This window comes from Enoplosus armatus, chromosome 9 (genome assembly GCF_043641665.1).
Source record: "Enoplosus armatus isolate fEnoArm2 chromosome 9, fEnoArm2.hap1, whole genome shotgun sequence".
Lineage (NCBI taxonomy): Eukaryota > Metazoa > Chordata > Actinopteri > Centrarchiformes > Enoplosidae > Enoplosus > Enoplosus armatus.
Genome location: NC_092188.1, coordinates 22,995,944 through 23,110,533, shown reverse-complemented (window position 1 = coordinate 23,110,533; position 114,590 = coordinate 22,995,944). Strand labels below are relative to the sequence as shown.

At 44.5% G+C, this 114,590-nt stretch overlaps 7 protein-coding genes across 9 annotated transcripts; 4 read left to right on the top strand and 3 right to left on the bottom strand.

The window, feature by feature from the left end:
* The first annotated feature begins 4,812 nt into the window (after positions 1–4,812).
* LOC139289949 (dolichyl-diphosphooligosaccharide--protein glycosyltransferase subunit STT3B-like) lies at positions 4,813–51,230 on the top strand. The gene is made up of 16 exons (XM_070911621.1): positions 4,813–5,140; positions 34,767–34,875; positions 35,895–36,182; positions 36,968–37,033; positions 37,854–37,953; positions 41,579–41,677; positions 42,178–42,324; positions 43,553–43,601; positions 44,367–44,521; positions 45,663–45,874; positions 47,076–47,263; positions 48,368–48,539; positions 49,554–49,727; positions 49,936–50,049; positions 50,168–50,377; positions 51,126–51,230. Exons 1-16 carry the CDS (start codon positions 4,851–4,853, stop codon positions 51,204–51,206), a joined length of 2,454 nt encoding a protein of 817 aa, XP_070767722.1. The 5' UTR covers positions 4,813–4,850; the 3' UTR covers positions 51,207–51,230.
* A 3,126-nt stretch (positions 51,231–54,356) lies between these two features.
* Positions 54,357–57,492, bottom strand: kiaa1143 (KIAA1143 ortholog). 3 transcript variants are annotated; one of them, XM_070912093.1, is made up of 4 exons: positions 56,902–57,090; positions 56,429–56,551; positions 56,100–56,237; positions 54,357–56,051 (listed from the first exon to the last, which is right to left on the bottom strand). In XM_070912093.1, exons 1-4 carry the CDS (start codon positions 57,013–57,015, stop codon positions 55,962–55,964), a joined length of 465 nt encoding a protein of 154 aa, XP_070768194.1. In that variant the 5' UTR covers positions 57,016–57,090; the 3' UTR covers positions 54,357–55,961. The 3 variants fall into 3 exon arrangements, with proteins under 3 accessions (XP_070768194.1, XP_070768195.1, XP_070768193.1); XM_070912094.1 differs by lacking the exon at positions 56,902–57,090 and adding an exon at positions 57,462–57,492 and having other exon boundaries at positions 54,357–56,218; positions 56,401–56,551; XM_070912092.1 differs by having other exon boundaries at positions 54,357–56,218; positions 56,401–56,551.
* Positions 57,493–57,559: 67 nt separating this feature from the next.
* On the top strand, positions 57,560–58,849 carry LOC139290220 (transmembrane protein 42-like). Its single transcript, XM_070911922.1, has 3 exons — positions 57,560–57,703; positions 58,437–58,583; positions 58,706–58,849. Exons 1-3 carry the CDS (start codon positions 57,560–57,562, stop codon positions 58,847–58,849), a joined length of 435 nt encoding a protein of 144 aa, XP_070768023.1.
* Positions 58,850–59,885: 1,036 nt separating this feature from the next.
* On the bottom strand, positions 59,886–71,864 carry LOC139289853 (palmitoyltransferase ZDHHC3-A-like). The gene is made up of 7 exons (XM_070911498.1): positions 71,708–71,864; positions 69,221–69,662; positions 68,753–68,877; positions 68,349–68,445; positions 68,022–68,103; positions 66,599–66,729; positions 59,886–60,960 (listed from the first exon to the last, which is right to left on the bottom strand). Exons 2-7 carry the CDS (start codon positions 69,554–69,556, stop codon positions 60,754–60,756), a joined length of 978 nt encoding a protein of 325 aa, XP_070767599.1. The 5' UTR covers positions 69,557–69,662; positions 71,708–71,864; the 3' UTR covers positions 59,886–60,753.
* A 1,429-nt stretch (positions 71,865–73,293) lies between these two features.
* Positions 73,294–75,837, top strand: iqcg (IQ motif containing G). Its single transcript, XM_070912698.1, has 9 exons — positions 73,294–73,431; positions 73,634–73,668; positions 73,747–73,869; positions 74,057–74,141; positions 74,305–74,466; positions 74,559–74,633; positions 75,232–75,363; positions 75,441–75,530; positions 75,643–75,837. Exons 1-9 carry the CDS (start codon positions 73,294–73,296, stop codon positions 75,757–75,759), a joined length of 957 nt encoding a protein of 318 aa, XP_070768799.1. The 3' UTR covers positions 75,760–75,837.
* An 8,011-nt stretch (positions 75,838–83,848) lies between these two features.
* mc2r (melanocortin 2 receptor) lies at positions 83,849–85,905 on the top strand. Its single transcript, XM_070912148.1, has 2 exons — positions 83,849–84,201; positions 85,347–85,905. Exons 1-2 carry the CDS (start codon positions 83,849–83,851, stop codon positions 85,903–85,905), a joined length of 912 nt encoding a protein of 303 aa, XP_070768249.1.
* Positions 85,906–88,682: 2,777 nt separating this feature from the next.
* On the bottom strand, positions 88,683–93,329 carry mc5ra (melanocortin 5a receptor). The gene is made up of 4 exons (XM_070911272.1): positions 93,114–93,329; positions 92,768–92,874; positions 90,559–90,747; positions 88,683–89,253 (listed from the first exon to the last, which is right to left on the bottom strand). The coding sequence occupies exons 1-4, from the start codon at positions 93,303–93,305 to the stop codon at positions 88,683–88,685; spliced, it is 1,059 nt and encodes a 352-aa protein (XP_070767373.1). The 5' UTR covers positions 93,306–93,329.
* Positions 93,330–114,590: the final 21,261 nt, after the last annotated feature.

Below are 114,590 nucleotides of genomic sequence, written 5' to 3'. Positions count from 1 at the left end.
GGAGTCAAGTGCCTATTGTTTTGTAATGTGGTGTATGCAATACCCAAACGTTACTCATCTAAGTGACTCATCTACCTGCTGGAGTGATGAACAAGATGTAACCAGTCGAAAGAAAATTGAAAGGAATGAGTTATTAGTACAGATTGTGGAGCGAAGTACTTGTATGTGGAAAAATCCTATGTGTATTGTCTTTAACAAATCATTTGCAGGAGCCATAAAGGCCGGACATTTCAGACTGAGGTCAAATTCATCAATCAAAAAGTGATTTCTCTTAAAGTTTACTGCATTGTCATTAGTCAAATATAACAGTGCAAAGGTTCAATATATTCAACATAACAACAGGAAAATGTTGACATGCTATCCCATGTGCTCCTTAGCAACCACAGGCCAATAAAACCCATTTCTACATATTGAGTGTGGTTGTGGCAAAAATTGCACAATCATTTCCAGCTAGTGTCTGTTCACTTTCTTTAAGCACACAGATGCTCCAGTAATTAAGTAATATAGCCAGGGCAGCTGACTTTGCCCTACGGAGACAAAGGCACAAGGGTTAATGTAGAGTGTATGATCAGGTTCAGATCAGCAGGTTCATTAAACCCATATGGTTCCACATGCCTTGATATAATTGTCCGTGCATTATCTGCTAAATTGTATTGCCCCAACGCAGACACAAAACGATTCTCTTAAAACCAGGGGATTTGAGCAAAGCTGCCCATCCATGAATTCTCTCTTTTCAGTGTCTATTTATCGCACAGAGCACATTTGCATTTTGTCCAGCTGCTGTGTGTGGGTGGGACAATAAATGTTCACTGACAAGAACAATAAAGCGCAGGCATGCTGCGTGTACAAATCCAGCTCAAGGAGAGATCAGGGTCCCATCCTTCGTATTCGAGGATAACCGAGTTATCCAGATCAGAATGTTGACGATTTGACAATATGACGATTTGATGGGTTTCTGGATTTTTTTGGGTTCCTCGATGCGCTGGTTTAAAATTCATCTGGAACTGCTGTCAGAGCAACAAGTCCTAACCTGTAAAGATTCAGGCTTATTGACAGTTAGTTAGCTGGATCACGACCAAGACTTTATAAGGTGAACCCCATACACGGACACATTTCAAATACAAATGGCTCACTCTCTTAGATGTATAATGAAAGGAGTGTTGTTTTGATGATGAGATAAAAGATAACATGCAGGTTATTGAGAAATCCCTATAATCTGTTGATGTAATTATCACAATTTCATTTTCACAGTGAGAGATTTGCCAGTACTTACACATGATCGAATATACAACAAAATAAAAGTTTGCACATTAAATCCAAATCAGTGAAGCTGAACAGGTGCTAAAATCCGAGCCCAAACTGCTGCATCTCTACAGGATAAGTGATCTCATGGAACTGAAACTATGAAAGCTTTTGTCACACCTTCACTTAAGCGCACACATTTATGGTTTACCGCTGTGCTGAGCAGCAGGAACGCAGCTCACCACAAACTGCTTCCTGTGTTTCGATAGTGGGGCGGCTGCTGATTCTGCAGCTTCTGAGTTTACGCTGCAGAGATGTGACAAATGAATGAATTTGTCTCATTAGCCGCGAAGGTCTCTCTCCACCGCTTCATTAATTACTCTGATAGCTGCCACTGTTAAAACATGTAAAAGTAGAATTAGTGCAGTGGTGATTCGTGGCATGCTTATTTAAGCATGTTATCACTTTTTTCATATGGGCGCTACCAGAAGTGGGTCAGCAAGCGATGAGGGACTGATATATGAATGAATATATATCTTTTTTTTTTTTTACATCAATAGGTCATTAAGACATTTAAGTGCAGAGTCTGCAGAGGAGGAATGCAGAATTTGCATGAAATCCACAGTGGATATATAAACACATTTTCATAAACGAACAGACACAGGCTAGTTTCAGTAGGTTTGGTGATAATAGATAGAGGACAGAGCTATTAAAAGGGTGAGACTCAGGCCTGCATATTAATAAAAAAACGTTTCTAAAACAAGAAGATTTGTCGACCGCCTGATGTGAAAAAGGAAACCAATCTGTCTTTGGTGTTAGTTTCTCACATACCACATTATACAAAGTGACTTTTATCTTGCTTTTTGCTGAGCTGATGAAGGATACGAAGCTAGGACATTTGCAGTTAGATTATTTAACCACTAGATCATTGCTCAATCTGATTAGTTTTGTTGACTTCTGCAAAGGTATATGAAGAACTTTAACGATGCTACCTTGCATATCATCTGTAGAGTTTTATGTTCTTTATTTATGCATTTATGCAAGGAATGTCCTCTTTCTAGTCCTCGCTCGTGTGCACACATCACCTGTTTTTACATATGGAGGCAAGACAATTGCGTATAAACACATTTCGTTACGACTAAACTCAACGTGCACACATTAAAATGCATGTGCAACCAACCACCCACCAATCCAAAGACAGTAAAGAACCCACATGCACTCCAAAGATACAGGCACAGACATGCACCAAGTGATACTGTAAAAGGCTGCCCTTTTACGTATGTTACTGACGTGAGTTAAGATCAGGAAGCAACTCAGAGGTTCCTGGCTTGCCCAGTGTATTTCAGAGACTGTGACTCAAAGCGGAAACCCATTTCCTGGCACTGGTTTTTGAAAACCTCCCAAAAGTAGTAGTCTTATTTTAATTTACCTGTAAAAGAAAATCGTCAATACAGACCTTCACTGTTGTCAAGCAGGAATTTGTATCATTTAAAAAGCAGTGGTCCAAGAATTGACCCTTGTGGAACTCCTGATACATTTTTTTTGTAGATTTAAATCTACAGATGAAACTGATAGCTATGAAGACCCTGAACACGTCCTGAAGAAAAACACTGCCTTAGCTATGTTTTGCCAAGAGTTTCACACTCAGCCAGTCTGCTTTATCAGGACTTTGCGAGTTTGTTTTGATCAGATAAGATTGACAACCCAACAACTGTCATCAGAATGTTGCAAAATCCTGATTGGTGCAGAGAAATGTGTGACGTGAGTCCCACCTACTTCAAACCGCTGAGAAAGAGTGCAGGCAAGAAAAACAGAAAATCTCTCATCTGAATGAATCGAAACTGATGTGACATTTTAGAAAATGTTGTGTTCATGTGAGGCCGGGTCTCTCATAGTAAAATAGGTTTTGAAGGATTTAGTGGAAAGGAAAACAGTGAACGGCAAGGCCACAAGTGTTTCAATTAGAATAGCACGATCAACCATGTCACAGGCAGCTATGTCCATTCATGAGTCCATCATGAAACTTAGCAGAATGATTCAGACATAGAAATAGATCATAAAGATATGATACACACACACACACACAAATGTTTAGATCCTTAATTCCCAGTAAAATCTTGGAACAATGGCTAGATGTGCACATTGCAGTCAAGTTACTCTCAGTCTTTGTTCACTCTTAGCTGGTCCTTCTCAAGAGGGCCGACTCTGTTCAGCATGGAGGTGAACCTCATTATAGTCTCCAAAGATTTCTGTTTCTTCAGAAAGCCTCCTCTTTGCTTCAGCAGGTACTTGATGAATTATCAAGCTGCGGAGCTCCTCCCCAAGCAGCTCAGCTCTCTCATCTCAGGACTATCCCTCTCCTTGTTTCTTTTTGTGAGGGTGGGTTTTAAGAGAACCTCGCTTTGTTTTACGGGCCAGTGACGATGTTTCCTTGTAGGGAAATACAGTGTTGTGGATCTGTTGCTCCACCAGGACTCACTGCTTGTTTCAGTATATGCACAGTGATAGAACAGAATAAAATAGAATAGAAAATTTCAATATTGAGCAACAAAGAAACATATATAACGTATATATGTTGTAACTAATGGCTTTATTAATGGTTAATAAATTGTTAAGTAATGCTAATACACCAATAATAAGCCATTATGACAGACTATCTCGGCCTCTGTTGCTTCAATCTTGACCATTCTTTTTTATGCAACACAAAATCGCTGGGGTGCCCCTTTAGTGGCTTATCATTCTTCAATTAAGCATGTTAAATGGTTCATTAAACCATTAATAAAAGGACAGCTTGCAATGTATGAACCCTATATAAATGGTGGCTTGTGAAAACGTGGTACTCAATATGGTTGTTCACAGCAACGCGAACCTGTTGGAAGTTTGAACAAATGTCTTAATGTGGATATCTAGCGCCATTAGGAATTACTTCCGGTGTGAAGTACTGGCTGTAATCAGGGCTCCTGTCATACTGGCTCTTGCTTTGTCAATATATTCAATGGTTTCTGTGAAATTCATTTATTTCATTGGCTCATGTGACTTCAGCGCCCCTGCGCTGTTCGCATGCCATACGCTCTTCCCGCTGTCTGTCACCCGCCGTCTTTCACTTCTCTCTTGCGCCAGAGCATCTTCAGCGGTCGGGCCGCTCTGCTGTCATTGGTCGCTTTGGCTGTCTGTCAAGCGAGCTCTAGCGTGGGATTGGGGCTCTCTCTGAGCTGTGTCCCTCTTGGCCGTACCTGTCTCGCTGTGAGAGGTTGACAGCTCTTCCTGCTCCACGGGCAGCTCCCGCCCCTTCATCCAGCTCCAAGGAAGGAAGGAGGAACTGCTCGAGCCGCATGTGTCACTTCCAGTACGCTGCAAAGCCGTGCTGCTATGTGACTCCCTGGGACTATTTAGCTGGTCTTGCGGTTGGTGGGAAGTAAGGTTAGAAAGTTTGGAATTACAGTCGGTGTTTTGGGGGGTGCCGGGCGCGTAGGGAAGGTGGTGCAAGTGGTTTCGGAAGTGGAGCGTGGCAGCGAAAAGGGAGAAGGGGGGGGGGGCTTTTCTTTCCTGAGTGATAAAAGATAGCTCGCTTCGCTTGCTTGCTCGCCACAACGGGACTGACGTAGAATATGGCGGAGCATCACCCGGTTTCCGACAACAAACACAAATCCTCACTGAACTCCGGAGCGTCGTACTCGGGGAACGGGCGCAGCAGCACGGCGGTCGCGGAGAGAGGCAGCACCGCCGGTGGAGGAGGAGGAGGAGGAGGAGGTGGTCTGTCCGGCGGCCTGTCGCAGCCAGCCGGGTGGCAGTCCTTGCTGTCTTTTACCATCCTGTTCCTGGCCTGGCTGGCCGGTTTCAGCTCCAGGCTCTTCGCTGTCATTCGCTTCGAGAGCATCATTCACGAGTTTGACCCCTGGTGAGTTTGTCCCCACACACACACACAAACACAAACACACACACACACACACACACACACACACACACACACACACACACCGAGGCGGTTTGACCTGTTTGTCTAGATGGGCCGCCACCAACGGACCGTGAGCCCCGGCTGCACCGTGAGGAAGTTTCTCTTAAAATATGTCAAGTGAACGGTTCCCATCATATCTCGTCACGCTCCTAAATTTTGGCCACTTCATGTACCTGCTAACGTCAGAGGGACACGTTGGACCCGGTGGTCACAAAGCTATCGACCATTGTGATTTAGTGATTCTACTTGAGCCGCAGTCATCTTGGACATGTGCCATCTCGTCGAAGCCACAACTCCTCTCGTTTCTCTGTATCCGTCCCGACCTTTTATGCTGATTGTAAAAAACAAAAACAAAACACCACTTCATTTGGGCTCACCTTTTCAGCACCACCCGACGCCTGCCTATCTATTGTAGTTGATTATAAAGTGCAACGTTGTAACAGCCAGTGGAGGAGGAGGAGGAGGAGGAGGAGGAGGGTGTCACAGCAGAGTAAATGAGGACAATGGTGACAGCTTCATCTGACGCGGGCTGAACCCGGAAAGAAGCAGCCGCGAGGTAACTGGCTGAAGTCCTTCTGACACAGATTCCTTGTTTGTTTAGCCACGGATCACCCCCTGCTCTGATTTTGCTGCCCTGCAGCAGCACTAGTGCTGACACTGTGTGCCAACCACGAGCCACACATATAGTTCAGTTGGAGCATATCAGGTGTCTCAGTGACTTTACCGTCGTCCCTTGTGCCTTATCCTGCACAGTATCCCCTACAGGCTTTGGTAGGACATCTGCATATCCCCCTTAGGAAGCCATTGTTTGTCCTTCGATAGAAATATGCACCTTTTATGCTGCATGCCAATATTTCAGTATTCAGATTTATGTGGCTTTGAAAGTTCCATTTAACTCTCTTGCAGTAGCAGCATTTCCATCAGACTTGCATCGAATAGGTTGGCAACGTCGTGGTACATGCTGCTAGTTTTACTTCATGTGTGAAAGGGGCTTCTTCACACTGTCTCAGACATTAGTGCGGCCAGGCGGCAGCTGACAGTTGGACAGTGAGCTCAGCAGACTTTACGGCAAGACAAGGTGTAAGAATGCCTGGTCAAAAAGTCCGATTCAGAGATAGTGAAGCACCCCAGACTAAACAAGCCAGCACTTTGCCTAACCAGAGACTATTCTCTCTTTTTTTCTTTTTTGTGCACTGGCCAGTGGCCATCATATTGTTCGTGTTTCATTTCAAACCCTCTACCAGCTTGGCTTTTGCCAGAAATTGTCCAAGCTTTTTATTTGTACTCCAAGGGACTGTTGCCTGGCCCAAGCTTGCATTGCATCACTGAAAGCATTTAATGATTATTCTGAGACCAGCACTGTGGATTAAACTGCCAGCTTCATGTCTGTCTGCTGAATAAAAGAGGAGGCTTGAGAGCTTTGGCTGGGTGAGAATCCTTCGGTTTTTGTGTGTGTCGCTGTCTGAAAGCCTAATATGGCATGACATGGAGTGAAATTTATTCATACACTGTTTCATTGTTCTATATCATTCTCCCTTTGCTATCAGAGTGGCAGCATTATGTAAACTAGATGTTTGGATGGTGAAGGAGTGTGTGTGTGTGTGTGTGTGTGTGTGTGTGTGTGTGTCGGTGTCGGTGTGTGTGAGAGATCCGGTGGGTGTGTGTGTATCGGTGTGTGTGAGAGATCCGGTGGGTGTGTGTGTATCGGTGTGTGTGAGAGATCCAGTGGGTGTCGGTGTGTGTGTGTGTGTTTCCCCTGCAGGAAATGATCAGATGATGCAATATGTTAACGGTCAGGAAATATTTTGTTGTACATTTAGCATCAGATCAGTCATACATTTGTGCAATTGTGCAGATCCATTTCTTATTGATTGTTGCATCAAAGTAAATCAGTTTTCAAATCGTGATTTTAAGGCAGCCGGGACAATCTGCCTCGCCTCATGTATCAGAGGGGGAAACCCCAATGTGTGCATTCGTGAAAGGGGAAGTAGCTCGTCTTAACTGCTGTAAATGTACAACAGGCTCAAACAGACATTGTGTGGAAGGAGTCAGATTTCTTTTTTTCATACTAAAGAAATCTAAAGGTTGCTGAGCGTTCAGGAGGATGAAAACAGCTGGGTTTACAGCCTTTTCTGATTGTGTTTGATGACGGCTCCCTCATGTGCAACCCCAGGACCTCGCTGCAAGGTTGCTGTCATTCTGTAGCTTATCTTTTAAAAGAGGATTGCAGGGGAGCTAACAGTTGTATCACCCCTCTGCTACCCTGTTTGTTCTCTTTCTGCCTCCCCCTCCCCACACACACACACACACACACACACACACACACACTCTCTCTGATGTGTCCTTTTTGATGTGTTAATAGTCTTTTTCCTTCAGAAGTGCTAGATCGTGCTATTAGATCTGACAGCAAAGCGGGTCGGGACTGGCATTAGGCAGTCGGCCCGGTGATGGTAGATGTTATGCTTTGAGTTTGGGCCGTGTTAATCATGCACGGAACAGCATCAGAAAGAAAAAAAAAAAAAAAACCCAGCTCCATTAGTACTTATGTCTCCTGTCTGATGCACTAAAGATTGCAAGCTAGTGAGCTGGACCTCCCTCAGAGCAAGGTTTGGCAAGGAGTTCGCATCTGATCTACCTGTCATCTTGTGCTCAAAGCTTCAGCTCTATGAATAATGGCTCCTAGAAAATTTGAGTGCAATTAGTGTCACTTGGTGTCTAGTTCTCTTATGAAGACTGACATGGCTGATGTCAATGCAGGCATGAAACCATTACGCCATTCAAATAGAGGCGATCCAATCAAAACGAAACCTTCATATCAGCTTCACAACTCAAGTAAGTAACTGAGATGATATCCAGAGCTGGATGTTGAACCTCAATACCGTTTTGTTTCTGACCAACACGTGTATACAATCTGTCTGTCTGTCTGTTGGTTGGTCCTACTGAAGTAGCTCAATAACTGTTGGATGGATTGTAACTTACTTTGGCATTCAACCTGCTTAACATCAGCGTGTCAGCATTGTCATTGTGCGCTTATTAGCATGCTGGTGTTAGCATTTAGCTCAAAGTGCCGCTGTGTCCAAGTACAGCGTCGCGAAGCTGCAAGCATGGCTTTATTCTTGTAGTCTTATTTTCAGTTTGAGTCACAAATATTGGAGGCTGAACCCAAAAGGGTTGGAAAAGCAAGACTGTACTCATATTTGATGAAATGCTATCAAACCCACCGACACTAGTATCAAAACATTTCTGTACCCAGCAGCTACTGATATCACTGGTTGGGCTTGTGACTGATTTGCCCTAAAATGAATATCCATGATGCCTGCTGAGTGAATTGAAAAGGACCTTGTGATCATAAGAGGGGGAAAAAAAGAAGTTTAATATGAGGATATTGTTCTCTTTGTTCTCTCATGCACAAGTGTAAGATTGGCCTGATCGAGTTGATGATGTGTGCGCTGTAATTGCGCCCAGGTTGCAGAATGGGTTATTGGTTGTGCCACATTACAAGGCCCTCGGATAATGAGAGCAAGAGGTTTTGTGCTCTGGAATGAACAGATATTAGAACCAGGCTGTGTTGCTTCTGTACCTCTGTCTGAAAAGATCCAGTTCTACTTCTGTATTTTCTCGAGAGGAAAAGGGTGCTTTTGAAGGTTTAAAATGAAACGGGAGGGAGGCTTGGGAGGAGAAATGAAAAGTGCCTGCTTGAAACAGAATAGGAAAGCAGATCCCACATTTAGCCCCGTTGGCTTCATTTACAATGGCTGCTTCTTCAGATCTGACTCTTTTCTCACTTGTTTCTGCTTAATCATCTCATCTCTTCACTGCTGTTGAGGTCAAATGATGGAGTAAGCTACAGTAGTTTCCTTTTTTTCTGCTTCTTTTATTCTCAGGTTTAGGTGACAGTAAAAAGCTGTTGTTCTCGCCTCAGAAACACTGTGTAAAACAAAAATTGGATCCCAGTCAGTAGTGCACTGCAAGGCTATGTCAGATGATTCATGAGAGAACGCACTGTCCCGCTGTCTACTATTAGGTGCTTTCAGCGGTGCACTCTGCTGGGTCACAGGGGTCATGACAGTTTGCGCCTGTAGCCAGCTCTGTTGACAGACTGAGCGGGTCCACCTGAAACCTGATTCTTCAGTGGCAGTGATTCTGCCAAACGCCAGTGCTTTCAGTGGGCAGTGGAGCAAATGTTCTGTCCTGCTGGCTGCCGGTAACAGGCAAAGGGATGAAGGACCAGACAGGCTGCCTGGCTGACACACCGGCAGGCTGACGCGCTCACAGGCCCAGTGGGTGGCTGCGACCTTGTGCAGTTTGGACTGTACTCAGATATTTTTTTTTATACTGCCAAATTTATGCCGTTTTTCCAAAATCTGTCACCCTTGTACAATGAAATACAATCATTGAACATCCCCCTTTATGAAGCTTATAATGTTCAGTTGTTGACACTAGGGCTGGGCCTGTTGCTGCATCACTGCAGTAATGTGATGCCTACCACAGAGTGGAGCTCATTACCGTCATCACTGCTGCTACTTCCAGTAATTCATGCTCTCAGTCTGGGAATGGTGGCAGTGATAATCGTGGGAATGATGCACACCATATTACTGGAAATAATGTATTCTGATGGTATAATGATCTAAAATGTTTGGGATTATCTGAACAAATAAACATGACTTAATAAAGCTGCACTTGGCAATATTATTTCATTATAATCTAGGTTGAAATAAGTCATTTTGACCTTTTTGTATTTAGCCTTTTTAAAAAATTGGACCCAGTCTGACTCGAACAACCAATCAGGGTAAGCTATCACGTAACTGGCCAACCACAGCAACTTTGCACAAACAAGGGTCGTTTAGGTTTACTTTAGCAGCAGCTAGTGATGAATTAGAGTGCAATAAATTGAAAGGTGTTTCTAATATTTTCCACTTTCAATGTAATACAATCCAAAACTCCTCTCTGACACAGTGGCAACAAAACTGGAACATTATTGGTTTTACACAAAGGTTGTATTGGTTTATGACTCATTATTTTGGGGATTCTGTCTAAAAAGACCTGAGAATGTATCTCCACTCGGATGAAATAAATACACATGCGGTTCAGTTTGTTGCATTTGCAGCGTCGTTCCTCTTCACTTTGCGTTACTGGAAAGTAATTTTCTGAGCTCCAAATGTCTGAATGCTGTGGACTGCAGTGAAGATCGTCTTATTGCAGCAGGACAAAAGACAGCTCTTGGATGTGTGGGGACATTAGTTTAGCTGAATGTTTGGTTCTGGTTATGTGATATGTGTATCAGCCAAACGTAGGATCCACTTTAGTTGGTTAATACATTTGTTTTCGTTCAAGCATTTGTTCAATTGTTTTCTCGTTCGCTTTGATTTCTAATCATTTGTTCTCCCCGAGGTCCACTTCCTGGTTGAGGATGGTGCTCTCATGAATGCACACACATGAATGCCACTTGCTCCACCAGGTGTTGGCAATGTTGACTGTGCCGAGTCTGACTTTGGGATGGGGGTGGAAGCAATGGGTTTTTGTTTAAGCCATTGTTTGATCCCATGGATGTATAAAGAGGACTCTGTACAGCGTTGGAGGTGGGGCCCCGTTCATTTCATTGAAAGTTCACTGTTCATTCTCGGTGACACATGACGCCAAAAGAGTTTGACTTAAGAGTGTAAAATGACCTGCATCTTGCGGCCCATAGAGCAAGCTCACTAGTGTTTCCTTTAAGTCAACCTCCCAACGGGCTCACAGGAACAACAGTGGCAATGCCTAGGAAAATAACTCGGCTATTAGTGAATTTTACAACTTCAGGACATAATGAATTAAATAAGGGCTATTCAAGTGTTTGTCCTGGGAAGTTGATGTACCACAAAAAAAAATTATTTGCTGATTTACAGACGTCTCTTTCACAATGTAAGTCTAAGGGGGGGAAAAAGTCTTTTTGAGCCAGTGTGCATCACATGATGGACCCGGAAGTTGTAATTGCTATGCCAGATTGCCTTCAAAGCCCGGCACACTTCCTGGGGGCTTTGATCCATGGTGTCTTTTTGTCTGTGAGCTTGGGACCCCCCCACCCACCCACCCTTTTATGTCAGTGAGTTTCCTTTGTTCCTGTATTGATGGCATTTGTTTTATGTATATTGACCGTAAGAAACAGTAAAAAGCAGAGCTCTGAACCACGTTCCTGGTCCTCCGAACCTCCCAGAACTGCTGGCTCACATCCTGATCAACAGGGTTTTAAATGTCTCCCCTTAACACAGGGATGTTCTGTTGGATTACACTGCGATGCAGAGGGGCTTCTGTTTCTATGGAGTGTTCAACATTTTTATCTAAAGTTATGCTACTTCCACTGGGTCCTAATTCAGCTGCTGCGTCGCAGCACCACTGGGGGTGTGTGGATGAACTGGCAAGGTGTACCAGGAGGGCATGAACATTAGGAAAGTGTCATTAATACCATGTACAAGCTTTGAAGCCCACTTCTGTTACAGTAATTTGTTTTCACTAGGAGATCCTCCCCACCGTGCACACGTGGAAGGTCCCCTTCATTCAGCTTACATAATACTAACTCTGGTGTTTCATTACGCAACATCCAGGACGGGGATGAGTCATTTTAAGCTGTCATGCAGATGGGAGAGTGAAATAGCCTGGCACTAGTGTAAACTTAACAATTTCACTCAGGTAAATTTATTTCATTAGAGGACGATGACTTTCAACAGTTTGTTTGTTTTTCTGTTAATATCTGATTGCAGTCAGAGGAAGTCAATGCAGCTATCACAGTTTATCAGGTTGTGTATCTGTGTTTGTGAACGTTGGACTATTTGCATGTCATGTCGGTGCGGCTGCTGCTGGAGCTGTGAACTTGACTTTATCACATACCGTAGCCTGACAGTTCCTCTTCCACTGCTGCTTTTTGATCTATGACCCCCACCATGGCTACTCCTTTTTATCCTCTGTGAAGTGTGTGTGTGTGTGTGTGTGTGGTACGTGCACATGTGCAAGTTGGGCTGTGATCTGCTGTGGCACTTCTGTGGAGGATATTAACCCTGGAGCTAGATTTCTTTGTCCCAAAATACCAGTACTGTGTAAGTATACTGTCAGATTGTGATGATGAAACAGCTGTGCAATAAACCCTTGTGTTCTTGTCAGACATCTCCTGATCGTGACTTTTGTTTTCCAGTGTTTGTTTTCCGCTTGGTGTTTTTGTCTTTTTGGTTTATGCGATTTCACCCCAGTTTTATTTGGTAGGCGTTTTGCGGAGATGCCGACAGCTTAAAGTGCACAAACTAATCCTTTTGGTTTTGCTTACCTTCAAACCCCTTCAGGAGCAGATGAATTGGCGTATTGGCACGCACCTAGCCAATCGTGATCCTGGGAGTGAGTGAGTTTCACCTGCAGCTCATAGAGAGGCTTCTAAAAATGCCACATTTATGTATCTATGCTCTATAAGAATCCATCTTTACATAGACAATACTACACTTTAACATAGTTAGGATCACTCTGCCTCCACTGTGTACATACACACACACACACACACACACACACACACACACACACACACACACACACACACACACCTCTGAATGTCAGTTCACTTGTTTTCCATTCACCCCACCACCCTCACCGCTTTGAGCTCCCTGCTCTCCCCCTGCTCTGCTCTGTTTTCCCCCCGTCAGCATCTAATTGGCTTCTCTTTGCGTCTCGCTGGGAATTGTCTCAGTGTGCGGAGGTGTGTTGGTCTGACCCTGCAGGCATCAAAGAGACTAACGCCCGGGCCACGCCACCTACCTCTACCTGTGCACTGCTGCGGCTCGCATACATGTGGTGTCCACAAAGGCAGCCTTGCTGCTGCAGCACTGCCACTGTCCTGCAAATATTTCACAATAAAAGCCTTGTTAACAAATAAGGGGATTCTGCCCACAGAAATGCGAGAGGGCTTTTCATTTGAAATAGTTACAGGAAGTGTTGGGTAGGACCTTTTTTTTCTTCTGCTGCACACGGCATTCAACACGGTCAAATGCCTTCTCTGCATCCACTGAGAGTAGATTTATGATCATGTGACAGGCTGGGTAGATTAAGAGGAAAACGTGTCCTCGCTGTGATTCACACACATTTTCATCGAAGTTCTTAAATGTGTCATTAATGGTTGCAGTATGGAACGATTGTCTACCGTGACGAGGGAATTTCCGCTTTTCTTTGTTAGATAGGCTAGCTATTTATCACTACCTGCTTTATCACCATGTCCGTATATATTTTTTGTTTGGCACGTCTAATCTTCCCCTCCACATGTTTTGTTAAGAGAGTCTGATGCGAAGCGGACCGCTGAAATTTCTTTAAGCGTAGTCTTTGCCATTTTAAGTTTGAATTCCAAGATCTCCCTTTGTTCAGCTTGCCTATGCCTTTTGCTGGATACCTTAAGATATGATAAGACCGCTTGAAAAGCCTTTGGATGTTTCCCACGGATCTTGTGTAGGGGGTGAGTTAATAGATGACAATGATTTCAACTCTTCTGTGCAATAAAATATGAACTTTATGATCTTGCAGCAGTAAAGAGTTACATGAGCAGGTTTTTGATGTTAAATTGGACAAAGGTGGCAGCACAGTCCGACACCACCATATTCCCTATGGTGCTGGAGACTGTTGATTGCATCAATACAGTAAAGAAATAATCTATTGTATAACAGGTGTGACCCTTGATTAAACCTACTACACACATTTGAGTATGAAATTTCAGTTTTTCACACCCAAAACGAACAAAAATAAGATACTGCACGTCAGTCTGAAATTCCTATGTTACCAACGGGGGTCACATCCAATGAGTTAATGTATTGCTCCACCGTAGCCGGGTCTGGGAGCGTCTCCCGGATCGGGTGGGCTGTATTTCCCTGCCGTTGGGGCTCCGGCGTTTCTTCACGTCATCAAATCGTTTGGAGAAATCCTGGAAGATCATCTCCGTGGCTTGATCCTTGTTTTGTTAGCCTCTTCACCAGCTTGTTGGTCAAGCTCCTCCGACTTGTTCGAATTTGGGTTTCCTCTGCGCGACATGTTAATCATCATTAATACTCGGTAGGTGTTGAGAAATTGTAAAAGTTTGTGAGATGTGATGTTTGTAGGGTAAAATATAGAAAATTAGCGTATTGGTGCACCAGCTCAACAAAACCTGACCTCCCCTTCAAGCCGCCATCTTGAAAGCCCTGGGTGAGGCTGTTTTGATGTTAATGCTATTATTTGACTTTTGTCATGATTTCTGATGGAGTAAATGGGTTGCACATATAAGAACATCTTAAAGTAAATTGAAATGAAGTGCCACGCTGTTTATTTTTAGGCAAATATTTGGCATCTATAGGAAGACGTAGCGTGGAGAAAACATTTTTTTTTTAGCTCTTGCCAATACCTCAGATGATTTGAATATGAAGTTTCGAATTTGATGAATTTGAAGAATGGACACAAGTTCCTCTTGTTGAGTCATTTTCTGCTTTGATTTTCATCATGCTTTGAACTGCCACTTCTGGCAGCATGCCGCCATACTGCTAACACATTAGTTTAAGCAGTCTTTTCTAATCACATTGTAGAGACACTGACTAGATGCGCGGCTTTCCATGCAAATTCTCTCTTTATGCAAACATCACAGACACATTTAAAATACAGAGTGCCATATGCTGTATTTTTACTTCCCACCCACATTACTTAGACGAGACTACACTTTATAGTCGGTCCCATGGTTGGCCTTCTGCAGTGGTTGTGAATGAATTCTTTGGATGACTTGCATGAAAAGCGATGCAGCACAGTGTGTTCGAACAATTTATTTCTGTATTTATGGCTAATTGTTTTAACTTGTCAACTGAACACATCCGTATTTGTATCTGCCCTTTTTTTTTCTTTTTTTTTTTCGAAATTCTTTGCCAGGTGTTGAATTGACTGCAGCTGTGTGTGTGTGTGAGTGTGTGTCTTGTCATGCATGAATTTGTCAACTTGCCCCCCGATTATTATCTTTCGTGTTAAATATTCACCCTGTCTGCTGCAGAGCACCAGTCCAATTCATTACCTTCACTCAACAATAACTACCCCCAGATGTGTTGGGGGGGAAAAAAACGCATTGAATTGAATTGGCTTGCTTTAATGTCGTACACGTGCATGCCGGTAACTGTGTGTTTGTGTGAAATTTTGCACATTACCATATCCAGTGTCTGTTAGCTTGCTAAAATATTTTGCACAAGCTAATTATCTTCTCAGCCAGTGGCACATCTTCAACAGCCATCACACTTTTTCCAGCTGTGTCAACCACAGCTGTTTTAACACAGATTCAATAGCGTTCACTAATTGAAGCCAAAGCCTCAAAAGCTTGTTAAATACGGTTGTTGCCTACAGAAGAACAACATTTTTATTTATTTATTTATTTATTTTTACGTCAGTTGACAGTCTCATTGACTTGTTGACTGTGGAAACAATCAAAGATTTTGAAAGTGTTTTGCAAAATGTCAAATGAGCATACATGTACTATGATTTGATATTCACAGCTTTACTGATCTGGTCTCATTCACCCATTCACACACACATTCACACACTGGCGACTGACCTGCCATGCAAGTTGCTGACCTCCATCGAGAGCGACTTGGGGTTCAGTGCCTGGCTCAAGGACACTTCGACAGTGAGCCGGGGGTCAAACCCCCAACCCTGCTCTACCCTGCTCTACCTCCCGTGTGACAGTGCTAACCCCTCCACCATGCTGCCCTCGCCGTCTTTTTTTTCTTTTCCATCTGTCGTATTTGTTTTTATACTACATTATATTTACCATGACAGAAGATCTTGTCATTTTCTTGTGCTCAGTGCCATTGCAGCAAAAAGCTGCCCTAGAAAGGCTGTGCTGCAAAGATGTTTCAAAAAGGATGAAAATTCATGCTGTAGCCTTTCCTGTCCTTACTATGTAAACCCAATATCACATGGGCTTGCTAATAATGATAGCTGATAATGACTTAATGAGGAGGATGGCAGAAAAAGTAGCACAGAAGCTACACTGATCATGGTTTAACAAAGACCCTTATGATAATGTCCATTGAACATGAGGGGTTTTACTGCAGGTGATACTCCGCTGATTTGGTTCTTCAGTATCGCAGCATCATTGCACTTTGCTGATCCTTTGGTTATTGGCGTTAAGCCGGTCAGTTTAAATGTCCTGAGGATGTCTTCTATGGTTCACTGTTTTGGCAGGCTGCCTGTTTGTTGGACCCTTTTCTCGACTGCTGTTCTATTTTGCAAAACTTTACATTTTTAATTGATTAAGAATGCAATTTGTCAGATAATTATTTGATATTTTTGTGACTTTTTTTTTTTTTTATAGTCTGTCCTTTTCTGCTGAAGGCATCCTTTTCCATTTCCTCAAACATCCACCCATGTATCATCACTCTTTCGCCTGTTCAGTCCGTAGAGAGGAGCTGACAGGCTCACCGTCAGCTTTACACGGCCAGGCAGGAAATCGGACTGCATGTCTGACTGATTTAGCTCCAAGTATTTCCTACTGCATCAGTTTAGAGTGAATGTGCTGCGCTTGCAGATTGTCCCATCACATTGACGAAAGTCATCTGTAACCATTTGAGTCCATTTGCTATCTGTTGGGGATCAGATGAGTGTTGCTGGTCCTTGTGTGCATAAGTAGTGGGGATTTGTCATGGTTCATTTGATGAGTAAACAGATGCAGCCTGGCTGCAGGCCCCTCTCCTGCTCACGCTTTCCGTCTCTGTGCTTCTGACGGAGTCCCCACTCTGTCTCTACCTGTTCTATGAATAAGTTCAGGTTTGTTCATTACCACATCAGGATTTTAATATGCTTTAAGACACAGGAAACTAAAAATCATGGAATTGTAGCTAAATAGATTTCAAGTATAGAATTTATCCCTGTGCGATTTCACCAGGGCAATTTCTTGCTATATGCGGACTGCAGTTGCATAGGGCCCCTGAAGCCACCAGGGGGGCCCCAAGCTGCCATTTTAGAAATTAAAAGAAATTACCGGTCTCTCTTGGTAACTAAGTACCCTTGTGTGTTGCGTGAAAGCACCTATATGCTACAAAAAAAAAGTATATATGCTATATATATATATTTAAAAAAACCAATAGTTATTATTAAGATACTGCAATGGATAGGAGCTGTGTCTTGTGAGCAAAATAGTCCACAAAGTAGGGGCCAACAACATTTTGCATCTTGCCCCCAAAAAAGCTAGAAACGGCCCTGGAGTCCACTTTTCCTTTGCACCAAGGGTTGCCATAGCAACCTAAGACAGGTGGACTTTTCTCTCTGCACAGTTTATACACCATTCACAGTTTACAGTTTATATAGTTTTTACAGGAAAGACTATAGTGATTTTAAGCTGTATTGGTTGTTTTCTGGAGCTTCAAATACTTACATGTATTCCTACATGTAGATATGGAAGAAAGATGATTATGAATACCTTTTACACACAGGGCTCGCAGAGGACTGTTTCTTTTTGTTGTCAGAGCATTTGGGCTGATGACACTGTGAGAAGGCAGGCTCTGCAGCAAGACTGTTTTTTCTCTGCAGCGCAACAGCGTCCGAATTGAACAAATAGGCCTTTTTCATGGCAGGCATTCCTAATGTCATGTCTAATTTCCCCCCGGGGGATCAATAAAGTATTTCTGATTCTGATTCTGATATTTGACTTGCCATAGCAGGAAAAGCACAGGTGTCACTAATAATAAAGATGGCAATGTTCTGATCCTGATATTCAAGCAGCGTTCAAAAAAAGGCTTGAATAGGCCGCTTCCGTTTCAGTTTCAGTCTGATGCTGACTCAAATAATTTTGTACCACCGTGTGTAATGACCTTTCCTTTCGTCCCGCTGCCCTGCTGTCACAGCGGTACTTTCCTAAAGTCTTGCACATGCACACATAAGAAGCCAATTAGAAACCCGGTTAAGAAATCGGCTCTCTCAGGAGAAATCTAGCTGAGAAAATTGTCCTCCTCTAAACCCTTACTGGATTATGGAAACTAAGATTCTTAACATTGAGGGAATCTGCTTACTGCAGAAAGTGACTGGTGACTTAAGTGCATGCAAAAGGCAATGATTGGAAGTTTTCTCCGCATGTGCTAAGTGGGACTTTCCCGGGTGATAATGAATGAGTGTGACAAAGCAGGCGAATGTCAACTTGCAACCAGAGAAGCAAGGTAGAAAAAGGTGCGAAGGCTGTGGTCAGTGCTGCAGTGGAAAACTACAGATGATTACCCTCCCATGCTCCTCTGCTGTGCTTCCTTGATATTCCTCCCCACGTTCCTCTCCTAAGATCCAACATGCATTAAAGAGCAGCGACTGCGCAGCTTATTTCCCATCAAAGAAATGTTGTTACCCTGATTAGACGTACAAACAAAGCTCGGAAATTATCATAATGGTCCTGCCTTTCTTTTCACAGCTGGTTGATATTTTAATGTGACAGCAAACAGAGTCTCTGTGGCTGTCACTGATAAATATTTATCTGGATTAAACATTCTTTGTCCCAGTTTGATAACTGACACACACACTGCCCCCCCCCCCCACAAAGGCGCTTCTTTTCCGTGTGTTACATAACATTACAATTTGCTAATGATAATGAAAATGGGAGAATTTAATTGAAAAATGTCACTTAGTCTCCCTCCTCAACTCTAGGCTAGGCTTGACTCATTTCTACTCCTTCCTATATCCGTCCCTCCCTCCTTCCTCTTCCTGACTTTCGTATCTTTCCCTGGTCTTCACTGTGTCGCTATGCCTTCCCCAGCCATGAGCTTGCTGCTGGTTGCCAGTTAGATTAGCCCCCAAGAGTTGTTCTAGCACAGCATTCCTCTTTGATGTAACCCATCCAGTCCCTGCTCTCTTCCCCGTCCTCTCATCTTTCTGTCTGGCGGCCTATGTATTTCTCTCTGCTCCCTTTTTGTCTCGGGTTTTCTTGTTTTCCCTGTCACGCCGCTCCACTGCCAGCCGAGCAACAGGCCCTCGCCCCCCAGCCCGGCAGTGACGTGGATCGCAAAGTGAACATAGTATAAAAGACGCGTCCGATCATTTCTGTAACCTTCCGGAAAAAACCTACAGTCACACCCAGCCTGGCCAGGGTTTGAAACTTCTCTCTCTAGATCTTTTCACTTTTTCTGTGAACCGCCGAGTGCATCACTATGGACGCCTTCCAGGAGAGGCTGTCTCGAATATTTGCTCAGTTATCCCCGAACTGCTTCTAGTATGACACGGCCGTTACCGTATACATCGCCATGCTACGTGAACATAGCAAAACACTTACCGAATGCCACGGTAGACTTGCTTTTTGCTCTTTTAAGTTCATTGTGTTATTTTCGTTGGTCTGCAGAATTGCCGTCTTTGGAAATCCCAATCCTCTAGCAGTTTACCAGCTTTTTAAAACCCAAGTAAAAAGTGTTTCGTTGAGCCCCAGTTTCGGGAGAAGCCGGCTGTGAGTTTCTCTTTCAGCCTGAGAGCCAAATGACAAATAGGACAGTCTCGCCCCAGAAGCCAGACTCATGGAAACATATTGCCTCCTTCATCATGTGGGCAGCCACCCACCGTAGATAGGCCTGTGACCTCTAATTTAAGAAACAAAAGCTCCAGGCCTCACAATGACAAACTGCAATTGCTCTAGTTACTCTAAATGTGTTTTTATGTGTTATGCATCTTTCCACAGTTAGACCCAGCGCGGCCACATTGACCTACATGTTCCACTGCGTTCCGTAATGCAATTGTTTTGCACTCGCACAGCGACCTTGCATTGGTGTCAATGGCCGGCTTTTCATATGAGGATACATACAGCGGCAGCCATTTCCATTTCCATAGCCCTGTGTCATTTAATATTAGGCATTTGACCTCAGTCTGAATGGGGGCTGAGTATAGGAGAGTCAGGAATATAGGCCAAGAGAAAGAGAGGGGCTGAGCGGTCTGGTTGTGCTGCAGGATTTTCGTGGTCTCAGCAAAAGTTAAAGATAAAGCACGTTATTCTCAGAGGAATGATCAGTCACATCAGTAATACAGTAAACGAGCAAACCAAGGCCAGCCAGCCACCCCCTCTGTCTGCAATCTCTAATGGCTCAAGTGCATCTTGTCACATGGTCTGCAGCCTATAGAGCTAGCAGTGCATTCCCATGGATGAGTCTGTCTCCATATTACTGGGAGTAAGAGTTCATGGCCACAGCAAATATACACACAGACAGACCCGCTGCATCGTCTGCACTCCCAACAAGCCTCATGATGCCGATGATGGCAGTCACAAAACGGCAGTCCTCGGGCCAAGGCTGCAGTGATATGAAAGGAAATGGGCTCGTCACTCGGGGGAAAATATGAAAGGCCGAAGCAGACACTTCAAACGGTCAGCTCAAAGCCTGTCTGCTGCCGTAGCAGCAAGTGGGACACACGTGAACACGTATCAAATTTCATGGCTCGCAAAATAACCTGTTTGATTTTGCTTACCAAGTTCAATTGGCGATGCTCACATCTTGCTGACATTTGTAGGAGAATATTGTTGAATGTCATGTAACCGCTTGCAGGAGGGCTTTGCAACCCGATTGCCTCGGAGGAAACTTTAAAGAGTGACTTAAATCTTGCTGGGGTTTTTTTTGCTGACCTTTTCACCTTTTGGACGGTGATGTGCGAGTGTACTCCAAAACCTGGTGACATCGCTGTTGGTCTGACCCCACCCAGCTTAAAGGTTGGGACAATGTTTCTAATGTTCCTTGATGGTTTCCTCTCACATTTCAAAAAGATCAAATGTCCCCACCGAGGAAACCTGAAGTTTTTCCTATGCAGAGGCCTTTTAGCAGTGTAACCTTATCACTTGCGTATCCATGCTGTGTATTAAGCACTTAATAACTTGCTCTGACACGCAGGGGGGAGTAATGGCACGAAGCCACCAGCTAAATCGAGGTCAATTTTTGCCGTGGCTGGTCAGTTCGTTTGCTCCGTCGGCCATGGTGGCAAGTAATCAGCCATCAGCTGGAGATTTTATCCAGCACCGAGACTCTTGTTTTGACTCTTTAATCAAGCGAAAATAGCTGGTGAACTCTGAGAGCTGCCAGACACCGTGGGGCAGTACACACACAGAAGTCAGCTTTCTGCCTCGAAGCCACAGCACTGGCAGAATAGGGAAGCACTCTATGAGGTGATAGTAGAAGGTTCAAGGTCCATTTATTGAAGTTGCACAATGAAATTCAAGTAGTACCACCACAGGGAAAAGTTGACACATTGAGCACTTTAGATTTTTGTTAAAAGATAAATATAATAGATCTGTTTTAGTTTTCTTTGCTGGTTGCTTGGCACCTTTGCCGACTTTGGCCTCCTATTTCCGGTAAATGGACGTTGTCTGTGAGATTTTAGTTTAACTTCCTCTCTTAAGGTAACAAAAGTGTCCTTGGGAAACGTGGCCGTGTTCAGTCAGATGCAGACGCCTGTTCTCATGTCTTTCTTTGGGATCTCCTCCAGTATTTTCTTTGAGTTGACGTTTTAGGTTGCTGTCACTGTCCTCAACTGTCAAAGTAGAAAATATCTTCCATCTTAGGGGCAGGACAGAGGAGAGAGTGGTGTGTGTTTTTTGTTTTTTTTCCACCGCTAAGGGCATCCGTAAAAGAACAGAGGGGGCTCAATACCTCTTTTACAGCCTCAAGAAATGTAATGTCTGAATCTTTAGGCATGAGGTGCCATTCCTTCCAGTCACCGACTAGAACTGAGCAGACCGCTGGCTGCTGTTCTAGAAATCTCTCCCCGTGTGTGGGCTCATCGTGAATCAGTCTGTATTTTTGTGTCTCCTCCAGCTGTCAGAACAGTTTTGGTGGCCTGCTGAAATCAGACCCACGGCCCTCGTTAATGGCCAGATATGGGTAGTGCCCAAAGCACGGGACCCATTTGAGGTCCTGCTCAAACGCTTCCGTGTTTGCTGAGGCACCATCAGTGGTGATACCATCCATGTTTAACATGTCCAGCCTCCATGTTTCCTCCAACGCCCTCCCAAACACCAGCTCTGCATGTCCCAGGATTCAGAGTTACTGCCATGAATGTGGATGTGGCCCTGTCCATAGGTCAGTGGTGCATGCATGAAAAGAAGCACCCCCCCCCCAAGATTCTCCATGATTTATATATTTTGTTTCATTGCACAGGACAGGGATTTCAGTGTACATACTATAAGAGGCACATCACACTTATCTAGACACATTCTTTTTTTTCTTTAGATCAGGACTTTAGAAATACGAAAATGATCTAATTAACTTAATATTAGAAATGAAGTAAAGTTAATAGTACTGTGTATTAAGCATACACATTTAGTTTTCATTCTTGTATAGGGGAAAAAAAAAACGTTCTGGCTTGTCCATGCACAATCCGCACCCCACCCAACCCCTCGCACTAAATAAATGAACTATAATGGTAAGAGAAATAATATATGCCTGTTCTCATACAAGATTTCTCGATATTGAACTTAAACTAAACAATGAAAATAAAGTAAAATGAAATAACAAAACAAATACATTTAACCAATTAAATATTTATTTTTCTTCAAGGTGAAATTGGCTTTCAGAAACAAGCATGGATAATATGCAGGATCCGTTGACAGTGCAATGAAGTGACTATACATGTAATCTACCAAATAAGTGGACAGAATGTTCAGTCATTCTCTAATGTAAATGTCTCTTCCTTTTTTGATGAAATGTAAGCCTACATTAAATGTATAGTAAAAAAAAAAAAGACATCTTGCGGTACCCTGAGCCTGTCCTTAAGCCACTCACTTTGAGAACCGTTGCTCTAGACTTGCTGGAAGCCCAGCAGGCTGCAGAAGAGGCAGCACAGGCCCTTTTCTAGTTGAAATAAGCCAGTCTGGCTGCTGTAAGCTGCGTGCTTGGAAGAGTCAACAACTGTTTGTTTTTTTTGGGGGGGGGTTTAAAAGCTGCAGTGTCAATGTACAGTGTGTGTGTGTGGTGATGTGTTTTTAAAAAGTCAGAAGGGGAGCTGGTAGACGTGCACTCTTCTATACACATGGTGTGGGTCAGTGGGCTTTAATATTTTTCCCGAGGCTGTGTGAATAGCCCATGCTTCCTCAGCGTGTTGCGAGTGTGTGCGCAGTGAATGATAGTTCGCAGAGCTGGTCTGTCTCATCTCCTATGATCTCCTCCTAAGGCACTCAGATGTGTTGAGCAGCTGGTTGGAGAGGCAGAGCAACTCCTCATTAAATAATCATCACGACTGCAGTGGGCTGAGACGGCGTTGTTGTTGGGCTGTCAGTGCTTCCCACTGACCAACCGGCACTGCTGAAAGAGAGCTCGAGCCAACCCCGTGAGCTCCGCTTTCATTAAGGCACAGCAATTATGTAAAATCTGTACTCTGTGACTGGCGATGTGCGGTCACATATACAGAATTCAATTCTGTATATGTGACTACAAATGTAAATTGAATATTCCTAAAAGAAGGACATTTTGAGTTTAGCCCACTGTACGCGTGTGCCGAAATTGGACATCCCTCAGAACTTTCCAGCTGCACCACCCCACCCCCCCCATCAGATTGCTGCTTCAGGACCTTTTTTGACTTGCACCAACACTCCGAAAAAGGCACATTTCCATAATGCATATTTGATAGTGTCTCCTGTCCAGGGGAGAGGCTTTCTCAGTGTGTTGTGTCAGGTCTCCAAGCTAACCAATCAGCAAGGTAAGCGTTTCTGACGGGCTAATGTGTCCCCCTCCTCCTTTTCATCAAGGATCGTCGAGGCCAGATATATGCTCAGCTCACTTAAACTTGACTTGAGGTGTACCTTTTCTTCGCCGTTGTCAAGGCTGTCTTGTGCTTTTCAACTGTGTTTTTTTTTTTTCCCCCCGATCGCTTCATCTCCGTCTTATTGATTTTGTCAAGAAAAATAAATCCTTCTCGGCTCTGTCTGTGGTCTCCGTCAAGCAACAGAGGCAGCCCCGCATGCTGAGATCTGTGAAAGTGAGCGAATGCAACATGCAACACCACAGGGATCCTACTGCTCTGCTGGGCTACTTATCAGGCCCCGTCTCCACTGTGCAGTCAAAGTTTTTCCCGTTTGGTAACGTTCGGGATACTTTTCCAAATCAGAAAGGAAGCACCCGCTCAGGTCATGAGACTAGCTCGGCTCCGCTGTGCTATCTGTCCACACCATTTTTCCTCACTCGCAGATACTAGTACAGGAGTACTGCTTTGTATGTGTACATGGTTTCCCATTCCTATTAAAGGATAATGCTTGTGGTAATGAATTATTTTTGACTTATTTACGACTTGATCAGTTGCCTCAGGTGTTTGGGGAAAAACAAAAAGTGTTTGTAATGAATGCAAGTAGCAAATAAGGCACACGTTTTAGGTAGCATGGGTAGCAATTCAAAGTAGGACGTAGAACATATGATTATTTTCATTGTCGAACAACCCGGCAACTATTTTCTTGATTTAATTGTCTATAGAATTAAATTAAATAAATCCCAAGAGCCCAAGATGACGTTTAGTTCACAGCCGCATGAGACAGACACAAGACTTGACATTTGCTTGAAAAATTACTTTACAATTAACTGATTATTGAAATGGTTTAATTCTCTGTCGATGGACGAATTGTTTGTCTCTAATTACGAGTGCAGGCTGAACGCAGCACGGACCAGAAGTCTACAAAGCTCTTCTGCCCCCTAGTGGCCAGGAATGGATTAATACGGCTTTAAGTTGTGAGCTGTTTTCTCCTCGGTCTCCTCGGTCACCCGGCTGGACATCATGGGGGTACAAACGGAAGCCTCTGGATTGTGGTGTAGACCCCCCTTCAAAGCTCCTCACCATGCTGGACTCAGTGCTTTTTTTTTTTTCTCCAAGGAAATTACAACACTGATGCACAGCTGAACAAAGCCGTATGTGCTGGAAACGGCGAACAGTGCAGATTTCTGTAAGGAATCAGACTAATATGATGAGATGAGGGGGAACAGTGACCACACCAGTACGCTCCTTTCCTTTTTTATTTTTTTTTATTTTTTATTTTTTAAAGGTTTCCTCTCCTTCTCATCAGTTTTTGAAATGGACTTGAAGTGCAGGGAATCAGACCATGAAATAGGCTACTAACTCAAATTACTTCTTTTTGAATAGGATTTTTGAAATGTGCTTGGTTTTAGCCAAAAAAAGGGGCCATTTGAACACACAGTGGCAGCTCTCTCACACAAAAAAACCCCACTGGCTTCACTGTTTTTCAGTTATTGCCCTGCTTCTCCTGTAGTCTAATTGTATGAGCCTGTACATAGAACTACATGCAAACATTTGACTCTTCCCCAAGCAGCAGCACAGGGGTTTAGCTTTAGAAGACACTTGAAGTACCTATCCTACCACCATGGCACGGGTGTAAGCCTGGGGGGGTAAAATAGAAATTCTCTAATTTGCTTCTTTTTCCCCACCACATGTAAGACCACGTGTGACAAAGTATCGTCTCTGTCCCTTTCACCGCTACTTCCCCTCGCCTGTTGTCGGTGATTTAGAGAATGAATGCGGGCCACCACTTCCTGTGGTAATGTACGCTGTTATGACCCCTAGGTGCAAACTGAGCAGAAGTGATTGATTTGGCTAATGGAAAGCCGGGGGGGGGGGGGGTTGTGGTAGCTGTTGGTTCGTACCTATACTCACCCTTGGTGTGTTTTTTTTAATCAGCCGGTAATACTCCAGTGCCGTCATCGTCATTGTGTCTCCTCGTCTGCCCCCCGCTTACCGCTATATTGCGGTATGTTGAGACGTCATCAGATTGTAATAAATGCTTTTGTGCGGAGTCCCCCTCCTCCCCTGGGCTCCAAACCGGCTTAGTGGCTCCGACTTCCACACACCTCCTCTGCTCTACCTAACCAAACAAAATCTGGGATCTGCGCAAGAAAGTTAATCTTTCACACCCCTTAACTCTCTGTGTGTCTTTCTATCAGCTTCCTCCCCTCCCTCTCATGCACATTTGCACCTCTCTCAGCACTAATCATTATCAGGGTTTTTCCGTGTCTTTCCATCCTGACAATTAGCATTCGTTCTGGGTTCAGATGCTAATGAAAACCAAACATCTTTGCTTGCCTTAAATTGCCAGCTATCCAAACACCGGCACTGCCTGTTCAGTCAGTTTGTCTCAGCGTGGGTCCGGTTGTTACAAATCTTTACTCTGGATTTTGTGTCTGCCTTGCCACGCGCAGGTTTTATTGTCATATTTTTCCATCTGATGTGTTGCCGCGTCTTCTGTTGAGCTACCCCGACCCCCTGCGCTGAGAGACTAGGGTGTCGCGTCAAAACAAGGCTAGTTTCTGCTCACTCACCTCCCTGTGTGCTTGTTCCAGCATTTTGTATCACTGGCTTGAATTTAAATCTTGAGAACCAGTTTTGCTCCTGGGTGCGTTTCAAGATCAGTTCTAGTTCTATGTGCTGCTGTTTCTTTGACCCGTTTAATCCGAAATGTTTTTTTGCAGTTCGAGTTACATGCATTTTATTCCTTAGACCTCCCGAACACACCAACTGTATGCCCTTTTTGATTTCATGTTGGTTTGGTTAGTGAAATGTTAGGTTTTATACTGGATCACACTGTCACAGTCACTTCCAATGGCCTCTTTTTCATCTGACAGTTTTAAAGTGTGTTTAAAAAACAAAAAAAACAAAAGCTATCTAGGATGAACAGCCCAAACCTGCGTTTTTAATTGAAACACTGTGTTATGCTATCAGTCATTATATATAATATAATATAAGCAGGAGTATGATTCTCAAAATATATCAAGAACATATGTAGAAAATATGATAGCTTTGTTAAGTAAGGTGTTGTAATTGAGGCAGGAAGTAAACTGGTCTGGTCATGTGACCTTTCACACTGGTCTCGTGACATTGATACATTTCAAATCACATTTAAACGTGTTGGTTTTTTTTTTTTAGAGCTTCCAGAAAAACACAAAGCAAAACATGTGGCCACGATTGTGACCGCTGGGATGAACGGTTACTACTTGTGCCCCAATCAATATGTTTTTTTAATGAGCGGCAAAGCCATGTCGCACATTTTCATTGCATTTGCATTTTTCTCGCTGCGGGGCATTCTGTACCTCCAGCTTCTCAGTTGTGAGGAATTGCTGCATTTCTGCCTTATGTGATAGTGAATTGAATATGTTTTGATTTTGGACTGTTGGTTGGACAAAACGAGCAATTTGAAGATGTCACATTTAGGCAATTTTAAATTGACACACACTCACACACACACCATCGACCAAGCAATTAGTCATTTAATGGAGAGAATGCTTCATCAGATTAATCAATAACTGATGTAATCATTAGTTGCCTGCCAGTTCCCACTCTTGCTCTCTACTCCTCCTCCTTCACTTCCTCCTCTTCCTCCTCCTCGCTACATCAATTTTGACTAATCTCCTTTCTCCTCCTCCCTGCTCTTTCACATCTCCTCCACCTCCCTTGCTCACTCTCTCAGCCGATCGCGTCTCCGCTAAGCCTCAGAACAATGCAACCGGTCACAAAACGGAGAAGAGGAGCCTCCCATCTGCTATCTTCATGGACTGCGAGATGAGGTTTAGGATGGGGCCAGAGAGATGATGAGGGGTGATTTAGGGGGATTGTTGTTTTGTAGTTAGGGGCAGACGGAGAGGCAGGAGAAGAGAGCCTCGGTTCTTTCATGTTGGCCGCCCCCGTCTCATCCAGCGTTCAGAGATCCCTGACCAGTTACACAACGCGGCTGCTTGTACACCAGCACAGGGCCAGATAGGTGAACAAACAACGCTATTATAGTTCCTGTTTCACCCTGGGCCTCTGACTCCTGCCCACTCCTCTCCAGCATGGCATGAAGCTTAGTATATTTAAGCCTGCTTCCCCCGTGACCCACTGCCTCTAGTCCTGTGATGGTATGAAACTACGGCTGCTTGAGCCAGCTCAATCTGCCTCTCAGGGATAACGCAGACAAACCTGGCTTTGATAAATGCCCCCCCCTCCCGATCTGTTTGCATCTCGTCCCGACCCCATGCTGTGCTAGTTAGCAGAATGGTTCTCATCAGACAGAGCTTACAGCAATACAGTGTTCCGTGTATTGCACCTGCTATTAAAAAACAGATTAGATAAAATTAGATTTTTCCCAGGAGCGCAGGCTGGCTGTTTGAAATATATTGTTGCTACTCTGGTGTGATGTGGAGCCCTATACATGTAGCCAGGTGACACTTACTAGTAAATTGGCTTACAGTTTTTTCACTCAGTGTTATTGCTCCCAGTGGTGGTCAGTTTGCTTCCCTGTATTTACGCGAGGACACAACAGCTAATCATCTGCTGCTGTTTTTTTTTTTTTTTTTTTTTTTTTTTTTTTTTTACAGGTTTTTGATGTCTAATCCAGTAAATGTCTCCTCTTCTTGTTGGGACTGACATATTTGCCCCCAGAGTTTTATTTCAAGATTTACAGTGAATGTGGGGGGATTTTAGTGCTTTCCAAGCCAAAAAGCACAAGACCAAGTAAAGGAAAAGTCAATCGGATTGTTGAGGATCACACATAACATAACGCAGGATAGGTGTTTAACCTTCTGAGATTTCGAAGTCAGCGGGACGGGAGGATGCTGTGACGCTATGATACGACCGGTACGTTGAATTCAGTTCTTGCCATGTTGAGAGTCTTAGAGTTATTTGTGGTTCAAGGTAGAATCCGTGTCGCTGCGTTTTTGTAAACCTCCCATCGTTGGAATTTTGAAAAACTGACTCTAGTCATATACTGTATGCGTTGATTATAGACACACACACTGCTGTTTTGGGGCTTGGATTTGGGTTGAACTGTGAATTTGAACTGTATGTTTTGGACAGAGGACCCCTGTGTGCAGTGGTGGAAGTGCATTTACTCAAGTACTGTTCTTGAGTACAATATTGACGATACTTTAGGTAATTCCATGTTATGCTACTTTATACTTCTACTCCGCTGCATTTCTCAGGCAAATATTGTGCAGGTTTAGATTATTTTGTTGTTTGTTTGTTTTTTAAGACATTTTATTGGGCATTTTTGCCTTTTTAAACAGTGACAGCTGAAGAGAGAGAGAGAGGATGACATGCAGTAAAGGGAATCGAACCCGGGCAGCTGCAGTATAAACGGATAAATGATACCAATAAATGATGACATATTATTATAAATGAAGCTACCTATCAGTACATAAAGTAGTTAAAGTTATCCCCATCTGTACCAGCTGCAACATCAAAATGATAAGTACATTTAGCGCATCAATATTTATGATACAATAACGTGTATGCTTCTGAAATGGGCCAGTCTGCATAATGAGTACTTTTGCTCTTCACTGTGAATGCTGAATGCTGAGCTTCCTCCACAGACACAGCCAGATTACTGCTGCAGAAACCTGACTTCTTGGCTATGCATGTGCAGGGTTTTTACAAGAGCACACACACGCAAGACTTCATTTCTGTTGTCCAGTATTTAAATCTTAAAGGATGCCTGGTATATAGAATAGAATATTGTGTGTGTGTGTGTGTGTATAGCTGCATCTTTTCTGTTTGCTCCCTGAAATATGCCCATTATTCACAACAATGAAATTGGGGATTCAAAGGATGGGATTTGGGGGGAAGGAGAGGAGAATCAGAAATATGTTATTGATCAAACAATCCACTGATGAAAGGAATAAAGGAAATAATCATTAGATGCAGGCCTAATTGGTTTATTGATAGTTCAGTGAGAAAGTTTAACACCGTAAACTTGTCCTTGATTGGGCCAATGAGTAGGAGGGCTCTATAGTTACAGGTCAAAACATGTTTTGGTTGTTCATTGTGTGGGAGGCTGCACTGTTTGTATGCAGCATACATTCATTGTTGCTTGGTGTCAGGTGTTGTGTTTGTGGACTCTCCATGTCTCTCAGTCTTAACTTCGCCTGTCAGGATCCACATCACTTTATTTCTTTTGGGACTTTTTTTTTGTGTGTGTGTATGTATCCGCGTAGGCATGTCTTTTATTTGTGTGCATATCAGCTCCTGTGTTCATACCGTTTTAGCTGTGTGTGTGTGTGATAGAAGTATGCAGCTGTGCGCTACTCTCATGATGCCATCTCCTGTCATCTCCTGTTGAGCTGTGTGTTTTTCAGTCCTGCGGTGCCGGGCATGTGAAACCAACAGGGGGCTCGATGGCCCTGCGGAGGCCGCCGCCGCCCTGCCTGTCCTCAGAAAAGATAGTAGCACGGGTCATTAAAAGGTGATGCTGCCCTCGGTTTGGCCATCTGCCATGTTTAAAAGATGCAGCAGAGCGATTTGCCGGTGTGCACACGGGGAAGAGAAAAGGTTGGCAAAGGGCTTGCAGTCAGAAATGATAAAGCTGACGTCATCCTGGCGACCTAATATCTAAAGGGAGACATGATTGCAAAATGGACTGACTCTTAATCTGCAGGGATAGATGCACAAATAAACAATGTGATTGTTTTGGGTTTTTTTTTGCCTTATATGAGACATCACTGATCGTCACTTACATCCCCAATCTCACCACTGCACTGCAGCGTTTTAAAATCACCAAAAATCGCCAAAGATTGCCAGAGGGGACACGGCCGCAGGAATTTATGATGACGTTATCAAGTTAACCGAGTTAGTTTACTTGTATGTGTGAACATATTCATGTTCAGCTCAGGGAAATGCATCACGCCATGAATGATTTTCTACTGTATATGCAGTGGCAGGCTGCAGGTGTTGCCATGGTGATTAGTCCAAATGATGCTTGCATTTTTGACATTTCATTCACTGCTTCAGTGTCCGCCTCGGGGCCAGGGAAGACGTTACAGTGAGCCCACTTTTTGGGGGGGGTGGGGGGTGGGGCTGTGGTAAAATAGATTTACCTCAGTGCAATAAAGCTTTCAGCTGTGTGTGTGTGTGTGTGTGTGTGTGTGTGTGTGTGTGTGTGTGTGTGTGTGTGTGTGTGTGTGTGTGTGTGTGTGTGTGTGTGTGTGTGTGTGTGTGTGTGAAAATTATTTCATTTATTTACCTAATGACAACCAACTAAGAATGATTGTTGTTTTTTTCATATTCAACCCAGAAAGCTGTTGCTAATGGAAGCTTAGTGCTGATATCTGAGGCTGGATTTTGTACAACATCTCTCGTGTTTATGCCTTGTCAGCAATATATTTAAGTGAAAAACTGACGAAAACAGCACAGTGTTTTCTCTCAGATTTTAGCATCTAAATATATTCTACTCTGCACACTAAAGCTATTAGCTAAGAGTGAATAATGCATTCAACTAATAGCGGTACAATACATCTTATATTTGTTTTATTAGTTTATATTCCAGGCACAGGGATGTGCCTGACAAAAGTAGGACACTATGTGCAGTCTCTGGATGACTGTTATATTATGCTCTGGACACACTTGGTTTCATACCCCATAGGGATGCTTTGATCAGGCTCTTTAGGGCCAACACCGATCACTGATTAAATGTAATTAGAATAGGCCCGGTATACCACTGATTCATTGGCCCTCTGCTCCACCAACAGCCATTCTAACACCTCTCACACACCAGAATATTTTGTTGCCGCCCTCAATGCCACCATGAAAGGTTTTTAGTTTGCAAGTTGCAAACTGTCATCAGGAGCCATGGAGCAAGAAGTTGAAGCTACATCTCAGATACTAATTAGTTGGATCAGTCTTTCAACATATAAAACTCTTGAGAGACACACACTCACACACCAAAAGAATATATTCACCAAAAGCCCATTTCCATTTAGAAAAGAGTTATTATAGCCAAAAATGACAAGGTATGTCTCAAAGGGCTGTACATAAAATAGCATTTACTTATTTGCTTTTAGTTTGTTGGTTGTGACATTTTCTTATCTGCAATGCCAAAGGAAAGAGCATATGAGCTGAATCTCATTTGTGCCCCATTATTTAAACATCCCATCCAGTATCAATTATCAGTCCAAGTCATTCTTTGGACTAGGACAGGAAACTGTCTAGCCCTGTGGCTGGAGCATCCGGAAATTCGCCAACCTCTTCTGCTACTTAACCGGCTAAATAGAATTTCAGAGTGTAAAAGGATTCGCAAACGAAGACAGCCACGGCTGAAATGCACCAGCATTTGTTTGGCGGTTGGAGTTAATTTCATGGCCTCGTCTGGCTCAAGAAAGGCTACTCAAGGCCATTTCTGTCGAGCCTGCGCATGAAAAGAGCTTCCCATATGTTTTAATGAGCCCAGATTCCACGGGTGGGACGGAATTCTGCCTCGTCCAAGACTCAGGCTGGACAGGGTTTAAAAGCCTATCGTCCAGAGAGTCAAGTGTGGGTGGCGAGTGTTTCTTCCGTCCACTGGCTGGCTGGACGCTTTAGAACGCTGCTGGCTTTCTGGGGCCGCGATTGTAAAAGGTGGGGGGTGGGGGGGGGGCCGAGAGGCATCTCCTCAATCGAATGGCTGAGCCGCATGAGTGCGCATGAACACCCGGGCACGCACTTTCAAATCTCGCACTCACTCCTAAGGGGGCTGAGCAAGCCATATGCTGCAATGCCTCCGTCAAATTCCTGTTTTTCAAGGAGGGACAGCTTCTATTGAGCACTTTAATACTTGTGGAGAAGCTCAGGGGACAAGCAGACTTACTGCTGTGTATCAGCACAGTCTCTGTTTGAAGGCTGGGGGGCTAGATGCAGGATTTGTACAATAGCGGCACTCTATCTACCAGGCCCTTCTAATCATAGACAAGGCTGTAGTAGGATTGTTCCTCTTAAAGTCTCGGCGGCTGTAAACAACTTGAGAAATGGTAGGCGGACAGAAGGCTGAGTAAGAGTGTGTCAGGAAGAAGGGACATATCGAGCCACGGGAGAGTTTTCTCCTTGTGAGTTTTGTTCTCAGTTTCTTTTCGCGTCTCTAAGGCAAAAATGTCAATAAAACCTTGTGTCTGCTGTGCTGTTATTTGAGATCGCAGTCGTTCGTGGAGGTGCGGAAGCGTGAACATTGTGCCGGTTTCCAAACAGTATGACTGTTTTTTTCAGCAGATCGCTGCATTTCCCTGATCCCGAGTCCCCTGTAGACCTGAACTGACAGGGGCTGACTTTGATGAAAAGATCTAAATGTGTTCGTGACCTCCCCTCACCACAGTGCAAAGCTGTCTGTGATGATGCACCTGTACCGATGGGCTCTCAAGAACCGAAGTGTAGCTTGAGTGTGATTAGCTTCGGCTAGTGTCACAGTGTGTGTGAAAGTACACCAGTTTTTTTTCTATTCAGCAGTGCCCTTGGCTTCCCAATTACCGTTGAACCTCTGGGCCTGAACTGCTTCAGGGGCTTGAACCCCCGGCTCACTAGCCTGCAAGTCTACTTTCATTTGTTCTCTTTACGCCATTTAGATTCTGCACTCAAAGGACGAGGCACTGTGGTAAGATCAGGTCCCCACATGCAGATGCAAGCATCCCGTCACTATTAACCATTCTCAATTTTAAACATCTCTCTGGTTGTTTGCTCGCTGTGGCGCCAAAGCTGCCAAGATTTTCAGGGCACCTCCGTCTGCCATCTCATGTCATGGCTGATTTAACCTCAGCCTCAGTCTCGCAGTTTGCTGGTAGAAGTTTCTCTTCAGTTTTTCATGTCGCTATTATTTCATCGGTTTACCTCTATGGCATCGCATCTTTGAAATCTTTTCCATGCTGTGACTTTGTGTTGACATTGTCGCAACTTCCGAGCCTGCTCATAGCCGAGACTTTTTGAAGTTCCTTTTGTTGTATCTTTTCAGTTCTGCAACTTTTTAAATTCTGTTAAATGCTTTACGTTGAAGCTTGTTTGAAGTCGACTCCTTACTTGAGGCCTGAAGGCGTGCTAACTTCCACTTGTGGGCTGCATTTGGTTACCTAAATCATCCTTACAAATTACAGAGATGCACATTGACATTTACACTGAAGTCAATGGGCCTTTTTTAAAGCATTTGATGCTCAAATGAAAACTTTTCACACTTGGGGGGAAAAAAGGGGTTTATTCAGTTGACAAAACTGCCAATATCAAGTGGGACAAAACACTGTTTTAACCCTTTTCCACTTTCAGATGTGTCGGGGAAAATCCCAGCCCTTAATATGTCCCAGCATATGTGGTATCATGGTTGCCAAATGACTTTGGGTAATGTAGTTCACTAATATAGATGCTTTAGAGATTGTTTTCTTCACAGTTCACGATCAGCAAATTGATTTATTTGCACTTGTTGCTTTCAAATTAATGCTAAAAATTCCTCTCGCGTAGTCCTGCGGTTGGTTTTTCTGCAACGGCACAAACGAACCGGACCGAAACCGTCCTTTCTCGGTTGTTTGGTCTGTGTTCCAAGTTCGACTCACAGCTTTTACACCGGCCTACATGAACCGAACCAAAACGGGCAAACGCACCAGGGTTAGTTTGAAGTACCGAAACACCTAAAAATGTACTCAAAGTGTGCAGATATCCAAAAATATCCAAGGATTCTGCATTTGGACAAATTAGCATTATAAACAATTTTTATACATTTTATGTCGGAGGTTGATTGGTTTGGTTGGAGTTGAGTGATTGCTCTGGTAAAACCTAAAGCCAGACCCGTCTCATTGTCTTCAATGAGACACTAATGTCCTCTGTAGCTGTCTGACGGCCCCCTCTCTCTGCCTCTGTCTCAATGTTGCAGGTTCAACTACAGGTCGACTCACCATCTCACCACCAACGGCTTCTATGAGTTCCTCAACTGGTTTGATGAAAGAGCCTGGTACCCTCTGGGTAGGATAGTAGGGGGCACGGTGAGTGTTTCTTATGCTGTGTGTGTTCGACTCCCATCCCTCTTTTGTCCTTATTTCTCAAGAGTCGCAGGAGGAGATCTGTTTTCGTAACAGGCAGACTGGGGGCCCCTCTGTGCGATCTCGCTGTACATGCTGATGGAGGGGGAGCTGACGGTCGTGGGCTAATCTGTTCCCGAGATTGCACTTTTGGACACATTAGCTGACAAAACAACACCTTAAAGTATTTTCACTTTGAAGCAACATTTTTGCATCATATCACACTGAAAATAAATCATTTATGATAATGAATAATTATAATAATGTAATAATTCTTACAGCTGCTGGGAATCATTAGATACAGTTTGACAGTTTATTTTCAATCTAAAAACTTTTTTTTTGTGTGCAATCGGGTGCAACGTTTTCTTTTCCACTCCAGTTACTGTAGGCTTTGATTTGGACTTTCTTTAGCTCTGTTTACCTCTTTGCTGTCATCTTCAATATTAGAAAAAAGAAAAACAAATATAAAAAATACAAAACTCAAATATGTTTGGGTTTGTTTTTTTTTCCAAATAAGAAGTTACCAGATTGTTTTTGTTTATGGGAACTTCAGTAACATGTGCTGTCATCAGAACTTTGGTGTTTGGAGGTAATGATGCAGGCTGGTGAAAGCACATTTTCTGTCCAGTACCTCTGTGAGCTGGCATCGAGCTTGTAATGTGATTTTTCTTTTCTTTTCTTTTGTTCCCCTCCTACTGTTCAATTGCTCATTCAAACGGTTAATGAAGTGAAAGGATGCATGAAAGCAGCATGCTCAGTTGTTCAGAGCTGGCTTTTCCAATATTGGTGCTCTTCTCATCACATTAAATATAAACATATATATTACATTGGGGAGAGACGAATATTGTGTTTGGCTTTTCAGACTTTATTAATTACACTTTCTCTCTTTATTTACAGACAAATGAGATTTGGGTTGCCTGTCTGAAGAGAGCCTGAATAATGTCGGCCTTTGTCGTCCCCTCTGTCACCCCTCCTTCCTCCAGGTGTACCCGGGCCTGATGGTCACGGCGGGCCTCATCCACTATGTGCTCAACCTGCTGCACATCACCGTCCACATCCGGGACGTGTGCGTGTTCCTGGCTCCGGTGTTCAGCGGCCTGACCTCCATCTCCACCTTTCTGCTGACGAGGGAGCTGTGGAACCAGGGAGCGGGGCTGCTCGCCGCCTGCTTCATCGCCATCGTCCCCGGCTACATCTCCCGCTCAGTGGCTGGCTCCTTCGACAATGAAGGCATCGCCATCTTTGCCTTGCAGTTCACCTACTACCTCTGGGTACGGCCATACATACTTTATCAGTCCTCCCGTAGTCCTGACTCTCCGTTATGCAGCTATTTATTTAACGGTTCTCTTTGCAGCTTCAGCTGGCTGCGGTACAAAACTTGCGTCTTTCTCCTCACTCATGACTTAAAGCTGCAATAATCACTATTTTTATATTAACAACGAAGCGAATGACTGTGTAATGTGAAAGGTTTTGGGGGGGGGGTTAGCAGAACCTGGTTTGAGTTGATGAACGTTAAGCCTTGATGCTATAGTCTGGATTTTAATCACATTTTAAATAAATCATCCCATGAATAAATCCCACACATACACGCAGGGCTTAAAGCTCAGGATATGCTTGGACAGGAAAACAGAATGACCCCCCCCCCCCCCCCCCCCCCCCTTTATCTCATTCACTCTACCTCAACTTTCTTTCTATCCCTTGCCTCCTTCCATCCACCGTCTCTCATTGGCTCAGATCCCCTCCAGCCAATAGCAGCGCCTCCCACCCGTGCCTTCGTTAAGTCAGGCTTAGTTGGCCTTGTCAAGCCCTCGTTAGCAGCCCTCATGCACTGCGCTAAGGACGGTGAATATGTGTAGGACACGGTGCCCTGCTTTTGTGCAGGTCATTAACGCGGGGAAACGAGATGAATAATTCAGCAAGTCCTGTTGGGTAAGCAGCGGAGCGAGTCCTCCAGGAAAGACTGGTGAATAAACAGCTGAGTTTAAATGGAAGCAGCTGATGTAGATTTGACTCTGCGTGTGTGTTGTTGGTTAACGCTCTCCTGTGTAAACTGCAGGTGAAGTCGGTGAAGACGGGATCGGTCTTCTGGGCCATCGGATGCTGCCTCTCCTATTTCTACATGGTGAGAACACACACACACACACACACACACACACTTGTTTTACATTGTCTGTATTCATGACTACATTCATGTCCTGAACCTAACCACAACGCTATAATCAGAATGAACACAAAATTGAGTTGTATAGGTCACACACTCGCTCTGAAACACAGACCCAAGACTGATCGCCGTGCCACTCACAGATTCTCTGCAGATAAGGCTATCGTGGATGTCCATCAATCTTCGTTCGCCTCACGTCACCGGAAGCCACTTTCAAAAACGGATCTTTTTGGGAGCCTTTTCCCTCACCCCCTACCCTATCAGTCGGGCTGTGATGAAGCCGCTGTGAAGCCTTTTGAGGGTTTAGGCAACTTAATCTGATTGGCAGTCTCGACGCTGTAGCTCATAATGATTTCACAGCTCTCAGGTGGGCTGTGCAGCTTTGCGCCCTCCCTCTTATTGCTACCCGCCTCATTATAGGAGTGTGTGTGTGTTGTGAATAAGGGAGAAAACACCCTTCAGTCCCCAGCCTACAGGGACGTCGTGGGCTGGTTACAATACTGATTATCCACTGCAGCTGAAAGCATTGCACAGATCCATCAGGGATCAAAATCCCATTATGACAAGAAGCAGTAAATGAACTCTGTGTGTGTGTGTGTGTGTGTGTGTGTGTGTGTGTGTGTGTGTGTGTGACCGTGTATCTGTGCGCGCACATGTTTGTATGTAGGTGAGCATGTGTGCATGCATAATCCAACCTCCGTCAATGACTATTATTGCTAAAGCTCAAAATTAATAAGAAAATGCTCGCGTTCAATACATTGTGTTTTTGTTTGATTGGCAGGTTTCAGCTTGGGGCGGTTACGTGTTCATCATCAACCTTATTCCTCTTCATGTATTTGTCCTGCTTCTCATGCAGCGCTTCAGTAAGAGAGTCTACATAGGTGAGATGCAGCACGCACACACACACACACACACACACACACACACACACACACACACACACACACACGAACGAACATACACATGAATACTTTATTTACACATTAATTCAAGGGCATAAACAAATGACTGGGGGGGGGGTTACAATTATGCTCATTTGACATTCAGTGTAGCACATCCAGGATAAACAAACAACATAAAGGGCAAGGTAACGGTACAGTCAGCAGATACACACACACACGCACTTTGTATATTTTGTCTACTTTTAAAAGACCATGCACATCGATGTGGGGTACGACACAGAGTAGCTTGTTATTCTTTGTCACATCCGCACTGTATAAACACTGTTACTGATAATTAATAGCATCCGCTAGCAGCTGATGTTGTGCCTGTAATGAGACAGATATCAGGTTTACACAAATCCCCCAGAGAAGAGATTCGTGATAGAATTAAGGGGGGGGGGGGGGGAGGAGAGAGAGAAGGGGGGAAATAAGATGAAAGCTGTCCTCCCTTCAAAGAGCTCCCTTCGTCGCACACTCTGAACTCGCCTCACTGATCATGAGTCAAGTCCTGACCCCAGGCTCACAGCCCCCCCACCCCCACCCCCGCTGATGCCGCAACACCCTACCATTATTTCAGATCCAAATCAAAAGCCCATGCTTGCCGTGCCAGGTCATAATCCTGCGGAGATGACGACATATCAAGACGTCAAACGTGCACACCTGTGCGAGGTTAAGTTGGAGAGAGAGTGACTGGTGGGTTCTACATCCTCCAATCGGATTTTTGGAAACATGAATAATTTAGCATCAAACTGAATTTCCCATCTTCCTCTCCTTGCCCCCCCCCTCCTGTATCTGACTCTCTGAAGACCAGCACTGTACATTTTGCCTGCAGCAACACAGTAATTGAGTTAGTTCAAAGTTGTAATAGCTCACTGTGTTCTGTGATGCCTACCTTGCGCTGTGATTTGGAGCCCGGTCTGTGACCTGCTGTCACACGCCAGCCCCCTCTCGCTCCATCTTCCCTGTCTAAATAAAACCAAAATACCGTGATGAAATCCAATTGGAATTTCGTTATCTCATGAGCAGCGTCTCCTCGGCAGCAGAATAGGAAACTTGGAATAGAAACTCCTCAGATGGACGCCTACACTTTGTAACGGGCATCAGCTTGGCTGCCACTCCCCAGCACCAGTCCAGGCCACCACATCGCTCAGCATCTAGAGAGCAGTTTGCCACGTGCTGCCTGCTGGGACACTTTTAACAGGGCGACGCCGGGCCCTCGTCCATTACAGACCTGTGCTGCCTGCCTTCCAGCGGCAGGACCAAATGATTAGATTAGACGTGATGAGATGTTTCTGGAGAGGCAGGACACCAATTATCATCGTTTTTGAGTTTGGATGCAGTTCCAGCAGAAAATGCACACATCTTTAGGTAACTGCTAAAATTGCAGACACCACCGCATACAGATTTTGCATTAACACGCAAACAGGGATGCACGCATTAATGCTGAGGATACATGACATTCTATATATTCTTCTTATTGTCAATAAATTCCGGGAAAAGACCAAAACCACCAATGAACTGGTCTACTAACAAGTATTGTGTGTGTATCCAAAGGCTGATGTATCTTCTTCCTCTGTGCCATGGAGCTCCGTTGTTGCCCAAAAACTATTAAAATCACACCAGTGAGTCACACTGTTGCCCTGGGTGACATGTTCCTCCCTTGACTCAACGTCCTGCTGGCCCAAATACTCACTAGAGCACCAAATGTGTATTCATCTGCGGCTGAAACTAGTCCCCAACCAACCCCTGTTTAAGTGACATTAGCTGCAAATTACAGTTACCAGCTGTTCTTTAGTGTTTTAAAAAAAAAAAAAAAATGTTTGAGACCCATTTTCAATATTTTTGTCTGCAGTAGGAACCAACAGGCCTGGGGCTGGGTGACACAGACAGGTTAGCAAAGTCAGAAGGCACGGAGAGATGAACACACTGTTGGTTTTGGTCTTTTTATGTTTATGATGAGAAAAAATATGGCCGTACCTGGAAGTTCAGTCTCTTCTTTGGAAATAGTAGCCTTTTACCTAGCTTCCAGTAGCAACTCATGACCTTACATGCGTGTTCAAGTCCTAAAGGTTGTTTTGAAACAACATTTCTAAGGTAAACGTTTGAGGTTTTGAGTTTTAGAGTGCAGGCGTGGTACGCTGATAAAAGCTGCATTGTTAAAACGTGTACATCGTGGCTTAAATTATATTATTATTATATTTTTTGGAGTATTTCGTGGCTGTTTTGACTGTTGAGCCTAGGAACTGCACTCCTACGTTTGCAGTTTAAATCAAGCCCCTCCAGCTTCTTCGTGTTTGGACACTGTTTGACTGCAAAGTGATCTCTGAGCGGTGCAGTGCAGAAACACCACTGCAGTAGCAACTCACTACCAAAGGCACTGCCAATAATTACTGTAACTCGCAAAAATGCATTGAATGTACAATTGACCCATACACATACCCAGGATTATTATTATTATTATTATTATGGCAGCACAATATTGAGATACAAGGTGCAACGATATATATAAGAAGCCTTCCCAAAAAAGCCTGAAAATATGTATTTAATGACAGTGGACTGAAGATAAACAGGGCTCAAGTGTACATTCAGAGATTTCTAAAATGCAGGTGAAACATAAACAAGTGCATCTAGTACTGAACTGTATTTGACAGCTAGATCTTACTGTGCAGATCAAGAGTTTACCTATGAAATGTATGAAGAGCTTATAAAAGGTCAAAATGCCAATAATAGTTTGAATTAGGTCTACTTTAACAAATGAAAACAGTAAAATAGCACTTGCACACTAAGGTATCAGCAATAATAGTCTCATAATATGATATATAATAGTATAACACGCAGCACTGGCCATTGAGTACTTTTTTATTTTGATCCTTTTACATTTTGCTAATAATACGTACATGCTCTTATTTAAGTAACTTTTCCAATGCAGGTGTTTTTACCGTGTTTTTACATAATGTGGTATTCCTCTACTACTGCTTTATATCAACGTAAATGTGCATATAATTACAGTTAGCCTGTAATTCCACTGGTAGTTACAAATTGATCTAATATGATGCATTAATGCCTAATTGACATTAGAATATTAGAAAAACCTGTGTACCTATCAGTAGTGATAGCAGAGCTAAATCAAGGTCTGTCTGACACAGTATCTCACACAAAAGCTGAATGCCGTACGTCTTATTGCCGGGCTAATTGTATTCGATCGCATAAGATTGCGCAGGTGTATCTAAATCGGTGACTCGGTGCATTAGAGCACCTATTTTCACGGCGAGACGCACGTCTTTAGGTGTAATACCAATCATGTCTAGTTGCGATGTCAGCAGGGGAGAGAGAGTTGAGGTTTGGTTCTATGCCCAGACACAAATTGGTGTCATACAAAAACAGTCTCGGAGCAAAGAGGAAGCTTTCACCTGCAGAGTGCAAAGTGAGATTTAAAGACTGAGGCTGGTAATGTTATGTATTTTTGTTATGGTCAACACTGGGGATGTAAGTCTTTATGTGCTCACATGTAAGCGAGTAGCGGTTTGTCTCAAACTGGTCTTAACGGTGTTGCTTCTCCCTCCAGCCTACAGCACCTTCTACATCATCGGCCTGGTCTTGTCCATGCAGATCCCCTTTGTGGGCTTTCAGCCAATCAGGACCAGTGAACACATGGCCGCAGCAGGTCAGTAACCAATAACCTGTGGTCTGGGTGGAAAGTGGGGGGGGGGAGCATTGGAAGCCAATAATATGTGTTTACTTTGATTAAAGATAGGTACTGTTTTTTTTTAAGTCGGCTCTTAATGCAGTACTCACATGCTCATATGTACACTGGAAGCTTTATTGTTACATACATACCAGTGTTGTTTTAAGGTGAACCTGTCCTTGAAAGTATTAGTGTGTCATTTTTAAAATTTCCAATTGGGAATCCAAATCATTCAGACATGCACAGTACTGAAAGTGGATGTGATGCCTTCAATTGTGGTGAAATGCTCATTTCTGTCTGAAAATAATTGCTTTGCATTTTCTTGTTTACTTTCTCTGTAGCACCCAATAGCTTAGTTTTAAAAACAAAAACTATTGGTTGGTCATATCACTGTTTTGGCCATTGGAAACAAAAGATTTATATATATTATTTATATGTCAAATCTTTAGCCCAGCCTCATTTGTGCTGTGTCTCTGCAGGTGTGTTTGTGCTGCTTCAGGTCTATGCCTTCCTGCAGTACCTGAAGGACAGACTGACCCGGCAGGAGTTCCAGACTCTGTTCTTCCTGGGAGTCTCTCTGGCTGCTGGAGTGGTTTTTTTCTCCGTCATCTATCTGACATACACAGGTCGGTTCGCATAGTCTTTTAGAAGCGTGGTCGACTGAACGGCCCTCAAATACACATGAAATCTTGAAAATGAGGCGACCACATTTTTGCTGCTTTTGTGGCACAATAACTCACTTACAGGCCCGAACGATCAACAATCTGGCTGTCGGGCAATTTGGTTGATATCGGGCAGGCCGGAAATTTTGGTTGTCTGTCTGGTCCGATTTCCCACATAGCTGCTGTTAAGAGGTCTGTCATAAAGAGGTCCGTTTATAAACTGTAGCTTGTTTTAATATTGCTGGAGTAGTATTTTATATGCTGTGGCTAAAACTACAGTCTCAAGACCGCTGGGATATAAAACTGAACTGCAGAACAGACCAGACCAGTCTGCATCTTCCGGACATTTGCAGCCGCCAGAACTCCAGCAGCACCAGTGTGAAGAACAGCTTTAGGGCTTGTGGCCTTCATCAGTTCCATCATAAGACACATTACACAGAGCATTTAAATATGAGGGCAGATATGAAGCAGACAACCAATCGTATATATATACACACACACATATCAGCCAATGGGGCACCTACACATAGGTGGGTATATGGTCATGTGGCAGAAGTGCTTCTAATAGTTTTAGGACAACAATGGCGCTCTATGGCACAGAGGAATAAGATGCATCAGCCTTTGGATACACCCTTTAAAGTAGTGATGTAGCACTTTGATGTTTTATTCTATTTTATTATTATGTTTTTGGTACTTTGTACCCAGAATGAGCTGAAGCCATAACACAGTTGGGTCTCCACATTACCAGAGACATTTGACATGGTTAAATGCTTTGTTAGTGTGGTCACAGTAGTTAAAAGGTGAGGATTAGAGTCAGCCATCCACTGACATCACACATCTATTATCTGTGTTTTGACTGGATCACCCGCTGGCCATCGAACAGCGGTGAATAGTTTTATGCGCTGCCATTGTATCAGTGCACTTTCGATCTCGTGCGCAGCACTGCAACACGCGGCGACACACGCATATTACGGCGTAATCGCATGATTGATGCGTGCAGGAGCAATGCTGCAGACCAATTACGCGTTCCACCCATGCGTGGCGCGGCGCACACAGATCACTGACAGTCCGCAGCAGTGTGTGTACACAGGTCAGTGGTGGTTAGACGTGCGTTTGTTTAAATGGTCTTGTGAGTACTATCTAACTGAGTCCATATGATTTGTGTGTGTGTGTGTGTGTGTTTCACCTTCAGGGTACATTGCTCCATGGAGTGGGCGCTTCTACTCCCTCTGGGATACTGGGTAAGTCATCGCCGATGATGTGGATTTAAAGTACTTGACAGCAGTGCTGATAAATAATTAGATTTCAATTGTGTACACCTAAACATCTGTGAAACTGTATGAGACAGAAAGTGGCAGAGTGAGTTTCACCAAGGATTCATTCCTCTGTATCTGCTGGTCGATATTATTAGGAGGTCCGATTTTCAATTCCTTCGGCTTCAGTCCATCTCGCAGCATGTGTTTGAATAAACGGGGATAATGAGTTCTTCCTGTGCCGGGGGTTAAATTTTTCAGTCAACATTCTCACACATCAAATGCATAGCAAGTACTGCAGCGTAGCCTTTGCCTCTACGTAGCTGCAAAAATGTTTTTATGGTCAAACGGGTCTGTCAGCCCCCCCCCCATGTGTGCATGTGCACATGTGCTTGTACACATGCCCGAGTATTTATTTATTTACTTATTTTGCACGTGAAGTTTTGCTGCAGTGCAGTAAAAGTAATGAGGTCATCCTCTGACCCAAGACAACTGACATCAGCCAAACGTGATTTCCTTCGTGTAGCTGTGAGATCTTATTCAGAGTGGGATGACTATCAATGAGAGGAGTTCATTTTAGAATTTGTCAAGTGGGAATAAAAGTGAATAAAATGAACTATTGTGCTTTTTATCTCAACGAAAAAGGATGTTTGACACTAATAGCACATTCACAATTTAATACTGTCATTATAAAGACCTCCTTTTCCTCTTTCTTTGCCTCACCTCTCTCTCTGTCCTCCGTGTTATCCACAGCTATGCCAAGATCCACATTCCCATTATAGCATCCGTATCTGAGCACCAGCCCACCACCTGGGTGTCCTTCTTCTTCGACCTTCACATCCTCATCTGCACCTTCCCGGCAGGCCTCTGGTTCTGCATTAAGAACATCAACGACGAACGCGTCTTTGGTAAGAGCCGCATCGCGGGCTAAGTCCTCGTTTTCTTTAAAAATGACAACACCCATTATTGACCATTGTCGTCCTTTAAATGCAACCGGACTGTGATCGCGTGTTGAAGGATTGATGAGTTGTGGTGGAGCTGGAGACGGTGAGCTTTAGAGCGCCGTCGCTATCAATTATGGGCCCACAATAACTAGGAAGAAGGCTTCCACTAGTGTTATGGCTTTTATATAGTTGTCCCTAGATGATGCACTAGATTGATGAACCTGTGTTGTACTTTTAATTGATCAAATTCTTGAATAATATGAGCCCCGTATAAGTAATATGGGGCTGACAATACAACATTGGGAGACTCTTTATAGCAACAATGATGCCTCTCTGTCAGATTATATCACCTGATTGAATATTTATAATATAATATACAAGCATAATAGACAGTGAATTGTGAAGATGGTAACCCTTAGACTGTACAAATAAAGCTGCTTTCACATGAGCAGTAATCCAGAAAGCTTGACCCTTTTTTCCCCATTTGGTAATGAAAATACTTGCTAGTCTGGTTCCATTTTAAAATTCTACAACAAAACGTGTTTTCAGAAGAGTTCCTGAAACATCCATCAGTCTAACTTAAGTGCGAGTTTGAGAATGACTGGTGCTCGCAAAGGGTGGAGTGCTATTTGTTTCGGGGGGGGGGGGGGGTCTCCCCCCAATTAATGATGTTTGTGCAAATGCAAATCTCTTGTCGACTCGCCTCCTCTGCTGCTCCTGATCTCTGTCGGGTTTCTGTCTTCATCTCTCTCTCTCTCGCTCTCTGCCTGTTGCCTCCGACTCATTTCACAGAGACTCCTTGATCTCCGTTCAGCTGAAATCTCTCCGTTGAAACAGCCGTGTGGTGTTCTCTCCATTTTCACCCTGCCAGGGAGATGTACCCCTGAGCAGTGGCGTAGTATTAGTACATAGGAATGCATGAATTTCAGGCCAGACGACAGAGTAGAGAGGCACCGCACCTGTAATATGACTCGACAGCGTTAAATGAAAGTAAATTGAATAAATGAAGTTACACATGAAATTTAATCAAACTCATCAAGCATGGACATCCTTGGTCCCCTGTAATCTCCTCATCTCTCTCTCTCTCTCTCTCTTCTCACTCCAGTGGCCTTGTATGCCATCAGTGCCGTGTATTTTGCCGGCGTAATGGTACGTTTGATGCTGACCCTGACCCCGGTGGTGTGCATGCTGTCGGCGGTGGCCTTCTCCAGCGTCTTCGAACACTACCTGGGCGACGACATGAAGAGGCAGAGCCCGCCGGCGGAGGACAGCAGCGACGAGGACGACAGGAAGAACGCCGGGAACCTCTACGACAAGGTTCGCGGCGGTGTCAGCCCTTGTCATTAATGATCAATTGTGTGGTTAGATTGATGTTATAGTGGAAGGCGTGGTGCCGAAAGGTTACAGAGTCAATTGTCAAAAGCACGTGCCTTCATTTTTCTTATCAAATGAATTGCTCATTGGTTATAGTGCTGTTACATGACCGCAACTACACGAGGATGATTCTGTTCTTTTCCCTTCAAAAGTTAGAATGTCCCCGTTTCTCCTTTTTCTTCTTAATGAATCCAAAAACTCTTTTAATCACATACACAATATACAATAAACGTAAATAGCTGACATAGCCTGCATACCTAATACCAAAACATGATATTTGAAGCTGTAGCTTGTGTCGTCTCCTGCAGCAGCAGCAGCAGCAGCAGCAAGGGCAGCTGATTTCAATGTAATGTAATGTAATGTAATGTAATGTCATGCCGCCAAACGGCAGTCAGACAAAGTTAGCGACTCGCCTTTAGCCGCTGAAGAGCCGCATATTCCTTGTTGAGGCCACAACAGAGCTGGAAAGAGATCGAACAATAGACATGCGTCAACCAGGTGGCCATGAACGCACAACTCCGGCTGAAGGTTAAAGTTGCTCCGTGTCTGCTGGAAGTGAACATCGACAATCGTTTGGCAACTTAATAATGTAGTAATATGTCAGTGTTGCGTTTACTTGTTCCCCCAAGTGGCCAAAACAAAAAAATCAATTAATGCTGCTATAAGTCAAATAAGACTTGGCCTCAGTATTCACCAGTTTCTCAAGTAAATAAATTGTGTCTAATATTTTTCGAGACCCGTGTGAACAGCGCTTGGATCAGCGGGTGGATCTTAACTCTTTAATCTTCGTAAAACGTCTCATTGACAACATTGTGTTCAGGTATCTATGGTACAGCCAAAAATCGAGCTGCATCCTCATTACTCTGTTTCTCCTCCTTCCTTGGGGAGACCAAATAGCACTGTTGTCCAATGTATTTTGGGTTTTTTTGTCCTCCTTTTGCTGCTCTCCTTCCGAATCGATACCGTACCAACTTATCACAGGTCTCCTGAAAGGCAGCGTTGAATGAGACGCCATAAAACGGCTACAGCAGTTAATAGTCTGTCTGAGCGTTCTCTCAACGGGGACCATTAACAGTCTCATAGTATATGATCTGCTCATCTTGCTAAGAGCTTCAGTAAGTAAGTGTGCTGTCCCCCCTTGCAGGCCGGTAAGGTGCGTAAACACGTATCGGAGCAGGAGAAGGCCGAGGAGGGCCTCGGCCCCAACATCAAGTCCATCGTCACCATGCTGATGTTGATGCTCCTCATGATGTTCGCCGTCCACTGCACCTGGGTCACCAGCAATGCCTATTCCAGCCCCAGTGTGGTACTGGCATCGTACAACCATGATGGGTGAGAACAATACAACATGTAACGTGCATTTCCCACATGTCACTGCAAACTAAGGTTTTACCGGTATGGAGTTTTAACAATACCAGTTTTGGATGAAAACTGGTAACGAGATATTTTCATGCCAAGAGGCTTCTTGTTTACAACTCTGTTGTATTATGAACATATTACAAGAGCACAAGCCAGTAAAAGAACATTTAGACTATCTGACAGCCATGCTGATGGGGTTCTTGGAGGGTTAGTGGCTCTGCAGAGGGCCAGTCCAACCAAATTACAACAATTATTTCCCCCTTGTGGTATGTAGCAACACAGACATTTTGTCTTCTGTGTCTGGGTTTCGACATACTGTACCTGCCTCTGGGATTTCTGCCTCCACTCTAATGCAGTGGAGTTTTGCTTGCACTCGTGGGAGAGAAAAAAAATCGACATTTAAACAATTTAACAGTAGCGTCTTTCCAGAAACGGTGTTCCCATTAATCAACAGTTTCAGTGGGATTACCTTCCACTGAAGAAATAGTCAGTTCTGTGAGCGTGGAGGGATTGTGAGACTTTGGGCCCCTGGACTCAGATACGTATAAGGCCCCTCCTCCTTACCTGGCAGCTTGTTTTGCACCTTTTTTTCCAAGTCATGTTGCAGTGTAAAGCTGACCCTAAAGTTCTGTTGTTGGTTGAAACTATTTTGCTCATGCAGAAGAGAGGCCGTCGAAGTCCTTCACTGCAGATCCACACTAGCAGTTGACTCCACACCAAATACTGCAGCGTGACATACTAAATGTAATAGACCACCATCAAATGGAACACTTAATGCAGGTTCTGTTTTCTTTGAGCAGAGCTGTTCTGCTGTCAGACATATTTGAATTGCTTTACAAATGTAAAAGCAGGCTTACTGCACCGTTCAGCTGTATAAGGGGGAAATTAACAAGTATAATAACAGTACTTATCGTCTATTATCATCTATTAAAAGTTAAAAATGTGTATTATTTTGGAACTTTCCAACAAGAAATGCACATAACAGTCGCTTCCGATTGAAGCTGTTCGTCAGCAGTAGTTCAGGCTCTATATTAATAGTATGTACTTACCCTCTACCTGCCACTGTGTCACCCGCAGCTCCCGTAACATCCTGGACGACTTCAGGGAGGCCTACTATTGGCTGAGGCAGAACACAGACGAGCACGCCAGAGTGATGTCGTGGTGGGACTACGGCTACCAGATAGCAGGCATGGCGAACAGAACCACGCTGGTCGACAACAACACGTGGAACAACAGTCACATAGCGCTGGTGAGGGCGGCCGCACCCGCAACACTGTTGACCGGGTCTAACGCGATTTAATGGGGCGCCCCCCCGATTTGGCACACGGGGGAACGGTTTGCTAGTCACGGCGAGTACTGCACTGAGAAAATAACCCTCCTCACATTTTAAGTTGATATGGTGAGCTCGTTAGCAAACAGTTGTTTCTTTGCACGTCCGGCGGTAACAGAGCAACGTCAGCATTAATTAGAGTCGTGTTTCCGAGCAGCCGATGAATCGAAGTCCAATATTCACTCTCTTTAAGCTCTGTGTTTATTTTGCTCAGGGAATATCTGGCTCTTTAGCTGCTAAGTGCTCTGCTGTGTTCCCCAGCTAGTGGCTGCTGTGTGGCGGCGGGCAGGTTGGTGTGCAGTGGGTTTTTTTTTTTAGAGCTTTCTCCTCTGAAAACGGCTGCCTGAAGCGGTCGACACTGCGAGAGCAGTGAGAGCGAAACAAAGCGGTAAACGCTGGATGTAAAGCCGACGGGAGCTGCAGATTGAGGTGATAATTCTCTGTAGGTTCATCACTACGAGCGACCCCTTTGACACATTGTTATTATAAAAATATCGATTATAGCCGCCCACATGGAATGTTATTTTATAGCCTTATTTGTTTCCTACTACTTCTTTGCCTCCATTTGTTGCCTTGGCGTATTGCACCACCAAGTGGACATAGTGTTGTATCACTACTCAGTGGCAGTGGACCCCTCCAGTGGTTTAGTACTACATTTTAACAAAGAGAAGCAGTAGATACTTTTAGTAGCTAATATGGGTGAAGCTCCAAAAACACTGGAACCTGCGCTTCCCATAATGCAGCTCGGTGCCGTCTCTTCCCCGACCGGTGAAGGAAGCCCGAATGGAGAGAACACCATCATGACGACATCGTCAGGGTTATTTTCTCAGAGCCGCTGCTCAACTGTTTGCGCAGCCTGAGGAGCGCCGAACTGATCTTAGTGTGTGTGAAATCAGTTGAGTGCCCCTTTTTAATCTTCATGTGTTCCTACAGGTGGGCAAAGCCATGTCATCCAATGAGACTGCAGCCTATGAAATCATGAGGTCACTGGATGTGGACTACGTCCTGATCATCTTCGGAGGGGTGATTGGCTACTCTGGCGATGACATCAACAAGTTCCTGTGGATGGTGCGCATCGCCGAGGGGGAGCACCCCAGGGACATCAGGGTGAGAGACGTCACGTGTTCTGTATTTCAGTCCCTTTAGTGGGGAACTTCTATGAGGAGAAAGGTGAGCGTACTGCAGCTGTGAAATCTGTGCTGCAGAGATGGAGTTCATATTGATGTTTCTGAGGGAAGTCAGGGATTGGTAACCTCGTGTGCTTCAAGTTGTTTGGCTGCAAAATAATCACCCCCCCCCGTCTCCCTCCCTCCAGGAAAGTGACTACTTTACCCCGCAGGGAGAGTTCAGAGTGGACAAAGCTGGTTCCCCCACCCTTCTCAACTGCCTTATGTACAAAATGTCTTACTACCGCTTTGGAGAAATGCAGGTATGTCCTCTTTAATAATCATTCTGCAGCGTCTACCCAGCGGACCACTGTGTTATTGCAATGAGCTTGACAAAAGAGTTTCACGTAAACCACTGCATCTGTCTTCATCTCTGTTAAGTTGGACTTCCGGACGCCGCCGGGCTTCGACCGAACGCGCAATGCTGAGATCGGCAACAAGGACATAAAGCTGAAGCACCTGGAGGAGGCCTTCACCTCAGAGCACTGGTTGGTCCGGATTTATAAGGTCCAAAAGCTGGAGAACAGGGACCGCGTAGAGCACAAGCTGCGAGGCACTGACACCACGAAGCAGAAGTACACCTCCAAAAAGGTACGCTGGGATCCCCTTTGACCAACCGCTTTTTGTCATAAGCTGCCGCCTCACGTATGAGAACACACTGCGTTAGGTTTCACTTGGAGCCAAGTTAACTGTGTGTAACGTTCTCTATGTGACGATAGATATAAACAAAACCTTGTTCAGATGTGACTAGATAATGAGCTCTTCGCAGGTGTGAAGTGAATCCCAATCTTTACAGTAATATTGATCTGATATGGAGTCCTGGCACCTCAAGTAAGACTTGACGGTAGACCAGAAACTGCCGAGCTGAAGTTAGGGACCGCCTTAAAAGCGCAAAATAGCTAAGAGAGCGATTCAGATGTATGTCAAAAGCCTTTTCGTAGACACGTCAGACCAACCCCCCCTAACTTTTTGTTACTTACATTGTTCACTTTCAGAGGTGGGATTCAAACCATAAATCATGTTTTATCATTTGAATAATTTAGGTGCGTGGTTAAAGTGTTTTTATTTAGTATATTTTGCTGGTGGCTAAAGCTAAACATGTACAAAATAGATGATTTCTAACAAACTTTCTGTTACACATGTGCGCTATAAATCCCATTACCCATATTCATTGTGACATTAGACAGAGGCGGCCTCTTGCAGTCTCATTTTAGATGCGATTGAGAACGTTTTGATCCAGTGGTGTAGAGCATTGATTTGCCCTCTGGTGCTGAAGGGTGTCAAAGGTCGGCGTAATGTTTTGACTGGAGTGTGTTTTTGGTCACTTTTCCCTCTGCAGACAGCCAAGAGGAAGCGGGGATACATCAAGAACAAGCTTTCCCTCAAGAAGGGCAAGAAACTGACCAAGAAATCTTTATAGAGAGCCCACCACCAACAGAGGCACACAGAGGGGGAGGGGGGAGGGGGGTGGGGTGGGGTGGGGGGGGGGGGCGTCTTCAACACAGAACTTTCAACAAAAACAAGCAGCAACAATAAATCCACCAATCAAGATGTATGAGGAACACCAGAGGATCTCTAGAGCCCTGTCACCCCGAGCGTCCTCACCTGGAGGTGCAGGCTGGACATGTTACCATCAATGCGTTGAACCCCAGCTGACCTTTTGACCTTTTGAGGCGGAGAACGGGAGATGGTGGCCGGTCTCGAGATCTTCTCCCCGCGCTGGTTAACCCGAGGAACGGTGACCCTTTTGACCCTGCTTCTTTTTTCTTTTTTTTGTACTTGAACGTGACACGAGACGGGGAGCGAGGTTAGCTGTCCTTAATCCAGGGACTGGGGTTTGGGACTGCTCTATGCATTGCATCATTCGGATAGAAATAGCACCCTGTAGAGGAGCCTACAGGAAACACACCACTGTTCGACCATGTCCCCAGTTCAGGGCTGAAACCCTAGACCAGCTCAGCCTGAGGCGAAGGCCGGTTTCAGGATGACGGTAATGGTGTTTTCCCCTGGTTGGAGTTCATTAAGCTCTTGGTAAATACTCAATTCAGTGGAACAGGAGAGAATAACAGATATAGACCCGCCCACCACCCTGCTTCTTTAGTCAGTCACAGCTCCTTTCAGAACTATGAGCTTTGCTTTTGGAAAAGTCCAGGTGTTGGAACACACTCTGTAGTTTGTTTTTATGGCTTTCATTTCCTTAGAATCCACTATTAACGGGAGTATGCATGTACACATATGTGCCAACGAGGAGAAGCCACCACTCTTACATACAACCTCATACTGCTGCGCTGACAGGACATATCACTTTAGGACCGGACAGCACAGGCTACTTACGTATGGGATCATTTCCCATTTTATTACAAACTTGGTCTCTTTTTTTTCAGAGTTTCTATCGGTTTCTATCAGTCAAAAAAAAAAAAAACAAAATCACATTTTACTCACCAAGTTCATGGCTGAGACCTCAGAGCACAGCGACGTCGGTGGGGCCGAGATGCATCTCGACTTTCAGTGTCTAGTATGGGTCGAGCTCCGGAAAGGCTGATGACATCATCAGGGTTATTTTATTTTTATTTTTTCCCCCTCAAACTTCGGGAGTCGTACTCTTTACGGTTAAACTGAACGTGGCGCGTGAAACCCGGTGGAGCGGCCCCCTTTTTTTTTAAAAGTGGTTTAGGTCATCTGGCCGCCCCTTTTCAGATCTCAGAGTACAATATCATTTTAACTGATAGAAGTGATGTGAAAATGAGACCCAAGTTGTCATAAACCACAGTTCTCCTTTTAAGCTGTGCGTGTGTTATTCTCATCTGTAACATTCATACATGGCTGGACCGAACGGAGCAGGCCTACGGGAGACCGTCCGTGTTCAGCTGCAACATATTAACATATCTTTTGTTTGAGATGCTTCAGGGGAGCCAAGGGCATGAAGCCAGCTCCACATCTTGTCAGTCAGTGATGATGAACGAACGTCGCTCGCTCAGCCCTGCAGAACCCGACTCCACACGCGCCTCTGACCATTTTTTTTTTTGTTGTTGAGACAAGAAGCGGTGAAAGTCCGGTTTTTATTGATCACCCTGGCTGCAGGTTCGCTAAACGGCCTGGTTCGCCTGAAGGTAAACTGGGCCGAGTCAGATCGCGTGCCACTGGATCTGATGCCAACCACTTGCGAGTCACCAACCTCTCGAAAGTGGCGGAAGTGACTGAGGATGGCCGTGGCCCTCGTTTGCTCAAATTCACGCCCTTCCAGCTGCCGAGAGCCAAACACTCTCCGCGCCCACAACTGCTTCTTCCCTCACGAATTTCGAGCAAAGGTTCTGAAGTCCTCTGAGCTGCAGGAGGTTTCCGCACGAGACAACATCACAACGCCGTGCTTCTTTCTAATTGGCTGAATTGCCACTATTTTGTTTTCTTTCTTTCTTTTTTTTTAAATCCATAGATAGATCTCTCATGCAACCGGCGGCATAAAAGTTGCTATTTATTCCAGCGTATGTGACATTATGATGATCTGAGAGTGTAATTCGTTCCCTCTGTGAACCAACCTTCCCCTATAACTGAATCCGCCTTATTCTTGTTTCTTGAAGATGTTCCGAGAGACGCATCCATCCTGCGTGAGCCGACTTTTGATTCCAACAGAAAAAAATAAATAAGTAAATAAAAATCATATCATTTCCCGAGCTCGACAGAGTCGATGAGCGTATTTATTACGTGGACGGTGGAGGCTGCGATGACTAAAGCGAGCGTAGCATCCTATCACGGAATGCAAGGATTTTATGTCGTTTTGAATTTCTAAGTCAAGGTTTCTTCCATCAATTGTAATGATCTGGATGCAGGTGTGAGAATGAACCATGCCTTTTTGAATAAAGAGGTTAAAAGAACGCTGGCTTTCCTTCTTTTAGCTCATGTGCTCAAGTATGTTTCTATTCACTGCACACTGTATATTTAAAATGCACCTTTCCCCACACAGACATACTGTTTACCGCTACAAAGAGCTTTATGTTAATGTTCCTTAAAGGTCTGGAGCTTCACTTCTGGATGCCTGAGGTGTAGTTTCAGATTTGTCATGATATTGAGATGCGTGTTGATGTCATACTTACAGGAATGCTTCGTTATTTTTGAGAAATGGGCTCATTCGCGCTCTTGCCGAGAGCTGGATGAGAAGATTGACACCACACTCATGTTTGTGCGCCAAACATGTAGCTACAGCAAGGAGCCTCTTAGCTTAGCATAGCATAAAGACTAGACACAGCCTACCAGCACCTCTAAAGCCCACTAACACCTTCTATCTTGTTGTAGCTAAGCTAAGCATCTTCTGGCTGTAGCTTCATATTTACCGTACAGACACTCAAGAAGGTGATTTCCCAAAATATCGAACTGTTTCTTGTGAAAGAGCGAACACCTTGATGCAGCGTACTGGAGCTTGTGCGTGATGGAAACTGTTCAGTCGGCCTATGGGAAAGTAGCCCAGTGTGTTAGCACGCTAACATTGGCTCATTAGCACAAAGTACAGCAGAGGCTGATGGGAATGCCATTTGTTTTGCAGGTATTTGGTCAACAATGAGCTTTAAATACAGGATGTTTCACAGTTGATTTAATGTTTTTATATTTCAAATGTTACAACCATAACCATTCTCTAAAAATGCACACAATAAAAACAAAGCCACATTTAAAAAAAACATACAACTGCATTGACAAGAATGCATCGTTTCTACATAAACTGTTACAGCTCCTTTGCCGAAGCTAGAATATATTCATACATTCAATGATGTATTGAATGTATTAGGAATTCTACAATGAGCACTTCCACACCACTTGCAAACACAATTACAGTTCTGGTGACGCCGCAGAGAGCCACAAGAGGGTCTTGAGAGAGGAAATGAGTTACACATCAGGAGGCGGAGAGTCTGTGGCAATGTCAGGAAACCGGGAGCCGCTGGGATCTGACCTGTGACTGTGGTCTTAACAGGTTCTTCTTTGATGAGGAAGATTGCTTTATTGCTTCCTAAAGTGGAAGGCACCAAACACACTGGGAAAACAGTCATCAAAAGGTTTGTCACTGCTTGGATTCCACGATAAGAGATTTCAATATCAAAGTTTTTGTGAAACTTAAAAAAAAAAAGAAAAAAGAAAATGTATAAATTATTTTCCTTTTTAATTTACTTTTCAAAAACAAGGTAGCTGAAGTAATTGCTATCACCTGGGTGTAAAATTAGAGCTAACAATTTCACGACCAATCGTCAATGTTTTTGTACCCGGTGTTGCCTGATTTCCATTTGTCACATTAAGTTGCATAGTTTGCGTGGAACCGAGTGCCAACCAGATGTTTCGAGGAGCACCCTCAAACGGCAAAAAAGCACAGCTTCGGCCTCGCTCCTGCGTCTTCCACTGCAGAAATCTCTGGACAATGTGCACTCTTGACCTCTCAGCTGTTTCACAAGCTACTGCTCATGTTCCCTTGTCACAAGTTTCATGAAAAAGGACATACTGCACATAGAATCACACTGGTGGTTTTCCTTTTTTCCTTTTTTTTTTTTTTTTTGCCCATCAACTACAAATCGCCTAAATTTGACATTACTGTTGGCTATTTTCAAACGTTCACCAAAGATTTTTTTTAATTTATTTTTTTTACATGTGTCCATTAATTTCAGTACTGAATGACAAAACAAATGTCTGCGTCTCACAAAGATGAGTTAGCATTGTATCGTATTGAAGCTGTGAGCTGGGCCAGTTCACAAGCGCTCATCGCCATCGAGTGACGTCTGATGTCCGCGTCACAGTGTGCCCAGCTGTATCAACACCACCAGAAAACAGGTTAACAAGAGCGGTTTCTGTTCAGCAGATTATCCATTTTGGGACGTCTGAGTGTCCTTGAATGTACTGTGGAGTTTTGTTTGTTTTTTACAGTGTACTAAAACGACTCGAACAGTAATATCAAGTATAGACTATTTGTGGTCAGTGGGCTAAGACATGCAAAACAATAACGGCACTGTCCTTCAAAAGAAAAAGCTACAGGATGGACAGGCTGCACACTGTGGATGGACTCCAGACAGTATCTGTTCAGAATACGTCTGTTAATTTTACACCTGCTCCAATTCCCCAATATTATGAAACACTTCGCCGTTAATATTCAAATGTCACTTTGACTCCTTTCTGTCACAGGGGCTGATTTCACCAGTAACATTTAATCCTCCTCCTCTTCCTCCTCGTCTCCTCCAAATGACAAAAGACTGTTATTTTTTACTTTCTTTCGGGATTTCACCTCCTTCTCCTCCTCCTCCTCCTTCTCCTTCTCCTCCTTCTCCTTCTCCTTCTCCTTCACCCCTCCATCACTCTTCTTCTTTTTGCTGGAGCTGGCGGTGATGCCCTGGAATTTGTCTGAGGAGGAGCGCTTGGCCGGTTTCTTGAACAGGATTTTACCATCAGGAGGAAGTTCATCGTCTGTGGACAAGAGAGGCGTGTATGATTCGTCAAAACAAACTTTGTAGAGTGCAAGTGTGTTTTCCATTTCAGATGCTTCCCGACAACACTGACATTTTAGTGATTAAAACATTTAACTGGATTGCGCCATCCTCCATGTCAAGTGAAACAAAGGGGCCCTCTTGACATATAGTCAGTCTCACCTTTCTCTGCGCCACCTCCAGCGTGCATTTCGGTCTTGATCTTCTTCACGTCCTCCGCGGACAGGTCTCCACCTTTCAGGACCACAACCTGGGGTAGCTCGTCCTCTCGATCGCTCCCGCTGTCGTCATCCAGTGTTGGCATCATCTGACGCTGAGAGGGAAATGTGAAACACAGACAAGAGGGCTTGTTTACCGGACGGCCAGCCTACGGGAGAGCTCACCCCGTTTAAAACTGTTCCAGTCACTGCGCTGGATGGAGCGGATGGAGAAGTAGCCATGGGAAGGCGGCGTTAATGGAGGTTGAATGAATGGGTCGAGGTCTTGCTTCACTGATAACGTCAGTGGATTATTTAACCAGCAGACTGTGACTTACAACCCAACACGATACACATAAAGCTGGTAAAAGAGATAACAAACGAGAAGATTTCAGGCGCTGAAATGAGCTCCCGTTGTCCGGGGTCTGGGCTGCTAGCTTAGACGACTAGCCAAACCAACACTTACCTTAGTATCAACAGTCGGCCCTTCTTTGTATCCAACGTCATTTTTAAACTTCTTCAGAAAGGACGGTTCCGCTGGTTTCACCCACGAGACGCCGCTTGCTTTGTTTTTGTTCATTGCAAAGGGAGTAACACAACGCAAACTACCCACAGGAAATTAAGGCCTAAATAGATTTTTCGGTGAGCACACAGGGTCCCACCAAAACACAAAATACGTCATTAAGATGTGCCGCCGCGAGTCACGTGACTTCGCGAGCTCCCGCGATTGGCGGATGCAAGCCACGAGTCAAGGCGGCGAAAATGTAATCGGAAATAGTATTTCGCCTTCAAAATAAAATCAGACAGGTGGTCGGAGGCAAAACCGAGCACGTTTTGTGCTGTGGTAATTGTTTGCCAACCATCGAAAACGCAAAGTATGTGGCATAGGTATTTTTAGGTATGAATATAGCTGCACTGAAGGCGAAAAAAAAGACAAATAATCATAATATATTAGTTAGTCGGCCCTGCTGTAAAATGTTTATGGGCCAAGATATTCAAGCAGGTTTTTGTTTTGAAAATTTGTACCACGGTTCATATCCTTTCATTCATCCTTGACGCCGCTGTCAGTGGGGATTGCTGGCTTGGGACTCCTGCCGCTGTAACGCGTCTCATCCTCCTCAGATATGATTTCAGGGTCTTGCTACGCGTTGCTAGCGGGGTTTTTGGGTGCCGCCGCCTCTTTGTCTGCCAAGCTGTCACTCGGTGCAGACTACCTGAGGGAGATGTGTGAGGCCGGGCTCGGCGGCGGAACCACAGCCTGTGACTGGGTGAGACGAACGAACGCAGCGCGCCCGTCTCTCTCTCTCTCTCTCTCTGTTTGTCTCTGCGTCTCTTTCTCAAAACATTGTCCCTTCTTCTGTCTCGCCGTCGAAGACTGGGAATCCCTCCTTAAGTCTTACACTGACGACTTCCGTTCACAGATTTAAAAAAAAAACTAAAAAGCGTGCGTTCACGTATTGAGCCTCGAGTAAACAGTGAAGCCGGAAGCTAACGTCAGTTTTCGTGCTAGTTCACGTCACGTCACCGCGAAAAGAGCTTTCAAATAGAAACGGAGAGAAAATAAGAGAGGAACATTGACAGGTTATTCATGCATCTTTGCTCGGTATTGTCTGTGTTGCATTTACGTCCTTCACCGTGGACACATTATTATTATTATTATTTTTTAGCTACATTTTCAAATGGCCTTTAACGCCGTGCGAACAATGAATGGGCAGAAACAGCCCTGTAGAGATTGTTCGCAGCAGACATTTTGAAACGTCATTGCGGGAGAAGCACAGGTGCCCTTCATGACACCACTCTGACAGTCAGAAGCTCAAGTGAAATAATTGCACACAGTAAATACAGTCTGGTGACTAATGAAGGCCCAGCTGAACACCTATAGGAGATTTTCACTTTGAATGTGTCACACCTATCTGTTGCTACATAACTGACTGCTGCTTCCTCATTTCGCGTGTGCGTGCGTGCGTGCGTGTGTGTGTGTGTGTGTGTGTGTGTTTGCAGCTCCACCTCCCCCTGCGGCTGCTGTGTGGAGGCCTGCTGTTCGCCTGTAACGCCGTCATGTGGACCCTCTTCTCCAAGGCCCTCCGACACTGCTCCTCCTCGGCCAGGGCCACGGTCACTACCACCGCATCCAACTTCATCTCCTCGGTAAGCCCCCGCCATCCCCCCGCACGATGCCTCGCCTTTCCATTGTTTTGTTTTTATTTGTTTTTTTTACTTTGAACGACGCTGAGCCCGCGAAGAGACCCCTAATTTGCTTGTGTGTCCAGGCCGTCCTGGGGAGGGTGGTCTTTGGAGAGAGCCGCGCAGCCCTGTGGTGGGTGGGCATCTCTCTCACCCTGTGCGGGCTGCTGGTGCTTCATGGATCCACGCCTCACACGCTCCCTCAGGAGGAGGGCAAAAAGGTCACGTAATGCCACCGCTGTTCCGTCATAGGCCCGACAGCCTTTGGCAAGACACAGGATGGAACCTCTCCGGCCTTTAGAAGTGGAAATGCCGCACATAGAACTCAGTGAATTAACAAGTGCAATGAAAACAGCAGACTGTGTTGCTGGTACGTTCACTGCCCTGTGCAGTGTGTACTAATGTGCATGGATTATTGGCATTTTTTTTCCCTCCAGTGAGATCTGTGGTCTTGGTGAGTAGAACCGGCTGACACATTTCTACCCACATTAACTCTTAAATCTTCCTGAGCCCCACGAGCAAAGACGCGGCCAGTTTCAGCCAATCCCTTTCGGCCACCGGTTTGAAAGGAAACAGCATTGTACACCTCTACAGCATGTTGTGTACTGCGCACAACGAGGGACTGACATGTTCATTGATGCGGAGGCAATAATACCAAAGCAGGAGATGAACTTTTTAAAACCCCTTCTCAGTAGAAACGTTTTCAGGAAACGTGTATGGGAGATGGACTCGACGTTTTTACTTTGGCGCCATCTAGTGGTGGTATTAAGTGTGAGCCTGGTAGAAAGCAGAGCACACCAAAGGCATTAAATATTAAGAAAAAGAAAGTTCCGCACGCTCAGGTATAATGCAAGTATTCCATGATGAGGCCAAGCCTTTGCCCTGATGAATGTTATTAATGATACTTGTATTGAACCTGGGCGCGCGCAGCTTTCTTTTCTCCAGTAAGAGAACACTCGAGACTATCGATTTAAAATATCATTTGATTCATTGCAGAGTATTCTGCTGTGCCAAAGCTGCCAGCGAAGACAAAACAGGAAGCGAGCGACCTTCATGTAATGTGTTGTCCAATAATGAGGCAAACAGTAAGTAGACTTGTATGTTTGTGTGATGTATGACAGGCCTCTCTGTATGGACACACAGGCAGTGGAGTGTTTTTGTATTGAAATGAGTTAAGGTATCATTTGGTATTTTCTTATTAGCTAGGAAATCTAACCTAAAATCAGCCATTCAAGTACCCAAATGAGAATAAAAATATCACTCGACTTCAATTCGATGCCGTTTCTTTTATTGTCAACAGCAACGATGTCAAAGTACAGGTATGAAATACTTCCATTTATTTTCAAGTTTAAAAATGAAACCCGCACGATGATGAGACAGTTTGTTAAAATAATGTAAACACGGGGAAACCACGAGTGGTCCCGTGACAGCCAGCACCCATTAAACGGTTAGAAAGCCCTTACCCAGCAGCCCCATTACACATATCATCTCTTCCACCTGAAGCCCGTCACCATCTGTTTTCCTGTATGCGCGACAGAGTGAGAAAAAGGTGAAAATGGAAACTCCAGACAACAGAGACAGATAAGGCACAAGGTGAATTAAAATCCTCAAAAAAAAAAAAAAAAAAAAAAAAAAAAAAAAAAAGCAGCAGAGACTGCAAAGTGGTTGAAAGCACTTTTGGTTTTGCGCCGACAGGAGCTCCGAGTCCTTCCGGCTCCTCCACTTCTCATCACACAGTGATTTCAGGAAGGTACTGCAGGTTTGGCAGCACGGGTTGAGTAATAAAAGATCATTTCCACATGCTATTACTCTTATCTCTTATTACTAGAACATTTATATATATATAAAAAAACAAAATAGTTTGGTAAATATATTCACAGTTTACAGTTTTTAGTTTGCCCTGTACACCCTGCAAATTACTGCACTAACACTGGGAGAGAGAGTGGACATTTGACAAGATATTTTTATGTAGAGAAGAGTCTTGGAGGTAAAAACATAAGTAAAAATTCTAATTCCAGGTGGTTCCTCTGTATTTAGAAAGCCCCGATCAAGTCCTGTGTCCACAAATTCCACAAGCTATCAAAGCCGCCAGACTGAGGGGGGTACCAAAGCGTCTTCCTGACGACAGACGGCACTAGTCGAGTGGTATCTCTATGACATCCTCCTCGATGATCTCCCCCTGTGGGACGCTGAGTTGCTCCGGGGGGCTCCTCTTGCAGCTCAGCCCTGCGAAGGGGCTGCACCAGGACAGAGAGAACGGGCCGCCGAACGCCATCTGCATGGCCTCCCAGCGCGGCACCTTCCCCCACCTCCCCGTCTCTCCCTTCAGACGCTCGATTCCCTGAAGAAGACACAACAAATGAGGGTCTGAGGTGAACAGAGCGGAGCCAAAATAAATAAATAAAATTAAAAAAACAAAAGGACTGGATGTCATACATGCACCACCGATCACAGCTATGACACAAAGCTGATGACTAAAACTGCGACAACACGCTGTGATTTGGCTCTTTGGGCCTGTTTCTCAGAAACAAAGCAGACTAAAGGTGTCCAGACTAAAACTAGTGACTAGCACACTGCAAGAAATACTGTAAGTAACAAAGTCTGCAGTCCTTGTTCTGTGCAACAAGCCTAAGAGGGTGCAGCCACACGGGTGCCTCTCACGTTTTCCTAATTAGTACTTGACACAAAGTACAGCTGATGGGAGTGTCATTAGTTTTGCAGGCATTTGGTCATAAACCAAAACATTGGCTTATTTGACATTATGACCTGATGATGGTGCTAGAGGAAAAGTGACTAATAATAGTAATCAAAGTTGCCGTACTTCATCCTGAGGGGGAAACATGGATGTCTGGACCCACTAGGCGAGTAAATTCGCTCAGAAACCGCAAACGCCAACCCGATGGTGGAGCTACGCGCAAAGTTAATACAGGTTAATATGGTTTGGCATCGCAGAGAGGATCGGTTGAGGTCAGCACTAACGGTTGGGTTCGGGATAAGGTCAGGGGGATGGAGGATTCAATACAACACCGGCAACAAAGCAAGGAGATCCAAAGACTAGCTTTGGAAGAGACTAGGGCCGTCACTTTTTGTGTGAAGCTCCAACAACCGTTCAAACTTTGGGGCGATGATCCGTTTCGAGTTCAAAATTCAGTGTATAAGCGCGACAGGCTGCAACGTGTACTCCAGCGGGGTTGGAGGGTTTCATTCAAATGCACTTTTACTCTGATCTACTGCACGCCCTGCATGCCCTCAGCAAGTTGGCGAAGAGAACGAGAATTAAAGGCCGACCGGAATGCACAATCGTGGCACCAAAACCGCCTGAGACGTCACATGTCGGAGCGCTTGGGATGCGACACCATAAACAGAAAATGATGCATAAAAAGATAAAAGACTGTTGCTCAAACTTGATTTTTTTTTTTCTTCTGGAAAAAGGTCATAGAAGATTCCCACTAGATTTGATGAACTCAGCTCTAAATCAGTTCTGATTAGTTTTCTAAGAAACATGCCCAAAATGTAATAAAACACTGTACGAAATGACTCGCATGCACTTTCAAAATTAAAAGAATAAACCCCAGTGGAGGAAGCACAGGGGTCAAAAGGTCAAAGCAGTGCATGCATCCTGTTCCGCACGGAGCTCACTCATTCATTCATAATGTTTGGTTGAATCTGAAACAGCAAAAAGAAAGAAAAGAAAAAGAAAAAGAAATGAAGCGCACTTTGGCCTTCACGTTGAACTCTGCATGCTTGTGATGTGTTAAGCTTGATGGGACGGTTAACGTGTCCCCCGCTGCAAGCTTACCTCTCCTCAAGATTACAAAGAGTTGTCTGCTTCAGAGAGCGCTTCGGCAGAACGAGTTATCAACCAAAACTAATGCATGAGTGGGGGGTTGGGGGGTTAGGGGGTTGGGGGGTTAGGGGGTGGGGGGGGGCTGCATGGGAAAGAGGCAGAGCACAGACAGTAGTAGTGGGAGTAGAATGAAAGACAGGGGACAGAGTGGACATTTAACAGTGCAGGGGGTGAGAGGACTGAATGCGGGGGGGGGGGGGGGGAGAGTAGAAATCTGTTCTTTAACATTATTGGAACACAAGAAATCAAGAGGTAGAAAACACACATTTGGGGCGTAGTTGGCCCCGTACACTCAAAAGGGAAGTGAACAAATACAAAAAGGCAAGCAAACAGTTTTTGCATCGCAACTGAGAAGGATTTATTCTCTGCGCACGTGCCGAAATATCTCCAGAATATTTAGAAATAATTGAAATTTCTGTAAAAAAAAAAAAGAAGAAAATTAAATCAAATCAAATTCTCTCCACCGTCACTCTCACCAGCGAGACTTGGCACCATCACACACCAGCACTGTTTGGCGTACATTGCTGGACTAGCGTTCAGATAACAAAAAAGGGTACACACACAATATCATGTAACCAAAGAACAGGAGGAGGAAAACGCACACTTCAGAGCAGAGCAGTTCACACGAGGAGGAAACCTCACATAAATAACAAAGTGCCAATTAGCCTTCTTGGTGCGCGTGTACGTGTGAATGAGGAAAGTTCGTGCGTTGTGATCTGACGGTGCAGAAGTACAGATCAGCTGGTGTCCCTGCTGCACATTAAGATGTGTGCGTATGTATAAGAGTTGTCTTTATACGGGGGCTTCCCTTTTGACCTTTAAAGCCAAGCCAGTGTTCTTCTTTTTTTGAGCAGTTGAATTTCTAAGGTTCTCCCAAATAATCATGTAATTGTGGGGTTCATTGAATTCGGCACACGCTCACAACATCAGAAAACTCCACCTGGGCGGTTTCACTGGCAAGTGTTCATACGCGCACACACACACACACACACACACACACAGTTACAGTATGGTTGTTGACAGCCTGTTAACTCCGCCGACAACATTCTAACAAGCGTGTTTTGCTGCTGAAAGACAAGCTGGGGTCGACGTGTGCGCTGACCGGGACCATTTCCACGTCCTCGTCGAACATGGCGAGGATGACTCTGCGAAACGTCCCACGGTCGAAGCAAGCCGGCGCTTTGATTCTGGATGGCTTGTGTTTGGTGGAGCAAACGGAAACTTCCGGGCTTGTTTTAGCGAAGGAAACAAACAAACAAACCAAAAAAAAAAAAGAAAAAAGAATGCGTCCCTGCCCTCCGGCAAAGGGTTTGTTCCTGTCAAGCACGTATACAGAGAGGAAACCGGGGAGAGTGTTCCACACTTGGGCGACATGTAGGTATTAAAGTCATTTCAGTCGTGTCAAGCTCAAATACAACACTTTAAGAAAGGATCACTTTAAAACTGTTCACTTGTTTGGTAAAATACCGTCTACTGGACTTAACCCACCCCCCAATAACATTATCATCCAAGGTGATTTGCCAAATAAGTTCAACTGGGTGTATTTCAATTACAAAATACATAACCCCAATTATAATTGACCACAAATCCACAATAATGATGGCAAACTGTTCCTTTATGTGCTGTATTTGGCACCGTTTTAAAAAGGGTCCTCCTGTGACCTAACCCATTCATCCAATCCAAAAAAATGTCCATATGTGGAACACACTGCAGATTACTGTCTGACAAGAGGAGGATTTAAAAAGGGTCAATTCACCCAAATTACAAAAAAAAAAAAGATTTTTCCACTTACCTCTGGTACCGTGTAGACATGCAGATAGTTTTGGTTTTATTTGCCCCAGATTTGAATTTGAATGGAGGCGAATGGAAGCTTGTTTGTGACGTCAGCGCAGTTTCCAAAATGACATCTGAATAAAAGTGTTGGTTTTCTTCTCTGGTAGTAAATTGAATGTCTTCAGATTCTGGGCTGTTGGTTAAACACATCACCTTGGGCTCTGGGAGCTATGGATTAACCAGGAAAATGTTTGGCATATTCATCCGTAATGAAGATGATCATTAGAGGCATCCCTACATTCAATTCCATTCTCGTCCACTGAATTGGAGCGGTGGTTTCAGAGGTGGATGCCTCAATCTCGACACCTAAAACTAAAACTGTCAGCATGGCCATACACCACTAGGGATGAGTGAGAAGAATGTGTCTTTTTGGAATTTTGCTGAACCTCTTACAAAAAAAAAAGAAAAAAAAAAAGGGAGAGCAAGAGTAAACACAGAGCGAGAGGAGAGAAGGCTTCTGACACAACAGAAACAGAAACAGCTTAAAAAGAACAGATTGATCACAGTGTTTGCAAGCAGGAGTCACAAACTGAAAGGCTTTTCTTTTTCTCTGCAACTCGACTCACTCAAGGCAACACAGAAATAAATAAAATGAATTAATTAAAAATAAACGTATGGAGCACGTAGTTGGCAACACAAAAAGCGGGATGGAAAGCTGTCCGTGGCTAGCGTGGCAGACACAACGGAAGTCATGTGCGGCATCGGACGCAAACGGGCCGCCATGGCCGAGCTCTGTGGGGGCTGGGCAGGGGCCTCCCACTTTGTTTTTTTTTGTTTTTTTGTGCCCGGCCGCCATCGCTCCCTGCGCTGAGCCCTCACACCACATACTGGTAGGTCTCAGCCTTCCCGTGGTCAGGGGTGGAGAAGGGACTAAACCACAATAAGGAGAAAGGGTGTCCAAATATCGCCCTCATGTTCATCCACTTAGTTTTTTTAGCCCATCTTCTCTCTTCCTTTTTCAACTGCTCTATGCCCTGAAAAACGAGAGACAACCAAACTTCAGTGGGTGACCCGGTCAGTAATCACAAACCAAATTCCAAATACCGATTTCTTTCAAACCATTAAATATATATATAAAAAGAAAATACTTGAACCGTTTCTGAAAAATCACCTGGGCCACAAACCCAGTATTTCAGTGATTTGTCTACAAGCATAATGTTGTGTTGCCTTTCCCCCTGTGTGTTGTCCCCTACACGTCAAAGCTCTCTCTCCTTAATTAAATGATCAAGTGTCTCCCATATATAGATATATAGATACATAGATATATATCTACATGTTTATATATCTGACCTGGAGTTGCAGACAAAAAGAAGTTCAAAGCAGGAAAAAGGAGTTTGGTTTGGTGATCTCCAATACACAGGTACGGCAACGGGCCAAATGATTTTAGGATGGCACCAAAACCACACAGGAGGGGATTCTGAATCCTCCTCGCACTGATACACAGATTGACCTTTCTGTGAAGACACATCGCCTAGTGGTTTGACACACAAAACCGCTATCTGTGCAGCAAAAAGTGAAAACTCAAAGAGATTTCATGGAGCAGATTGTTGGAGCCTTTAAAGCCTACAGGTTAAATGTGCGGCCTGTAATGCCACTCCAGATCACAGACACGACAGAAGTCGTTTTTTGGGGGGGGGGGGGGGGGGGTTTGGTAGATAGTAACGGCCCAATCAAGATGTCTGCACCTTTAGACATGACATGTTAATAAAATATTAGAATTTAAAAGTTTGACTTGAAAACAAAATGTAAACATTTGTGTCTCTCAACTAAGACCTGATTTTACTGTCTTTTCAAACATAACCCATGTAAGCAAACCATAAACCTCAAAAGAAAACATGAATAACTGAAGATTTGGCTAATGTCTAGTATCAGTTTTGTATCAAAAGGCCAGAAAATCTATTTGACAGCGACAGCAGGTTCAAAATGTTTTAAAATTGTGCTTTTTGTTTCGAAATTTGGATAAAAGATTTTGCTTTTGCGGTAAACTGCCAAAATGAAGGAAACAGCTGAGGACCAAAAACACACACATAACTAATGTACCTTTAAAAAGCACGCAATCTTGACGTTTCCTTCTTTTTGGCAGTTACTCACTTTTCAGACAGTGTTTTCAGTCAAAATAAAGACCTTTTCCGACATCAGGCGGCACAATGGAGAGACGTCACTTGCTGTAAACACTTTGAATTAGGAGTAGAAAGTCAGAGACGCTAATGTTAAAACGCAAAAGGGTGGCAGCAGCAGGGAGAAGTAGTGAGATAAGAGGAAGGGAGGAGGATTGTTGGTCACTAAATGGATCACTTACGGTCTCGTCGGTACAGATGGAGTGGACTTGGGTGCCGAACATCACAGAGGTGAAGATGAGGAAGAGGAGGCCCTCAAAGCACAGGAGGATGAGGAGGATGACTGTTGCTGGAGGAGAGAAGGAACTGCACTCTGGGGGATGGAGGGACATGGAGGAAGAGAAGTGAAGGGGTAAAAAAAAAAAAAAAAAGAAAAAAAAAAAAGAGAGGGCCATATGAGGAACTGCTACACACTACAATCAAAGAAAACTACTGCACTCTACCGTTAACTCGTCTGCAGCACTACAGTGAGGACGCAAAGCCTTTGTTGACGCAGTTCTCTCAACAGGTATGCGCACCTGTCACCTGCTGGGGGTCCTTCAGTAAAAAGGGGAGGGCTAGTGAGTGTTCAGGATTGGGAGGTTTAGGTTGGATTGTTACGCAGGTAGTGCTATAGTTTTAGCACATGTGCAGAGGGAAACGTCCAGGAAAAACCACTATCTCAGTGCTGAAATCAAGACCTGGTATACTGTATCCTCTGTTCCCTTTTGAATGTAGGGCTCAAAGTAAGGGCACTAAGTCAAACAGGAAATTACAACGAAAGCATAATTTGAGAGTCTGCAAATCAAAATTCACTGTAGTTGGTCTTACCCTGCAGCCTGTCATTAAATGACGGTCCTGTAGCCTGCTCTGATGCTTCCCCCAAAGCCCGCACACCAGTGCCTCAGCTTTATCAGAACCAAATCCAAATATGCCAGATGGCGAAGCAAGTGGAAGACAACGGTCTGAAAGTACGCAGCAGTATACAGTATGGTGCATTGCAACCAGGACAACAAACGGGACAGGTGCAGGGAGCGCAAAGGCCTCTAGGTATTTCCCAGCTGTAAACCCAGCTCCTTCAAAGTACAGCGGGAAAAGCAAGCAACACTACGGTCCAGCAGGAATTCATCCTATTAGTAAGGATTGCCTGCATAGCAAAGTCCTGATAGAGCTTATTGTCGCCGTGCCATAGAACTCAACTGTCCAAAAACGACCAAATGAAACACATATAAAACCCGTACCCTGTTCCATTTGGTAACATACACCTTCATTCAAATTAACATGACCAAGGAAAACGAAGGCGACCGGGTGGAGGGAGAGGCTTCAGAATGGGTTGGTTTCTTGTTGTTGTTGTTGTTGTTGTTGTTGTTGTTTTTTGGATGAATGATTGTCTTTTTTCAATTTCAATTGGCTTCATCAGCATGCATGTAAATACATGTGTATTTCTAAAGCATACAAAGGAAAACGTGTGGATCAATCGTTTATATGTAAAATTAAGCATATATATTGTATATGTCGTTTTATTTTACGGATATGAAAAGAAAGATTGTCGGTTTCCTTTTATGAGTGAAGGGAATTGAGGGTAAAAAAAAAAAAAAAAAAGAAGAAGAAGAAAAAAAGACTCACTTGTCCAATCATCTTCAAAGCAGTTGAGGAAATGGAAGACCACCATGACCAGACAGTGGAGAGAGATGAGTGCAATGTACATCTAGGTTTAAAAAAAAGAAAAAAAAAAGAAAAGGTTCAGCACATACACTAACTGCAAACAGAGTGGAATCCTTATCTGCATCTGTACTGCATTACAACAGCAACTACACAAAAAAAAGTCAGTAATTATGACCTCCTACAATCTGAATCACTCTCATTGTAAAATGCTGAGAATTGGTCTTCAGCAGCCTTCTTCAGTTTAGAATCTAATTCAAGTTTTTGGTCTCATTCTTGCTGTGGACTCACTGTGAAAAGCACAAAGTACTTTTGGTTGTTCTCCCCGACGCAGTTGTTGACCCAGGGGCAGTGGTGGTCCATCTTCCGTATGCAGCGTTTGCAGACACTGTGAGAGAGGCGGCGGGTTGAAAAGGAAGAGATTCAAGTAAAATGAACACTGCATCAACCGTCCAAGGCGGCGGCAACAACAACAACAACAACAGTAACGGTGCGCAGAGACAACGTTGGGGGGAAAGTGAAGGGCACTACATTCTGGGAGGAGCAATTTCTGTTTCACAAATTAACCAAAAGTCAGAATTTATGACAGCGATCCGACTTCCTCGCTGCACCAAAAACACTGCAGCTGTAAGCGTGGGATTGGGTTTGCGTATGCCAATGCGGCAGTGAGAAAGGCATGTCCTTTTTGCCCTCACCTGCAGTGGTGCGCTCGGTCAGGCTTGATGCTGCAGCACTTGGGACATTTGTAGACCACTTGCCCTGGTTTCAGCTGAAGGCTCTCTATGTACTCTTTAGTAGCGTTCCCTTTTGGCACCGCCCCCTGGAAAGAAACACGACCACGCAGTAGATGACTTCAGCGTCATTTGCAGCTCATTAATCATCATTATCACCAGTAGGGAGAGGCTAAACAGACTTTTATAATTTTATGAAAGTTCAGCTCCATTAATGAAGTGATTGATTTATTGCTTTATCTGGATCTCTTTCAGCTCAGCGACTAATCACCCAAGAGTCCACATTAAAAACATTGAAATGAATCACTTGGTCTCATCAATCAGGACTATATAAAGCTTAGGACCCTAAACTTGTCAGCACGACTTTGAGAGTTAAAACATGACAGCCTGTCACCTAATCTCCAATTTGTGTGTATGAATAATCCCACTTACAGGGTCAGTGCACATGGCCCTGAGGTGTGAAGCAAGGGCAAGGAAGGCCAGGGTGTTGAACAGGGTCCCGTTCACAATGCTGTACGTCAGATTCTTGGACGGCAGCAGCATTACGAACAGCACCACGAACTCTGCGTAGAACACCAGCAGCCAGGTGATGACGGCGCACACGATGCCGCAGGCGTCCCTGATGAACCACATGGCGGAGGCAGAGGAGGAAGTGATGACGTCTTTGGAGATGGGGATGCGCTGCTCGGCCTGCAGGCATTTGGTCCCCGCCCCGGCCTGCCCGCGCCCGTGCTCCACGTCCCTGCATCTGTGCACCGGGCTCTTCATCCTTCATCTAAGCTAGATGCCTGCTGCTGCTGCTGCTGCTGCTGCTACTGCTGCTGCTACTGCTGCTGCCGCCGCGCCTTCAGGCCTCAGCCTCAGTCACCGCATGCTGGAGGAGAGGAGCAGGAGGGTCGCAGGTTAGGTTATTTTTTTTTGCAATGGATTGATTAGTCTATAACATGTCAGAAAATGGTGGAAAATGTCTATCACAAGTTCCCACAGCAAGGTGACATCTTCAAACTGTTTGTTTTGACTGACCAAAAAAAACATTTTTTGCTTGATAAATGACTTTTCTGTTGATCAACCTCGACTTGATCAATAATTGACTAATCATTTCAGCCGTCATCATAAATGTAAATTGATAATGACGAGATATGTGGCTTGCCACCTCAGCCAAACAATTTCCTTTGGCGAAACCCTGAATGAGTTCTTCTGGGATCAAGTAATGAAATGATTGATGATGGTTTTAGTGTAAATGTGTAGTCTTGTTTTCCAAATTAATCAATGAATTAAATAGAAGAATGCCAGTCAATTGACAAAACTAGGTTTCTCAAACTTTCTCCGTTTTTTCATATACATCCATTTATTTCTTTGTTACATTATATATGAAAAACAAAATATATATATGCAAGTCTTTTAAATCACCTCACCCTCGACAACTCCTCACATTTGCAAACCTGAACACCCGACGTACAAAATGTGCAACTTGGCATGACTATGACACAGCAGAATAGCGTATATAGACAAACCATTTGACACAGGAAATGCTCATTCAAACAGAATTCCAGGCAGTAAAACATGTCTGCATAAGTGGCCAATCACAGGAGGTCCAGCGCAACCTGGGCCTTCTTATACGGGTCAACTATCTGATGGCAAGCAGAGAGGGGCGAAAGCAAGTCAGCTGCGTTGGCCTCAGGATTGCAGCTATTTTCATTATCCATTAATCTGTCAATTAGTTTCTTGATTAGTCACTTGGTTGACACAATTGCAGTGTCCATCCTAGTTATCCAAAGCCCAAACCAACAGTCCAAACACCCCAAATATTCAGTTCACAACCACTGAAGACTTAGGAACTACAGATTTTAGATATTTTCCCTTCTTTCTTTTAATCAATTTAACAATTCAATCAATCAATTTATTGTTGTGGCTCAAGTTGGCCCGTCACTCGAAAGGTCAAAAGGAGTAGCACAGTGCTGTGAGCCTGTACAAAGTGCACAACTGCAACCAGGTGTGAGCTCCTTATAAAGTACGTATAAAATGCTGCAACAGAAATGACAGGACGACACAGCCGATGTGTGTATGAAGACGAAGCCATCTGAGGAAGGAAATAGGCCACGGGGCCAAACTGAACTTTCCTGTTCTACGGTGAAACATGCCTGTGTAAGTGGGCAACGGAAACTTCCTCCTACTGATCACAAAATATACAAAACATACGCATAACCCGTGCAGGCAATCTCATAAGAAGAAGCCAGAGGTGAGAGCTGGTGGGGGGTTGTGTTGGCCCATCCGAGCTTTGGCACTGTGGAGGTCAAACAGAGCCTCTGCAGTCTGACTCAGTGCCACGCTGCCTGGAGCTGTGTGAGAGTGAAGTGAGTGAATGAAGAGGTCACCGAAAGGTGGTAAACCGTGACCTGGGTGTCTGTGTTCATCACATCCCGCAGAGCAACCGCAACCGCAACCCCCCCGCCCCTTTTTTTTTTTTTTTTTTTTTTTTAAACACGTCCAAGAGCATATCATCACATACGTTAAGGTTTCCTCTGACTGGCTGTGATATATGTTATGATTCAAAGGCATTATAGTTCATGCCACATTACAACGTTAGCATTGGTTGGTTTTCTAGCAAAGAAATGTGGGTCGTTGGTTTCCAGCTCACCCTGTTCCAGTGGGTGAAACAGTCTCACTGCAAGGTAAACTAGCCAGCCAGGTAGCGTAAGGTAGTAATAATAATAATAATATGGCGGCTCGTAATGTGAAATACAGTAAAGACCCGCCTGCTTTCCTGTGGGGTTGGACGTTTATAGACCTACACGACACAGAAACCCGACTGAATCCAACACGAGTCGACCACGGAGCCGACACACATTAGCCAACATCGGTCCATTTTAGCTTGCGCTAGCTGCTGAGCTGACGCCTCAAGAGTGAGCATTCACTAACCTGTTTGCATAGTCCAGTCAGTGAATTTCCCTTCAGCTGTAAATCGATAGAAGCCCGGGGACGTCTGTCTGTCCTCCCTTCAGATTAATTATCATCATATCGCGCTGAATATGACCTGAAACGCGAGCATCCTTATGTCGCTGCTGCTGCTGCTGTTGCTTGGTTGCTCCCCTTCTTCGTTGCCCTGCTCCCGCCCCTTCACCAACAACAAGACGTCATGACGTCAAGCGAGCCAATGGGATCATCCGAAAAAGGTTTCAAGACACGTAAGAGGACATGTCCAGACACACCTATTTCCAGATCTCTCTATCTGCCTGTCTATCTGTCGTCCATAAAATATTGTATTTTAAAGGTACAATGTGTGACATTTCCGCATAAAAAAGGTATAAAAACCACGAGGCCTATGTTATGTATTCCGCTGAGTTGTGTGCTTACATTATCCCAGATGTTATGCATCCAGTCATGCTAACATTAGAATGTCATAACATGTGCCCCATATCATGTGGCATAACATAATAACTTCATCGGTTATTTAAATCTCCAGACACGCTGACAGGATCGGTCAGGATCTAATGTTGATTAATGTTCTGTGTTCTTCTACACATCCAAACGGTCACACACACACACACACACACGCACACACAGTCCAGGTCCATACAGGGACGTTGTTTGGAGTAAAGTAGCCGTCCTCCTGATAAATCCTGAGCTCCATCAGAGCTGTCTGAAAAATTAAAAACATATTTCAGAAGCTAAACGTTTCCTGTGTCCTGTCAGTGCAGTTTTCAGTGGACCGGACACTATTCTTACCGGCATGTGTCAACCGGGTCCGTGGGACGCGCGTCTCACTCCGCTGTGTTTACGCGCAGGGGCAGCTCAGGCCCATTGCTGGCTACGCGCCTGCTATAACGACAGGTTCACATGTAAATGATATGTGGGCTAATGTATATCTACCTTATTATTATCTATATATATTATTATTATTATTATTATAATATTTCTTCATATATAGACATGTCAAAAATGAATAAACGGAAACAAAGCAAGTAGTTGTCGCTATTAGTTATTGTCACGTTATTGTTCTCTCAATAAAGTTGCTATGGGGGGGAAAAAAATGTATGCGTTACCATAGTGACTAGCAGCGTTCTCTAAAATAACGTTGTTTCTTTTGACGGGTAAAGTATTATTAACCTAAGTGAGAGTGACTGTGACGGGGAGAGAAGTGAAGTAAGTGTCTGTTTTTATGAACAGTTTTTATCTGTTACGCTTTGCATGAAACGGAAAGTTAGCTAGCACCGTGCTACAGTGAACTGTTGTTGAGGCAGCGGTCCGGAGCTCATACCTACAGCAGACACCACTGAACAGTTCTCTTAGTTTGGGGTTACCTGCGTATTAATGGCAGTACATGCCCGTGTGAAACACAACAGCTCTATCTCTAACCGTCTTTTGGTAAACAAGTGTTTGGGATAGCACCACGCTAGCAAAAATGTTTAGGCTATCTGCTGTACTTTGCTCATCATCAACCGTAGCTACCCGTCTGTGTGAAAACCCGTTGGGATTTTAACAAAATGTCCTGCACCCTCCGCAGGATGTCTTTATCCCGGATCCAGAGTCTGAGACTGGCAGCTGTGCTGGAGGACTGCTCAGACCAGTTGGACATAGTGGGACACACGCTGACAGTGAAGATCAACAGGGAGCGAGGCTCCAGGAGCTCCGCAGCAGCAAGGGTGAGCTCCCAGTTCCCAGTCCAGAGGAGCATCTGTCTAACAGCTGTCTGCTGCTCTGATCCGATGATGATGTGGATTTATGCCAAGTTATTATCCATTTCATGATCTTACTGGACAAATGTATTGACTGAAATAATGTACTGACTGTGTGTGTGTGTGTGTGTGTGTGTGTGTGTGTGTGTGTGTGTGTGTGTGTGTTTAGGAGAAAGCCAGGCTGACCAAGCTGAGAAGAGACTGGTGAGTGGTACAGGCAAACAGACATGTTTCCTCAACGTCTCCTCTTGAATAAGTTTGCCTCTCTGTCTTTCACTGCAGTCAGTACATCTCGCAGAAGATTTCCACGCTGCATTTGGAGCTGCAGGAGAAGCAGAGTTTCAGTTCTCTGCAGCAGGCGGTGGAGGAAGAGGGGCAGAAGAAGAGGAAGGCTGAGAACATGAGGTTCATCCCTGCATCGTTCGGAAGCAATACTTCTAATACTCACTTTAATCCTGATGAGAATACTAGAGAAGGTCATTTTGTGGAGACGGTGTGGTGTGATTTCTGAGAGCAGAGGAGTGTTGCATTGCTAAGGAAAGAAAATGGAAGGAGGTAAAAGTCAGTAATGTCAGTGTCTCTCTCCGCCCAGGGAAGCAGAGAGAGAGCTGGAGCAGAGGAAACAAACTGTACAGAGACAGCAAGAGGAGCTGCAACAGAAAATGGAGACACTGGAGGTGAGAAACTAAGAGCAGATCCAAAAACCCAAACTGTCTGTATGAATGGCTGTGAGAGTGAGAATCCGTTCATTTGGGTGAACTGACGCTTTATTTGAGACCAAAATCAAACATGTTAGTCTGCAGGTCTATGAATAACCCCCCCCCCCCCACCACCGCTCAGGACATGTTCCGGCTCGCCAAAGACCTGGAGCACCAGCTGAATGAGCAGTCGTCGAAAATTGCCAACGAGAAGAAGACTGCGGAGAAAACCGCTGAGCTGAAGCTCCAGCAGATACAGAGGGAAGCCGGCCAGACGGAGAAGCTGCTGGAGGTGGGTCCAGCCGTCCATCTATTCCAGTCCAGTCTGTAGTAACAAAGTACACTTAGACTCCAGAGTTAAATGTCCTCTGTCGTCGTCTTCTTCTTCTCTCTCAGCTACTGCAGAAACAGCTCAAGCAGGAGACGAGAGTTCATGAGGAGTCCAAGAAATTCCTGCAAAATCAACATGGGGTTGGTACAGCAACGTTGCTGTTAACAACTGCCTGATGTTGTTACAATTATTATAGAAACTCTTCCTTTTGATCTGTTATTAGCTTAGCTGCAGTTTGTCATCTATGTTGTCTGGAACAAAATCGCATGGACACCTAAACACCAATGCTGTGTTTTCAGAAGCTGTGGCGTAAACTACACCTGTGCTTTAGTATGAATCCACTTCCTGTGCCCTGTTGAAATCCCCTCACTGCCACTAGAGGTCACTGTGCCTGAGATTTAAGTTAAACCTAATATTTCATCCCCTTTTTTATATATTTATCTATTTATCCATAGAACTCTGGTTTGCAGTAACTGCGGTTGAAGGTCAGGAGGTTTCTACATATCAGATTGTTTTAATCATTTAAATAATTAGTCAAATGAACCTGAGTCAGTTCCATGTTCAAGGTGTCACATCTGCTAACAAACCGCAGGGGTCAATTCATGGCAACGACCTCATAGTAATGTGTTCATTAATTCACCAGCGTAAGTCCATACTCCACACTGTCCACACTGTCCACACTGTTGATTTCTGTGTCTGTATGCCGGGGGTATAATCCTGTTGCTGTTGTCGTCTCAGGAGTTGCAGGAGCAGCTGCAGCAGTGGCAGCAGCGCACCACTCAGATGCTGCAGGAGAAGAAGCAGCAGCTCAACAATGTGTGCTGCAAAAGAACAGTGAAGTTGGACAGACTGACGGAGATGAGGAGGAAGGTGAGCAGCTGCCGACGCCGAACAGGACGCACAGTCACTATTAGATGAGCGTTAATGAGATGCTGAATTGTGTTCAGTTCAGGGAGATGGAGCAGGTGGTGATGGAGGACAGGGAGGAGCAGGAGATACTGCGCCAACAGCAGGCAGAGGCCAGAGCTGCCACCAAGGTAACGACATCCAATCAGAACTCAGATCCATGGGCGCCTTACCACAATGCTCTGTTACTTGGTGTGCTGATCCCTAATTCTGATCCACGGCCTGTGACCTTTGACCCTGCAGCTGCAGGCCTGGTGGAGAGGCTGCATGGTCCGCCGGGGCCTCGGCAGTTTTAAAAAAGCAGAGGAAGTCAAGAAAGGCAAGAAGAAGAAAGAAGTAAAGAAGAAGAAGAAGAAATGACTTTTCTCGCCTTTTGTTATTGTTTTGATTGAGAGACCCCCAGCGGCCGCAATTACATACTGTGCATTTAAAGGTAACCCCAGGTCGATATAATGTATCAATGACATATAAAGAAGTCTTTGGCCACCTCGACTGCAGCTGTATCATTTCAAAATCAAAATGAAAAAGTAAGTACGAATATTTGGTTAGGCTATCCCAGAATGCAGGGCGGTTAGGAAAAAGTATATTTCAATCAGCAATTTTAGTATTCAGAAACATCTTTTCTGTGGTGGTAATTTTCTGGATTTATTGGAACCTTCAGATCAGCATGTCAGGGAGATAATGTATGCTGAGCCATGTCAAAATCTGTTGCACTCCAATCACATGTAATGTATGGACTGGCAATGAAGGAGAAACATCAAAAAGGCCAGATTCCCACCAATTGTTTTTAATACAAAAACAGTCCAAAATATTGAAAAATAGACAATAGAAGCACCCCATTGTCCCTTTTTCTCTCTCCCCCCCCCCCCCCCCTCACATATCCACACAATGGCGTAATGATTTGAAACTAAAGAAAAAAAAAAATACATATAAAGAGGTAAGTGGGGAGAATAAAATATGGCGTTCTCCCAAACTTGATGTCTGTTTAGGACAAAATCCCCTTTTTATGTTACTTTCCCTCCAATACAAGAAAATACTGCCTGAGGAAAGACAAAAAGGGACATTTGCGCTAAAAAGACCTGATTTCCAGAAGATATCTTTGCACAGAGCGAGGACTCTGGATTTGGCCTCCATCACTTACACTGGAATTGCGTTGGGAAAGGAACTTTTCCGAGTCAGTATGCAAGACAATTATAGAGCGATGATTATCCATATTCATATTCGAATTATAGATGATTATAGAAAGAATGATCACAATTACATTGACCATAAACAAAGCACATACGGGGATGTGAGTGTTGTTTTAAAACAGACCTGGAAATATGTGAAGCTTCGGACTAAGACTACATACTCACAGTAGTCTGTTTACTACGAGAACAATGTCATTTTTAACTGTTATTATTACTTGATTTTCCTTTTGACACTCACCAGTTTCATTCTTAATTGACTTCTAAAAGTCAAAAGACATATGCCAAGGATTGGTACTTCAGCGGCTAGAAAGTGTCACTGCTTGTGAGTGATGACGTTGTTCAATGAAGCAGTCAAAAAAAGAAAGAGAGCTCCATCACTCCATCACTCCTCAACTTTTATAGCCATCAGTAGAGGGCAGTGCCACACAGGCAACTCTCTCTGCATGACTCTGCATGACTCATTGCTCTTGGAGGAGTCTTCCTGTGGATCCTTTCGTCTGCCGCAGGGAAATGAGAAAAGTCTCCTCCTCAGCCAAAACAAACGCCCCGAAGCCTCGGATGAGCGTTTTATGCAACATCATATGAAGAAGATGTAGCAACAGTGCAGTTTAATAAACATGACGAACGCTCAGTCTGCTTCAGACATGGCAGCGTTTTCCATGTATGGCATTTAATATATATATATATATATATATATATATATATATCAAATTAAATGTTAACCCGAGCTGGTGCGCATGCTTAACATGATTACTGACTGTAATGTTTTTGCTGTGAGGTCTGAGGTTTCACACGAAAGGGTTCGGGTCAGAAACGTTCCATCTTTGCCTCTCTCACACACACACACACACACACACACACACACACACACACAGCTACAGGTGGATGGTTTGTCCTCATCTTTGGTCCCTAATGATGTCCCTCATCACAACAGCCAACAGAACAACGTCCTCTATTATATAACCTTATTTATATATATATATATATATATTATATAACCTTAACAGTGCAGCATATGAATGAATTTGTTAAAAAAAAAAAACAACATACAGTGTGAATTAGCAACGTATTTAACCCGGTTTAAATACCTTATTTAAATCATCTTCTCACCTTCTGCGTCAGCTGCATCAAGCTGGACCCCCCCCCCCACCCCCCACCCTTAATAAAGATGAGAGCAAAGTAGAATCAACAAAGGGTGCTCTGTTCGCAGGGAGCCCAGTGCCTCAAATCAAATCCCCCTCAAATCCTACCAGTCAGCCACCGAAAGCATCCTTTCATTTTCCATCACAGTCTGGTTCCCTTCTGCCTATTTTCCTCTTGTCCAAATAACTTTGCTTTGGGAAACGCCACTGACCCATCAAGGGGGGGGGGGGGCTTCCTTGATGGCCCAAAAACATTTTCTAATCGGGGATCTCAACAACGAAATAGGGGGATTCATTTTATGCTGTTATGTTTGCAAATCAACACTTGCAAACTAAAACTAAACTGAAGCTAAAGCCCTGTACCTGGCACTTTTTACGCTAAATGAAAACCAGGGGGGGGGGGGGGGTATTCATGTATTAGTGTTTTTTTTGCACTTACCTGTGATATAACATGTGTCTGCAGAACTCCACAGAGGATAATGAGGGCTTTGTGGATTCTAGCCATGCTGGGACGAGGGATTCATGGGAGCACGGGGACAGAGTGTTCGTCTAATGGATGAAGACGCCCTGGCACACTCAGCCACTTTCTGATCCTGTCTGCCTCCACGCACGCCTCCATTACGACTGCCACTGCCGCTGCTATCTCCGCCTGTCTCTGGTCCCTCGCTCCCCGTCTCTCAGCCCTCCCCGTCTGACCTCCCTAACGAGGATGGACTCTCGCATTTTTCACTCACGCTGCTGTCTCTGGAATGCCTTCCCCTCAGCACATCAGCCCAGCGGGGGCTATTTGCAGAAGGTCAGGGAGGGAGCCTTTTATCAAAAGGAGGCTTGATCAATGACGCAGCATTGACTTCACAGAAGAAGAAAATGTATTACGCTGTTTCTGATCGATGACCCGCTTTGTCAGTACACCCTGACTTACCGCTGTCATTATGGAAATCCGTCAAGCCTTCGTCAAGTTATTATTGCTAGCCTCCCTTCAAACGGGAGCTCTTGCTGCTTCATTACAAGTGCGAAATGTTTCAATCGTGGATCAAATCGACAGCTTGATGACACGAAAGATGTATCTCAATACTGCGCCACGAGAATTGACATGTTTCTTTTCAAACTGCCAGGTTTTCGCGGCTTGATTTCGTCTGTTTCTGCTGGCACTCCGCCACGCCAGTCAAGCATATGGGGGGGCGCATTTATGGCCACTGTCCACGCTGGAAGGCTTACAATTACTCATTCCGCAGCAGCAGTGAAACATGTTTGCTTCCCACATTTGGACCAATAAGCTTGTAATATCCCCAGGTGTTGTTTCATTTAATTATCAAAATGCAACAAGATTAGATGTTTGTCTAGACAGACGGAGAGAGAAAAAAAAAAAAAAGGAAGAGAGAGAGGCAGGGAGCGGGTCAGCACACTCGCCGTCCTTGTGCAGATAGCATAAATGGACACACTGGCTAAAAAGGAAAACAGCGGAATGGACGAAGTAACATGCGTCACAGCCTCGGTGAGGCGGCCTTTCAAGGCTACAACAACAGCGTTCCCTGTCTCTCTCGCGTAAACCCAATCCACTGCATAAAACCCTCTTGAAGATAGGTTCACTATCGCTCTTACATCAGTGCCTTGAACAAAAAAAAAAAAAAAGAGGCCTCAGAACAAGAAGGTTGTTTAAGCAGCTGGCGGCGGAGTGAGGAACAAGTAAGGCTTTTACATGATTATTCCTTTAATTCAAGCTTTTTACATTTACAACGTCTTGTCAAGGATCCAGCAGGGTCAGCCAAAATAAATGTCCACCCGTGTTTCGTCTGTGAATACAGAACATGGGAGCGCATTATTGTAAGTGCATGCTCATATAGCTGTAAGTACCAGAAACCCAGATGTTGTTTTTTTTGAAGCCTAATGTAGCGACATAATAAAGTGTTCAGATCAGCGTGTCTGACCTGGGAGAGCGGAATAAACCATCAACCATCTATCAAGGTTACATTAAGAAAATCTATTGCTGAGAAACCCTTTTACCTTAAAGTACACGCAGAAAAGAGCAGCTAAGATCTGGGGCTACCGTGTAATGAATAGGCGGCATGCAGAGGTGGACAGGTCTCATACTCTGTCTAGATGGAACTAAAGCTCCGTCCATTACCGTTCCTGCTCCCACTTTGTGCAGTTCTGGCTGATTCACGTGGCTTTGATCAGCTTTCAATGAGAGCTCACCGTTGAGTGAGACTTTTTCCGTCGTCATTGCTCACTTAAGCAACTTTTCCAAAAGGAAAATCATGACACATTTCAAGGAAAATAGAAACAAAATAGACATGGGCTTTTATACTCCAGCCCGTTTCTGAGCAACTGTGCAGGGTTTATAATCACATTCATGTCCCAAAAAAAACCCCCCACCGTCAACGGCCCAGTCTTCGCTCCGCTAGGCTCCAGCTGCGTGTGTTGTGCCATATACGAACAAGCATTCGTACTTTTGCCGGCTAATGACATTAATTGATCTACTCAAACCTGCTGCTATGCCCAAATGATATCAGTGTAAGTAGTATAAGGGCTGCTGCTGCGTACACTGAAGCCGCAGGTCTTTGTCTTCCTCATTATGCTGCGTGGGAGGATAGACCATACACCACGCCAGTCCTTGCAAAGCCAGCTGTTTGATCTCCAGCACATGAAAGAAGGCAGAGAGGAGAAACTAGGGAGGTAATGCAGGGGAAGAAATGCAAGAAATGTGGAGGAAGGCAGTGCAGATAAGACGTCTGTGGGGGTTTGGCACTGGGGAGGGGATGGGCAGAGAGAGAAAAGGCTGGAGTGGACAGAAAGTGTTGGAAGTCATGTAATGCGCGAGCAATTATCGCATCTTGCCCCAGCATAGAGAAGGCTGGTGAGCTGTAAACTCTTCAGACATGGTGAGACGAAACTAGTTCATGTCAAGCACACCCTGGCCTTTATTATCAACTCACAGCATACAGTGATGTTTTAGACACCCGTGTGCTCAAACTTTGTGGCAGGGGTTTGGTGAAGGCCATGAGGGAAACCCTTTTCCCACAGCGCTGGCCGTTCACTTTTTTTTTTTTTTTTTGCCTTCAGTAGACAGTTCAGGGTAGGAAGTTGTGGTAATTGATTTGGTCATTTTGTACCACCAGCATTAAATATTATATCTTCAATATTTAAGACAGCACGAAATGAGTGCATTAGCAACTTTTGAGCGTATTCTCTTTTGAGTATACGTAGCGTTTTTGCTCCCAATTCAAGGGAAACGTCCCACAAAACAGAATCCACAGACGCCAAAGAGTTTAGTGTTGACTTTTGAACAACGCAGACAATGAGTCACTGAGGGGAGCTAGATGAAACTTTAATGATCCTTGAGGCAAAATGCGCCATTGTTGCAGCAGCAGAGGATATGCATGGAATGCAAACGTACTCAGAGCGCACAGAACGTATTATAGCACACGGGGGTTAGGGGTGGGTGTGCAGGAATGCATGCTTTATGCTCCATTATACACGTAGAGAAATGCGTGCAGACGGGAAAGACAAATGAATGACTGAAGTGACGGGGGTCTCTTCAGAGTGTTTAGTCAATTTCATTTCATCATTTAATCAATAACCTGGCGGGCCAAATTTGACCCCAAACGTTTATTTGACCTTGAGTTTGACGGCATCAGAGTATTGACCATGTGCCAGGGGGGCACACAGGTTTGCATTCCTACACTTATTAGGTATTTCTCTAGAATCTAACCATAACTGAAATCCAAACTGCACGAAAGCATGAATAAAAACCAAAGCATTTGCATTTATTGACAATTCTTAAAACCGTTAAGGATATTAAGCCTTCAAGATGTACTTACCATACCTCTGTAAACACAAGCACACGCACTAGAACCTTGCACACGCAGAGATGCACCAAACACAATGAAATTATTTCCTCAACTGTTTACACCACCAGTGGAGATAATTTCAGTCTCTGCCACGGTGTTGTCAGTGAGTCCCCGGGAGACTGTGAGCAACACAGATGACAATATGAGCGGGCCTGTTCACAGCTTCGTCCGTCGGGGCTGTTATTACTGAGGTTGTTTTTGTTTGTCACTTGTCACGCTGCGCTAATCAATAGATGAGCAGTGGGTCGGACTTTCGGCTGGAGCGCGCCGATCTTTGGGTTCTTCGGTGAAAGTGCAGTGAAGCCTGAGGAACACGCTGCGTCTGGTCTTAAGTTTGATCCAAGCTAGCGGCAGGCCTCCGTTCGGCCCCTCTTTTCGTCACTTTGGTCCAGGCTGAAACATCTTGACAAAAAAATGAATGGATTGCCGTGAACTTTGGTGAAACCTGAACTTTTTCCTTTAGCGCCAACATCAGGTCTAAATTTCAAAATGAGACTGATTTTGTTCACGTCGGCTCAGTTCCATTAAGTGTCTTAGTGAGCAATGACGGTGAGCCAGCATGCACAACACCAGGACCTTGGAACTAGCTCCCCTAAATGGATTTTTTTATTTTTGTTTATTGCCTCTATGCTTTTGCTGTTACGACATGCCAAAATGTCTGCTGTGAAAAAAGGTCTAATTCCCCGCAACAACATGCCAACTCTCCAGAAAAGTTTTATCACCTTCGTTTCCCGGATTGGCACATCCCAGCTACTGTGCCTTCACTCGATGTGTGCTACTACAGCCGTCAACTGGGGTGACTCTCCTTGAGACGCCTCTCACCAGTGTGTGTGTGTGTTGCTCTTTAGTCTTGTTTTGTTTATGAACTCAGTTCCCAGAAAATCATCGGGAGCATCTGGCAAGAAACACCGGATAACAAGGTAGACTTTGAGATTCTCTGAGACACTCGGTTTTACCACTTGCACTGATGAGCCTTCGATTGTTATGCTCCTCTCTCTCCAATTGAGTCAGAAATGAGGTGGCAAACAACGGGCTGCTCCAGGAGTTGGGCTGCGGCATGACTGCAATTTTATCTGGAGGCGCAGTGAAATGGGATTGCTGCTTCTCTTTTACATGTCTGCTTTTGTACCGTCATTTGAAAATGACTCAAAGCCCGTGTCGTAGGTGGTGATGAAGTTTGAAACGTTACAGAGTAGTTTAAAAGTTTGCCTCATTGGATTTAATGCAGCGCCTTTGATTATTCTGCAAACAGACCGCTTTGGGATTGGCAAGGAAGAGAAGGATCAGAGGGTTTTGGATAAAAGCGCCGTATAATTATTATAATCATCTTCAGGCTGCAGCCTGGCAGGAAATCAGACTCAAAGCCCAGATCACATAGTATTTCCTTCCATTTGTAATTATGACCGTGATGGTCAGAAAATGTTCCTTTTTAAATGTGCTTCATAACTGTAAGAACACTGCCCAATTACAAAGGTGGAACTAACCATTTTCAAGTTGAGGGGCCGACTCCTCTGTCAGATGAGCTGTTGGACCTTGGATAAAAGGTCAGGCGCAAATGGGCGTGATGAACTCCGAGTGCTGCGTGATTCATAATGAATTCAGCATGTGAACACACTGGAAGGGAGGTTGTTGAATTTACGCAACACACTTGACAGACGCGGGAGGACCATACCTGCGGATTTTAATAACTTGTCTTTCCAACAGGTGACTCATCGAACAAGCGTTTTTTTTTACCAAGCTGTAAGAGAGCGCAGACAGGATTGGATCGACGCCGTTCAAAAGGCCAGCAATCTCATATAAACCACGCTGGCAATAACTGACTGCCTGTGAGCCCTGGACAAACACTCCCCGTCTGACAATAACACTCACACAAAAACATCGATTTCATGTGCCTTGTGTAAATTGCGGCCACATGGCTGTAGACCATAACTGAGCTGTGCCAAAACCACTAACCACTAAACCCCCCCCCCCCAAGAGAGCAGAGAGCAGCCGATTGCAAGCATTCCTGTGTGTGTGTTTCCTTAAATTCAAGGCATTATTATCCCTTATTATCATTAAGGCAAGCTTGAAACGTTGAGATATTGTGGCTAACTGAGGCTAACCTCAACACAATCTGAGGCCAGTTGCGGTTTAATCTAGTCCAACATATATGACCAAAGATCCCACGTGGCTCTCAACATCTTGAAACTTGAACATTAGCATGTCTTGGTAGCTGCAGTTTACTCGTGGGATTTTTAATCTGGACAGAACGCCCTCTTGGCTAACAATGAACGTCACCGCAGCGAACCAGTCAGACTGCCCCGAGGTGAAGGTCCCCGTCCCTCTCTTCTTCGCCATCGGTGCAGTGAGCCTGGCCGAGAACCTGCTGGTTGTGGTGGCCGTCATGCGGAACAGGAACCTCCACTCGCCCATGTACTGCTTCATCTGCAGCCTGGCGGCGTTCAACACCATCGCCAGCCTCACCAAAACCTGGGAGAACCTGATGATTCTGTTCGCCGATGTGGGACACCTGGAGAAGGAAGGATCCTCCGAGAGGAAGCTGGACGATGTGATGGACTCCCTGCTGTGTATGTCGTTCGTGGGCTCCATTTCCAGTTTCCTGGCTATTGCCGTGGAGCGGTATGTATGTGGGGTTTGGATTTGCGCACAGAAATGTTTTTAAATGAACGTTTACAGTCTTTTTAAACCATACATCTGGTATATTGGGATGGATGGATTTGAATATTTGATGGGATGAATTCATTCCACCCCCAGCCCACTAATCCATCAGAATCCCCTTTTCAAAGGCATCTTGATGCTGAAAGCTATTTTGTTCCATTTTAAATCAAAGGAAAAACTGGCTCCACTGACTGTAAAGGAAAGCAGAGCCATGGTGGGCATACAGTAGGTGGTAAAACAAAGAGTCTGTGATTTATTTGATCTGTTTACTGCTGCACTGCCTGCAGTCATAGACCCACAGCTTATTAAGCCTCTTGAGCTGTGGCTCTTATTAAAGGCACTGTAGAGCTTTCTGCATGTTTTAGCACGAGTCATGCACACTTTACATTACCGCCATGTTACTGTTTTTTTTTTTTGCAACTTCCGGGCAGCCTCCTCATTTCAGATCACGTCGGTATGGTATGGCAGTGAAAACTCAGCTGTCTCACTTGTAGTGTGTAGCTGTGAGCAAGGACGCCCCCCGCTGGGGGGTTCAAATGCTTCCGGCAAGCTGTGAGCTGAGATCTGACAGAGGGCTGATGTGAATCAAAGCCTGAAAACTAACAACGCATGGATTCTGTTAAGTGGACCAAATGGATTTAACATTTCTTGCATTAAAAAAAAAAGCTTTATGCAAAGGCTAGGCCCATCTCAAACACATGCCAGGTTTTTCAGATTTTACTTAAACTAGTGCAGAGCCCACTCTGATTTAACTTACAACGGAATGTTACATTGTACTAGCCAGTTAGGTAACATTATATTGGAACACAGCCATGTTGAAATCAGTGAAATGCTGCTATATTCATGTACCCTGGGTAGACTAGGCTAGGTTAGCCGATGTTACGATGTGTCACACAGTGTTGGGGCTTACTCTGATTGACGCCACAGCCTAAACTAGACTACCCACATTCAAATGAATGGGAGGATTTGGTCTGAATGCAGCCTAAATGTGATTTCAGGTGGACCTCAGATAAAAAAAAAGTATTGATTTGTGCAGCTGTAAAGCATCCACGCGTAACTCAAAAGACCAAAAGATGACGAAACGAACGATTTGTTTTCACTTCCAGTTACATCACCATCTTCCACGCTCTCCGATACCACAACATCATGACAATGCGGCGCACAGGGGCCATCTTGGGCGTCATCTGGACGACATGTGGGGTGTCAGCCGTGCTCATGGTGAGGTTCTTCGACTCCAAGTTCATCATGATCTGCTTTGTTGTCTTCTTCGCCGTCTCCCTGGCGATCATCTGCTTCCTCTACGTCTACATGTTCATGCTGGCCCGCGTCCACGCCAGGAAAATCGCCGCTCTGCCCACCAGCAACGGGGAGAAGTGTCGGCGTCAGCGGTGGAGGGGCGGCAGCACGAGAGGGGCCCTGACTCTCACCATCCTGTTCGGGGCGTTCGTGGTGTGTTGGGCGCCGTTCTTCCTCCACCTCATCATCATCATGGTGTGCCCCATGAACCCGTACTGCGAGTGTTACCGGTCGCTCTTCCAGCTGCATGTGGTGCTGCTGATGAGCCACGCCCTCATCGACCCGGCCATCTACGCCTTCCGCAGCGCTGAGCTCCGCAACACCTTCAGGAAGATGCTGCTTTGTTCAGACTGGGTGTGGTGCTCGTAGAGAAAATCTATTCACATCCGCGGAGAGAGAGAGAGCGCAGTTGCTCTTTACCTGTTGACTGCTTTACATTCATTGGGTTGAGCATAAACCCCCCCCCCCCCCCCCCCCCGCCCCCATCCTCCTTTCTCTCAGGACTTGGATGTGGTCTAATTCCACCCCAAGTGTCTTTAAATCCTGTTTAAAATGACCCGTCTGCACCACGTTCACATGGGATGCATATTTTACTCCCACGCCACATTGTTATGAATTATTACGCGGATCATGACGGTATGATTTCCATCATTCACGGGACCACAGTGCACCACAGCCCCTGACGCAGGCAATAATATGGAAGCAGCTCACCATTTTACCATTTGCTTTTATTCAGACACATACAAATAAATAATAATAATAATAATAATAATAATAATTCATTTAAAGCAACATGGCCAACACTGACTCCAGTCTTTTCAACTGCAGCTCACATTTATATTTTTGCATGCCATCACTTTACTATTAACTAACATGGAATACCCCCCCCCCCCCCCCCCCCACAGCTGCTGATGTTGCCTCACTGTACATAAACGTAGGACTGGGCGTGCAAGTATCCTGTCGCCTTCACCAGTCTGTCCAGTGTCACATCGCGTTCAGTGCTTTTGCTGCTGAAGAACTGAGTACTACACAATCAACAATATCACAGGTACGTCGTGTTGGAGCACAGTGAGCAAAATGGAGCGATCACATCTTTTTCTTCATTATGTACATTTATGTGCGTATTCATATGCTCTTTTGATCTCACAATTGCAAAGCACTTACCATAATATTAATGGAAGCTACAGCAAGGCATTTACAACACAATACAGAGGAAGAAAAAAGCAACAACATCCTTTTAATACTGTTTTCTCCATGTTTGTTCCAGTTTGCTCTTGTCTTGCTGCCTGTATGCCATGGATCAGTCTCACGATACAAATATTACAAATGGCTTGCTTCTTCTTTTTTTTTTTTTTATTTCTTTGCAATAAATATTAATATGGAACAACAGAAAACAAATGTTTAGTATCTACCACCAAGATACGATGCGCAACATTGCTTGCGAAACGACGCTGCAGCAGATGGTTTGCATTTTGTGTTCTGTCAAGCTTCTCAGTTGGGAGGTAGGCGCCACCAACACACTCTCTGCAGAGAGCACTGTGAAGCTGTTTGTACATTCATTTCTACATTTCAAGTCTGACCGCATGGCATCTTGAAATAGATTAATACGGACAGTGGGAGATGGAGGCGGTATGAAGAGATCATCACATTGACAGAATAGAGTGCTTTTATAATTAATATGAAGATACAAGATGCGTACATACGTAAGTCTTAGCGGAAAACGTCTGTGACAGATTTGAGGAAGCGACTCGTTATTTGTGGCACTAATGCAGCAGCAGCCGACGTTTCCCCACTTACAGAAAACAAACGGGGTAAGGCATGTCTGAGGCCGTAGCCAAGTCATGTACGGTGGTTTTTCAGGCTGTAAACACATAATCCATCAAAGGGACAGTCTATCCTGTCTATTAGTTACATAGGAGGAAATTGAATCTTGAGAACTCCAACTGTACAGTTGGATTAAATATTGGTTTGAAAACCTCTGACTGTGACCTTGTTGTTGTGCTCCCTTTCCACTTTTTCATTTTCCACTAGATTGCCTTTGTACTTGTTTGCTTAGAGCGCTTATATACTTGCTTTTTAACAATGTGTTCACATAGACGAGTGACTGCCATGCCATTTGCATTTTACCAACAAGTCCTCTGGACCAAATGACAAAGAAGTCATTTGTCGTTATTGTTGTTATTGTCTTCCAAAATGGCATGTAAGAGCATTATTTTTTTTTTTTTGCTTATCTGACGCTGACGTTAGAATTTGTCCTTCTAAAACTGCTGCAAAAATAATAAATTTGACCCGAATTTGACTTTATCAAAGCGGCAGTCATTTTATTTTCTGCCTTCACAGGAAACAAAAGTTGAGCCAGGTTCAGGCAAACCTGCCTACAGAGGTCAGGGAGGATCATTCCTTCTGACTCCCAGATTTTCTTTTCATGCCACAAACTTAGTCGTCGCAGTCGTAGTTGAGGCCATTTATCCGGCGTCCCACAGCTCCATCTGGGGCCGCAAAAGTCTCTGTTCTCTTATGTCCCCGACACCTGTACACAGACTCTGATGTGTAAAACCCGTGGCGTTCCCCTTTAACGTTGAGGTCACGGCACAAAAACACCAGGTGTGTGCGCGGTAGCCATCGAGTGCGCGTTACATGTACAGTAGTTAAAAGCAAGTATATAAGCGCTCCTACACAACAGCTACTAAGGTTTGCTAACGATAGTCGGGGAAAAGAAAATACACGTCAGCTGAGGGTAATAACAGCTCACTGCTTAGGGAAGGCCAAAGCAGAAGAATAAAAGAAATGTCAGCTTGAATAAAAGGAGGGCCGTAGACAGTTTTCTGTGACGCACTTTCAAATGAATCATGATTTCAAATGGTGCTGGCTGTGTGTTCAAATAATGTACCTCATGAAGTAGCCACTTTGTGTGCACGGAGGATACATACAAGACAGTATGGGTGTCCGCCTTTCCAGCTCCGACTGGACAGAAGGCAAAAATGTGCTTGACCATACACTGTACTGGCTAAGAAGTGCAACGAACCAGTTCTCAAACAGTATTTTTTTCTTTTCTTCTTTTCTTTCTGATAAAACCTCTCATGGTTGTGCTCCAGTGTCAGATTCAGTCCGTTCACCCTACCCACCCTGCCGTAGGTCTGCGTCTCTCAGTACTTGCCCGTCAGAGCGCAGATGTTGGTGCAGGCGTTTCTCAGACTGTAACAACAGATGATCTCTTTAAAAGTCTTTCTCATCTCCTGACTCCTGAAGGCATAGATCAGCGGGTCAATCACAGAGTTGCACATGATGAGAATGAGGTACATGTTGAAGTGCGACATGAAGCACACGCAGTAGAGGTTCCGCGGACAGGAGATCATCAGGATCAGGTGGAGGAAGAAGGGAGCCCAGCAGACGATGAAGATCCCCAGCAGGATGGTCAGCGTGATGGCCCCCTTCATGCTGGCCCGCTGGTGGATGGAGTTGTAGCCGGGCAGGGCGGCGATGCGCTTGACGTGCGAGCGTGCCAGCATGAACATGTGGCTGTAGAGGGAGGCCATGATGAGCAGCATGGCGAAGAACATGGAGACCAGGCAGATGATGACGGGGGTGGTGTCTGAGTAGATGATGAAGACGATCCCGCAGCCCGTACAGAAGGTCCAGATACCCCCGATGATGCAGCCGGCTCTCCTCACTGTCATGATGTTGTGGTACCTCAGGGCATAGAAGATGGTGACGTACCTGGAGATAATAACATATGTTGACTTCAAAAGTAACTCATGATTTACTAGCCATGGAGGAATTGCAGAGACCTTTGATATGTCTGGAGAAGTACCTGTGCAAGATAACACTGCTTCGTCATTTGCTTTTTATTCGTCATTTTTGGGTACTAAGCTGCAGCTCTATGGGTATTCTGTGCCACTTTATTTTAACGAGGCCTGCAAGGTCTTAATGCTTTTCTAGAAAGCTTCTCAGAAACAACGTTCCTAGGCAGTACACATGTATGTGTGTACCCACTTATTCATTTGAGTTTTAAAGGGGTGCTCCAGTAATTTAGTGTTGCAGTGCCATCAAGTTGGAGAAGCAACAGAGGTCAAGATATTCTGACTTTTAGTCCCTCGCATGGGGCCAACTCCGACAAACGCTGGATCCTACATTTCGCATAACGTAACTTAATAGCATCTTTCATTACAGCCAACCCTCCAGGGTTTGTTTTTTTTCAAAATAGTGCAGTGAAAATACGGCAATAAAAGAATGACACAGACTTCTTGTCCCAACCGAAGCCGAGATAACTTTTCTCAGGCTTGACAAAGCAAACAAACAGCTTTCACGGGCTGAGTGGTACTCCTCATGATGAGTAAACTAAACGTCATGTGTAAAATCAGTGGACTGCCCCTGTCAGAAAGAAACAGGAAATGATATGGCAGTTACACAGTTGGGCAGAGATCAGAGGTCAGCTCGTTAATTTCCAAAAGAATTCCTAAAATCTTAATCACTGGGAGAAATTGAAACCCAAGAAAATGTTAATTCATTTTTTTACAGAAAGACACATTTTATATTTTCACATGTTCAGTTGTGCACTGGCTAAAAGATGGATACTTGTATACATTTACGTTCGTAGACCACCACACAGAGCAAAACATAACACAGCCTGGGGAAAGAAACTGGGCACCAGTATGCTGCTCTTGTTAGCTAATCACATAGTACAGCGTCTGTTGTTAAACAACCTTATGTTTTAGTTGTTGTGTTGGCAGAAAAGTCATTTTCACCTGACATTTTCATTAGCTGAATTAAGAGAGTGACCTTGTGCCTTGTTTCGGGACAAAACAGAGCAAGGTAACTATGCAAACTGACTACTGTGAGAGAGCATAATAAAAATAGAATTTCACATAACAGCTTCAAAAGAGGTTCTCCTGGAGAAATAACAAGAAACAAGTACAAAGAGTGTGTATCTGTGTACTGAAATCCAGGTTACACTGTGCATGGATCTCAGGACAGAGATAAAAGTGCTTGTATCTGCCCATACACACCTCCCTCTATCATTACCTGTCCACGGCGATGGCCAGGAGGCTACACATCGACGCAACCACAGAGATGCAGATCATGGAGTCGAACACATTGTCCATCTGCCTGATGAAGTGGTCCTCCACCACCAGCTGCCTGTTGTTGAGGAGGTAAATGATGATGGTCTCCCAGGCATTGGACACGCTCACCAGCATGTCCGCCACTGCAAGACTGCAACAGCCAGACAGAAGTTGGGTTAAGCTTGGATCGCAAAACATCCGATGTTCACAAATCAGCAGGCCCAGGTATATGACACTAGTCCTAAAGCGCTTTTTACTCCATGTAACACTGTCAATACTACGCGGACTACAAACGGACAACAAACATAAACCAGGACGCTTCCAAAATCTTGTCCCTTGCCTACAGACTCTGCATTCACATGCAGCTTTATAGTGATTATCGCATTTGTGACTTGACTCTTGAGACCCAATCCAAGTCATGCGTCATGAGTCCACATGTCTGCCAGGAGGAGTTGAAATCACATGTAGGGAGAATAGGCAGATCAAATCCGTGTGTTTCCAACTATAATAAGTAATTACTCTGAGCAGGGCACAAGATTATAAGATCAAAAGAGTGTCAGAAACAGTTTTATAACTCTAAGTTCACCATGGCATTTCATTCATTCACTTTTAATATGTGACATGTCAGTTTCTTGGATTTACTTGTTTCATCTGGCAACACAGACTGCGTGAGGATTCTGTAAGGGGGAGGGAATGAGCGGAGACAGATCCTACATCATAATCTATTTGAAAAATGTGTTGCTGCCAAGCTCAAGACGTGCGAATCTTCACTTTCATATAAGGCGCACTTTGCCACCTCGGGCTAGTGTAAAAAAAAAACAACAAAAAAAACAAAAACAAACTTAACTGCGTGACTGAGCTTTTTATTTCAATATGTGATGTTTTCATTCAGGACTTCTGCAGTTCAAAATGTGCATAAAATAGGCGGCTGCAAAATTGAAAACTCTTTATCTCCTGCAACACAGGTCTCTGGCACTGCCTCCACGTCCACACGAACTGCACAGAAACAAACACGTCCACCTTCACGAGGCTAACAGTGAATTGAACATACTCTGACAATATTACTACTTTTTCTTTGCTTCAGAATGCGCAGCCTTCACAACTGAAATATATTAACATAAACTAGTCCAGATCCCCTTTTTAGGAAACCGAACCTAACCCTTCGTTCCTCTCTCTCTTGCAATGGCGCATGGACTTCACTTGTGTGGCACTTTTCAACCTTAACGGTTCCCAAAGCACTTCACGGCATGGTTTACTCACACACGCCGATGGCGACCGAGCTGCCATGCAAGGTGCTGGCCCTCATCGGGAGGAACTTAGGGGTCAGCGTCTTGCCCAAGGACACTTTGTCATGTGGACGGGGGATCGAACTGCCAACCCGCTCTACCCTGCTCTGCCTCCGGTGACCGCTGCACCACCATGCTGCAATGGGAGTCTGCAATGCAGCTCCATTTCAGGTTTGTCCATAAATCAATCATTCATTAAGACCCTATAGAATTCTATTCGGAAGCAGCTCTGTGAGGGTGCACGTAGGCGCAGCAGTGCTTTAAGCGAAACGGCTAATGTCAACACGCTAACCAATGTTCACACGCTGGTGTTTAGCAGGTATAATGTTCACCATGTTCACCATCATTCAAGGCAATCTGTCAAACAGTTGTGCGAGAGATATTTCAGTCTGGACCAGAGTGCTGCAGTGGAGCATGAACTTGCACAAACTAGCGGGCAAATTGGAGACAGTATAGAATTTTTTAACTGGATTATTCACCAGGCAAATGCCAGAGGGCCGAGGACCCTAAGGAAGCCCAGAGGCTCTGGGTTCAGTGTCATAAAGTGCAGATTTGTTTGCTAATACTGTATGCACTTCCGAAAACACGATATAAATTGAAATATTAATCTTGATGGTCTCGTCTAGTCTGGTCTACGGTCTAGTTTTAAGGCCTTTATTGTTTTCATACACTATTACATATTTGCGCAAAGAGTGACAGAAACAGGGGGTTCACTAGAGGGCCACAGCTCATTTTTGCCCTAGGGCCCCAGTCCGGTATATAAGTAACGCACTACTTTGCTAGTCCTACAGCCCTGGTCAACAGTGGGGAACATGTAAAAGCATGGAAGAGTCATTATATTAAAGAAATATTTTTTGTTGTGTGTTCAACAGCTGAACCAGTCACCTGCAGACGAAGAAGTACATGGGTGAGTGGAGGTTCTTGTTCTTTACGATGGCGGTGATGACCAGGATGTTCTCCAGCAGGGAGATGATACCCAGGATCAGAAAGACCTGAGGAGAGTAGAAGACAATATGTAACAGAGAAGAACGGAAGAGTAAAGAGTAAAATAGTGCCATGGTCGAAAATGGAGTATGGCTCCTGGGTCTGGAGATAAATCTGAGGGATGACAGGATGATTGACAAGACGAGTGGAAGAGCGCACAGTAAACTCTCAAACACTTGAAATTAAAAAAACAAGGCACAAACAAACAGTGCATTTTGGTGATTGGTGCCGCACATGCTGCTTATACCTCTACAGCGATGTGGACCTGCTCGCATGCTGCAGGTTTCGAAGTGCCGGTCTTGTCTGGCAGCAGTGGAGGGGGCAGGGTGTAGTTTTGGTGGTAGTAGGAGTAAGCCCAGGTGGAGTTACCCAGCAGCACCTCCTCTTGGTAGGAGGACTCATCAGACGCGTTCATCCCTGCTGTGGCTCTGGTCCACATCACTGCTGCTCTATTGCGGATGCCATGTTTTTTCCAAGCGGGCTGCAAAGGAAGACAGCTGTCAGAGTGAACGTCTGCACGGTAGATATAGAGCTACTGCCAGCAGTCGCTTAGCTTAGCTTAGCTTAGCACAATGACGGGAAACTGTGGGAAATAACCGGCCTGGCTCTGTCCAAGCACCTCTAAAGCTCACAAATGAACATGTTATATTTGGTTTGCTTAGCCAGCGCATAGAATCGTGGGGGAAAAATGTCATGCAAATGTCACGCGCAGTAGCTTCCCAGAGTCTCTGCTGGTTGCCTGGCAACCTCACTGCGAAGACAAATAATAACGTCTCAGCGTAATGTGTGAATTAGTGAGCTTCAGACGTCCTGGTGGGCAGATTTTGTTACCCTCAGACAGAACCAGGCTCCGGTCTTTATGCTAAGCTACGTTAACCACCTGGTGGTGGTAGCTACATATTAACCACACAGACCGATCTAGTCTGGAGAGGTGGATCTTCTCATCTACATCTCTGGACTTCACCAAGAGTGTTTTGCAAAACGCTCATCAAGTGATCAATAACTTGTAATGCTGAGCAACGCTGGTCCTCTTTTTCTAAGCCCAAAATGTTTGCACAAGGTCAGTTGTTTTCGCGGTGACTGGAAAAAAGAGGGATTTCTGGGGGAAAAGCAGTAAAATTACGTAAAAAAAAATAAAAAAATCAAACAAAACAAAAACCAGTTCCAATCTTCAAAAGATAGCATTGAAAATGATGTACCATTATACGTCAGTGAGATAAATTCAGCCTCACCAAACAAAACGGCTCTGAAGGTTGTTTTGAGCATTCCCCCTTTGGTTAAGAAAGAAAAGAGACGAGGAGGCCTGACGTGACACGAGAGTGAATGGGACACAAGAAGGCCTCAGTGTTACGATCCTGGCCTCAGCTGACGAGATGCGATGAGGCAAGACCTGAAAGAGTAGCTGTGACTCTTCCCTGCAGGCAAGTGCTCCCCCCCCCCCCCCCCCCCCATGTCTCTTAACTCATGACCTGACTGACGGACCCTCCGGTGATGTCAAATGACGCTATTTGAGTTGCTTATACATTTGCACAGAGGTAATATAAACTCTTGCGCTGTCTGTCTACAAATTCTCCAGGGTCATGTTGTGCATGAGGAATGCACAGAACGAGAGCTGCTGCCTGAGGCCGATAAGAGGAAACGCTGCATGGGGGAAACGAGAGGGGACGCAGACACACTGAGGACAAAACAACACCGTTCAAGCAAAGTTAGGTGATAAACTTAATTCTGCATTATGCCCACCATAACCCCTGTTTGGACTGCAAATCCCATTACAAAGTGACACCATGAGCTTAGCGGGTGCAGTAATTAACCTTTGCTGCAGGGATTAATAATGAAAAAGCCATGCCAGTTAGGTCTGAATAGTTCAGACGTTGCACTGCCGTCATGTTTGCACTTTGAACACAATAATTGGAGGCACTATGGGCGATATCAGCCTAATTGAAATGTAATTTTCCTCCAGCACTCACTGACACAGCAGTCATCTTAAGCCGCTCAAAGACGAGGAGTAATCGCTCTGACTAAAAAGCAGAATTTATATTGTATTCATATTTACAATTCCGTTGCATTTAAACTATTAAAGCGCCAAACGTCATTCAAGTCCCCGTGGCTGGAGCAATATATATTTCAATTGTGGACTTCATATGGTGAGTCTTTTCGGGGCATATTAACAGTTTACATTTTCTCACATCAGTTTATTATCTATTAATATCAGTATCCTACAACATTCTTCCCAAATATACAGAAAGTGTTAATAAGATCTCTCTCTCTCTGTCTGTTGCAATGACTGAAAATATGCCTATATTTAATATCCTGCTTGTTGATGTTTCCCATATTGGAATCTGCATGATAGCCGGGGAGAACAGTATTGGCCATCTGTCAAAGCCACACACGGTGATGGTGTGCTGTGGATCTAACGTTTCAAGCAGCAAGCACAGGGATTACAGTCATTTGATTCTTTCTGTATTCCCTTTTTTTTTCACGAAAGGGGAAAAATTGGACCTGGCGTTAAATTAGACCTCCGTGCTGTAGTTCAGACTGCCTACAGAGACATCCAGCACAAGTTCAAAAGATGCGCTGAAAAGGGGGGAGAGTTCAGGGACCTTTTTAGGATGAAAATGCTTTGTTTGGCTCTGGTGGCCTTATGAGACGAGGAGGACTTGAATCAATATATCCTCTTTTAATTGGGTTGAGTTGAGCCATGAGTTGACATGCAGCACAGCAGAGAATGTGGCGCGTTAACGGACCTGAGGTACAGGAGAGCTCTAAGGTACAAGGGGGCCCTTGGGTACAGGAGAGCTCTAAGGTACAAGGGGGCCCTTGGGTACAGGAGTTTAAGGAGTCAGGGGGCCCCTTAGCCCTTTTTTCTTTGTTTGTCTTTCAAAATACCGTTTATTAACATTTCTTGCCAGAAAGTATCAGGGCTCGCTCAAAGATCGTTTCCTGATCCGGATCTGAGTCCTTTAATATTGAGTCAGAGCTATTATTTTGAAAATGAAAATACGTATACAACCCTGCCTCCCAGAAAGTACTATTACTATTATTTGTACACAACTAATTTTGCAACAGCAAATACGCTTAGCAAGAAATGCAATGCCGCCTCACGTCGGTAAAGTATGTTGCAAGCCAGTGCTGATACAGATCGTATCAGTGAAGTGTTCACTGACAACTTAACTCATTTATTTCCCGTCAGAACATCCGATCTTGCAGTTCAATCCACTCGCAGTGACTGCAACATTATCACATTTTTGAAAGATGCGTTCAGACCCGCACAGCACTGGGGAGAGATCGTGGTCTTGGTTTAATGAAGAAGAAGAAGAAGAAAAAAATCCAAAGACAGGCAGATGAGCTTAATTGATGACCCCCTATTGCCCGTAGGTGTGACTGTGAGTGTGGAAAATACAAAAAGGGTGGATGAAAGCACCACCTCTCCTAACCTTAACCAAAGTGCTTTCGCTGCGTAAACCACCAACGGCCTTGGAACAGCCACCATCCACCCCGACCACATCTCTATGACTTTGGAGCCTTTAATAAATGTAGCACTTTATTCCATCCATTCCATGATGTGGTATCTATGGAAAGAGAAGGTCAGTGTTGATCTGCTGTGGCGGGAGGCTTTGGGGAGGCTTTAGGCAGCCTTTCTTCATTTCCAGCATGGGGGGGGGGGGGGGGGGGGGGATTATAGAAGTTCAGGTGCAGGTGTCAAACGAAATCTCACAAATAAAGATGGAAACTGACCTGAAACTATTGTCTGATAATTCATCCATGCTGAGATGATGCAGACAGATGCAAACTATAGGAGCAGTAGCTGCATGTGTTGACACGAATACGAAGGCCCACACGTATGATGACAAGTTGTAGGGAGATAGACTAAATGGGACCGCTTTGCCCCTTATTTCATTTTCCGCATAGCTGAATGGAGCGTGCTGGCAGATTGTCAGCGCGCTTTTTTCATTTCAACACCGTCTCCCACACTAATTCATTTCAGGAAACCAGGGTCCGCAAGGAAACATGTTTCTCAGAATGTCTTGTTTCAGACGTTCTCACGCGGCATAAGATCACACTCTCAGCTTTAATGGAAACTTCAAACTACTTGGAAATCTATCAGAAGGCATTTTTGTACTAGCTGAGGAGTCAACAGCCAAGGCCTGCAGTGACACATTAATAAGAGATCCCCTTTTATTAAATTTAAAAAAAAACAACAACTTCTACATTCAGTTCAGGTTGTGCAGATTGCAGCCACCTGTCGGCCGACTCCATGCGTGTTTCCATGCAGATATCTGTTTCCTGCTGCGCTGGTCTGACTTGTGCGGCTGTTTGAGGATGTGTCAGAGGCGGAGGTTCACGTAAAGCATTTGTTGTGTGGCTGCTGTGATGTGAAGATGTAAGTCATTGTACTGTATAAATTATGCTCTCGCAATTACGTAGCTAACCACCCTGCACTCCAGCACTGCCCCCCCCACCCCCACCCCCACCCCAGATTGCAATTTCCAGTGTTCACTTAAAATGAAGCTGTAATTTCTGTGTTCTTGTTAACACACTCCTGTAATCACATCTCCCCTGTGAGTTCAGCTGCTGTCATCCTTTGCCCCCCCCCCCCCCCCCCCCCCCCCCCCCCCCCCCCCCCCCCATGGGTGTCCATTATTGACGGGGATCTTGTGCCACTGTCATGAAACAGAAAGCAAGGCCCGAGCTGCCGTGATCACAACATCAAGGGAAACATCTTGATGTCTTTGCCGGCAGCTAATAATCGCCTGACTTCAAAAATCCCACCGTGGATAAACACTACCCCCAGTGTTTCTAAAAAGAACATGTGGACACAGTTTTTAGTTCCTCACTGTTGAAATGTGAGACCAAATGAAGCTTATTTGGATGTAAGGGCTTATATAAGCACTCTCCCAGCCCACGCATGCAAACTCTATGTTGTTGTGAATGGAAAGGCTCATATTGTGGGATCTAATAGAATACATTTGAAATTATGAGCATATTTGGGGGTTTGGAGGTTATGTCAATATTCATGTGGGAAATGAAATCTGTCTTCTCTCAAGTGGAAGTTGTGTACCTTTCGATGTGTTCTACATTATTCATTCAGAGAGCAGGACATCATTAGTCATGCACAGCACAACAAATTGTAATTAAGGAGAATCATGTGGAAATGTTAATCGCACCAAAACAACAGGCCTGTGGGCCTGCACTGTTTGCCCATATACCACAACACCGCGCATGGAAGGAAATGACGTAACTGCTGCATATTCACCCAACATAACAGGCTTGTTATATAGCACAGTCAAAATTTGGAGCTAAAATTAGCCGTCAAACAAATAAGCCAACGATGTGATGTCAGCAATGTGCCCTGTTTTACCTGATTATAATCCATTTAGGATGTGACGATTAAGACAATTACAATGTATAAGTCATCCAGCGGCTATCAGTGTGATCTGCAGTTGTCAGATGTGTTGTTGGTGAACCACCGTTCCATATCCTAAGTGCTCCTTCTCATGATATTGCTATATCATGACATAAATATGAACTGCTATGGAGCCCCGAAACTGACAAAATGTACTCAAATATTAAAAGACAAATCAAAAATATAACTGGAGTGTTAAAAACAAAACAAAACAAAACAAAATATATATATATATATACTTTTACTTTAAAGTCCAAAAACTTTGTATGTTTCCCTTAACCACCAACTTTATTTCATTGTTCTATTGATCTATTAAATGTCTTATTTTCCCCATGTAACGTTTCAAATTTTTGTCACCACATTTCCAGTACTTCCTTTATATGATAAGGAGATCGGCTTGACCATGTATGGCTAGGGCAACTACTGGTCCAGGGTTGCAGCAATCGAGGGGACTGCGTGGTTAGCTGGCTTAACTGAAAACACACCATACACACTGAGCAGCCGGCCGTGTCAGCGAGCTCCCGCGCGGTGGCTAACGCTTGTCATAAAACTACACCGGCCAGTGGAGGCTGATCCACCACAACTAACTGGGCAGTGGGCAACAGACAGATCCCAGTCCGCAGCTCATCTCATGATGTGACTGACGCCGCGGACAATGACACGGATGGAAGCAAGACATGATGGTCTTTAGACGTTGCCATGGCTACACTGTCACAAACATGCTGTTAAATGGATTTTTCTTTCTTTTTCTTTTTTTCTCACACAGACCGCCCCCCCCCCCCCCCCCCCCCCTCCTGCCAGAAAAGAAATAACAGCATTATCATCATTCAAGTCATGATCAAGTCTTTCTTGGCTTTATGATCAGCTGTTGGTGGCGCAACCAGCAGAATCCCTTATTATTCAAATTAGTAGTTGGCAGTGTTTCACTTGAAAAGCATTACACCAGCGTATCTGGTGTCTGTGATAATCAACGGTACATTTGAACAGAAAGAAAGTCAGCAGCTGTTGGTGGCTGCAACCAACCCATATATATGGTATGTGCCTATCTTTTTTACATGGGTGAGGACTCTGTGAAACACTGAGACAGGCTGCTGGACGTAGTGCAGTTTGAATACGTAGAGGTATTATACAGGAACAATTCTGTTTCATATCGTCATCATCAACAAAAGTAAAAAATAGTAAATCTAGCTGTGAATATTATATATGGATATTATGTCAAAAATAGGTCCACTCGAGTGCACAATATGGATGCAATATATGCAATCTTACATCAGGATATTGATATTTATCGTGATATGGAAACATTTTCTTGAAAACCGTGTGCCGAGCCAGATGGTAATGCTGCTGAATTAAATACCTGACAAAGTGAGGTGCTTCATCAAACTGAAATGCAAAACTGACGTAAAAAAAATGCCATATTGTCACGAAGCAGTCGTTCTCTTTGATTTTCACCATCGCCCAAAATGGCTTGATGCACCCAGAGATATTGAAGGGAAAGATACCTTGGAATAAACGCCACATACAAATCTAAATCGAATCCCAATGTATATGATCGTATCACCCACCCCTGCCTGGGACCCACATTAAGAACCGATGCCCGTCTGTGTGCTAAGCGCGCGCTGTATTGTGCAGCTGTTTTTCCGCCAAAGCCAGCCGAGCCTGTTGAGTCACTGTTTACACGAGCTTTAATAACGTGGCTTGCCACACATCTCTGCCTCTGCAGATCAGTCAGAGAGAGGCATACAGAGGGGGGTGACGTGAACTTGTCGTTACGCAAACGGAAAAAAAATAGGAACAGAAAAAGAACGTGGATGTGGAGGCGAGTTTTTGTTCCCCCGGCAGGAGATGTGTTGATCAGGAACCAGATTCAGGTCACTCAGTGAAAGGGCAGCTCCTCGTCTCACACTGAGTGGTGCCCACTGCTGCTGCTCTGCCACCGTGGTGACTCATCTTTGTGAGAAAATGATATCTTCTCCAGACAATTATGACCAAACAAGCGGCGCATTCCCTGCACAATGTGGGAGGCATCTATTAAGTTGCCTTAATGCTGATAAGTCAGTGGTCTCTCAGCTTTTACTGAGTGTTGCTCATTTGCTCATTGTGGGCACACAGGCTGACAGGCTGCTCGCTGCTGAAATACAGCCAACTCACAGTATTTCCACGCCATGCATTGGATGAGTGGTGCGTTATTCTCGTAAAACTCCCGCTTTAGGCAAATGCACAGCTGGCAGGATGCCACGAGACTGTGCAGCATCGGGACCCCGCTGTGTTTGTGTTTCCATGAGGAAGTAGCGGAGCAGCTCAGAGGGGAGGCGCTGATCTGATCGAGCCTCGATCTGGCGCTGTGAAAATCAATCCTGCACATTTCACCGCAAATCATGGCCACAGTAAATAGAATGAATGCACATTACCACGGTGGCCTTGTTTCTCAGCCATCATCGGGACTGTGCTGGTGACAGTTGCTTGAAGGATGTTGTATTGGGATAACATTTCTGGTAGTTTTTTGTTTGTTTGTTTTGTTTTGAATATGCAGAGCATCCATTAAAGACAAGAGCTATGAAAACAGCTTCATACCTCATGCCAACTATCCTTTCATGAACAGTGCGTGGACCATGTTGGTAACAATGGTGAGTTTAAGATGGGCAAGACACAGGTGATTGCCCATGAGGTTTAGTTTACGTCCTAACAGGTGATTTGGGCATTTATACATTTACAATACAATTCCAATAATTACGACATGATTTGTAGGCTCACGTGAAACTATTGGTAGTTGATGATGATATGTTATCATGGTCAACCGGATGCCCCAGCAAAACAAAGTCATCCAAATATCACAAAACAACCCTGCGGCTGCCACACGCTCAGTCATGTAACCCTGAAAATCCTGCAAAATCAAACCGCAAACTCCCCAAACCGCAGACACAACATGAAGTTTCCATACAAAGATCATGGTGGCACCTCGGAGGACAATAACAACAAACAAGCATGGCGATGTCACCATAAAACCACACACGCTTGAGGTCCTCAAGTCTAGCCAATGTGACGCACAGCTATTCGATAAGTGACAGTTTAGACAGAAAATGAGTGTCAAGAAAAATGCAAAGATGCCTCCTGAGGTGGTGGTGAGGAGCCGTCATGAGCCGGGGAGACAGAGGCAAAGAATGACTCACCTCTCGCAGGAGCTGTGACTCAAATCCTTCCCACGAGTGGCTCAGAGGGACTGGATGGTGCCTCTGTGGAGCATCAGACCAGTGGATTCACACATCGTGAGAGTGGAGATGCTGAGCTGTGAGAGAGAGAGAGGCAGGGATAGAGAGAGAGAGAGAGAGAGAGAGAGAGAGAGAGGAACTCCCCCCTCAGATCTGACAGCGTGGACACGACATGCAGCTACCGGCAGCAATTTTTAGCCATCTCCCTCACAGTGGGTTGAAGGAAGCAGCAGCAGTACAAAAGCGCAGCGCTTCCTTCATGTTGAAAAGAGAGTGTTTGTGTGTGTGTGTGTGTGTGTGTGTGCGTGTGTGTGTGTGTGTGTGTGAGGAGCTCCATCTTAAAAGAATTTAGCTCTTGGATGTGACTTAGTGTGCAATTCCAACCAGCAGTATATATATGAAAACAAACGACGAGCAGCCAGAGGAGGAGCAGACATTTTGACACAACTTAGTGGATTTATTCTGCGTGTGCTTGTTGGATGATACCCCAAAACGATTTGTTCAAGTGGGAATTTGCACTGATGGACACGTAGTGGGCTAACTCTGAATGTGCACAAACACAGCTCCCTTCTTGTGATATCCTGCAGTCACAGACCGACACTGCAGCTCACTGGTTCTTGAGATAAACATAAACAACGCGACAGCCAATGGCGATATCACTGCGGTCACAGCTTTCACACGTTAATACCATCTTTGCATCTCTATGATCTTAGTTAATAATTGTGAAATCAAATTTTGTGAAGTGAAATCTCCTTAAGGAAATGATATGAAATGGCCCAAGTTATTTGAGTACTTCCATAACAAATAAAGTGGCCATTCTACTACGTCTGGGGATACAGCTACATGTGGACTTCCCAGCATCAAGGGCGCCGGAAGAAGGGGGTCCAAAAAGCGTAAAACTAACCGTGGCTATCAATATTGCACTTGACTGCATGCTTGAGCAAACATGTCAAAAGAACCACTGATAAGAAAGTCAGATGCAGTCAAACAAAACTGAACTAATAATAATGTTGCATCCCTGACGTCCAGCATGCATTGCAGTTTCAGTTCCATTGTTCTGGTTAGTGCAAACGGTTTATTTTAGACAAAACGTTAAATGAGACGTGTGGAACGAAGTGATTTTGATGAAATATGATAGATTTGGTTAGTTTTCCTGACAGAAGCGCTGGTCATACATGATTCATTCAAGAACCGTCGGAAATTTATATTTTCACAGTTTCTGGCTACCATAAACGGTGTAATCGTGGCGATCTCTTAAAGAAAACACTCCTCTCATCTCCGACAGTGGTGGTTTTGTTTTGTTCATTTTCATATATATATATATATATATATGAAAATGAACTTTTATTATTATTCTGTGTTCAATTTACTGTGCTCATGTGTTAAAATACCAGCTGAACTACATGCAATGGCGTCTTATTTGTTTAAAAACATTGGTTTTATATGCTTAATGTCAAAAATGTAGGTAGAAAATGGAGGAATTTAGAAATGGTCTATTTTAGAATAGCGTGAAATCAGAACAAAACTGCATGAGATGCGTTTCATTACTTGACTACACGCCTTTCAGTTCTCAGAAAAGTGTCACACCAAAAATGCGTTCCTTCGCGTGATTGGTAGAGACAAAAATAAAAAGTAGAACAATGCATGTTTATTTCATAACCTATTTTGGATTAAATTCAGCAGGAAGACAAATGCTACAATTCTTATTGGAGTCAACCTAAAATCAGTAGTGTTTGTCTGAGTTTATAACTTCCCAGCATTCCATGGAGCCACAGTTCCATTGTTGTTATACAATAAGTTATTAACTGTAAAAAAAGAAAAGAAAAGCAAAAAGCAAAAAGGACAGCACCACGTTCCCTTTCTTTCATCAACAGTCGACTTTCCGGTGGCGGAAACCTCAGCTCTTAACCTCAATCAGCGAACTGACCCTCAAATAGTTCTTGATGAGCAGGCCAGAGTGAACAAGGCATGGTGATGTGAGCACGCAAAAAAGTAAAAGCTTTCCCATCTCTTGTAAAATGGCTTGCTATGACTTTTTCAAAAGAGGTCAGTTTCATTTAAATGAATGGAAATATGTTGATGCAACGTGATTCAACCACACAAGCACAACATTTAAGTTGAGTCCAAGTTACATTTCTTTCTTCGCGGTGCAGCTTGTCAGCCACCACATTTTCAGGACGATAATTCTTTATTATCACCCAGACTGCCAACAACAATGGAAGTTCATCTTGTGGAAAAGTACTGCTTTGATATCCCAGTGTGAATTGTCAACCCTCCCCTCATGGTGCGCACCCTGTCTATCAAACTCCTCTCCCTTACAGATGTGTAGCCCGCGAGCCCAGGCCGAGGTGACTGCTCTGACATCGCTGTGATGTGATCACCCGTGTTGTTTTTGTAAGCCTTGACAAAGCGCCTCCACGTTATGCAACTGTCTTCACGGGCTGGTGTTCCTCTGGTGAACTAACTTTGAAGTGTGAAACAGGCGGAGAGCCCCGTCGGCTGTTGCTTTTGTTTTTCTGCGGCTTCCTAATGAGGCTGTGCATGATCAACAGGAAGTGGAAATATCACCACCCTCTGTTATACCGGGGTGGTGACACCGTACTATATGTTCCTTATCTAAATGCACAATATGCCCGACATGTTCACCCTTCCCCGATGTGGAAACTCAACATGTTGTAATTCACAGCCTGCAAAATGAATATAACCGATTATCGCCCGCTGGTATTAACAGTCAGTACCTTAATTAAATGATATATATATATATATATATTAGAAAGAAGTGTTTTTGCACTACGAACGAATTAACCGACAAACTGGCAGTTTAAAGGCACACATCTGCCAAGCAGGCTGCTTATTTCTTATCTCCTACATGCAGCAAAGAAGGCTTTAAATATTACAAGTCTACACAAGTTTCAGTCACATTGATTTTTTTTCTTCTGTGCTTTGTCCTACAAAGTAGGTTCTATATTTTATTGTGCACAAATTTGAGAGACAGTTTTTTTTCTCGTTCCACATCAATACAGAACGCCGAGTTCCTTCAGAAGATCAATATATCTAGCTTTTGCTTTTACTTCCTTCCACTGCATTTCCTTAAATGTCGGTGCTCTTTGTACTAGCTTTATTTGCTTTGAACGTAGGTCTGGGTCTAAAGTAAGTCCCCCCCCCCCCCCCCCCCCCCCCCCTCATTTGGATGACACAGTGCAAACATTATAGCGAGATGAAAATGGGCTCTGTCCTCAGATTGAGTGCCGTTCCTACATACGCACACACGCACAGATCTTAGAAAAGCATTGCCATGGCAGCCTGAGGTCGTCAGAATACGCAGCTTTATTTCCTGCAACAAAAAGGCCCTTTTAGACACACAAATGTCACAGTGTGACAGAAAATACCAAGAAAAGCATTTCCGGGTGGCTTGCATGATGCCGGTGACAAAGGATGACATTCACTGTTGCTGTTCCCGTGTTGCTTAAATGCTTTGATCGATTGAGCATGTTCGTCATAATTACTTCCCTCACTTTGACTGTAGAGACACCTGATTCATTCCATCATGTTTACTGATTCTTTGTAGTTTGGGATGCTCTCATTCGGTGTTCACGGCCACGAAATATATTTCGACCCTCACTCCTGTGAGTGTCCTTCAACGACCTCCCCACTTCAAGAAAGGTCCGTTGAGTAACAGTTTCGTCATCTTTTGGAAAAAAACGGTGTCTGCACCCACGCGCTCCTTTGTCATTCATTTGCATTCACAAACAGTGTATTAGCAGGAGATGAGGCTGGACCATAGTATAGTGACTGTGCACTGGGGGGGGGGGGCTTTAAATAAGCGACACAACAAACAGGTATTGAGCTTGATAAGAGTTTATTCGGTTCATACATCCGCACATGTGCGTTTCTGCCTCACATTCCAAGGCCTTCTTTACGCCCAATGAAAAAATGCATTTGAGGAGATTCTTCTGGGAGGCTACATTAGCCACGTTTGAGCATCCCGAGTGGCAATTTAGACCCAGGAGATGTGAGTGCAATCTCCAGCCAGACCTCCCACTAATCTGCTTTTTTAAACTACTTCGCTCCAAAGAACCACTGGAGCAATTTAATTATCTAATAGCGGAGGAGACACGTTCATGTTTTTCCTCTGGCTTTTCAGTTAGTGAGTCATCAAACCTAATCTTCTCTTTTTGCATTTTGTATCGCAGCAACAAAGCAAATGTCGGCACCTCTTGTCGCAACGGTGCCAATTTTACCAGTAATGAAAGGCTCAGTCTTCAGCACACACTGTAACCCCCAGTAAAACCACATCTCGTTGTTTTTTACGCTTTGGTTTTTGTTTGGATCAAACAAACAAGATACAATGTGTTCACGAGTGAGCTTCAGAGGTGCTGGTTGGCGGAGCGTGGCTACATGCCAGGAGCGTGGTTTGGCCCCCCCCTCGGCAGAAAATGATTTCAGCTCAATCTCAAATAAACTTCAGCAGCTTGTATCCCATTTATTTATAGCTACGCGAAAATGATAAATAAATAAAAAAAAATGGAATGACAGTTTGTGGTTTTAGGCGGAGTTAGTGGATAGCCAGTTAAATCTGTCGTTTTTACATTTCTGTTGGAGACGTACTTTTGAACTTTGACACTCATGTTTGTGCATTCTGTGCACCACGTCTGAGAGCAAATCCAAGCAATTTCTTTTAAAGCAGCGCAGAAGCCGACATGACTTGAGTGTAAGGATGACTGAATGCCGAGTCCCAAGAGCAGGCAGGAAGCAGGAGGAAACACAAACAAACTGATAAGCACAAAGAATACAGAGTGAGTACAGAGAATACAGCCAGAGGCCCGGGGTGGAGGAAGAATAAACCAACTTAAGATACCATTAATACTCTTTAAGGTTTGTTTGCAGAAAGCTAACGCGGTGAAAGCATCAACTAGAGGACAGAGCCTCATGTAGCAGACTATAGTGGAGAGGAATGAAACCAAGAAATAGACAGATTGTCTATGTGGGCACATCCCCGAGCAAACTGAAGTAACGGCTCTATGTCTGCCGCAGGTTGCGTTGAGTCCAATCTAAGTTCAGACTCATTTGTCAAAGTCAATCACAGTAGAACCCAGCGTCACCACACACATTCACTCCACGCGGCCACAAGCAACTCCACGATCATGGCGCCATTCAGGTGAGTTGAAGGCGGCGTGGAGTTTGACTTTTCTAAATGTAGGTCTGATGGTGCTACGGCCGTTACAGCCACCCAGTAACCACCTTGACCACGTCGACCTTATTCACTGTAAGGTTGTCAATTGGATTGATTGGAAAGGTCCTTCACACGAGGGAAGCCTTCCCCGGAAGATGACGTGGAAATACAGTCCCATACAGTCAGCAAGTAAGTGCATTGAACAAATATAGCGTGGAGGTGCCTACATTTCCTCCCGTTCAATGAAAATAAAACTGAAGCAGCTGGTGCCAACAGAGAACGACTGACGGTCAAAACGCTGCTGCTTCGTTCCTCACTAAGGACAAGACAGTTGAGCACATCACTGCAGGTCTCGTGGTTTTGTCATCTCACTGCCCCCAGGGTCAAAACAAACCATGGGGAAGAAGCCATCTATGCACCACATATTTGGACCTAACGTCCAGAAAGCTTGAGGTCTGCTCCAACTCTCAGTTCTTCTAGATTGAGGACTTAAACGTTTCTGTTGACAACTTGATGTTTTATTCTTCTGTTAATCTTTTATTCCATTTTAGCTTCTTTTTAAATGTCATTTCTATGTATATATATATGTTTTTCATATATATATATATAAATTGAATTTCTCTTGAGTCTATCTTGTCTTAATGTCAGAATGTATTATTGCCCCTATGTTTTCCTAATTTTACAATACAGATAAACAGTGAATAGCTTCATTTTGAAACCAAACAAAATTTGATTTTGACGCCTTCGGGAGGTCCTATGTCAATTAGGGGGTCAGAGGCCGTGCGAGGAAACCAGAGGAAGTGACATGTCACGGTTTGTAATGCCACTCAACCTGCACTAAAAGCTAAGCGGTCACGGTTCAGTCAGGACACTTGCAGAAATAATACCCAGTATTTCAGTTTAACACACACACACACAGACGGGCCCCTGAGCTCACAACCTCTACCCGGTAGAGCCAGATACACGCAGCATTTGACAAACATGAACATATATGGAAAGAAACATTTCGACATTCGTGCACATCTGAATGGGGCGGTGGAGGGAGGGAGCTACATTGCTGAAGCGTGTTTGTATGAACCATCCAGTGTTAGAGATATGTCTTGCTCATGTATCACCACACAGTATGCCGATATGATGTTGCTATAGAAACAATTGTTAGGCCTGCAGGGACCTCTGTGAGGCTCCATTTATTCCACAGTATCTGTTGGGTTAGGAATGTGCGTGCACTGCATTTGTCAGTCAGCTGTCAGTTCATCACGTACGTGTGAGTCAGTCTCTTGGTTTATAATTGGTGGGAAGGTGGGTCGCAAGCCAGAATACGTACTACTGCTTGGCATTGATTGCTGCCTTCCAATGCACCTCCAATCCAATCGATTATTTATATAGCTATGTTTTGGTATGGTTTGGTCGTCAGACTCCAACTATTGGATTGATATTAAATTATGTTCAGACATTCATGGACCTCAGAGGAAGAATTGCACGGACTTTGGTGATCCTCTGACTTTTCCTCCAGCGTTTGTCCGGTAACTTGGTTTATGGCCAAATACCTGAAAAACGAATGGCATGGCTGCAACCGACCAGTAGTAGAAGAAGGAGAGGCTGCGGGCCGGAAACAAAACAAGCCGTCTTGGCCATCTAACCCGTCTACCGAAAAGCAAAGTGGAGAGATTTCCTCGGGAAACTTTGCTCTTCCATGTCAGCTAGTATTGCTTGTCTTCTGTCCAGAGACTAAACTAAATGTTCGCTACGTCACATCTTATTCGGCAAAGGCGTTTTTTCCATATCCCATTTGGCGCGTTAACTCTTTTTTTCGCAAAAATCACCTCAAGCAAACGTAAAAAAAAACGTGTTTTGAATTTGGAGATTCCATACAGCTTTTCTAACGCGATACTTCAATTAAAATACATTAAAATACCTTCATGGAAGCCCAACTACTGTGACCAATTAGAGGGACTAAAGAGATGATGCCCGAGGCTGTCCAATGTTAATTTAATGGCCGGACTTTCCATTATGATGAGTGCCTTGTTTCACAGCTTTCCACTGAGGTTAAATACAAGCAATCCCAAGCACTGTGTCTATGCCCACTACAAGGACATTCTTGTGGGCCAACAAGTGGTGCTTGAAACCAGGCCTCCGCAGCACAGCAGATGAATGAATACAGATGTTCCTGAAGTCCTACAAAAGCCCCCTCAAAGTCCACCTCACGGGGCTGCTGGTCAGCTTAGCTTTGAGGTCAGTAAAACGAGCTCTGTGATAGTAACCACCTAAGCCAAAGAAAGACCTCACCTTAGGCTTGGTATGGAGCCTGGGGGCTGTTCAGGACGTTTTCCAGCTTGTCCTCTTGAGGCCAAACTTCACGTTTCCTTAGTTGGTATTCCTGTGGTCTCAGCCCACTTACTTTGCTGTCAGCTCATTCTGACCCTTGCAGCAATTAATGTCCCCAGGACTTAGCAGAGCATGTATCCCTCCCGTGTTTGGCTACAACTGGCCACATTTGTTTGAAAAGTTCCCTTGGTACGAGAAAAAAAACACAGTTGTTAACGCTGATCAGTATGGAAAACTGTCAGAAATCATATTCCACAATCACAAAAAGCAAAGGTCCATCAGTATTCTGGACTGCTTTTCTTATTTAGGCCTCGTTGATTATTGTGGTGGTAATCACTAATATTATATACTGTAGAGGCACTGGGTTCTTCATCTGACACTTTCTGTTCAACATTTCGTTTTGTCATGTATGTGAAAGGAGAATGTGTGTGTGTGTGTGTGTGTGTGTGTGTGTGTGAGCTTGAGCGGTCACTCAAGTGCCACAGCAACCGGCCAGTGCATTCTCGTGGGGGGCGGACAAGCGAAACGCGCCGCCCGATGTGCCCTGCCTCAGCTCTCGGTGGTGTCTATCGTTTTTCCAACTTAATTCTCGTCTCATTTGGGGTCTGGTGAACAGTAACTTCACCGAACTCAGGTGAGATCCGATCACAAGTGGTCGCTGGAGGCCGGGTGTGCACGGCTCCTTGGATTCTTACCGTTCGAGGTGAGAGCACCTGACGAGATGTTACGGGTGCAGGTGAACATGTCGAGTACAGGGACCTGAGAAGTGAGAGGTGTGTGCTCACACAGTGGGGTTAAGCTCTGTGATTGAGTGTTGCGCGTGCTTCGGCCTGCCCACAGAGAGCTACTCTCCGCATACTCAAAATCCACCGCCCCCCCCCCCGCCACAGATGAGAATAACTGAAGGCATTCTGGCTCTGCTTTTTGTCACAATACTGATCGGCTTATTTGGTATTGCTTTTGGAGGAACCACGCTCATCACCTCCCCAGACCGACACCCCACCCCAAGCTTACGAGGACGTTAAGAATTTAACGTGATGTCACACACTTTTCCTTGACCCACCCTCACATTATCAGCTTTGTTACTCATGTAAAGTGAGTCAACAACAGCCAACTAGTTGGGTAAGTGATGAAATTATGATATAAGGCGCATAACCACTATGCATAACAGCTGTGCGCTGGCTCTGTGCGACAGCCCTATGTGTATTTGTTTTATTTCATGGCCCAAATTGTGTCGTGACTCCAGATGGTCAGTCCGGCCTTGTCTGGGAGGCAGCAACAGCGCTCCTTGTCTCCAAGACAGTATTAAGGGCTTATATGCTCCAGAGCATCATTTACTGAGGTCAAAGTTCATGAAGTCAGGACCCCATGCATGAGTCCACCTTAGGCAGTATCTGCGACCCAAATCAAAGGACTGCATCCACCAAAGTCAACATTTCAGGACTGGGAGAAACAAGCAGCCTTCACAGCCCTCAGCATCTCATAATACATTGAGTGCTGGTTGCTCAGCATGGTATTTACCAGATATTCGCCTTTAGGCGGTCATGAGTTACCGGTCAGAACTTCACATGAACTGAACCAATGAGAAAGCCACTGCCTGGAGTGAGTAATGGAAAATCAGACAGCCTGTACCAGCCTGTCGCACATGCGTTGATGCGAGTGACAAATTGAGGTTCAAACCTGGATATGTTTCCTACCACGCGTTGTCGAGACTTGGCTCAAGTCAAACGAGGACCACCCAAACTCATCCCTTGCTTCGGTCTCCATGAGGCTGGAAAGCACATGGAGACTAGTGAGCAAGAGACTCAGGTGACAGCAAGATTGCTGCATGTCACACCCATGTCTGTGAGGCCTGTACTGTCGGCAGAGTTGAGGCAAAAAAGAAGAGTAGCGAAGACAGCGCAGGAAAGTAATTAGGTGTGTCCGCACACTACAGCGCCGCAGCACTAATTAAAGCAATGTTTCACCCTCCATGGCTGGCTGACTGCTCACTTTTATGGTGTGAAGAAATATATTCATGAGAGGCGTTGTGGAATGAACGACTTCTTACCTTTTCTGTTTTTCCTCTTCCGTAACAATTGTGAGTGACTTGACTTGACTTCGTGTTCATACAACGTCGGGCTTGTTTAGTCTGAATGTACGCTGTCAGTCAGATCCCTGTGTGCACAAAACAGGCCGGAGCTGACTGTCACTTAGCATTTGACTGGCTCAGGGGTGGTTTGGAACAGGATCTGTTAATCTGGTTCTGTCCGCGGGCTTAACAAGCAGCTGCTGGCCGCTGTCGGTGCAACTGCTTCGTCAAAATAATCGCAGGCTCACGGAGAACAGCGGCTGCGGTCTGATTCGCGGAGCTTAGGGGATTCCTGAGCAGGCATGGGTTGTGGGTTTGCGCCATTAGAGCGCCCGCCATTTTGAGAAGTTGGATTGGACGTTTCTTTGATCAGTTTTTCTACCTTGAAAACCTGCCAGTATTAGAGAATCCATTATGACTGACATGAATCTGAATGATATGATTTGATTTAAGACTATCAATTTAAAGGAAAACTTTTCTTTTTTTTTAAAGAAGAGATAACACATTCTTCCTCTCTTACAAAACAAAAATGCTGAATTCATTAGCAAAACGGGTACACGCAGGGATTTTTGCTGCTACAGCCTCACTTGGTCTGGTGTGAACAGTAGTTTATAATGGCTAATGTTCCTAACTTCTAAAAGTTGTGTTATATGTGGCTATAAATGGCAAGTACATTTTAACCTTACGTACAATGTGCCAGATTTAACTGAATGCATTTTAAACAGAGTTGTCCTGAACTCCATGACCTTACATTTGGTGAGCAGCAGGTTCGTCTTGGCGAGCGAATCGCTCTTTTTGAACGACTCCTAAAGAGGAACTCGGTTCACAGGCGGGAGTGAATCCTACATCCTGCTGCGTCACAGAAAGAACGTGGTGCCATTTTGATATGCGTGGCAGGAAAACGTTCCTCACAGTTACACTTGTCTTATCTAAAGCGCAAGATCCCGCCGTCTTCAATGGCTTGTCATAAAACACATGGTAAGGCAGACGCCGAATACTGTAAAAGAGCCAAATACATTATGATACCTTCAAATTACAACACAAGAGAGGAGTGAGCCAGTTCATGACTTATAAAATATGTTTACTCACTAAATGGCTATCGTGCATCATGTCTCTTGTGAGACTAAATAGAGGCCGGCGCTGGAACAAGGGAGCATTGAGCCTTGTGTTCACAGGACATTATGTTACACAGTAAAACAACTCATCTGTCTTCAGCTGACATGGGGAGGCTAATAAACATGAAGTGAAAACTATGCTCCCATGATGCTTAGCCCATTTTCAGGCGTGAAAAAAACAGCAATCACCCTCACATCACGAGGCTTTTGACTTTGTGCACGTCTTTTGCTGACTTCATTTATACACACACTTCTGATATGTTTGCTACAGTTGCTGAGTTGCTCTAGAGAGGACCTGTTGGACCTGTTACGTATAGCTGCCGGGCCAATATCATTATTATTCTAGCTTACCACAGATATATTGTATTGGCAAATACTGTATGTCAGCCAATGAGTAACAAGATATTACATAACCGAAACGCCAAAGATATGTTTGAGGACGTTTAGAAACAGTGTCTCGTTTGTCCACCAGAGAGCACCGACAAGTTTATTACGTCAACTGTAAATTGTCCCACTCAGATGTTAAAAGAGAGTCTACAGCCAGCCATGCTAGTGCCTACGCTAATAATGCTAACACACATCTTGATTTTGCATATTATGTGTATGCACAAAAAAGATAACAAAATAATTTTTTTTTTAAAGTATATTAAGTGGTGGGGTGACCAACAGACTGACATTTCCATCCTAGTTAAAGCGGCTGATGTATTGTTAACTGATTTTTTTTTTTTAAACTCCCAAATATGGATATTGGTGTAAGCCTCAACAATCTAGTATCTATTCGGGCCCCACCTTTGTTTGAGTTCAAATGTGAGGAAATGGAGTCTTGTGTCTCTTTTATTCCTAAGAGACTGCTGCTGCTCGTTGTTAGGATTCGCCGACTAATCTGTTTTTAAAGCTGCACTAATTCATATTTTTATATTAACAATGGATCAAAGTGTGTGTGATGTGAACCCCCCCCCCCAGAGAATTCTTATCCGGCTCTCTCCAGGCTCTATGGAGCTTGTTGTCTTGGTTTCGCAGGTGAAACTACTACTACTCTGTTTCACTCTCACTGATCACTGACTTTACTGGAAAAGCTCAGTCAGACACAGTTAGCGACTCGCTGGTGAACTCAGTGTGGCATCTGACTGTTAAAGGGCCAGATATTTCCCTCAAAAACGACAACCAAAAACAGTGCCGAACGGTGTGTGACTGCTGGACGTAGCCATATCAGCTTTATGAGGCCATAACGCGTCAAGCGCCTGTGACTTTGAACCTCCGTTGTGAGTTCTGCATCCAAGTGGCCAAAAAATCGAATTACTGCAGCTTTCATCATCGTGATCATTCATGATGATAAAATGGCCACCGTACGCTGCATGTCATTGTAAGGTTCATGATGTGCATTCACGTGCGAGTAGCATTTAACACGTTCATCTCACACATCGGCCATAACAACTTAGTATGGCAATGTTGTGCTTACAACTTGTTCTGCTGGCCCCCACGTGACACACTAAATAAATGAATACAATCAGTTAGTACTGATTTAAATGCCTGTGTCAAGCTGTTCCTCTTTTCAGCTGCACTAATGGATCCATTTACCTCACTGTCTTTTTATCCGCCATCGGAGAAATCAGAAAAATAATATGAGTCAGCCTGAGAGCGTTTGTGATTACTATAGCAGCAGCTTGTGTCTCGCTGCAGCACCGAACATCTCGTTGGTATGACATAGTGGTCGCTGATAACTGTAAAGCAAACGGAGCAGGGCAAAAAAGTTGAACGTGTCATTCACGTGTCGCCGGGTTCGGGCGTCGGCAAAGCAGCCCATTCCCGCCTGCTGCACGCAGCCACTTCACAGGAAATGGCAAAATCTGAGACTCGAAAGCCCGCTGCATTGTGCTTCAGAGGAGGTGACGGGCGCTTCGCGAGGCTCATTTGTCGCATGCTGCTGACTGAACGACCCATCTGCGCACAAAATGTTTAGACTCCCATTCCACGCAGGCCATTTCCACTTTCAGCCATCCCCTGCCAGGAAAATACCCCTGGTGCACCAGCCTCCTTTTTAACCCCTGCCTGTTACAAATAGCTCCCGCGACTTGGTAACTGCAGGCAAAATTGGGAAAAGATACAACATAAAACAAGTGAAATCATGGAAAATATAAAGTGTTAGCAGGAGTTTTCTTTTCTTTTTTTTATATCCTTATATTTATTCGAGCAACACTTACCTGATGTGTTTGCTTTTTTTTTTCTTTTCTCGGCAATTACCTCCCTGAGAGATAAGAGCTGGCTGTTAGCACTGCCAACAGCCTGAGCGCGCTTCAGTGGTTGCTGATCCCAAAGCCAAAGAAACCACTGAAGATGCAGTGGCAATAAATGGATGCAAGATGTCAGCTCCAAACAATCTCCATCTGTCCATTTGCTGTCACTTATCTGAATTAGGCTGAGCCCACA

Bases quoted from the DNA above. Each gene is read 5' to 3' on its own strand.
- LOC139289949 (XM_070911621.1), top strand. From the start codon at position 4,851: ATGGCGGAGCATCACCCGGTTTCCGACAACAAACACAAATCCTCACTG. The intron at 34,876-35,894 runs GTGAGTGTTTCT...TCCTTCCTCCAG, and splicing joins GTAGGATAGTAGGGGGCACG to GTGTACCCGGGCCTGATGGT. The intron at 37,034-37,853 runs GTGAGAACACAC...TTTGATTGGCAG, and splicing joins GCCTCTCCTATTTCTACATG to GTTTCAGCTTGGGGCGGTTA.
- kiaa1143 (XM_070912092.1), bottom strand. From the start codon at position 57,015: ATGAACAAAAACAAAGCAAGCGGCGTCTCGTGGGTGAAACCAGCGGAA. The intron at 56,552-56,901 runs GTAAGTGTTGGT...TTTCCCTCTCAG, and splicing joins GGCCGACTGTTGATACTAAG to CGTCAGATGATGCCAACACT. The intron at 56,219-56,400 runs GTGAGACTGACT...TCTTGTCCACAG, and splicing joins TGGAGGTGGCGCAGAGAAAG to ACGATGAACTTCCTCCTGAT.
- LOC139290220 (XM_070911922.1), top strand. From the start codon at position 57,560: ATGATTTCAGGGTCTTGCTACGCGTTGCTAGCGGGGTTTTTGGGTGCC. The intron at 57,704-58,436 runs GTGAGACGAACG...GTGTGTTTGCAG, and splicing joins GAACCACAGCCTGTGACTGG to CTCCACCTCCCCCTGCGGCT. The intron at 58,584-58,705 runs GTAAGCCCCCGC...TTGTGTGTCCAG, and splicing joins CATCCAACTTCATCTCCTCG to GCCGTCCTGGGGAGGGTGGT.
- LOC139289853 (XM_070911498.1), bottom strand. From the start codon at position 69,556: ATGAAGAGCCCGGTGCACAGATGCAGGGACGTGGAGCACGGGCGCGGG. The intron at 68,446-68,752 runs GTGAGGGCAAAA...CCTCTCTCACAG, and splicing joins GACCGAGCGCACCACTGCAG to TGTCTGCAAACGCTGCATAC. The intron at 60,961-66,598 runs GTAAGTGATCCA...TGTCTTCTTCAG, and splicing joins CCATCTGTACCGACGAGACC to GGAATCGAGCGTCTGAAGGG.
- iqcg (XM_070912698.1), top strand. From the start codon at position 73,294: ATGTCTTTATCCCGGATCCAGAGTCTGAGACTGGCAGCTGTGCTGGAG. The intron at 73,432-73,633 runs GTGAGCTCCCAG...GTGTGTGTTTAG, and splicing joins GGAGCTCCGCAGCAGCAAGG to GAGAAAGCCAGGCTGACCAA. The intron at 75,364-75,440 runs GTGAGCAGCTGC...AATTGTGTTCAG, and splicing joins TGACGGAGATGAGGAGGAAG to TTCAGGGAGATGGAGCAGGT.
- mc2r (XM_070912148.1), top strand. From the start codon at position 83,849: ATGAACGTCACCGCAGCGAACCAGTCAGACTGCCCCGAGGTGAAGGTC. The intron at 84,202-85,346 runs GTATGTATGTGG...TTTCACTTCCAG, and splicing joins CTGGCTATTGCCGTGGAGCG to TTACATCACCATCTTCCACG.
- mc5ra (XM_070911272.1), bottom strand. From the start codon at position 93,305: ATGTGGACCAGAGCCACAGCAGGGATGAACGCGTCTGATGAGTCCTCC. The intron at 90,748-92,767 runs GTGACTGGTTCA...TGGCTGTTGCAG, and splicing joins ATGTACTTCTTCGTCTGCAG to TCTTGCAGTGGCGGACATGC. The intron at 89,254-90,558 runs GTAATGATAGAG...TATTATCTCCAG, and splicing joins CTGGCCATCGCCGTGGACAG to GTACGTCACCATCTTCTATG.